We start from the raw sequence: 138423 nt of genomic DNA, 5'->3' as shown, positions 1-138423 counted from the left end.
TTCAACTGGTTCTTGCCAGTCTTGTGGTCAGGTTTTATTATTGCATATGTGACAATTGGCTTCAGTAAGAATGGTTCTAACATTAATTCCACCTCACAATGAATGGAGAATAGTGGCCAGAGACCACTGTTTATTTGTTTGTTTGCAGCTGCAACAGGTAGAACCCAAACCAGTGGCTACAAGTTTTAAGAAACAAGATTTTGGGAGATTTTGACAAAACGTCAGGAATAACTTTCTGATGATAAGAGTTGTTTGAAAGCAGCATGAACTGATAAAGACATTTAAAGCAGAGGTTGGATGGCCATCTGTCATAGGTCCATTCCAACACTATGATTCCGTGACTATGGTTTCTCCCCACTGTCAGTGCTTTGATGGGAATTGAAATGGGAACTCTGTCTGAAGTCCTTTCCAAATTCTAAGCACAGATATGGTTTCTCTCTTGTGTGAATTCTTTGATGGGAAGTGAGACTTCCCTTTTGACTGAAGCTCTTTCCACATTCCAAGCACCGATATGGTTTCTCCCCTTTATGAATTCTTTGATGGGAAGTGAGAGATCCATTCTGACTGAAGCTCTTTCCACATTCCAAGCACTGATATGGTTTCTCCCCTGTATGAATTCTTTGATGAGTAGTAAGATTACTCTTCTTACTGAAGTTCTTTCCACATTCAAAGCACTGAAATGCTTTTTCTCCTGTATGAATTGTTTGATGAGAGATGAGAATGGCACTCTCGTTAAAGCTCTTTCCACATTCCAAGCACGGATATGGTTTCTCCCCTGTATGAATTCTGTGATGGGAAGTGAGAGCACGGCTGTCCCTAAAGCTCTTCCCACATTCCGTACACTGATATGGTTTCTCCCCTGTATGAATTCTTTGATGGAAAGTGAGATGGCCCCTCTGAGTGAAGCTCTTCCCACATTCCGAACACTGATATGGTTTCTCCCCTGTATGAATTCTGTGATGTGACGTGAGAGTGGCACTGTGACTGAAGCTCTTCCCACATTCTAAGCATTGGTAGGGTTTTTCTCCTGTATGAACTCTTTGATGGGAAGTGAGACTGTTCCTCTGACTGAAGCTCTTCCCACATTTCAAGCACTGATAGAGTTTTCCGCCTCCATGAACTCTTTGATGATAAATAAGACTGTTCCTCTGACTGAAACACTTCCCACATTCTAAACACTGATATGGTTTCTCCCCTGTATGAATTATTTCATGGAAGGTAAGATTAACCTTCTGTGTGAAGCTTTTCCCACATTCCAGGCACTGATATGGTTTCTCCCCTGTATGAATTCTTTGATGGGAAGTGAGATTTTCCTTCCGAATGAAGCTCTTCCCACATTCCAAGCATTGGTGGAGTTTCTCCCCTGTATGAATTCTTTGATGGAAAGTGAGATTTCCTTTCTGACTGAAGCTCTTTCCACATTCCAAGCACTGATAGGGTTTCTCCCCTGTATGACTTCTTTGATGGGAATCAAGAAGGCCACTCTGACTGAAACTCTTTCCACATTCCGTACACTGATATGGTTTCTCCCCTGTATGGATTCTTTGATGGAAAGTGAGATTTCCTTTCTGACTGAAGCTCTTTCCACATTCCAAGCATTGATAGGGCTTCTCCCCTGTATGAATTCTTTGATGGGAAGTCAGAAGACCACTCTGACTAAAGCTCTTTCCACATTCCGTACACTGATACGGTTTCTCCCCTGTATGAATTCTATGATGGGAAGTGAGATTGACTTTTTGACTGAATCTCTTTCCACATTCTAAGCATTTATAAGGTTTCTCCCCAGTATGAACCCTTCGATGAGAAGTCAGAAGACCACTCTGACTGAATCTCTTTCCACATTCTGTACACTGATATGGTTTCTCCCCTGTATGAATTCTTTGATGGAAAGTGAGTGTTTCCTTCCGAATGAAGCTCTTTCCACATTCCAAGCACTGATGTATTTTCTCGCCTGTATGAGTTTTTTGATGGAGATTGAGACTGCCCTTTTGACTGAAGCTCTTCCCACATTCCAAGCATTGATATGGTTTCTCCCTTGTATGAATTCTTTGATGGGAAGTGAGATTAACCCTGTGCCTGAAGCTCTTCCCACATTCTAAGCATTGATAGGGTTTCTCCCCTGTATGAATTCTTTGATGGGAAGTGAGATCAGTTCTCTGACGGAAGCTGTTTCCACATTCCAAGCATTGATAGGGCTTCTCCCCTGTATGGATTCTTTGATGGGATGTGAGATTGCCTTTTTGATTGAAGCTCTTTCCACATTCTAAGCATTGATAGGGTTTCTCCGTTGCATGAATTCTCTGATGGGAAGTGAGATTGCCCTTTTGATAGAAGCTCTTCCCACATTCCAAGCACTGATAAGGTTTCTTCTTTGTGTGAATTCCTTGATAAGAAGTGAGATTGCTGCTCTGATTGAAGCTCTCACCACACTCCAAATATTTCTGTGGTTTCTCCACTCTGTGGATTTTGTTGTGGTCTCCCTTGTTCTTCATTTCCAATTCATCACCACCTGCAATGAAAAGAGAAACAGATTAGAGCATCGGGAAGAAATGTAGCTCCAAATTATTGAACAATGTTGATTAATGCTTGTGACAGAGGAAGAACTAAAAGATCTTACATGAGAGATCCTACTACAGGATTCATATCCTTTGTTGATGTGCATTCATGGATGTATTTATGGGAACCTGAGATTTGAAGAGCCTGGCTTTCCTCTGGAATGGATTTGTTTGGCCCAGTCATGGAATCACCTCCATCTCCAAGGTCAGTAGTCTCTTTGGTCGACGAAAAATTGACCACAGCAGAAGGACAAGCACAATGCCTGACAGAAGCTCCCTCAACTTCCCTAACCACTCTGAAGTCAACATTTAAAAGGGCCAGGGCAGTTCAGGACAGCCAGATCATTCTTAAGAAAGGCATAACTGGACAAAGAATCTTCATAGACAAAACAGTCAATAATCCTTCCATTCAAGGTGGCTTGTGGGAGTATAAGACTTTAGATGCTGTAGGTGGTGCAGTTAATCAAAATCTTGGGAGTTCATTACATATGGAATTTCAAAACAGGATGGATGGCAGCTAACAGATTGAGGTTGAATTCTGACAAGACAGAAGTACTGTTTCTGGGGGACAGAAGGCAGGTGGGTGTAGAGGACTCCCTGGTCCTGAATGGGGTAAATGTGCCCCTGAAGGACCAGGTGCGTAGCCTGGGAGTCATTCTGGACTCACAGCTGTCCATGGTGGCACAGGTCAATTCTGTATCCAGGGCAGCTGTTTATCAGCTCCATCTGGTATGCAGGCTGAGACCCTACCTGCCCACGGACTGTCTCACCAGAGTGGTACATGCTCTAGTTATCTCTCACTTGGACTACTGCAATGTGCTCTATGTGGGGCTACCTTTGAAGGTGACCCAGAAACTATAACTAATCCAGAATGTGGCAGCTAGACTGGTGACTGGGAGTGGCCGCCGAGACCATATAACACCGGTCTTGAAAGACCTACATTGGCTCCCAGCCCATTTCCAAGCACAATTCAAAGTGTTGGTGTTGACCTTTAAAGCCCTAAATGGCCTCGGCCCACCTGAAGGAGCGTCCCCACCCCTTTCATTCTACCCAGACACTGAGGTCCAGCGCCGAGGGCCTTCTAGTGGTTCCCTTGCTGTGAGAAGCCAAGTTACAGGGAACCAGGCAGAGGGCCTTCTCAGTAGTGGCATCCGCCCTGTGGAACACCCTCCCACCAGATGTCAAAGAGAAAAATAGCTACCAAACTTTTAGAAGACATCTGAAGGCAGCCCTGTTTAGGGAAGCTTTTAATGTTGGAATAGGTTATTGTATTTTAGTGTTTTGTTGGAAGCCACCCAAAGTGGCTGGGGAAACCCAGCCAGATGGGCAGGGTATAAATAATAAATTATTATTATTATTATGATCCAACAGGGAACCTTACTGTCAGGGGCTCAGGAGCAGAGGCGCAGGAGAGGGAGGAAATGGAGAGCGAGGGGGAGGAATCCGAGGGGAGCGTAGGCGGTGACAGTGGTCAGAGGGATTCCATGAGCCTCTCCAGCGAATCGGAAGATTCACAGAAGGGAGCGCCGATGGCCAGGGCAAGGGGGGTGCCAAGGGGGAAACCCCAGAAGGAAGGGGCCAGCGGGGACTCCCAGAGCAGCAGTTGGAAATCAGGACCAGCTTCCCCACCAGAGCGCAGTGGGAGGGAGGAGTCCCAGGCATCGGGACCAGTGTTCTCACCACCAGCGAGAGGAGATGAGTCAGGATTGACCACGCCTCCATCGGAGAGCGGGGAAACGGTCAAGAGGAAAGTTACCGGCTGGGCGCGCGCGCCAAGTTCAAATGTACAGGCGAGCGGCACAGCAGGTAGCCCGGATAGGGAGCCAGGTCCTAAAGCCCGCCGGAAGGAAGGGCAAGACTCAGGGGGGTCAGCGTCAGAAGAGTCCAGAAAGGAGGAAACCCCAGGGGGCAGAAGGACCCAGAGGAGGAAAGAACAACGGAAGAGGTGGAGTAAGGCTAGAGTCTTAAACTGGTGTCTAGGAGGCGGAGACTCAGATGGAGCTTCGCCGGTCTAGGTTCTAAGACGTAGAGTTGCACGCTGCGGTTTGGAAATGGAAACTAATCTTCAATAAAGACTTTTATACGTTATTACTGACTAGCGTTGGTCCTCTGTGAGCTGGGACCTAGAGGCAACTCTGACAGTAAGCTCCATCTCCAAAAAAAATAAAATAAAACCTCGCAACGTGAGTGGACGCAGCGAGGGGCGAAGATTGGTGCTTCGCGAGCTCACGAAGGCAGGACAAGATGAATACCGAACAACAAATAACAGCCCTGCAAAACGCGGGGGCACAACTTAACTCGGAAGTACTGGCATCCAGGAAAAGGGAAGAAGAATCCGCTGCTGTCTGCAAGGATCTGCAAATCAGGTTGGAAATATTGGCTAAACAGGGGGCGCCGGGAACCAGACCAGAGGGGATTGGGCTGGGAAAGAGAGGAGGCAGCCTTGTGTCGCATTTCGATGGGAATCTGCAGCAGTATCCTAACTTCAGAGCAGACGTGGTTTTCACCCTAGAGTTGTTGGAGAAGGACTTTAGAGATGAGCAGGAGAAAGTAGGCTTCATACTAACGCATCTCCACGGAGACGCTAAAGCGTGGCTGCGGAATCTGTACCGAGATAAAGACCCAGCCCTCCAAAATGCGAAAGCCTTCCTTAAGGCGATGGATGCGTGCTTTTTATCAGAGATTGATGTAGATATCGCCAGGAAAGAGATACATGGATTGAAGCAAGGCAGAGCCACTGTAAGGCAATATCACTCCCGCTTTTTTGCTTTGGTCAACGCGCTGGGGTGGGAGAGAGAGTCAGCTGCCGTGAGGGACCTGTTCTGGGAGGGGTTGAACGGGGCTGTGAAAGACGAAATTGCGAGGGGGGAGCGACCCCAGACCACTAAAGACGTGATCCAGAGAGCGCTGACGATTGGGGTGAGGCTGGAGGAACGTTCCTGGAGCAAGGACGAAGGGCGTTGGGGACGCACACCAGCAAGAGCACCTCCTTTCTTTCCCAGGGAGACAGCGCGCGCTCAATCCACGCCCCCATTGGGAGGGGGAGAGGAGCCGATGGAGTTAGGTGGTGCCAAGGCTCAGTCAGCAGCCAGAGCCCTAACGCCGGGAGCAGTCAAACCGAAGCCTCCTAGAGGGAACAGGAAGTGTTACATCTGCGACAGTGCTCAGCACATGGCGAAAGAGTGTCCCCAGAGGATTCACAAGCACACTGCAGCCTCAGCGACAGCTACAGAAGTAGTTCAGCAGAGTGCGCCACAGCAGGGAAACGACGGAGTCTGGCTGGAATCAGAGGCACCGGGGCCCAGCCAGACGAGTCAGTGAAGCAGTCCCCAGGGATCTTACAGCCCACAGACCCCCTCCCACCCAAACCAGTGGTGCAACTCATGGCATCGCTTCAGCTGCCCACTGGACTCACCATGGAAGTCCCTATTACCATTGACTCTGGCAGCAATGCAGACTTTATAGGAGTGGATTTCGTCACTCAACATGGCATAGCGCTCCTGCCTGCCACGATGCCTCTGAAAGTGGTAACAGTCGACGGCAGGGAGCTGCTAGGGGGACAAGTGGTACAGCAAACGCCGCCAATGGTGATACAAATTGGGAATCACCGCGAAATCATCAGCTTCAACGTCACCCAACTGTCAGACACTCCCATAGTGTTGGGCATGAGCTGGCTGGACCGGCACAGTCCGGCATTAGCATGGTACCAGCGCCAATTGACTTTCGGCTCCTCCTACTGCGCAGAACGCTGCATCCTGACTAACCAGGAGGATGAGGGGCAAGGGGATGCTCCACAACTGCGACTAGGCATGCTGCAAGCAGTACCCGACAAGTACAAGGCGTTCTTGGAGGTCTTCTGCGAGAAGGAAGCGGACAAGCTGCCTCCCCACAGGCCCTACGACTGCAAGATTGACCTCCTGCCGGGGGCGACGCTGCCGACGGGGAAACTGTATTCCATGTCTGAGGATGAAATGCAGGAACTCAGGGAGTTCATAGATCACAACTTGAAGCGGGGATTCATCCGAGAATCCAAGGCAGTGGGGGGCAGTCCCGTGTTTTTTGTGAGGAAGCGGGACACGCCCCAAAAGAGGCTTGTAGTTGATTAAAGAATTTTGAATTCGAAAACCAAGCCCACAGCCTTCCCCATGCCCAAAATCGATGACCTGCTGGCGACGGTGAGGAAGGGTCGCATCTTTACCAAGTTGGATCTACGCGGAGCGTACAATCTCATACGCGTGCGGGAGGGCGACGAGTGGAAGACGGCCATGTTTACGCTGCTAGGCACCTATGAATATAGAGTTATGCCTTTTGGATTACAAAATGGTTCCCACTGTTTTCAAGCCTTCATGCACCGTGTCTTAGCGGGTCTCCTCTACAAGAAGTGCGTCTGCTTCCTGGACGACATCCTGATCTTCTCGGAGTCGCTGGAGGCCCACGAGAGAGATGTCAAGGAAGTCCTGCAAAGGCTGAGGGAGCACAGGCTTTATGCCAAGCTGGAGAAGTGCCAGTTCGACATGACGGAGGTGGATTTCCTGGGCTACAAGCTATCTGACAAGGGGCTCGCCATGGACAGCGCCAAGGTCCGCTCGGTGCTGGACTGGAAAAGCCCGCGCAATCAGAAGGAGGTCCAGAAGTTTGTCGGCTTTGCCAACTTTTATCACAAGTTTATCAAGGGTTTCGCTATGCAGACGGCGGCCATCACCGACACCCTCAGCTCCAAGAAGAAGAGGTTCATCTGGACGGAGCAGGCGGAGCAGTCCTTTCAGAACCTCAAGCGTCTCTTCGCGTCCAAAGAACAGCTGCTACATGTGAACCCCAGCAAACCCATGAGGGTTGAGACGGATGCCTCAGACAGAGCCGTGGGGGCAGTCCTGAGGGCGTGTGCCTCAGCCACGGTGGACCTGGACGCAGTACGCTACGCGCTGCAGACGGACTCCTTCGCACGAGCCAAGATGGAGGAGGTGCGCAGCGGCACAGCGAAGGACGATGAGTTCCAGATACGCGACGGACTGCTCATCCGCAAAGGGGCCCTCTACGTGCCGGGAGACGACCTCCGCGCGAGAGTACTGCAACAGTTACATGACGCGCCCAGCGCTGGGCACTTCGGCAAAGAGAAGACTGTGGAATTAGTAGCCAGAGACTTTTGGTGGCCCAAGATGCGGGGAGAAGTCGCGGATTACGTCAATAGGTGCGACACCTGCCAAAGGGCCAAGCCAGTACACAGGCCGCCGGCGGGACTGTTGGAACCGCTACAGACCCCGCTCGAACCGTGGGAGAGGGTGGCCCTGGACTTTGTCACTGATCTGCCCAGCTCGAGGGGCAAAACAGCAGTACTCGTGGTAGTAGACTTGTTCACCAAGATGGCCCACTTCATTCCTTGCGCGAAGGTGGCCACAGCGGAGCAGACCGCCAAGCTGTTCATAGACCACGTGTTCAAGGTGCACGGCCTACCACGGTCTATCCTGTCCGACCGGGGGCGCCAGTTCATCTCAAACTTCTGGCAGAAGCTGATGGGCATCCTGAACGTCAAGGTCAGCCTAGCGTCAGCAAGACACCCGCAGACCAACGGACAAGCGGAGAGGGTCAACGCCATCATGCAGCAGTACCTGAGATGCTACGCGAACCAGCAGCCCTCGACCTGGGTGGACTACCTACCGCTGGCCGAGTTTGCCTACAACAACACGAAACACGTGTCTACGGGGGTGACACCGTTTTTCGCCAACAATGGGCGGCATCCCAGAACCTTCCCGGGTTTAGAGAAAGTGAGGGAGGGGGAGCCGCAGGGAGCAGAGGCCTTGGCAGCAGAGTTACAGGAGGTCCACGAGCAACTCCGAAGGCAGTTAGAGCTAGCTAAACACGCGTACAAAATGCAAGCGGACAGACACAGGAGAGTTGGGGAGGACATCCGGGTGGGGGACTGGGTCTGGTTGGCAGCCCAGGCAGTGCCGGCCAGATCGTTAGCTAAGAAGCTCGGACACAAGCAGATAGGCCCTTACCAAGTCGAGGCACAGATCAACCCAGTGGCCTTCCGGTTGACACTCCCGGAGGGATCCAGAATGCACCCGGTCTTTCATAGATCGGTGCTCACGCCCTACAAGGCACCTCACAGGTTTCAGGCACCAGGGACAGCACCAGACCCGCTCAGGGGAGCGCCCGCGAAGGGGGGGTCACCGAGAAGGGGGCCACTCAACGAGGCCACAGAGATTTTAGACTCGAGATGGGGGGAGGAAGGGATTGAATATCTCCTTGCCAGGGAAGACACCCCGGTCAGCGCCAACAGGTGGATACCGGACTATGCCGTGGAGGAGCAATGGCTCAAAGACGAATTCCATGCAATTTTCCCACACAGAACCATGCCGGCAGATTATTTCGACGAATATCTTTTCACACCCACACTCTCAGCCAGCACGTTTCAGGGGTTCTCTTCAGCTGAGGACACGATGCTAGAGACTAGCTCTCCAGAGGGATCGCTCTCGGGGTTTGGCACAGGGGGCTCCTATTGGTGGGAGGATCAACCTGAGGTGGGGTGGCGCAGAGAACTGCCGAGAGGGCCATTGCACGCAGCATCACCCCAGGCGACAGGGGAAGAGGGGGTCATGGGCGAGTTGGGGGAAGATCCCGGGTTCGAACACACCGCCCAGGAGATGGAAGCAGAGGAGATCGCCGTCGACGAGACCATGGAGGACTTCCCGGACTTATCCGGCTGGCTGCACGCCACGGGGGACGAACCGTATCCTGCACTCACCCCCACAACACTGGAGCACCCAGAACCCGCACCTGAAGAGGGGGAGGGGGAAGGGGGGGCTTCGAGGGGGGGATGGATGTCAGGGGCTCAGGAGCAGAGGCACAGGAGAGGGAGGAAATGGAGAGCGAGGGGGAGGAATCCGAGGGGAGCGTAGGCGGTGACAGTGGTCAGAGGGATTCCATGAGCCTCTCCAGCAAATCGGAAGATTCACAGAAGGGAGCGCCGATGGCCAGGGCAAGGGGGGTGCAAAGGGGGAAACCCCAGAAGGAAGGGGCCAGCGGGGACTCCCAGAGCAGCAGTTGGAAATCAGGACCAGCTTCCCCACCAGAGCGCAGTGGGGGGGAGGAGTCCCAGGCATCGGGACCAGTGTTCTCACCACCAGCGAGAGGAGATGAGTCAGGATTGACCACGCCTCCATCGGAGAGCGGGGAAACGGTCAAGAGGAAAGTTACCGGCTGGGCGCGCGCGCCAAGTTCAAATGTACAGGCGAGCGGCACAGCAGGTAGCCCGGATAGGGAGCCAGGTCCTAAAGCCCGCCGGAAGGAAGGGCAAGACTCAGGGGGGTCAGCGTCAGAAGAGTCCAGAAAGGAGGAAACCCCAGGGGGCAGAAGGACCCAGAGGAGGAAAGAACAACGGAAGAGGTGGAGTAAAGCTAGAGTCTTAAACTGGTGTCTAGGAGGCGGAGACTCAGATGGAGCTTCGCCGGTCTAGGTTCTAAGACGTAGAGTTGCATGCTGCGGTTTGGAAATGGAAACTAATCTTCAATAAAGACTTTTATACGTTATTACTGACTAGCGTTGGTCCTCTGTGAGCTGGGACCTAGAGGCAACTCTGACACTTACCGAGAGAGGCCATGATCCCACGATTCTCCTCCATGACTTCCTGATGCAGAGCTCTCTGGTCAGGGTCTAGCAATGCCCATTCCTCGTCTGTGAAATGAATAGCGACATCTTCAAAGCACAATGAACCCTGAAAGGAAAAGGTCCTCCTCTTAGACAGTATAAAATGAAGTACTACACCTTGTGCTGTTGTTTTCTGCCTGTTAATTGCCCTGTTGTTTTCATGGGATTGTTTGCATTTTGATTATGGATACTTATCTTAACATTTTAATGGAATTCTTTTATTGTGTATTTTAATGCTAGCTATCAATATTTGTGCAAATGGATGGAACTCCAATATTGTCTGCTCAAGTTTTCCATTTGCCAGATGGAAGAGTCCATTCCCTTCTCTCTCTGTCTGCTATTGGGGATGAGGTTAGGGGAGACTTTCAGGGGGTAGAAACAGTGGGAGAAAGCCCCATTGTGCAGCTGATGGGGCTGGTTAGGTTAATCCTGATCACTGAAGAAATGACTGATAAAATAAGAGAATTCTTGAACTGGAAGAATTGGAAGAGACTCTGAGAGTCAGATAATCCAAATCCTGCAATGCAGGAATCTCACCTAAAGTATCCCTGACAAAGGACCATCCAACCTCTGCTTAAAGAGCTGCAATGAAGGAGAGTTCACAACCTTCCAAGGGGGTCAGTTCAACTGTCAAACATCTTACTGTCAGAAACCTCCTCCTGATGTTTAGTTGGAATCTCCTTTGTAGAATCCATTTTTACTATGTTATCTCCTCTCAGTCTCCTCTTCTTGAGGCTAAACATACCCAGATCCTTCCACCATTCCTCATAAGGCTTGGCTTCCAGGCCCCTGATCATCTTGGTTGCCCTCCTCTGTACACATTCCAGCTGGTCAACATCTCTCTTAAACTTTGGTGCCCCAAACTGCACACAGTATTCCAGGTGTGGTCTGACCAAGGCAGAATAGAGTGGGACTATTACGTCTCATGATCAGGACACTAAACTTTTGTTAACACAGCCTAGAATAGCATTAGCTGATTTTGCTGCAGTTCTGCCTTTTGTCTGTCATCCAAAAGCATTTCTCTGTATTCTCTATGCATGGGAACTACTATTTTCTTTTTCTTCCCCTTGCTTCAAACATAGCCAAATAAAACTTTTAAAAATTATTTTGAACCTCTCTTGCAAACCTGAGCTTCATTCTGATCTTTGGCCCACCAGACCTTCTCCCCACAACTGTTGCCTCCTCTAGTCTACTCCTCTTTTGTGCCCTTCTTACTTTTCAGCTCACCTGTAAGCTCCTTATGTAACCACACCAATTTATCTAGATGCCTCCCCCCCTTTTTTTTGTTGGACTTGTCTGTATTTGTGCCTTCAACACCTCACCTTTAAGAAACTCCCAGCAACCTGGGAAACCCTTTTCTTTGACTATTTGTGACCATGGGATCTCACCCAGAAGCTCCTTAAGCTTTTTGAAATTGGCCAGAGTGCATGTCTGAATATACTTCATTTTCAGTTGTCTCTGAATCATGAAATCCAGAAGGACATGATCACTTCCTCCCTCATTTCCCAGTAAGACAACTTTGTTGACACAAGCCTAGAGGAGAGAGACTTGTTTGGAACCAGAGACACCCTGGCTCCCCACTCCTCAGCCTCCTTCCCCCTACCTGATCTGCTTCCACAGCCACTGATTCCCCTCCACCATCATGAAAGGATGGATGAGGAGGTCTTGCCGGCATCATTTTGTCACCTGCAAGAGACAAAGTTAAGTCAGAATCCATGAGTACACGATGCTCTCAGGGGTGAAGCAGTGCTTATCTAGCTACAGATAAGCCTTAGAGAAATTACCCCCTGCTGATGTTTGTACCCATCTCATATTTTCATTGTGCAAAGAAACATCTGACCTCCAAGTGTCTTCCCCCAAAATATGAAAAGAATTTACAGATTAGTTTCTAAATCCACAGCATGTGACCAAATGAAGAAGAAACTCCTTTCTCCTTACCCAGCAGCCTCTCTCTGGTGTCCAACGGAGTCATCTCTGCCAAATCAGGGCCCATTTCTGCAAACAGATCCTTTCCCTGAAAGAAAAACAGGGATTCCAAACAGAGAATGGGGAGAAAGATCAGAAAGCGAATGGCAGAGATAAAATCTGAGGGTATCATATATTCTTCCTTGCATTGCTTTCCAAAAAAGGATGGGCCATTAGTAGATGATTTTAGGAGACTCTCCCTCCTGTCTGGAGCCCCTTGGGAGTATCCAGAGGAAAGCCTCTCTCACCTGCTTCTCCGCCTGCTTCCTCTCCTCCGCCTGACTCAGGAGGAAACCTTCGGCCAGGGCCACTGCCTGGGAACTGGTCTCCGCTCCGCATTCCCTCACCCAGCTCTCCATCTCCGCTGGAAGGACAGCCAGGAACTGCTCCAAGATCACCAGGTCCAGCATCTCAGCTTTCGTGTGCCTTTCTGGCTCCAGCCATTGATGGTCAAGGTGGTAGAACCAGCTGCAAACCTCTCGTGGTCCTTCAGTCTCCTGGTAGCAGAACTGCCTGAACTGCCGGCTCTGCACATCTGAGCGGAGGGTGTCCTCTTCTCTCAGGACCTGCTGCACAGAGTTTTCCCAGAATCCCCCACTTCTCCCAGTGCCAATGGCATGGGCTCCTCCTGCTTCAGGACCAGCTGAATTTTGCTTATCCAGCTCTGCTCCTAGGAAGTCCTCCAGAGATCTCAAGGAATCTGTTTTTCCTTTCGTCATGTTCTGTCTGACAGTCTGAATTAGAGCTGCCAGCAACTTCTAAAAAGCAAATATATTGTTCCATTATAAAATTGTCACACAGTTCGGAGAAGAGAAAGGTTTACTGAGCAAGTGTGGATGAGTTTTGCTAGGAACCAGGACTGGATCGCACCACAGTCCAGGCTCTGAGCTTTCTTTAATAAAGAAAGGAAGGAAAAGTAATCCTCTAGACCTCCCGTACGGAAAATGACCATAAAAAATGTGCAGGCAATAGAAGGGATTTCTGTGAGTTGAAACAGCCTGATTGCTTCTACCTTGCAATGTTTTCAGTCAAGGAAGGAAGTCAGAACTATGAGTGATGTGTAAGTCATTTGTGGGGGTGCTAACCAAGGGATTTTCAAGAGTTGCTCTTCCTCCCACTCTGACTTCAGGGCATGTTTTTTCTGCTTGCGTCTCATTTTTTAGCACTTGGAACCTCCAACCTTCTCAAGAAAGACTCCTGGGATGGGGTTCCCCTTTCTTTATTCTGAGGGCCAGATCCTGATCTGCCCAACTCCTTGAGGGCCAAGTGGGTGAAGCCAAAACACAGCATTTAAAAGCAAGCAGAGCAGGACTCACCTTCTTTCTGTGATTGTTAAGCTTTTTTAAAGCTGTTTTAATGTTGTGTTTTAATGTTGTTACCTGCCCTGGGAACTTAGAGTGAGAGGCAGGCTAACAACAACAACAACAACAACAGACCTTAACCCCCCCCCCCCCAGCCATATATGCTTGGGATACTCCTATGCTAAGGGATCATTGCAATGCCCTCTGGGTGGAGCTGCTCTTGAAGACAACTTGGGAAATGGTTCAAAAAGCAGCAGCCAGATAATGGGCTTGCTTCGCTTTCTATTCATAGCATTGCCATACCTGCTTTTTCTTCAAGACAGGAGCAAAACTAGGTTTTATTTCAGCCAGGTCAAACAGCCTGTTTGCCACACACCCCAGAGACAGGCTGGGAGCCTTAATGGCTTCCCTCTGGGGGCTCCACTTGGGGCCAAGAGGGCACCCTAATGCCAGTTCCTTGGTTGGGGAAGGCCTGGTTCCCCCCCTCTCCAGATTCTGCGCCTGGGACCATGGCCCCTCCGCTATGCCACTGCTTTCCACACCACCCTGTGGGCTACCTTTCCAGCAGGGCCTCTCCTGCCTTTCATGGTGATGTTAAGCCTAACTGATTTAATTCACACTGAAATGGGAATGTCTGTGTACTGCCAAGAAGAGAACAAGCCTTTTGTGTGGTGGCTCCCAACTGTGGAATGCTCTCCCCAGAGAGGCTTGTCTGGCACCCTCATTACATATCTTCAAGTGCCAGGCAAAAACATTCCTCTTTACCCAGACCTTTGGCTATTAAATAATCTATGGCTTGTAACAGTATGGGGGAGAGAACTCTTACGATGACGACTATTTTATTATTAGGCTATTTGTCAGTATGCTTTTTACTAAGTTCTTATTATGTTTTTATCATTGATGTTCTGTCATGATTATTTAATGTTGTACAGCACCCTGAGATCTTTTGATAAAAGGTGGTATATAAATTGAAGAAATAATAATAATAATAATAATAATAATAATAATAATAATAATATGGTGAAAGGGTTTAACTGGAAGATTCCATTGACTTCAGACAAGCAAGAAGAGCAGTCTCTTGAGCTTTAACTAGTTGATAATTAACTGGTTATTGTTCTCTAGCAGCCGGGGAGTGACCTTAGATCCCATGAGAGGCTATTGAAGAGCAAATTCCCCATCTTGGCAGGGTGGTGACTGAGTCTTTTGTTTTCTCTGACTCTCCTGAAGGGAGAGAAAACGGCTCCAGAGAAAGGCTGTGGGAAGAGAGAGACCTTTGCTTATGTCTGTTTGGAATGTGCTTTGTTCTCTCCCAAAACCTGATGGAAGGAGGATGTAAAGGAAGCACATGGGTGGTCCTCCCCCCCAATTCACCTCCACGGTGCCTCTGAGCATGTGCAGAGTGTCTGCTCTCCTATCTCCATATCCGAATATCCCAGTTCCCCACCCAGCTCAACCAAGGACAGAGGGAAGGTCACTCTTTCTTTATTCCTTAGGTCAGGCTTTTGCTTTTATCTTTGGCGTATATTTGGGTCCGGCTTCAACCTCTGTTGATTCTCAGTTTGACGGGCTTTTGAGATCTGCTCTTTCCCTCTCCCCCAAAGGATACAGTTGCTGCAGACTCCGGCCAGCCGGGCCCTCCGAGGCTTTGCAGAGAGGGATGGGGCAGGAGCGCCGAATCTACCAAATAGGCAGAGTAGGCCCCGCTCTAGGGGCCCCACGCCTTTTAGGGCCCCACAACCATGGATCAAAAGAGCATTGATTTGATCTGGAAAGAAAATGACAATCAACGCGAGGCAGAAACTTCAGAATAATCTGCGAGGGGCCCTGGAGATTTCGACTACCGAGAGGCCTCCGTCGCCAGGTTTAATCCGGCCCTGGATTTGAGGGTGTCCCCCCCCCCCCGCAGCCTTGTGATCCCCGGAGAAGAGAAGGGAGACTCACCACCAGATCTCAGAAGATGCCTAGCCGAGCCAAGAGCCCCCTCCACTTGCACGCAAAGACTGGGGAGGGAGGGGCTTTTTCTCTGGAGGACCTGACACCCCCCTTTTTAATACCTGTCCTCTCTAGGAAGGCAGCACCCATTTCTTTTAACCCTTGGCTAGCCGAGCACACCCAATTCACCCTTCTCTCCACCATTTCCCCAGCTGTTTTGAACTGTTCTTTAATATTGTGCTTCTCTGTTGTCATCTGCCCTGTGAACTTTAGGTGGGTAATTGAAAATAATAACAAGAATTATTTATTCTATGCAATAATATGATGATTCTATGATGACTGGGGAACTGGTCCAAAATGCAGTGGGCAGGCGAGAGTTGTAGTCCAAAGCTCCTGGTCAGCGTCAGGTGGGGGGAGGCTGGTGTGGGACTAGGGCAGAGGGCAGGAGCTTCTGCAGCCCGAGGGCCCCTTTCCCTTCTGGGCAGACATCCAGGCGCCGCTGTCACGGCTGACAAGGGCACGAAGGAGCCTAGGCAGACTTCTGTCTCCTGCATGAATTGGCCTCGTCCCCTTTTGAAAGCCATCTCGGTTGGTGACCACCCCTGCCTCCTGTGGGAAGGAGTTCCATAGTTTCCACAGTGCACCGCATGCAGAAGCAACCACCCCCCCCTCCATCTTCCAACAGTCTTTCTTGATTTACTGCAGAGGTCAGATTGTCGTTTTTATATATATTTTATGTCCAAATATTTCTGCCTGGCTCTGTTGATAAATGTGACATCTAAATGGGGGTTTGTTTGCATGCCCTCTTCTTCCCAACCAAAGACCACTCCATAAAGTGGCAAGCGGTACATGGATCCAAAGGAACAGCAGACAGGGAGGAACCTCTGCTCCCTGATTTGGGGGTTGTAGGGGGTCCCTCCAGGGATTAGCTGAACAGGTCCCCTGCACCCTCCCCTTCAGCACTGGGTCAGAAGAAGACAGACTCACCAGGTCCCTGGAGGCATCACTGATACAGCACTTGAACAGGGTGAGGAAGGGCCTCGGAACGAGGGACTTTTGCTCTGGAGGACCTTGTTCCACCCCACTGCCTTCATTTCCTATCCTCTCTAGGCATGCAGCTGTCTTCTCTTTACAAAAAGCTCACCCTCTCTTCCCACTCTGCATCTTCTCTCCAAAGCAGGAGTCAAGGAGGAACCTCAGTCACTCTGCACACACTCAGAGGTGCTTTATTTGGGGGTACTCTCTTGGCTATGGATAGGCAAACTAAGGCCCGTGGGCCGGATCCGGCCCAGTCGCCTTCTAAATCTGGCCCATGGACATTCTGGGAATCAGTGTGTTTTTACATGAGTAAAATGTGTGCTTTTATTTAAAATGCCTCTCTGAGTTATTTATGGGGCATAGGAATTTGTTCATCCCCCCCCCAAAAAAAATATAGTCCGGCCCCCACAAGGTCTGAGGGACAGTGGACCGGCCCTCTGCTGGAGAAGTTTGCTGACCCCTGCTCTAGGCAGTGTGATGCAGCAGCATTAAAAAAGCTACTGCTCTTTCAGGCTGCATCATCCGAAGTCTAGTGTCCAGATCAAGCTCAAGGCTGTTGACAAGCTGGAACATGTGCAGAGCAGGGCAGCCAAGATGATGAAGGTCTGGAAGCCAGGCCAGGGAGCTGGGGATGTTTAGCCTGGGAAAGAGGAGACTGGGAGGAGAGATGAGAGCCACCTTCAAGTATCTCAAGGGCTCCGGAGGGCAGGACCCAAACCACCAATGGATTCAGGTTAGACTAGATGAGCCTTGGGCTTCCTTCCAACACTAGGATGGTGTGACAGGAGATTCATCTGGAAGAACTTCCTCTCTTTTTGAAATGCTTTTCCATCTGCTCCAGGCAGGCACCCCCCAAGTCTTCAGTCCGGCTTGGCGGTCCAGAGTGGAAGACTTTGTGGGACGGCAGAATCGGGCGGCCGCTCTGCCTCTCGCCTCCCCGGCTCCGGGCGCCCAGGGCGGGCCAAGGCCGCGCTCCCCTCCGGCCCCCAGCCCTCTCCCGCGGCCTTGGCGGAGAGGACGACAACGGGGCTGCTCCCTTCCTCTTCGGCCTCCTCATCTGGAACACGAGGAGCCCCCGTCCGCCTCGCCGCGCTCCCTCAGCGGCTTCTTCCGCGGCACAGAAAGCGATTTGGTTCCTCCTCGTCCGGGCTCACGAGGCCACTTCTCTCTCCCTCCCTCTCCCTTCCCTTCCTGGATCCTCCTCGCTCCTCCTTCCCGCCCCCACTCAAGGGAAAAGGCCAGAGGAGCCCCGCCCCCGGGCCGGCCCAGCGCCGCCCGAGCGCCTCCCCCCAAGCCGCCGGCCTTCGCCATAGAGACGCTTCGGAGGACTAGAGTGGCACTCCCCCCCTCTAGTCCGCCAGGGGGACCGAGAACGACTGCCGGTCGCTTCCGTCGGAAGTAGCGTCTGGCGATGCGTTTGGGCGGAAGAGGCTTTGCTGGGGGAAGTGGCCGCCCGGGGGGAGGCTCCCTCCCTCCCTCCCTGGGTCTTCGGAGGCGAGGAGGAGCTCGCCCCCAACCCCCCCGGACCCCCCCGCCCTCCCGAGGGGACAGGAGGCCTTTCTAGGGGCCCCCCTCGAGGTGCCCGCTTTCTCGCTCAGGCCGAGGGGAAGGGCAGCGCGGCTCAGTGGGCGGAGCAGCTGCACGGCAGGCCGGCCGGAGCTCGCAGCTTCCAGCTCCTCGGCGCCCAAGAGCCTCTCCCGTCCCGTGGTCTCCAGCAAGTGCCCTTCAGAAGCCGCCTTCTCTCCAACTGTGGAGGCAGAACATCCTGGCCAGGAGCCCCGCCAGCTCTCTCCTCCCCCCCAAATTTGTTTCCTCCTCTTTTAAAGCTCTCCAAGTTGGAGGTCACCATGGCCTCCTGCAGGAGGGAGTTCCGCAGTTTAACTCTACGGTGCGAAGAAGGGCTTTTTCTCATCTGTCCTGAATCATCCGGCGTCCAGCTTCCTTGGGCGTCCGCTAGACGTCCTTCCTTGGAGGAGTGTCTCTCCCCACTCCTGCAACACCCCCAAAAACACACCAACGCTCTCCACCAGCCAGCGCAGTTTATTTGCAAAACACACAACGTGGAGTCGGAGATGCTTTGGAGGCAAATAATAATAAAAAATATATAAATAACATAAAAATTAAATAAAGTGCAATGGAATGGGGCCCTTTGGCCTGAGATGGCAGGAGGGGCTGGGGGGGAGGCCTGCCCACCCCTCTCCCGTGGATGTAGCAGCTGCCAGTGTGAAATGGGGTGGGCTGTAAGAGAAATCTGCCCCCTTCCCAGTCCTCAGAAGTGGCACAATCCAGTGTGATCCAGAAGATCCGCAGCAGCAAAGGTACCCCTCCACCAGCAGGGGGCAGCACAGATTCGTCCCATAACCATAGAGCTGTCGCGTTGGGAGGTACCCCGAGGGTCATCTAGTCCAACCCTCTGCAATGCAGCTGTCCAGTGGGTGTACCGTCAAACTCCAAGGTTTAGCAGCAGCAGCTGATTCCTGATCCTCAGCATGGGGCAATTGGGGGAGCTGCCCCCCCCCCACATGCTTGGCCTCATTTGCACACACCATGGAGGACGAAGTCAAAGAGATTGGGGGTATGTGTCCCCCATTTTGAAGGAGCAAATGTGGGGAGGGGGAGCAGCCAAAAACCCCAGAAGGAGAGTGGGAGATGGCACAGTGAGGGGGTTGTCTCATGGGGGGGGGCTGCAGCTCTGAGCCCCCGCAAGGGAAAGGGAAGAGCAGAGAGAAGTGGAAGGTCCCCCCACATTTATTGGGTGTGCTGAGATTTTTCCGGGGGGGGGGTCACATGCGCGGCTTTTATTCCATGGGGGGCAGCACTGGGGCGTTTGCAGGTTTGGGCGCGGGGGAGGCAGGAGGTTTGTTCCCTTGCAAGGCAGGAGGCAGCGTCTCCCTTTTGGAGGAGAGCAGGGAAAGGGGGTGGGGTCTCTGCCCCCCACCTCACGTGACAGGGGCCACCACCAGCACCTTGCACTCCCGCTTGGCAATCTTGTCCAGGGAAAGGGCAGCCTTGTCGGGGGGCAGGTAGAGGGGGCGCCCCACAGGGGAGCCCACGGGGGGAGTGATTGCTCTGCGCTCCATGACACTGCCGGACCTGTGGGTGGGGGAGAGAAAGAGAGGCCTCAGTGGGGGGGCAGGGGGGGGCTTGGCAGACCCCCAGGAGAACCCAGGAGCCCTGCTTCTCTTGTCTGCCCCCTTCAGCCCACCCTCCTCCATTATCCTTCCTCCCGGGTCCCCAAAGAGGAGGACCCAGAACTGGAGTGTTGCTCCCAGTGGTCATCCAGCCCAGTGGTCATCTAGCCCAACCCCCGGAGTCCTGCCCCTTCAGTCAGCCTCCTTCATTACCCTCCCTTCCTGTTCCCTGAAAGAGTGAGAATCATGGATTGTAGAATTGGAAGGGACCCCACAGGGCCATCTAGCCGAACCCCCTGCACCCACCTCATGAGGTGGCCCCTGGCCGGCTGCTGGTGGGAGAAGCTCTGCGAGCGGCCCAGGCTGGCCTGGTGACGCTCCACCAGCTCCCGGACAGCCGGGCTGCCTGGGCTGCTCTTGCGGGAGACAGGCCGGGCCTCGGGAGGTGGGTTCGAGACGCTGGCGGTGAACTGCAGCTTCAGCTTCATGTGCTGGGAGAGCTTCCGGGGAGCAGAGAACGAGAAAGAGAAAGAGGTCCATTCCTTCTGCAGCTGGGCAGTGTCAAACAGAGCGGGAGGCCAGGAGGGCAGCAGCTGCTGCTGCTTCCCAATAGCAGTGGACTGTAGAGTTGGGAGGGAGCTCTGAGGGTCATCCAGTCCATCTCCCTGCAACTCAGCAGGTCCAGAAGGAAGGGCTTGGCTGCCCATCAGCACCACCCTGAGCACAGACACCAGCAAGGTCCTCTTCAGAGCCCCACAATCCCATCTCCACTCTGCCAGAAGGACATCAGAAGGGCCTGCTGGGCCAAAGGGGCCCATCCAGTCACAGACCCTTGGAACCATAGTGTTCTAGGGCTGAAAGGGACCCTGAGGGTCCTCTAGTCCAACCCCCTGCAATGCAGGAATCTCAGCTCAAGCAGCCATGAGAGATGACCAGGCAGCGTCTTCTCTCAGTGGCCAACCTGACGCCCATTGTGAGATTCCCGCAAGCAAAATCCAAGTGCAATAACCACTCTCTCCCTGCCTGTGGTTTCCAGCAACTGGGGCCACCTTGCAAGAGTCGAACTCTGGAACTCACTGCCACGGGAAGCAGCACTGGACATCCACTTGGATGGCTTTAACAGAGGGTTGGGCAGATTCAGGGAGGGGGCTGTGACAGCTACCAGCCCCTGGGAAGATTTGGGACAGATGAAGGAAAGTCCATCCTCTCTTAATGCCATCCCTCTTGTGGGAGGGAGTTCCACAGGTTAACTGTGCTGTGCAGAGAAGTCTTTCTTTTACCTTTCCCAAATCTGCCCGCATTCAACCACAGCATTGTCAAGAATCCCCCAAGGGCCATGCAGCCCAGCCCCCCCCCCTGCAGAAAGAAGTCCCAGAGCCCGGATGGGAGCATGTGCTGGCAACAGGGGCTTCTTACCTCGTACAACCCGGCACGCAGTGCCTGGAAGGTGACGCAGAAAGTCCGGGCGCTGCCCTTCCGGGAGAACCCCAAGTTGTTGAGCGGTGTGTGGCAGACGATGGCATCCTGGGCGTCCTGGATGGCGCGCCGTTCCTCGCAGGACAGCTTCTTGCCTGGGGGGTGTCAGGAAATGAAAGGGCAGCAGCCTTGTCCCACCTGAGGTGCCTCAGAGGAGCCCACAAGCGAGAGCCACCAGCTCCCGCTTTTGCGGGGAGACTGTCCCTGAGCTGGGAGGCTCTGTTCCCCGTGAGCATGGCCCAGGAGCTCTTGGTCACCCACTTCCTCATGCTCCAGCTCCAAGAGCGCCAAGGAACCGTAGAGTTGGAAGGGATCCCCAATGGTCATCTAGTCCAATGCTAAAGAATCCCTGAGAAATGGCTCCCCAGCATCTCCCTAAAGACCTTCCAAGAAAGTATTTCCAGGCAGGACTCATAGAATCATGGAAACTCAGGGTCATCTAGGGATCGCAGAGAAGCCCTGCCAGCCTCCTCCACTGCCCTCCTTCCCTGCTCCCCAAAACAGGAGGGAAGAATCATGGAACCCTAGACCCCAAGGGTCACAAAAGAATGCCTGACAGATGGCGATCCTCCAAGGAAGGAGTGACTGCCATAGAATTATGGAATGGTTGGGCTGGGTGGGGGCCACCAAAGGTCATCCAGCCCAGCCCACCATGCCCTCACCAGCAGCCGCACTCTCTGGAGTCCACACCAGACGCACAGCCAGGAAGTCCTGCAGGTTGTTGATGAGGGTGTAGGTGACGGTGAAGCGGCGGTGAAGGGCGACCGGAGACTCGCACTCGGCTGTCATGACGAATCGGGGGCGGGCCAGGCGGATGCTGGGGAGCCTAAGAAGAAGAAGAGGAAGAGGAAGAGGAAGAGGAAGAGGAAGAAGAAGAAGAAGAAGAAGAAGAAGAAGAAGAAGAATACGGCACCCATCTGGCTGGGCTTCCAGAACATATAAAAACATAAGAAAGAATCACACATTCAAAGCATTTAGCAGCTTAAGGGAGGAAGGGAAGCTGTGCTGAGTGTCAGGGCAGGGAGGGGCAGGGTCCTGCCCCACCCCACCCCACCTGGGGGGCCAGGTCCCCTTTGTCCCTGGGAACGTGAGTAGCAAGATGGGCAGCCAGCAGCGGGGAGGCAGCGTCCATCGTCCTCATGGAGTTAAGAGGAACCCCAAGGGCCATCTAGCCCACCCATCCCTGGCAGGGCAGGAATCGCAGCTCAAGATTTCTGCATGACTGAGAGAAACACCTTGTGGACGAAGTGGGTGGAGGTCCAGCCAATTGCGGGTGGGCCTGGCCCCCCTTTGCTGCTGTCACTCTGTGACGTGACCAAGTCCAGTAGCCCTGTATTTCCCTCTCTTCTTGCAGGACTATGCCTGATCCTCTTTTTTTAACCATCATATGGAGGTTTTGTACAGACTTCCCAACCTTCCCTTCCATGGCATTCTTAATAAACCTAGTTTTGGCTGCATATTGTTTTGTAACTCCACCCTAGTTTTCTCCTTGTAGTCCTTCATTATATTTATTGTTTATACACCCCCTACTTGTAGATTGATTTTAGCATCATATTTTTTTAAATATTTCCCAAAGCTCTCCCAACCCTTTGTTTCCCCCCCCCCCCCATCTTGGTTTTTTATTTTGGCTGTGAGATTTGCGAGTTCCGCAAATTCTATTAGTTTCTGCAGCCATTGTTCTTTAGCTGGAATTTCTTTTCCTTTCCAACTTCTGGCATATTCTAGCTAGTCTGGCTGCAGCTGTCACATAGAGGAATAGGTTATGAACCTTTGTAGGGATCAGTAGAAAAGCTTCTGGGTTTTTTGGAAACGTGATCTGGAGAATTTTTATAAGCTGGCATAGACTATCCCCCAGACCTTTGGGGCAAGTTTACACTGCCCTCACATATGGATAAAGGATTCCTCAACCTCTGAGTATTCCCAGCAGAGGTTAGACCCTCATCTGTAAAACTAGCAAGATTACTGGGGGTCAGGTACCACCTGTACAGCATATTTTCTTTTATCAGGTAGCAAGCCGAAATATTAATAGTTTTGTTCCATAGCTTCTCCCAGGCTGAAATTTCAATGTTTCAATGCTGTGTCCAGTATCAATAGCCCAGTGTATCATTACTTCCTTGACCATCTCGTCTTTGATCTCCCATTCCAGTAAAATTTGATAAAGTCTAGATATTAGTTTTTTATTATTTCCCAATACTGCTTTCCTGAATTCTTTCCCTTCCAAAAAAACCCCTTTGTCATTATCTTTCCTAAAGTCCTAGTGCATTTGAAAGTACTGGAACCAGTCTGGAATCCAGCTTTGCTCCTCTTTTGTTTTTTAAAGTCCTATAGAGTCCTCTTTGATTTCAAGGAGGTCCCTGTATGTACCCCAATTCTTACTCAGCTTTAGTTTTTTAACTGCAACTGTCTCCATAGGGGAGATCCACCAGGGGGTCTTCCTTTCTAGGAGCTCTTTATATCTCACCCACACGTTATATAGATTATTCTTTATCACGTGATTATGAACTCTCTTGTGAACTTTGGCTTTGTCATAGCACAGGCAAGTGTGCCATCCATACATCAGGATGAATCCTTCAAGGTCCAGAACATTTGTGTTTTTCAACTCTACCCACTCTTTCATCCAACATAAACAAGCCTCTTCATAATACATTTTCAAGTCTGGGAGCCCAAATCCACACCCCCTATTCTTTATGTCAATTAAAATTTCATATTTAGTCCAGGGCTTTCCCCCCTGCCAGATTAAATTAGCTACATCCTTTTTCCATTGCTTTAAGCAGTGAGTGCCACTAAATACTGGAAGGCCTGAAACAGAAAAAGCATCTTGGAGAGAAAGTTCATTTTGATCGCAGATATTCTCCCTAGAAATGAAAGCTTCCTTCAGTTCCATTTCTCAAGGTCTTTTTATTTATTTATTTATTTTTAATAAATCAGGGAGGGGTGAGGAAAACTTTTCGAGGTCTTTTTAAAATTTCAACCCAACATACTTAACTTGAAATAGGTTCAAGTTTCTGGGTCGAACCACACTCCCAAATATTTGACTTTCTTTTCTGCTTTGATATCATGTCTGATCCTCTTTTCAAGGTCCCTTACCTGTAGTGGGTGTAGATGCTGGCGGTGAAAGGCAGCTTTGGGGTTGACCACTGGACCACAGCGATGAGAGGGACTTCCAGGCCCTGCAATTAAACCAGAGAGCCATAGGATGGTCAAGTTGGAAGGGACCCCAAGGGTCATCCAGTCCAACCCTCTGCAAGGCAGGAATCTCAACCAAATCAGGAGGGCATGCTGCATTTTTCAACTTGCAACTTCCAAAAATGAGGGGCACTAAAAAGTTGTGACAGGACTTAGGAATTCAAGAGATATTTTGCTTAAATTAAAGCAATTTAGTTCTGCTTGGTTAGTAAAACATGTAAAATGCCCTAGATATAATTAAAAATGAGTGTCAAGTACTTGCAGTTATATTATATACTAAAATTATTACTTTTATTTATATAGTATGCATTGCATATTTTATATTACCTGTTGCCTACCTTTCAGAAGTCAAAATTAAAATTATTTGGTTTTCTGAGAACAGTTTATGTGCTTCTTAATCAAATATAGACTTACCAAGCTAACTGTCGTCCAATCTCCCTAAAATAATAGCAGATATGGATTCCTCGCACCCAAATATATTTTTAAGACCCCTCGCTGCAAAAATTAAGTTTCACCCCTTAAAATGATTGGCAGGCAGGAAATGATTGGCTGCCCACCCCATGCAGCACATCCCGCCTCTCCCCCCATGGCCCCTCCCTCAGAATCCCAGAAGGAAGGGATTCCCAAGGGACATCTAGTCCAATGGCTCTCAGACTTCTTTCTCTGGGTCAGATGTTCAGAACAAAAATGTTCTTGCACTGCACTGATTTTTTTATGGATAAGAAATACAAAAAGAAGCAGCTCCAGGCAACTACTTTGTAGTGTGATGACGGGACACCTAGAAAGCATAAAGCAATGGAGCTAGAGAAAATACATGCATCCTTCCCAAAATATATTTATAAATGAGTCTATTCCATCTGTACCTTCAGGAGGTATACAAAGTCAGTGCGAGGCGTGAGCCTGCCTTTGCTGGGCAATCTCATTTATATTAGGCCTAATTTGAGACAAAGAAGCCCTCCTCTCCTCCCTGACACAAAGACGCCTTTCTCTTCTCTGATCTTTCATATTTCTCAGAGTTGAAGAACAGCCAGTGCTCTCGAAGAGAGGTTGGGATACTGTTTCTGGTCGTATATCCCACAAGAGCCCAGAGGCATGCTCCCGTGTTGCAGTTCTCATGTTTTGGCAACAGAGAAACTGCCCATGTTTCTCATTTATATGAGGTCTAATTTAAGGTGGACAAACTTTCATCTCGTCAACACAAAAGCCTTACTCTTGTTTTGAAAATATACCTATCTATATTCTGCAAATAAATAAATAAATAAATAAATAAATAAATAAATAAATAAATAAATAAATGTTTTCCAATTCAGCTCTTGCCTTGTTGTCATTAGGCTCAAATTTAAACAATAACTGTCAAAGCAGAAATTGATATATTTTTTTAATCAGCAGTGCAATTAACACTAGCCTGAAACTGGCAACAATTTATGGAATTCCCCCTTGAAGTCTGGCTAAATAATATTTGGAATGGGGCTGTATCAGAATGCCTCACTCATCCCAGAAGGGGAACGAAACGCGCTGCAGGGAGACCTGCTTTTGGTGAACTTTGCTTCCTTTCTTTTCCTTTATAAATGAGACAGAAGATACTTTTATTCCACCCCAACACCAGAACTTGTGGAGAGGATTGCTGAATAGATAAGGCATCAGTAAACATATTGCTTGTGTAATGCATTCGAAACTTAATAAGAATGGACCACTGGACCAAAGAACCCCTTATTTTCTTCATACAAGACTATCCTATCCTGCCCTAAAATGGGAGGTGCTTCTTGGAGAAGCCCTGCTCTAGCCCCACCCCAGTGTCTGCCTTGAGGAGCTGGCAGCAATCCTGGCAGCAAGGCAGACCCCCCCCGATCCCCCCCCCACCGGGTGCCAGTGGGGTGGGTCCCAGCCTGGTGGGCAGAGCCTCACCTCCTTGGCGCTGTCTGGCGGGGGCTGCTCGGGGGCCTGCAGCTGGAAGAGGAAGTTCTGCTCCTCCAGGGCCCGCAGGGAGCAGGGGCAGGAGGCTGTGGCCGAGGGCACCCGGGAGAAGGAGGCCATGGACACCTCCCCCGACTGGTGGCTGGAGAGAAAGGGGGAGAAAGAGGGGTAAACAGGGGAGGAAAGAGGCCCCCACCTTCCAAGACTCCTGCCTCCATCCCTCCAACTGCCCCGTCCCTGTAGAACTGTAGGACTGAAGAATTTGGAGGGGTCCCCAAGGGTCATCCAGCCCAACCCTCTGCAATCCTGAGTAAGCTGCGTCAGCAGCACTGAAGTGACCTCCCCAAGGCTGTGTGTCTGGAGGTCCTGGGCTTCCCAGACGACAACACCCCCTTCTTGGCCTGGCTGACGGGCTCCAAAGGAAAGCAGAGCAAGATGTTTGCCACCAGCTGGGCTGCAGGAGTTGCCAGAAGGAGTGGTCCTGGGGGTGTGGAACGCTGCCCGCGTGCCCAGGAACGTGGTGTGCTGCCTGCGGGGGCGTGGCACCAGCACCCCTTTTCCTCAGCCAGGGCAAGGCGCCATCCAAGCATCTTAGGGACTCTGGATTTGCATAGGATTTACTCCTTAGCCATTTCTTCCCCCTCAAATATCCTGCAAGGCAGCAGAGGTGTAGGATCAGAGTTTTCCTTCCCTTAGAGGGGCTCCCTTCCCAGACGGACGAGCCCCACCTGCCCCTCACCTTCTTCATCCACAGCAGGAGCAGAAACTGTCTTCTTGACCGTTGAACCCCTTCTTGATCCCATCTGCTCAATCCACCAGAGCCTGGCCGCACACAGGGGAAGCCCCTAACTCTCTGGGGGTTTGAGACCCATTAGCCAACCTCACCTGTCTGAGCTGGCCAGTCGAAGACACTCCCAGAGTGTGGCTGCTGTCACCTGCTGACAGCTTCTAGGAGCCACAGGTGAGACCTGAGTGCAGGGTGGGGACCAAAGGTCCAAAGCCCCCGAATGGAGGCCTTTCCAGGCCACAATGGCAGATTGGGGGGTCACCACCTCCAGCTGACTGCCCTCCCACGAACTGTTCCCTTACCAGACATCATCAACCAGCAAGACGGACCCATCTGGCATCATAGGAAGGTAACTGGTGTTGAAATTGGGCAGGATCCGCACATCCCACACAGAGAGCTCCTCCTGCGAGGCTGCGTTCAAAACTGGAGGTGGGGGAAAAGAGGGTGGGTGTGCAAAAGATTAAAGGCAGGGGAAAGGTCCTGGGATCGAAAGAGACAGGTGCTGTTGCAAAGGATGGCGTGCATCATTAATCTATGGAACTCCCTCCCACAGGAGGCAGCAATGGCTGCCCACCTGGATGGCAAGGACTGGACACATTCATGGAGGAGGAGAGGGCTACTGGTGGCTTCTAGTCAGGAGTTCAACTCCTCCAAGGGAGTCCCTGGATCATCAGCCTGGCGGCCCCCATCATCACAGCAGGAATGTTGGGGGTGGAGAGAGAGAGAGAGAGAGACCATGATCAGCTGGACTTTCCAGGACACCTGTGTGCTTGATCAAGCAGCTTCTTCTGATGATCCAATGGAACCTCCAGGTCCAGAGACAGTCTATCTGGATTTCCTGGTTCCAAGGGGCATTTGGCCACTGTGAGGACAGGGTGTTGCCTAGGTGAGCCCCCTGGACCTGATTCAGCATGGGTCTCTGTGATCTTGTGAGGAGGAACCTAGAATGGGCCCTCCTTTCACGCTTGGCTGGTACAGTGTGAGAAGAGAAGGCTGGACTCCAGGTGGGGTTTGAGCCTTGGGCCTGAGTCTGCAGATGCTCAGCTCTCCAGAGGTTCTCTGCACCCAGCCTTCACTTGGAGACCCTCCAGTTGGTGGGGAGAGGATGTTGGTCCTCCAGCCCTGCTTACACATATGGGGGGGGGGGGCACCATCCACAGGAAAGGGCAGAGCCTGGCCATTGGCAGGTCCCTGGAAGATGGAGAGGCCCCCTGCCCCCATCATGCCCCTGCCCCAGCTGCTCCCCACATTTCCCCCAATGCCCCCCTGCTCCCCCCATCCACGCACCTTTTAGTACCGTCAGGTGTTTCCCCGACACATTCAGGGGTTGGCACTTGAGCTCCGGAGGGGGCAGGACGGTCAGCATGGTGCTCACTGCAGGGAGGAGGTCAAAGGTCAGAGGGTGATACCCGCCCCATGCACCTAAGAGGAATTTTTTGGAAGGCAGGTGGAGAGAGGGGGGTGTTTGGAGGAGACCCCCACGCTCCTCTCAATTCAGAGGTGCTGGGGGGAGTGGGTTCTGGGTCTTGAGCGCTCACCTTGCGCCTTGAAAGCCCCCTGCTCTTCCCGGAATGTCTGCGAGGGGGCCCGATCCTGCAGGATGCTGAGGTAGCCGCGCTCCCGCACCTCCGCCTTCTCCTGGTCCCGCTTCCAAACCGTCACCACGATCTGGGGGCGCAAGAACGATCCGTGGGTGTTTGGTGGGGTGGGAGTGGGGTGTCCACCCAGGGGCGCCTCCTCCTCTCCTTTCCCCGCCCCACCGTACCTGCCCGGGTCTCACCTTGGCCTTGACGGTGGTGGGGGGCAGCTTGTCCAGGCAGATGGTCAGGGGGAAGATGACCTCGTCCGTGGACACGATGGGCTCTTCCATGGGCACCTGCGCGGGCCGGGAGGGAAGCGTCAGCGGGCCGGATCCAGATTCCTCCTCCCGCGAGGCACTCCGCCTCACCGCCCCGCCACCCGCGTCCGCTCCGGGCCTTACTCCTGCGGCGGGTCTCCCGGGGGTCCCCTGGCCGTGGGTCAGCAGCGCCCGGCAGTCGCGGAAGAGGCTCCCGGGGGCCGTGTCCTCGTCGTCTTCGCGGGTCGGCTCGGGCTCTCCGCCCAGCGTCGCCTCGCCGCCCAGGCTGGCCCCGGGGCTAACGCTGGCCAGGGCAGAGAGGGACCCGGCCAGCTCCCCCCAGGGCGCCCTCCCGCCACCCTCCCCACCGGCGCCCCCCGGCCGGCAGCGAAGCACCAGCAGGAAGCGGACCGTCTCGCCCAGGTAAAGGTGGTTGCGCCGCGGCAGCGCCCGGTAACGCCCGGGCTCGCCCAGCAGCACCTCCCGCGCCGGGAAGGGCACGGCCGGGAAATACATGAAGTAGTCGCACTGGGACTCCATAGCAGGTGCGGGGGGGGGGGTCCACATCCGAGGGGGGCGGAGGAGAGGGGGCCCCACAGATGCGGGGAGGGAGGGCGGATTCCCGGCGCGGGGGGGGGGGGGGGGAAGAGATCAGCAAGGAAGGGGGAGGGGGAGGGAGAGAAGGGAGGGAGGGGGGGTTACGCTCGGAGGGGCAGGGGGATCCGCCTCCGAGGGAGGTGGAAGAGATGCGGAGCAGAGATGGGGAAAGGGGGGCAGAATCTCGGCGGCGCGGGGGTGGGGTGGGCAAAGATCAAGAAGGAAGAGCGAGAGAGGGAGGGAGGCGCCGGTGCGGTGGGGGGGCGGGGGGAGGCCGGGCTGTGCTGCGCGGCGGGGCGGAGCGAGCCAGGAAAGAAGGAAGGAGGAAGGGAGAGAATGAAAGAAAGAGGAAGGAGGAGGAGGGAGGGGGGAGAGGGGATGCGCTCCCCTCCTCCTCCTCCTCGTTGGCTCTGTCGGCCCCTCCCCTCCGGGGCCCCTCGGCCTCGGGGCTGGAGTCTCTGAGCAGGTGCCGCGGACTCCCCGGAGGCGGGCAGGCGAGCGCGGCCCCGGGTGGGACTGGTTTCCCGGGCGTCTCTGCAACATCCCCCTTTTTGCGACCGTAGCTCATTCCTGTATTCTTCTGGTGCATTTTAATGGAGAGACGCATTTGGCCTCATCGTTGCATCCACGCAGGTATTAATAATTGCGTTCCTCTGCGGGTGATATGATCGTGAAGGTCAAAACAACGGCAATAAAGGAGATCTCGCATTCGCGATGGATTCCTAGCGGGCAGTTCCGCTTCCTACAGGCTCCTGGACGCCTTCTGCCCCCTGGAGGGTCATCTGCGGGGTGGGGGGTGGGGCAGAATGCCAGAATATTTGCCGCATAAAAACTCCAGGATTTGATCGGGGAGTTGCAGGGGGTCCCAGAGCGGCAACTTTCAGAGGCAGAGATCCTGGGGTGCAATAGTGAGCCTAGAGGCTCTTCCTGACTCGAGCTGGCAAGACACCTGCCTGGAGCAGCTTTCGCACTCATGGCCTGCTGGTGGGCTTCCCTCTGCCTGGTCACAGGATGCCTGATTCAAAGCATCCTGGTGGTCGCATCCAGGTGTTGTAAGGCTCTTCTCCTATTGCCCTAGTCCAATGGGGCTTCCTCAGGTGCCCTTATCCAGCCCTCACTCAGGTGGGGTTGGCATTCTGGGGGTGACCCCCACCCAAATTGTGGGATGCTCTTCCCAGGGTGCTCCACCGGGCACCTTTCCAGGACCCACCAAAGACCTTTTGGATAGTCCCAGGTCTTTGCAGGGAAACTGCATCTCTCCTACATTCAAGCCCTGCTGCTCTCATGACCTGAGCTGTTCTGCATCTTAACGCTCTGCACCTTTCTAGGGTTGCTTACAGATTCATAAATGCACATTCACTTGTGAGGGAACAAAAATATATGAGTGTGCAGAGCAGCCACAAAAGGACCAAGGAATGGACACTTTGTCACCCTCAATTAGAGGTCAAGGGGCTTCTGTGGATGTCTTCTAAAATCAGAATAACCTTATCCCTTATGATGAGGATAAAATAAAGCTAAAGGATAAAATATTTTCGCCCTGCCTTTTTATGTGCGTGTCTGTACCACACACACGTTTATTAACAACATACAATCTCAATGAGAACTGCATAGCACCAGCTGTTTCATTAAAAGCAGCCATTTATCCAAAGCCTGTTGGAACAAGGTCTTCACCTGCCAGCAGAAGGACAAGGAGGGAGCCAGTCTGGCTTCTCTAGGGAGGGAGTTCCAAAGTTATCTGGCAGCAGCCACCATAACAAAGCCACCTGCCAAGTCCCCACCAAGGGTGCCTTGAGGGTGGCAGGAGCAGGAAAAGGGTCTTCCTGGAAGATCTCAAAACCAGGGCAGGTTCCCATGGGGAATAGGGTCTTTCAGACAGCCTGCTCTTCAGCTGTGTAGAGCTATTTAGGTCAAAAGCAGCACTTTGACTTGTGCCTGGAAAAACTGTAGACCGGTGGCCATTGGGACTGTGGCAACCCAGTAACCAGCCCTGGTCAGCAGTCTGGCTGCAGCAGCTTGGGCCGGCTGACGTGTCTGAGGCAACTAAGGCAAGTGCAGCTGTGGCCCAGTCGGGCATCTCAAGGACCCGGTGCAGGTGCGCTCCTGATGGAATATATACAGTGCATGAGCTGCTGGGACAAAGCAATGGGAGCTCACCCCGTCATGTGGATTCGAACTGCAAACTTTCTGGACCTTCTGATTGGCAAGCCCAAGAGGCGCAGTGGTTTAGACCAGTGCCAGCCTCGTCCCTCGGCCTGAAGTGAGATGAGCACCGCACCCCATAGTCCCATTTGTCTGGATTTAACTTTTGGAGCTTCTGCTGCTTTTACCATCACGTTGCCATACACCTGTGTTTGCCCTGACATTTTGCCAATTCAGCAAAATTCCCCCCTGACACCATTTTTGCACCCGGAAACCAGGACCTGTCAGGAATGGGCAAGCCTAGCCATGATGCTCCCTGGGTGTCCCTGCCTTTCGGCCTCCCTCACAGGGGGGTTGTACACCCCTTGGGCTCCTTGGAGTGGCCACCTGTCAGGGATGCCTGAGATGAGATTCCTGCATTGCAAAGGGTGGGGCTAGATGACCCTTGGGGTCCCTTCCAACTCTGATTCTAGGAATACAGATGCAGTAAGTAATAATCAACAAACAAACTCCAGGTCACTGCTGAGCAACTCCAGAAATGCAGGCAGGAAGGATGGAAAGAAGATGAAACGTGGAGCACACCAAGCAGCCAATAGCATTTCAATCTTTTGAACAAGGAACAAAAAGAAACAAAAAAGGATTTTCTCCCTTAAAAAAAATGGTTAAGAGTAACATCCTTGAAAAAGAAAGCAACAAACACCAAGCCCTAAACTGCCTTGTGGTGGGATCTGTGGATCCAGCCGTGTCATAAGTGCTGGGAGGAAGAGCCCAACAGTGCCCACCGCTGGTGGGAAGAAGCTCCACAGTCCCCAATCGAAACTGATCAATGGCGGCTTGGGTGGGGGAGGTTGGGTTGAGGGTCTTCCTCTCCCTCCAGCCCAGCTAGCAGCTCTTTGTATGTGGCCTCCTTGGCTATGGAGAGAAGGGAGCAGCCTTGGTCACTCTGGTGCCTTCCAGACATTTTGAACTATAACTCCCATCATGGGAGCTGTAGTCCAACGTGTCTTGAGGTCACTGCCTGGATGAAGGCTGGGGCTGATGGCAGCTGGAGCCTAAAAGGCCAAAGGACTACCTGCTGATGTGCAGCCTCTCGCCTCCAAAGGATGTCTTGGGACTCCCTGAGGCCTGGGTGCCCAAGCACCCACAAAATTCCCCACAAAGGGGCTGGGCACCCACCAATTTTGGTGCCAGGGCCCTGCATGCTGCATGGCACCCATGGCCCTGGGAACCCATGATCATAGGGCCAAGTTGGCACTCCTGCCTTGGCATATAGGACCAGGTGGGCATCTGTCACCAGCCCTTTGGGGCATGCTGGGGCCCATGAACACTTCTGGCTCCCAGGAAAGACATGCCCTCCCCCCACCCCACCTGCAGGACCAGCCTCAGCCCCCAGCCAAAGAGCCCCCCCATGGCCAGAGCATGCCTGGCTCTGCCCTCTAACCAGCACCAATTTAAGCTGCTTCCCTCCACACACCCCACAAGTGTTTAAAGCCCTTCAAGTGAGTTGCTTCTGTGCTCCACACAGAAGTCCTACAAGGTGAATGGGGCAGTATCGTTAGTCTTCCATTGCAGACTATGGATGGGGAGGGGGGAGAGAGAGACCCCATCTCCTTCCCATCATGAGTCTGCGGCCAAAGCAACAAAATGAACCTGGGACTTTGAGGCTCCCATGTCAGCAGGCTGGCCCTGCAAAGTGTCACTCAGGCCCACTGTGGCTGAGTCCCAGGTCAAGAGGTGTGGGGTTCCCCCCCCCCAATGCAGGACCCCACTTCCTTGTGCAAAGTCAGGCCTGGCTGAGGATGCCGAGCTGAGTCACACGGCAGGATCCAGCGGCTGCTCTTGAGTTGTGCCTGAAAAGACATTGTCGGGTCCACTTTTCATTCCGTCCTCACTGACAGGAAGGCCTCTTGAAGCTGATGACCCAGCAGTGGCCACATTTAACTATGGGCTGTAGTGGCATAGCATGTGGGGGTGCTACCAGGGCAACTGCCCCAGGTGCAAAATACTTGCCTTGCCCTGGGCGCTGGCAACCCATGCTATGCCATTGATGTAGGTACAGGTAGGGAGCTGTGTTGGTCTGCCGTAGTCGAAACAAAACAAAACAAAATAAATAAAATAAAATAAAATAAAATAAAATAAAATAAAATAAAATAACAATTCCTTCCAGTAGCACCTTAGAGACCAACTAAGTTAGTTACTGGTATGAGCTTTCGTATCTGAAGAAGTGTGCATGCACACGAAAGCTCATACCAATAACTAACTTAGTTGGTCTCTAAGGTACTACTGGAAGGAATTGTTTTTTTATTTTATTTTATTTATTTTATTTTTTGCCATTGATGGGCTGCATAAAGTCCCTCCTCTCCTTTGGTGGTTTCTGCGTAGAGGTCGGATGGTCATCTGCCACGGATGATTCCTGTATTGCCAGGGTTGGACTGGATGACCCTTAGGGTCCCTTCCAACACTATAGTTCTACAAAGAAGCCCTTCCTTCCACCTGAATCTCCCAACATCCAGAGGGAGCTTCTTCTGGGAATCCCAGAAATGTGGGCAGAATGAGATTTTTCGTGGCAGCTCAGGTCCTCTGTGCCTTCAGCGCCCAGCCCATGCCAAGCCTGTTGGGGGCCAGTTGGCCTTTTTGCACCCCCTTCCGCTTGCCACTGCTACCTCACCCCGCCGGCTTGAGAGCCGTTGCCCTGGGGGGGCGGAGGAAACTGTTTGGCATCCAGAAGGTCCTTGTACTGGAGCTCGGGAGTCACCATGCGCTGGCACAGCGCCTGCCATTCGGGGTCCAGGCTGGGCCTCAGGACATAGCCCAGGATGGGGGCCTGCCCAAACTGGAAGGGACGGATGCGCTCGTCCGCAATCTGCCCCGCCTCCAGAGGGCCCCCTCCCCACAGGCACTGCTGCATCCGCTCTGCTCGCCGCTGCCGCAGGGCATCCACCTCCCGGGCCAGGCGTGCACGGCCAAAGCGCTCTGCACGCTCCCAGAAGCTGCGGTTAAAGTGAGTGTAGAGGTGCCAGTCCAGGTTGTTCCAGGCCTGGAGTCGGGCAGCCTCCACGGGCGCCAGTGGGCGGACGGACTCAGGGCTGCGGAAGTTGTGGCGGAAGGCCAGGACGTCCTCCTCTCCCCAGCAGAGGGCATCGCGCAGGAGCACCAGCGATTCGTCCATGTGCTCCGTCAGCAGGACCAGGGGGAAGGTGTGCTCCAGCGTGGCCAGGGCAGCCTGGATTGGGGCCAGGCCCGGGGCTGCTGGTGGGTCCAGGCCAAAGTCGAACCACAGCAGGTTGCGGGCGTAGTGGTTGCCCCTCTCGCTGGGGCGGTAGAAGCGCTGTGGCGAGGCCAGGAACTGGGGCAAGGTGCCGGCGCGGCGGAAGGCAGGGACAACGCTCCGGTAGTAGGAGAAGGCCGACTCGGCCAGGGAGACGGGGTGCCTCACGATGGAGAAGTAGAAGCTGTCCGGGGGCATGACTTTCTGGACCTGAGGAAGGAGAAGGAGACATGTTGGAGGGAGTATGTGGGGCAGAGTCTGGTCCTCCAAATCCCCCAGCCTCATGTGTGTCTGAGGCCCAATTTGCCCTTTGGCAACGGACAGGCTCTCGGCACTTGCTCAGAGACACATGTCTGCAGTTCTATGAGTCTTTGAAATGTCCAGTTTTGCACTTGGGTAGAAAACCAAGCTGCATTTGCCAATATAGTGGTACCTCGGTTTACGAACTTTATCCATTCCGAAAGTCCATTCTTAAACCAAAACAATTCTTAAACCGAGGTGTGCTTTCTCTAATGAGGCCTCCCGCCACCGGTGCCCTTCCACCATCCAGATTCCATTCTTAGACAGAGGTAAAGTTCTCAAACCAATACACTATTTCCAGTTTTGCAGAGTTTGTAAACCAAATTATTCTTAAACTGGGCTGTTCTTAAACTGAGGTACCACTACAGTTGTACCTTGGTGTCGGAATCTCCACTCGGCCGAGCTGATAAAGCTGAGTCCTTCAGAATCACCCTCCGATGAATAATTAACGACCTGAGCCTTTGATGAGGCTTCCAGGCACATTCCGATTCAGCAGAGAATCAAAGCAGCACGCGGAAGTGATGAGATTTATGGCTACATCGTTATGCTTTATTTCTTACTACGCAGACAGGAAAGAAATATACATCCTCTCTCTATGAGAGCAACTGAAACAAAGGAACAACGGAACAGGAAACCAGTAATGTCACATCTGTCTCCCGTGAGACTTCCAACAGTCTGGAAGGTCTCTGGAATGTAAACAGAGTCCTGTGACTCTAAGCAGCTGCTCAGTGGCAAACAGAAACTAACACATGGATCCCGAACGCCTTGTAAGTTGAACGTTTTTGCTCACGAATGCTGCAAACCCGGAAGTGAGTGTTCTGGTTTGCAAACATTCTTTGGAACCTGAATGCCTGATGGGGCAATTTCCTGCAGCCCTTCGGAAGCTGCACTTGGTTTCTGAATGTTTTGGAAGTAGAACAGACTTCTGGAAAGGATTCTGTTCGTACTTCTGAGGTATGACTGTGTATGTGAAAAGGATCTAGAAAAGAAATAAACCAATGCTGTACCAGCAGAAGTCTAGTGTCCTGATCAAGGGAAGTCATAGTACTCCTGTATTCTGCCTTGGTGAGACCATGCCTGGAATACTGTGTCCAATTATGGGCACCGCAATTTAAGAAGGATGTTGACAAGCTGGAAGGTGTGCAGAGGAAGGGTGACCAAGATGACGAAGAGTCTGGGAACCAAGCCCTATGAGGAATGGTAGAGGGAGCTGAACAGGAAGAGCCATTCAACAGTGCAATGGACTCCCTTGGACGCTCAATTTCTGGTGAGGCAGCCTAGAAACGCCTTTATTTCTTTTGCTGCTGCATCACAGGGTCTGAAAGACTTTTAAAACTGCCATTGGAACAGCCCACTTCTAGGTGGATGTCAAGCCATTCCTCATTCAGTCCCCCAAATCTGAAACCCAAGTTTTCACTCTTGCACGGGGCTAAGGCTGGGAACCCTCTTCGCCTGCACCTACTCATGGATAGCCACCAGTTTTCTGGGGAATCCTGCCTTGCAGGGGCTGGACTATCTGGCCCTGGGGGATGCAGCTGGATCAGAGCAATGGAAGCCCATCTAGTCCAGCCTCCTTTTCTTGCAGTGGCCAACCAGACGCCCGTTATGGGAAAGCTGCAAGCCAGGTCTGAGCAGAAGAGTGGGATTCAGAAGCATGACTGCCTCCGACTGACTGTTGTTGTTGTTGTTTAGTCGTGTCCGACTCTTCGTGACCCCATGGACCAGAGCACGCCAGGCCCTCCTGTCTTCCACTGCCTCCCGCATTTTGGTCAAACTCATGCTGGTCGCTTCGAGAACACTGTCCCACCATCTCGTCCTCTGTCACCCCCTTCTCCTTGTGCCCTCCATCTTTCCCAACATCAGGGTCTTTTCCAGGGAGTCTTCTCTTCTCAAGAGGTGGCCAAAGTCTTGGAGCCTCAACTTCGACTGACTAGTAGCCATCAATAGCCCTTCTCCTCCTTTAAAGCTGCCCAAATTGGTGGCCACTGCTGCCTCCTGTGGGAGGGAGTTCCACAGTTTAACAAAGAAGGACTTGCCTTTCATCTGCCCTGAATCTCCCAACATTCACTCTCCTTAGATGCCCACAAGTTTGAGAGGGTGCATTACAGAGGCACTGGTTCAGACACCAGCCTCCACATCATCATCATCAAATGTTATTTGTATCCCGCCCTCCCTGGCCAAAGCTGGGCTCAGAGCAGCTAACAATAAGTAAAAATAGCACAGTGTACAGAAAACCACACAGTCAATTAATTAAAATACATTCCAAAATCAATTCAGAATCAAATTAATGTTAACCATTGGGCTAGAGCTCTATGAGGATTACAGAAGGAGAGAAGGGATCAGACTGTGCCTTGGCCAAAGGCCTGGCGGAACAGCTCCATCTTGCAGGCCCTGTGGAAAGATGCCAAGTCCCGCAGGGCCCTAGCCTCTTGTGACAGAGTGTTCCACATGCCCCACTCTTTGAGCCCCACCTAGTCTCACCTCTGGCAAGTTGAAGCGCATGTGGTGGCAGAGGATGTCGAAGGGGCGCCCTCCGGGATGCCACCCTTTGACCCGCCGTGCCTGGAAGAGGTTAGGGTAGCTGAACTGGTAGCGGGCGGGGAGGGCAAAGCGCAGACCCCGGGCGTCCCCAAAGCGGTGCAGGAGGTTGATGATGGTGCTGCTGCCCGTCTTGTGGCTCTTCAGGAAGACCAGGTGGCGTCTCGGCTGGCAGCGGTGTCCTGGCCGCCCCTCCGCCTCCTCCTGCTCCGCTTTGGGCAGAGGGGGAGCCCAGGGGGTCGGAGGCAGCTGGGACAAGGAAGCCCTGGAGGAGGAAGAGGAGATCAGAGAAGCCCTCACTGGCCAGCCTCAGGGTCACAGGGGGTTGGGCTGGATGACCTCTGGGTCTCTCGTCTGACTTTCCAATTCTAGGATTCTATGGCATTGCCTTGAGTGGCCACCGGGGGCACTGCTGAGCATTGGGTGGTCCTGAAGGCAAGGAAGGTGGAACAGTTACCTCTTCTGAAAGGAGACCCCAAAGAGCTGGATGGTGAAGCCGATGGTCATGGAGACAGCCAGGGCGGCCCACAGCACCTGGAAGCGGCAGCAGTGCCCATAGAGGACCCTCATGGTCCTCTGGCCTCTGGGGGGCAGGGCGAGAGAGGGGCAGGCCAGGACGCCACAACCCTGGAGGGGAGGAGGAGGTTGGTAAATGGAAGAAAACAGACCCTCAAATCATGCCCCTCATTTGTCTCAAGTTCATAGAACTGGAGAGCTGAAAGGGACCCCTGGGGGTCATCCAGTCCAGCCCTCTGCAATGCAGGAATCTCAGCTCAAGCAGGTGGTCTCTGCTTTAAAACAAAACCCAAGGAAGGAGAGTCCACCACCTTCTGAGGCAGCTTGTTCCTCTGCCAGTGCAGAGGGTTGGACTAGATGACCCTCAGGATCCCTTCCAACTCTATCATGCTACAAATCCATTGGCTCAGAGCAGTGGAAAAGAAGCTTGCTCCATCCCTCCCAGGCATGGGCAACAACCTCTGCTCAGCCTCACCCACAGGGAGAGCTCGCCTGAGGACCATTCAGGGCTGCCGAAACTCCAGAGGGAAGCAAGAGGCAGATTCTGCGCTCAGTTCCTGGAGGTGCCCGGCCTGTGGGGGGCAGTCAGAGGATGGTCATGGGGCTCCTCCCCAGAGCTGCTTCTGGACTTCCTCACCCCACACCCGTGTCACACTCCCCACAGTTGCATCCTGGAGCCCAGCACAGAAGAGGCAGCCATTTCTGGGGCGTGCAGGAGCAACACCTGGCCAGTGCCAACACTGGTCCTGGCCCTCCCCGCCCCACACCTGGCCTTCCCTCCCACTCTGCACACATCTCGGCCCAACCCAGCTGCTGCTGCTGCGGTGTCTGGCAGGATGAGGAAGCAGCCAGGATGTGCTTGTGGCAGGAAGGAAGCCCCCTCCCTCAACAGAACAAATGTCCCAGCCCCAGACAAACCAGGTAGATGGTAGGCTGGCATTCCACTGGGCAGGAGAGGCTCCACTGGGTCAGGGGTTCCGTGTCCCTGGGGAAGGACGCCTGGGAGAGCCTCCCAGCCCCTCAGCCACCCCATTGCTGCTGCTGCTGCCTCCTCTTTGGCGCTTGCCCTTTGCCTTCCGCCTGCCACTCCTCCTTAAGGACTAGGAGGATTAGAAGGCCTGGAGCAGCCTGACAGATGGCAGCAGCCCTGCGGAGGAGGCTTAGGCGGCACCAGGGGAGGAAGGGGCCTCTGTGGGTCGGGACTGGGACAGCCCAATGGGCCCTGCTGCTGCAAGGAAAGTGGGAGGGGATTGCATCCTCCACCCTCCCCTCCCAAGGCTGCTCCTTGGTCCTTGTGGCACCCCAGAGAGCCAGTTCCAGGAGTGTCTTTGAGGGCCCTGGCATGGAAAGAATGGGCAGAGAAGCAGTTTCCTCCCTGGTGGGCAGCCAGCGAAGCCCCATGTGGGAAGATTCAGGGCAGACAAGAGAAAACCCTTCTTAGCTAAACTGGGGAACTCCCTCCTGCAGGAGGAAACAATAGCCACCACCTGCCTGGCTTTGCAAGAGAGGGCTATGGAGGGCTAGTAGCCAGGATGGTTTGGCCCAGATCCTGCTTGCAGGTTCCCTGAAAGGCTCTTCTGAGGTTCTTCTGAATGTCTTCTGTCCTTCCAGGGCCCCCCAAACCAGCCCTGTCTGCAGCAATTGTCTGCCCCCTGCCCCGGTCTCCAGTGGGGTAAAGGAGGGTCTGCTTGTGGGGAGACTGATAAAATGTCCAGGAGATCTAGAAACCAAGCAGAATGAGGAAGGCTTGAGGGAGTTGGGGATGTTTAGCCTGGAGAAGAGGAGACTGAGAGGAGATACCAGATAGCCATCTTCAAATATCCCAAAGGCTGCCCCATGGAAGAGGCAGCAAGCTTGTTTTTCTCCTGCTCCGGAGGAGAGGACCCAAACCAACGGATTCAAACGACAAGAAAGGAGATTCCGACGGTAAGATCCCTCGGGAGGTTGCGGACTCGCCTTCTCGGGTGGTTTTTGAGCAGACGTCGATTGGCCCGCGTTCAGGGATGCCTTAGCGGTGACTCCTGTGCTGCCGGAGGTTAAGCTAGAAGACCCCTGGGGGTCCCGCCCAGTGCCACAGTTGTGTGACTCTGCGCTGTCGCCCCCTCGCCGTGCGCCTGCCCTCTCCCCCCGCAACCCCTCTCGGAGCGCCCCGGGGGCGAGGGCCGGCTTTCCCCACGTGGCTCCCTTGGCACCCGCAGCGGAGCAGCTGCCGGCCAGCTGTCCCGGGGACACACGCCCTGCCCGGGGGCCTGGCGCCCCGCCCTCCCGCTTCCACCAGTAACTCCGAGCCGAGACTACCCTCCGGAAGAAGGCGAAACACAGCGGCTTCTGGGCACGTGCAGAGCGCCTTCTCCCTCTCTGCGCTTTAAACTGCCCCCGCCCCTGGGTCTGGACCCAGCTGCGGAAGTTGGCTCTGCTCACCAGCCCCCCAGGCCCCCCGCAGCTCCGGCTTCGCTTCTGCTGCCCCGGACTTTTTTCCGGTGGGGGGATCATCTGTCCATGCAGACTAGCTGAAAATGCATGAGAGGGCAACCAGCCGGGAGGGGAGTTCTAACCACCGGAGATGCGGGGGGGGGCCTCCCTCCTTCCTCCGCCTTGCCCTCCCCTGCAATGAATCAGACCCATCTACCCCCTCCCGAAGCGCAGCTTCTCCCGCCTCACCTGGGAAGGGCAGTGTGTGTTTGGGGGTGTCGCTCAGAGCCGCCCCCCGCGGTTGCCCGGGCGCCTCAATTCCATCCTGGGGGGCTGGGGAGAAGAGAGCCCGATCCGAGCCTCTTCGGGGGAACCCCTCGTTCCGAGGGTGGGGGGCAGACTGGCGTGGCGGAGCTCCGCCACCTCTCTCCTTCCCTCCCTGCGTTGTCCTTCTCCTCTTTCTCCTCCCGAACTTTTCCTTCCCTCCTTCTCTCCGCCCCCTTCTGCCTTCCCAACTTTTCTCTCCCCTCCCCCGCCGCCGCCCGCCGGCCGTCTTTTGTCTGCGCCGCCCCAGCCCCTCTCCGGCCCCTCTCCCCGGCCGGCGGCCGAATGGCGGGGGGAGACGGAGCTGTGCACGATTCTCCCCCGCCGCTTCGAAAAGAGCAGCGAAACGCCGCCGTCGTCCCGCGTCCCCTCCCCTTCCTTGGGCACGCTGCTCCCAGAGCCAGTCTCCTGCGGGTCCTCAGGGGGCAGGAAGCGCACTCTGCACATGCTCTGGAGTCTCTCTCTCTCTTGCTGGATTTCGGGGCTGAATGCTGCGGTGCGTGGGTTCGCTTTCTTCCCGGCTCAGTGCCTCCTCCTCCACTTTCAGCAACCCAGACGCCCCCTCCCTGACCCCCCACCCGGATATTTTAGGATTTTTAATCTCATGGTCATGGGTTCCAGCCCCACCTGGATTGCAGGGGGATGGGCAGGTGACCCTCGGGTCCCTTCTATGGTTCTATCAGCTGCTCTTTGGGCCCTAAATGTTTGGAGGCTCCATGGCCTGCAAGGTGAGGGGTTCCTGCTGGGGCAAAAGTGTCCCCGCCCCAGAGGCAGAAGATTCCTGCATGGCGGAGGGGTCAGACTAGAGGACCCTTGGGTACCCCTTCCAACACTACGATCCTGCAACTGTCTTTCTTTCCCCTCTATAGGGCCTGCTCTGGGGAGGGACACACAGAGGGGGACCCACACCGAGGGAAGAGGCTGAGCTTCCGCCTTGCAACAGGAGGCCTCAAGCCCAACACCGCCCACCGCCCCAGCATCTCACGTCAGGGTTAACACAGCAAGTCAGAAGAGCCCGCCGCTGCATCATGGCCGTGGCCCCTTGAGTCCAGCTGCCACCCAGGTGCCTCAGTGGGGGGTCCACAGGTGCAAGAGCAGCACCCTCCCCGTGGCCTCATAAACCCCGAGTCAGGGCACCTGGGATGGACCCCAGGGGTCTGACTCCATCTCAGTCTGGAGGGGGCACCCTCTTGGCCTCCCCCTTCAGGCAACTGGGCCTGAGCTCAAGAGGCAAGGCCACCCCCATCCACTGCCTGCCCCAGGCCTCTCTTTTACCCCACCCCCTCTCCACCCCCCCTCTTGCACAAACAAACATCACCCCCAAAACAACCACCCCCCAAAACAACCACCTGACAAGCAAAGGCTGGCTGTCAGCTGTGGAGATGGCCTGCTTGCCTCAACACCCCACCAATGTGCAGGGCTCATCTCTCTCCCCCCAGCACCTCCAGAGGTGGGACTCTGGCTCCCTGCCCTTGCAGGCTCTTTCGCAACCTCTCTGGCTCCTTCCTAGGAGCTGGCTGCCTCCATCCCTGTTCTCTCTCACACAGGCACACCCCACAGTTTGGCCTAGGAAGGAGGGGAGGGGAGCCAGCCCCCCCACTCCCACCCATGGGGATGGTCTGTCATGGCGCAAAGCAGATGTGGCCAGTGGGGAGGGGCAGCTGCTCTCCAGAGCCCTTTCGCAGAAATGATAAACTTAAGAAGAGCCCTCCTGAATCAACCCAGGGTCATCTGGCCAGAGCCCAGGAGTGGTGGGAGGCACCAGCTGGGGAGCCCCCAGGGGAAGAAAGCACAGAACTAGAGGACTGGTGGTGGGACAACAATGAGAGGTCAGAGGGAGAAGACGGGGCAGCCTGGGAGGAAGAGGTGTCAACTGCTGGAGAGGCAACGGGGTTCAGCGAGCAGGAAGAGGCTGGAGCAGAGAGCAGCTCAGATTCTGAGGCTGAAGCAGAGGCTGGAGAGGAGGAAGGCTGCTGAAGAAGCCAGAGTGTCTCCTCCTCCTGCTGCAACCACCTCCCCTCCCCTGCTGGTCTCCCAGAGCCAGAAGAGGTATGAAGAGGGTGGAGCAGAGACAGACAGGGTGAAAAAGTTTCCAATTGCTTGGGAAGGAGTTGCTGTGCTCACTAGGCCTGGCCTCCTCTTGGAATAAAAAGGGTTAACTTTGCTGACACTGTGAGTTATTGCTGACCTGCTCCTGACCCCCGCCCTGACCCCCCAGCATCCTGGCCTCACAGTGGTTGAATAGTTGCCTGCTGTGGGAAACCAGCAAGCGGAGTCTGAGCAGAAGAAGAACTCGCCCCTCCTGGGGTGTCCAGCAACTGGTGTTCAGAAAGATAGCTGCCTCCAAGCATGGCCAGAGCCGTATTTCCTCCCCATAAATTTGTAGAATCATCTTTTAGAGTCATCCAAGTTGGTGGCCATCACTGCCTCCTATGGGAGGGAGTGCCGTAGTTTATGTGCTGCATGAAAAAGCATCTCCTTTTAGGTGTCCTGAATCTTCCAAAATTCAGGTTCATTGGATGTCCATGAGGATCATGGAATTGTAGAAGTGGAAGGAACCATGGCGGTCATCTAGTCCAACCCCCTGCAATGCAGGAATCTTTTGCCCGACTTGGGGATTGAACCTGTGACCTAGGAATTAAGAGTCTCCTGCTCTACCAAGTGAGCTATCCAGGATGCAACCAAAAGGCTCAGAGGGTGGAGCAATTCCCCTATGAAGAAAGGTGGGCTGTTAGAATCATAGAATGTAATGCAGGAATCCAGAGAGTTTAGAGAAAAGGCTGGTAAGAAGCAACACAATAGAAGAAGTTGTGCATGGCTTGAGGAATGTGGGTGGGGAGACATTTTTTCTCCCCCTGCTCCTAATCACAGTGGGCTCACCCAATGAGTATGTACATCTAAAACTCTGGTCTGTTGCCGTGGGATGCAGCCATGACCGCTGCCAACTTGGGGGGCTCCATCATGTGGGGATGAGGGGCATGGTGTCCTCCGTGAGTATCTGCTCCTCCCTCTGAACCAGGGGAGGCTGTGCAGGCCTTGAGTCAATGCCCAGAGGCCGTGACGGGCTGGAGTGGAGTCAGCAGATGGAGTCTGGAGCCAGGAGGTGGTTCTCGTGTCCAAGGGATGGCCTGTTGTGGGAGAGGCTGTGCCCCTGCTGCAAAGGAACAAGTCCCTGATTGAAATTTGTGACTGGAGGTTCATGGAACTGTAGCCTTGGAAGGGACCCCAGGGGTCATCTAGCACAACCACCTGCCATGCCAAATCTCAACTGACAGATGGCCATGACAGAGGGTTGGCTTGGCTGGTGTGGAGTGCTGATGCCCAGGTATGAGACTGGCACACTACTCATGGTCTTTCCTGGGTGCAGACAGTTTGGCCCTGCCCACCCCATGCCTTAATGCAGCGGTTCCCAAAGTGGGTGGCAGAGTCCCCTGGGGGATTCCCTAGTGGGGTGGGAGTGTATAAGACCATCAGGCTTTGCCAAAGGTGATATCCCTCAACCAAGTTCACCCATTTGGCCGACTTAATTAAACTAGCTTTAACTGGGTTTTGAAGAAATGTGCAATTAATCATTTCTGTTCCAAATTTGACTGTGTTGTTATCTTCCTGAGCAGCTTGTGCAAACCGCACTTCTGAATAATGCTTTTTATAGGGTAGGGAGGCAGCACAGAGGGTGAGTTTATGGAACTAAGCCGGGAGCAGCCCAACGAAGTCTGCGGCCTGCTGCTGTAATGTCCTCCTGCTGAGACCACGGCAACATGCTCTTTGTGAATCCGATGCCTGGTTGGCTGCTGTGAGAACAGGACCCTGGAGCAGGCGGGGCATTGGCCTGATCCAGCCTCAGGCTGTTCTCATGCTCTGATGAAGTTGCCCTGGAAGCTGCAGCTGTTGCAAAACCCCCAAGCACTGTGAGGTGCTAGTGCTGCATGTGCAAATCCCTGAATGGCCAGGGAACCCTCAGTGCTTTAAAGAGGACATCTCCCCGGCCTCCACCGCTGGTGGGGGTGGGGTGTGTGAGAGAGAGACAAGACTCACGTTCTCCTTCTTGGAGGCTCCATGATGATGGATTCTTCGCATTGCAGGGGGTTGCACTCCATGACCCTTGGGGGTCCCCCCTTGGTGATGCGTGTTGTCACCATCGTTTGGGCATGAAAGAAAGGAGATTTTGACTAAACATCTGGAAGAACCTTCTGATAGCATGAGCTGTTCAACAATGGAAAGGTCTCCCTCGGAAGGCGGTGGACTCTCCTTCCTTGGAGGTTTTTAAGCAGAGACCGGATGGCCCTCTGCCTTGGATACTGTAGTGAAGATCCTTGAATTGCAGGGGTTGGACTAGATGACTCTTGGGGGTCCCTTCCAACTCTACAATTCGATGACTCTATAGAAGCATTCCTGTTCACCCAGGTCTGTATTCTGAGGTGAGGACAGAAGAATTGCTGCACAGAAAATGTGTTTCCTTTTCCTTTCTTGTATTTTTCAAATTATGTTGTAAGGCTGCTCTGGATTCTTTTGGGAGGAGCAGCAGGGTGGGTATTGTAGAATCACAGAATTGTAAACTTGGAAGTTTACAATCAATGTGCAGAGCAGCTGTAGCCTGACACCTCCCAGATGCAATCCTGGCTGGAAAAGGATCTGGGGCCAGGGCCCCCACCTCTGTTGATGATGGGAGCGAGGAGACTCCGGTGTCTCACCTGCTGAGTCACGGTTCCTCCTGACCCCAAAGGACCTTTCCTGGCAGGCACCCACTCTGGACGCCAGGTGTCCTGGACGGAGCCCAGTCTGTACCTTTCCATTCCCTGAGCAGGGAGCCTGGCGCCAAAGGGACAGAGGGACCTTCCAGGCCAAGTCCCCACAAAAGAGTGCCAGCCCCCATTTTCCACGGCAGCCCAGAGAGAGGGGGGCTTCCACCTCCCCCAGCCAGTTTAAAAGAAAAAGGAAAGGGTTGTATCTCAGTGGCAGAGCACTTCTTTTGCAAAATGGTCCCAGCTCAAACCAGGTAAGCTCTGGGGTTGGGGCAGGCGGGGGGCAAGGAGGAGCCCCTGCAGACCTAAGGATGCTAGTGGTGTTGTCATGAAGTGGGTGCCTACAGAGGAATAGTGGGAGGAACCAGGTGGGGAGTCCCCAACGGAAGTAGGCGCAGAGCCTGGAAAGGGGTGGTGAGACAACGATGTGGGTCAGAGGGAGAAGAGGGAAAAGACGGGGGTGAGGAGGTATCAGAAGCTGAAGGAGTAACAGGGTTTAGTGAGCAGGAAGAGTCTGTGGCAGAAAGAAGTCCAGAATGAGAGGCAGAAACAGAAGCAGGAGAGGAGGAGGACAAAGGCCAAGAGGCAGAGATGAGTGGGGCTGGTGAAGACTCACAGGTGCCTCCCCCTCCTGTGTGGGGCAGTTCCTGTCCAGTTGCCTTCCCTGAACCAGAAGAGGCATTAAGAGGGTAGAGCCAAGACAAGCGAGACAAAGGAGCCTCAGATTGCTTGGGAAGGACCACGGGGAGGAGGAGACTGAGGCAACGGGTCCTTGCAACTGACTCATTGGGGCAAGAGCTACCAGGAAGAGCTGACATGCTCCCTAGCCTGGCCTTCTGAGATGTTCTCTTTCTTTGACTAAAGAGAGTTAACTGCACTGACTGACCTGCTCCTGACACTTGCCCTGACTGCCGCTGTCGTGCAAGGGTGGGGGGTTGGTTGGTGCAGTTGGGGGCCAGGGCGACTTGCCACCCCCCTCACGTCTCACCCGATGGCCAGCTGTGGCCTCACATGCCCTGTGGTCCAAGCACAGTGGGCAGCAAAAGAGGAGAGGGATGTGACTGGATGACCACCCCATCTTCAGTTCTCCTCCCTCTCTCCCAACACTGAAAGCTGAATGCTGGAAGATTCAGGAAAGGTAAAAGGACGGCCTTCCTTATGCAGTGCAAACTGTGGAACTTCCTCCCACAGGAGGCAGCCATGGCCACCAACCGGATGACTTTAATGGTGGAAGAGAGGGCCCTCAATGGCTCTGCTGGGCGGGCTCTGATCGGCAGCTGTGCTTCTGAATCCCAGTTGCCAGTGACCCCAGGAGGGGGGAGCTGCTCTCGTGCTCAATCCTGTTTGGGGGGCATCTGGTTGGCCGCAGTGAGAAGAGGATGCTGGGCTAGATGGGCCCCCCGTGGCCTGATGCAGCAGGCTCTTCTTACAGGGCTCATGGTCAGCTGTGATTCCTGCGTTGCAGAGGGTTCGACTGGATGACCTTTGGAGAACCCTACCAACTTTATGTTTCTATGATTGGTAGAATCACTGAATCGTAAAGTTGGAAGGGATCCACAAGGGTCATCTAGTCCAACCCCCTTCAATGCAGGAATCTCGGCGAAAGCACCCATGACAGATGGGCATCCAACCTCTGCTTACAAACCTGCAAGGAAGGAGAGTCCACAACCTCTCATGTGAGCCCATTCCACTCTCAAACAGCTCTTATTGTCAGAAAGTTCTTCCTGACACTGAATCTGAATCTCCTTTCTTGAAGCCTTGGGTTCGAGCCCTGCCCTCCAGAGCAGGAGAAAACAACCTTGTTCCCTCTTCCATGAGATGGCCCTTGAGACATTTGAAGATGGCTATCCTATTGCCTCTCATACTCCGCTCCTTCCACCGTTCCTCAACAGGCTTGGTTTCTTCTGCTCTCCAGGGTAAGGGGAGAGTCTGCCTCGGGTGCCCAGCGGTGTTTGGTTGACCCGGAGGGGTCAAGACTTGGCTGCGTGGGGGAAGGGGGAAGCAGGTGGCTGCCCCAGGGCGAGTGGAGGCCTGTCGAAGCCGCCCAGACCCCCGCCCGCCACCCCAGTCAGCAATTTTGCAGGCAGCTGACGAGGCATCCGAGAGAGAGAGAGACAGAGACGCAGAGGGAGAAACAGGCCCCGGCAGGTTCACCGTCTGGCCTCGGCGGGAGGCCACAGGGGCGGGGGGGCGCTGGTTGCTTGCCTGCCCCTCTCTGGGGGTGGGCGCCGCTCCTCCCCTTGCAGCTCCTCTTCTCCCCTGCCCCATCCCAGGCTCCAGGGCCGCCTCCCGCTCCGCTGGCACCGAGACACAGGCTCCTTTGTCCGCCTTTGTCCTGGGAACGGGATCCGGGCGGGAGGGAGGCCGTGCCGCTCATTCATCCGCTCTGTGTGTGTGTATGTGGTTCCGCTCCTTATAGGATCGTAGAGTTGGAAGGGGACCCCAAGGGTCATCTAGCCCGACCCCCTGCAAGGCAGGAATAGCAGCCAAAGTCTCCCTGGCAGGGGCAAGCTCCGGTGACGGAGAGCGCCAGCCTTCGAAGGAGTCCCGGGAAGGGCCTCCTCCTCCTGCCCGCCTTGGGCTCAGCCTCCCGAGACTTGATTTAATCCTTTTCCCGGCAGGGCGTCGGATGGCGAGTCTCTTTCCGATTGTCCTCTTCTAATCCCTCAAAGGGATTATAGCGCTGAGGGGTTTGTCTGCTGTGGGGCGGGGCGGGGGAGCAGGAGAGGAAGATCAGGGCACAGATGGCTCCAGACAGGCCTTCTAAGAACATAAGGACATTAGAAGAGCCTGGCCGCTGGATCCGGCCAAAGACCCATTTGCCCAGCATCCTCTTCCTTCCACTCCTGCGGCTTCCAGGAACTGGAATCTGGAAGCCGAGCCGAGCCATGGCCTGAGCCCCTTCCTTCTGCATGGATGTGTCCAGTCCTCCTGAGGGAGGGAGTTCCACAGTCTAACTCTGTGCTTCATGAAGAAGTCCTGCCTCTTTCAACCTTCAGCTTCACTGGATGCCCACAAGGAAAACTTCGTCCTCTTTCTCTGTGCCAGGCATCATTTCACAACCTTCTGTTGTGTCGCCTCTTATTCTTTTCTCTAAACTAAAAAGTCCCAGACGCTGCCACCTTCCTTCTCAGGGAAGTCACGTCATTCCCCACGACTCTTTCAGTGGCCCTTTTCTGAAACTTTACCGGCTCCAAAATATCATTCTTGTGGCCAGGGGACCAGAACTGCACACTGCATTCCGTTGTAGAACAGCCTCATGATCTCGGCAGCTTGATTTTCAGTTCTTTTCCTACGAGCTCAGTCTCCTCTGCTCTCCGTGGTTTGGGGTGGAGCCTTTTCCCACCGGGAAATGCCAGCGGTGGTTGAACTGGGGCTTTCCTCCCGGAAAGTGGGTGCTCTGCCCCAGTGGGTGGTGAGGTCCTTCCCCAAATGGCCCACCTCTGCTGCTAAGAGGAGCCTCGCAAGGAAGACCTCGCAGTCCTTTCCTTGGGACTGCATGTGGGGGACCAGCCTCTCCGCAGGGGGTGTATCTGCTGACTTGCTTCACAAAATGTCGCTTGATGATAAAAGCAAGCGCCTCTCAAAGCAGCTTGCAAAAAGATTAAACATAAAAATAAAAACAATAAAATATAAAACAGTGAAATTGGGGGAAATTCACAATATGTTAAAGCTTACAAAAAAGTTAAAATGCTAAGTTTCACACCAGCATTTCTTTCTTTGTATGCTCTATTTTATTTTGAAAAATGATATCTAGGTACAGAATAATAAGAATGTCTCCAGGAGTACAGATATTGGTTATTTCTGAGTCAAGTAACAACAGGAAATATAACTTTTAACCCCCCCCTGACTCCCACATAGTTATTTTTTGTTTGCAATCCACACACAGTGCATTCTCTAGAATAACAGCATAACTCTATTACAAGTGAGACAAAGTATAAGAATAAGACTAGAAAATAATATTTAAACACATCATTAACCATCTTTAGGTGCCCGGCAAAAATGCTCCTCTTCAACCAGGCCCTGAAATCTTTTGATGAAGAATATAAAAGGATAAGATCATTGCCAGTAAATGCAATGAACAAGATGGGAATAAAGTACTAAAATATAAATACAGGTGTTAAGTGTTCCACAGTATGAGGGAAGATGCTGTGTATAGGCTTTATTAACACAACCAGGGGCGCCTAATTGCCAGATTGGGGGGCACATGGCATGCATGTCGCAGGATGCGTTCTGCCCCCACCCAGCGTCTGCGCACTTGTGCGCTGGGCCAAGTCAAGCCACGCGGGCGTCCTGCTCCTGCCGCTCTGATGCCGGCCGGCACTTGCGCACCAGGTGGGGAATGGGGATGGCGGAGACGGGCTCTGCACTCGGCCTCCTCCTTCTCCCTGCGGTCTGAATACCGGGCGCTGGTGAACACAACTAATAAAAGAGCTCCAAGTTGAAGCACAGCAGCATTTCTAAACATTTGTCTAACAAGAATGTTTTTAGCAGGCGCTGGAAAATAATATTAATATTAATATTAATATTAATAATAATCCCAGCTGGTTGGGTTTCCCCAGCCACTCTGGGTAGCTCCTAACAGAATATCAAACAGAATAAAACTTCAAACATAAAAAAAACTTCCCTAAACAGGGCTGCCTTCAGATGTCTTCTAAAAGCCAGGTAGTTGTTTATTTCCTTGACATCTGGTGGGAGGGAGTTCCACAGGGCAGGTGTCACCACCGAGAAGGCCCTCTGCCAGAGCAAAGGCGCCTGCTCTCTCTCAATTGGCAGGGAGTTCCAAAGTGCAGGTGCTGCCGCACTAAACAATCCAATGCTTTCAACTGTGGAGTGGGGATTGTTGTGTGGCACCAGCAAGAGTAGGTAGGGCTGGACCCAGTGCATCTCCCAGCTGCTCTGTGCAGAGTTTGCTCCTCTTCTCCCTGGCTGGGTCTTCCTGCCCTCAAATCCACCGGATGGAGAGCTCACCCCCCCCCACTTCTTTCCCCCCTCCCAGAATACTCTAATTTTGATGCTTCAGCTCATGGCCACCAGGAATAGCAGTGGCTGGCCTGGGAAGGGCACAGGAAACCAGCGGGAGGAAATTCTGCTTTGAGCAGCATTTGTCCCAGGCAGAAGCACCCAGCTGGGCTCAGCCTTTGGAAACAGTTTGCCGCAAAGCCATCGCTAAGGAGACTGTGGCTTGGAGTGCTCTGAATAGCCATAAAGAAAACAAAACACGTAGCGAAGACTTCCAAGCAGAGCCCAACGTGGATGTCCCCCCACCCCACTTGGAAATGTCCTGCCAATGCTTCGCGGGGATGCCTCAGACTCCTGGCCACTTCGAAGTTGCAAATTGCTTTGAATAAAATAAGGAAGGGACGTTTTCTTTGAAATCGTGGGTCAGTTTCTGTCTGAGTAGGAGTGTGCAAGTTTTCAAGAACTCACACAGCCTAAGATGAAGAGCTCTGTATAGGTCTTTAAGAGTATGGTTTCTGATTTGATTTCATTTTGATGTAAGCTGGGACCCATCACTCCACATTGTTGTGAGTTCTTGGGGGGTGGAGATGGGGGTGTCAGTCTGTATGGTGCTCTGATTCCTGTGGTTCTTGAAAAGAGGAGACTGAGAGGAGAGATGATAGCCCTCTTCAGATATCTCAAGGCCTGTTGCATGAAGGAGGGAGCAAGCTTGTTTATTCCTGCTCTGGAGGGCAGGACCCAACCCAATGGATTTGGGTTACAAGAAAGGAGATGATTCTCGGATCCAGCAAGGGTTAATATGTCATGGAGGATTCCATTGCTGGGCTAGTCAGTTAAGTTTCCTAAGCCCTGTTTGCCCCCTAAGCCTTCCCTTTGTCTAGACAAAGGCTCTTGGCCAGGGAGTTAAGCACCATGATCAGCCTCCCAAAGGAAAGAGCTGGGTTGCCAGGGCTGCAGTTAACTGGTGGTGGGCTAATGGGTGGGCTCACCTGCTCACCTGGCCAGGATACTGGAAAAACAGCCTGTGGGCAAAGCAGGCAGGCAGAGACATGCTTGATTCCTGCTTGATGCAAAGGCTGTCTATGGAAGAAGATATACCTTTTGGGGGTCTCTATGCTGTGCTTAGAGATTTCATCTCTTAGGGACGCAGGTGGCGCTGTGGGTTAAAGCCTCAGCGCCTAGGACTTGCCGATCGAAAGGTCGGCGGTTCGAATCCCCGCGGCGGGGTGCGCTCCCGCTGCTCGGTCCCAGCGCCTGCCAACCTAGCAGTTCGAAAGCACCTCCAGGTGCAAGTAGATAAATAGGGACCGCTTACCAGCGGGAAGGTAAACGGCGTTTCCGTGTGCGGCTCTGGCTCGCCAGATGCAGCTTTGTCACGCTGGCCACGTGACCCGGAAGTGTCTCCGGACAGCGCTGGCCCCTGGCCTCTTGAGTGAGATGGGCACACAACCCCAGAGTCTGTCAAGACTGGCCCGTACGGGCACGGGTACCTTTACCTTTACCTTTATGCTGTGCTTAGGTTGTATATTTTGTTGTTTGTTAGTCGTGTTCGACTCTCCGTGACCCCATGAACCAGAACATGCCTTGGAAACTCTCACTCAAAGCTTCTCCTTTTTTTATGTCCATGGAGTTTTCTATTTCTCCCCCCTCCAATTTTTTTATTGGTTTTCACAGAATTATAAACAAACAAACACATAAAACAAACCTTATAAATCATAACCTTATTAAAATTACACTTATTAACATTGTTAAGTGACTTCCTCGCTTCCCCTTGGTTGAATTTCAATGCATATCCTTTTAATGGTTTTCCAAATCACAGTTCTTATAAGGTTTAACTTGAACATTAACATCCTTAGATCTTTTCGTTTTGAAATTAAACATATTAATTCATCACTTAACTTATATAAAATCCTAAGCCAATTGAGTAACTGCAAGCTGTTTCCAGTTAATTTAACTTGACATATTTAACTAAGTAATCATTAAATTTAGTCCATTCTTCCTGGTACTCCTCCTCCTTCTGGTTGCGGACTCTTCTGGTTAGGTCAGCTAGCTCTGAAAAATCCACCATCTTCATCTGCCATTCTTCCGCCGTTGGTAATTCTTGTGTTTTCCACTTTTTAGCTAGTAAAATTTGAGCAGCAGTTATGGCATACAAAAATAATTTAACATCTTTCTTGGGCAATTCCAAACCTGTTATTCCAAGAGGAAAGGCCTCTGGTTTCTTTATAAATGTATATTTCAATATTTTTTTCAATTCATTATAAATCTTTTCCCAGAAGTCTTTCACCTTGGGACAGGTCCACCACATATGATCTTTGGATGATCAGACAGCAAGACTCTGTTGCACAGTGCACTGCATTCGAATCCCAAGAAATCTACACCCCCCAGCTCTCTATCCAGGTGGGAAGAGGCAGTCACCTGCCAAGGCTCTTCCCCTGGACAGCTGGTGCACAGCAGGGCTGGATCGGGGGGGGGGGGGCTGGGCAGAGAGGCCTGGGAGGCTGCATGTGGGGCCTGGAGGGAGGCGTCTCTCTCCCCCACAACCTCTCCCTACCACTCCCTGGGGCAAAGTCCTTCCCGGATGCAGGAGAAGCCAGGCGGTGATGAGTGGCGTGTGCACCTCAGAATGGGACCTGGACGGCTTCCAGGGATGGCATTGGCTCTGCACAGTCACTGCTGTAGGACTCTCTTTCCTCATGAAAACAACCCCCAAAGTATCCAGCTTGACTTGGTTGTTCAGTCAGAATCTCCTTTTTTGCTGTTTGAATCCATTTGTTCAGCTCCTATGTACATATGTATGTATATACAGTGGTACCTTGGTTTACGAACTTAATCTGTTTTGGAAGTCCGTTCTTAAACCAAAACCGTTCTTTTTTTTAAAAAAAGATATTTATTAAAGATTTTCTTAATACAATAGAAAAAACAGACAAAATAACATATAACTTTACAATAGCCATATTTTCTTCGCTTCTTTGGACTTCCTCACATCTCTCGTTCCTGCGTTCCAAGTTTATCAAACTTTACCCAGCAATTTATCACCTTGTTTCAATTCTTACTTTATAATTTTCCAATATTGTGTCCCTAATTTTAGATATTTTTACCCAAACCTTAAAAGCTTAATTTTAGCATAATATTTATCCAAAATTTATCTTTTCTTGTATTTTGACTTATCTTCATATTCCTTTCAACTAACTTAATGGTGCCATATTATTTATAATCTTACATCTTTCTTAACATTCATACAATTTACAATATTTTTGTAAATAGTCCTTAAATTTCTTCCAGTCCTCCTCCACAGCCTCTTCTCCAAGGTCTCGGATTCTGCCAGTCATTTCTGCTAGTTCCATATAGTCTATCATTTGCATCTGCCATTCTTCCAGTGTGGGCAAATCTTGGGTTTTCCAGTGTTTGGCAACAAGTATCCTTGCTGCTGTTGTTGCATACATAAAAAATGTTCGGTCCTTCTTTAACACCCTCTGGCCGACGATGCCTAAAAGAAAGGCCTCTGGTTTCTTAAGGAAGGTATACTTAAATACCTTTTTCAACTCATTATATATCATTTCCCAGAAAGCCTTAACTCTAGGGCAGGTCCACCAGAGGTGAAAGAACGTTCCTTCAGCTTCTTTACATTTCCAACATTTATTATCAGACAAATGGTATATTTTTGCAAGCTTGACTGGAGTCATGTACCACCTATATATCATTTTCATAATATTTTCTTTCAAGGCATTACATGCCGTAAATTTCAAACCGGTGGTCCATAACCTTTCCCAGTCAGCAAACATGATATTGTACCCAATGTCCTGTGCCCATTTTATCATAGCCGATGTAACCATTTCATCTTGTGTATTCCATTTTAACAGCAAGTTATACATTCTTGAAAGTACCTTAGTCTTAGGTTCTAGCAATTCCGTTTCCAACTTTGATTTTTCCACCTGGAATCCTATCTTTTTATCCAACTTAAAAACCTCTTTAATCTGAGCATAATGTAACCAATCTTGCACTTTATCTTTTAGTTTCTCCAAACTCTGCAGCCTCCAGTTATCTCCATCTTTTTCTAATATTTCCCAATATTTCGGCCATTTGGCCTCCATATTGAGTCTTTTCCGGGCCTTAGCTTCCATTGGTGATAACCACCTTGGAGTCTTGTTAAAACCAAAACCGTTCTTAACCCGAGGCTCGCTTTCCCTAATGAGGCCTCCCGCTGTCAGTGCCCTTCCATCATTCAGATTCTGTTCTTAGACCAAGGTAAAGTTCTCAAACAGGAACATTACTTCAGGTTTTGCGGAGTTTGTAAACCAAATCGTTTGTAAACAGGACTGTTCTTAAACCGAGGTACCATTGTACAGAAGAATGTAAGAAGAGCCTGCTGACTCAGGCCAGTGGCCCATCCAGTCCAGCATCTCCTTCTCACAGTGGCCAAAGAGTTGTCCACAAGCAGGATTTTTGAGCAACTGGGATTGAGAACACAAGATCCCGACCCCCGACGGTGGAGGCAGAGCCGAGCAATTGCGGATAGAAGCCATTGATAGCCATCTGCTCCATAAATTGGTCTAATCTTTTATGACCACCACTGCTTCCTCCTAGGGGAGGGACTTTCGCATTTTAATAGTGTGCTGGGTTAATGGTTAACGCTTTGCGTGTCTGGTGGTGCTGGGGGGTGTGTACTGGGAGAAGAGACCCCCCCCCGTGAGCTCACCTGCTCCTTCCATGTCTGTGGCCCCCACGTGGGCACCTCGCTCCCTGGCACAGTCACAACATACCGTACTTCCCAGAGCATTGGATACTGAGGGTGCTGCAATATATGGCCACTGCCCCACACTTCCATGTATGAAAGAGTTAAGCGGATATAAGACCTCAGGCTGCCTGGGTTTAGTCGGCTCTCAGCAGCCTCTGCGCCCTGCTTCTCAGGGAGATTTTAAAGCCTGCATCTTTGCTAACCCTAATATTGCATGATCTTTTTCGTAAGGAAACAAAGTACTATTCTTTTTAAGTCGTTTGGAGCCTCTCTTTTTTGTTCTTTGTTTTACTGCCAGCGAATAGAGACATGTTTGCTGTAACTTCTGGCAACTCTGTGAGTAAAATAATGCCTTATTTGCAAAGTTAAGTGTGTGATTTATTGTAGCCTAAGCGTTTGTTTAAAGGCAGGTAACGAAATCTAACCAAGTTTAAATGTGCCTGGAACAATCGCCATTGCGCTGGAGAATAGGCATCTGCTGCTGGAGAATAGGCATATCTTTTCCAACTCTCACTTTCCAACAGGGGGCGCCTCCCACTTGCATAATATTTGTGGAAGGGAGATTTCCCAAGCAGTATATCCCCCTCCCCATCTCAAGGCTGAGCTGCCATGGAGTGGAGAAGAGCCAAGCTGCTGCAGGGGCGACATCTCTTCCTGCCCCCGTTCCCCTCGCCCCTGCATTTTAATCGGCTGTAGGATCGCTCAGCGCCTTACTTCAAACTACGTATAGGGAAGGAGGACGGGGCCGTTAATCCACTGAAAGCAAGGCAGTCAACCCCCCAGGCAGACTCTCGAAGGAACAGCGGGAGCTTTTGCTCCGCGTGGAATATGGCTCGACTCAACACTTCTCTCGTTACCCGGAGGTTGTCCTCCTGGGCTGCCCGGGCAAAGGCAGAAGAGGGTTCTCCTCTCTCTGGAGGCTTTTCAAGAGAAGTCGCGAGGCCACCCGTCAGCCGTGATTCCTTCGTTGCTGGGGGTTGGGCTAGATGTCCTTGGGGATCCCTTCCAACCTTAGGATTCTATGATTCTGTGATTCATTGCAAGGTTTTAAAAACAGAGGTCAGGAATTCGTTAGCTGTGATTCCTGCATTAATGAAGGTGGCTGGACAAGATGGCCTTGGGGGTCCCTCTGCCATTCTGTGATTCCAATACTGTACGTCTCTCCTACGGGGGAAGCGCACTTTCCGGCGCTGGGTGCTCCCGGTCTCAGCAGCGCCCCTTGCCGCTTGTGCGGGGGAAGCGCAACCGCAGACTCCTCCGGGCCCCCTCCGCTCCCCTGGGATCCAGAGCCGGGCGCTCGCTCCCTCGGGGCTGGAAGAGGCACGTGAGGTCACGCACAGGACAGCTCCCTGCGGGACAGGAAGGATGCGACCCCCACAGACCCCCGACAGGCCTCGCTCCAGCCGCTCCTTAAGCACTTCCAGCAAAGGCAGCGCCTGCTCCGCTGTGGAAGCGGCTCCGGCCCCAGGAAGCATCGCATTGCACTTATAGCAGAAATCTCGGGCGCGACGGCAGGTGCAATAATGCTGGGTCCAGTTCTATTCGCCTCGCCTCAAGAAGGATGTTGCAGAGTTGGAGGGGGTTCAGGAAAGGCAACCCAAATGACGCCCCTGTGAAGAAAGGCTGCTTTATAGTTTATAAAAGGCGAATAAGACGATAGAAGTGCATAAACTAGTGTATGGCATGGGAACGTGGAGACAGCGGAGAACTTTCCTCTCTCCTTCTCCAGGAACAAGAACTCGTGGGCATCCATTGAAGCTGAAGGCTGGAGGATTCGTGACAGATGAAAGGAAGTCCTTCTTCACGCAGGCAAACAAGGGAGGCAGCGAGGGCCACCCGCCTGGATGTGACCTGTCCCGCTCTGCCTTCTGCGTGACTGACAACCCTCCAGGGATATCCGGTGAGCCCTCTCCCGTCTCCCTGCTTCTCCACGGTAAACACACCCAATTGTTTCAGGTGATCTCCAGAGGTCACCCACCCACACCCTGGCCGACTCTTCTGGACATGCTCCAGCTTCTCAGTGGCTGGGGGTTGGACTAGATGACCCTCGGAGTCCCTTTCAACTCTACGAGTCTATAATTCGTCGCCCAGGTGTGGAGAATGAGAGACTGCGGAGGTGAATGTTTTAGGTGGGTCTGGCCAGCGTCGGCGGCTCATCGGCCAGAGCAGCAGCACAATGGAGCCTCCATGATCAGAGGCAGCAGGAGGCATCTGCGTGCCAAGCCCTAGCAGAAAACAGGCAGACAGGCAGGGAGGGGAGGGCTGCCCCCGCTGGACTCCCAGAAGCAGTTGGCTGGACGGAAATGGACGGAGAGGACTCCGTGGACGGCTCTCATAGAATCTGAAATATACTCAGAGTCGCAAAGTGATTTCATGCTCTTTATTCAGCTCATAGTGGTGAGGAGGAATGAATGAATGTCCCCTCAAGGTATCTGCTTTATATACATTATTTACACAATGGGCTGCACATGATTGGCTAATTCCGGAATTCTACTGTAAGCCAATCAGGTTGTGGATTCACTTAAATCTGGAGCATGATTGGGTGGTTCCTGCCAACCAATCATACTGCTGCATTGTTCTAGGACCAATCCGACTGCTGCATTCTGAATCCTATTGTTCTAGGACCAATCAGACTGCTGCCTTTTGGATCCTATTGTTCTAGGACCAATCAGACTGCTGCAGTTTGGATCCTATTCGACTCAGTACATAACACCCCTCCCCTCTAAGTTCCAGTCCTGCCCGGGAGGTCGCATTCATAGTCCTCAAGGTACGCTGGCGGCCTACGTGTCCGTTGCGGTCTGTGGTGTTCCCTGGTCCGGTGTTCAGGTTCTGGCTCGTGTTCCAAGGATGCTGGCTGTGATGGGGCTGTTTGGTCTGGCGCAACCGGCTCGCTCAGTCGTGGTTCTGGTTCCGGTGTCCTTTCGGCCTCACGGGTCCTCTCTGTATTTACTGATTCTGCCTCTCCTGCTGGCCCCTGCTGCTCTATGGGCCTCACTGCCCCACTGTTCCCTTGGGACTCCTCTGCCCTTTCCTCCTCCTGGGTTTCTCCCGGGAATCGTAGCCGTATCTGGTCGCAGTGGCGGCGCCAGCATTGCCCTCCATCCGTTAGCACCTCGTACGACACAGGGCCAGTGACCCTGGTGACTGTGGCGGGTACCCATGCTGGGCCTGCCCCAAAATTCTTTGCGTACACTGGGTCCTGGGCCTCGAAGGTCCGGGGGTTCCTGCCTTCCCCCACCACTACCTCATCCTGAGCTCTATCGGGGTGAAGGCGGTCCAATCTGATTGCAAGGCGCCGACCCATTAGTAGTTCAGCGGGGCTCCGGCCAGTCGTTGAGCTGGGGGTGCTGTGCTGTGCTAGGAGGAATGTGGCAAGGCGGTACTCCCAATCCCCTTGCGTCATGCGGCGAAGGGTGTCCTTGGTGGTCCGCACCATGCATTCTGCTTGGCCATTGGTGGCAGGGTGGAATGGCGCCGAACGGATGTGGCGGATGGCGTTCTGCGCTGTGAAGGTTTGGAATTCTCCTGACGTAAATGCAGTCCCGTTGTCTGAGACGAGAGTGTCAGGGAGCCCGTGGGTTGCAAACAGCCTGCGTAGTACCCGGATGGCTGCGGACGTAGAAGTGGACGGTACCAGTGCGACTTCCAGCCATTTGGTGTAGGAGTCCACCACTATGAAGAATGTTTTCCCCTGAAAGGGGCCAGCGAAGTCCACATGCAGGCGTGACCATGGTGCTCGGGCGGACTCCCAGGACTGGACTGGGGCCCTTGGGGGATCTGGGCGGGATTCTTGGCAGGCCTGGCAGTGTTTGACCCAGGCCTCTATCTCTCCGTCGATCCCTGGCCACCACACATAACTCCTGGCCAGGGCCTTCATTCTTACTACCCCTGGGTGTGTCTCATGTAGGGCTGTGAGGACCCTTTTGCGGAGGGGCTGGGGAACAACGACCCTGCTTCCCCATAAAAGGCACCCCTTGTGGGCCGACAGTTCATGTTTGCGGGTTGTGTAGCCGCGAATTCTGGCCCAGGCCTGCTGCTGGGCCATCCCCTCCACACCCAGTCCAGGACCCGGGAGATGACCCTATCTTTCTTGGAGTGGTGTGCCACTTCTTGTGCCTGAATGGGGCGGTCGGGAAGCAGCTCCAGGCTCATAACCTCTTGTGCAGGTGCTGGGTCGGGGCCTGTTTCCGGTAGTGGTAGCCTGCTGAGGGCGTCCGCATGGCCCATCGCCTTCCCCGGGCGGTGAATCAGCGCATACTGGTAGCTGGCAAGGAAAATTGACCACCTGAGGACACGAGGAGACAGCACTTGGGGGGTCTGCTTTTCGGGGGCAAACAAGCCAAGCAACGGTTTGTGGTCAGTCACCACGGTGAAGGGCTGCCCGTACAAGAAATCATGGAATTTTTTTACTCCCTTCACAATTGCCAGACCCTCCTTGTCGATTTGTGAGTAGTTCCGCTCGGTTTTGTTGAGTGTCTGGGAAAAGTATGCCACCGGTACCTCTCTTCCATCCGGGAGTTGGTGTCCCAGGACAGCGCCAATGCCATAGGGCGAGGCGTCGCATGCTAGCACCACCGGCAGCCTCTCGTCAAAGTGTGCCAAGACCGAGTTTGAGACAAGCAAGTCCTTGACTGCCTGGAATGCGGCCTCCTGGCGCTGGCCCCACACCCAAGGGGCCCGCTTGTCCAGGAGTCTGTGTAGGGGCTCCGCTACCGCCGCCTTGTGGGGAAGGAAGGAATGGTAAAAGTTCAATAGTCCCAAGAAGGCCTGAAGTTCAGTCTTGCTCTTGGGCGCTGGGGCATCACAAATGGCCCGTACCTTGTCCCCAGTCGGGTGGACCCCTTCTGCGTCCACCATAAATCCCAGAAAGTCCACCTGAGGCACTCCTAGTAGACATTTTTCCCGCTTCACCTTGAGACCCGCCGTCTGGAAACGGTGCAGAACGGTGCGGAGGCGGTCCTCAAACTCCTCTGGTGTGGGCCCGGCAATCAACACATCATCGAAGAAGGGGGTGACGCCAGGAATCCCTTTAAGGAGCGAGTCCATTAGATTCTGGAATATGCCTGGTGCCACGCTGACACCGAATTGCAGCCGCTTTACCCTGAACGCTCCTCTGTGCGTCACAATCGTCTGTGCCTCTGCTGTGGCCTCATCTACTGGCAGCTGTTGATATGCTTGGGCCAAGTCCAGCTTGCCAAAAATTTTCGACCCAGCCAGGGTAGCAAGGACATGGCTGACCACTGGCACTGGGTATGCATGGGCCGTGGGGGCCTTGTTTATAGTACATTTGTAGTCTGCGCAGATGCGGACCGAACCATTAGGCTTGACGGGTGTGACGATTGGGGTTTCCCAGGGGGCATTAGGCACCGGCTCCAGCACTCCTTGCTCCACTAGCCGGTCCAATTCCTCGTCTATACGTGGTTTCAGGGCGAACGGGACCCGGCGGGCCTTGAGCCTGACTGGTCGTACTGCGGGGTCAAGCTGTAGAGCAATGGGGGGGCCCGTATACTGTCCCAATTTCCCATCGAAAACCCCTGGAAATTCCTTGCATATAGCGTCCACATCCACTTGTAAGGTAGTGTGGTTCACTCCGGTGATGGCTAGTCCCAGTGGTCCAAACCATGCCAATCCCAGTAAGCTAATGTAGGGGCCCTTGACCACAAGCAAGTCCAGTTGCCGCGTCCGCCCTCGGTATTGCACCCTGAAGGTCCCCACCCCCATTGTGGGGACCTTACGTTTCTGGAAGTCCCGGAGGGTGAATGGGGCCGGCCTGAGTTTGGGACCCCCAGTAGGGCCATCGAGTCCAACCCCCTGCCAAGCAGGAAACACCGTCAGAGCACTCCTGACATCTCCTTGGGTCTCTCCTTGGGTCTCTCCTTGGGTCTCCCCAGGTAGAAGCATAGAATCGCAGACTTGTAGAGTGGGAAGGGGTTCCACGGGTCATCTAGTCCAGCCCCCAGTACAGAAGCCACCCAGTCGCTCCGATGCAGCTTCGACGCGCCTTGGCGAGGGGCCTTCCAGACAAGTGGCATCCAACCGCTTCGGCGTCCGCTTGTCACTCACGGACCGGGAGGGGGGAAGCAGCTGGGTCCCTCCGTCCCTCGCCCCCGCTCCCCCCCCCCCGCAGGATCGCTGTCTCTCCCCGCCCCCGCCGTCTTGCATCCGCCCCTCTGGCCCGGCAGGAGAGGCGGGGGGCGCTAGGACCCCTTCCTCCCTCCGAGCCCCCCGCGCGGCCCCCATTGTCTCTCGCCCGACGGGCCGGGCGGCGCTAGGGCCGGGCGGCGGCGGCGGCGGGCGCGGGCTGGCCCTTGCCATTGTCTCCGGCCGTTTGCTGCGCCGCGCTGCGCTCCTTTGCGCGCTTCTCGGCGGCGGCGGCGGCGGCGGCGCGCTCCTTTCCCGGCCGGCCTCGCCCGCAGGGGCGCTTCTCCCTCCATGGAGCCGCTGCGCCTGCTCCTCCTGCCGCTCCTTTGTGCCGCCGCCGCCGCTGGCGGAGAGACGCGCGGGGCGGCGCGGAGCTGCGCGGAGAGCCGGCAGGCGCTGGCCGGGCGCGGCTTCGCCCTCGTCTCGCTGCCGCCCAGCCTCATCTCCGGTAAGCGGGCGCCCCGTCCTGGCACCGCTGGGGGCACGGGCAGCAAACTTTCCTGGCCGTCTCCAGGACTTGGATCAGGGAGAGGGGCGTCTCGCGTGGGTCCCCACCGCCCCTCTTCTCCGGGTCTCGGAAGGAAGTTGCGGGGAAGGCTCCCCCCACGCCCCCCTCGCCCGGACGAGGCGGCCGCAGAGCGAGCAGCAGGGCTCGCACCACCCCTCCCCCCTCGCGCCGTGGGGACTGTCCCCTGCCCCGCCATTGCCCCCTTTCTCTGGGTCTTTCGGGCAGAGGTTGCGGGGAAGCCCCCCATTTTCCCAAGTCCGACGGGACGTTTTCTCCCTCTGCCCATTCAAGCCTCGTGGAGGGACGCTTCCCCGACCGAGGGACCCCTCACAGGCAGCCAACGCCCCCCGCGCCCGTTCGCTGCCTCTTCTCTGCCTCCTCGGCGCTTCAGAAGCCCCTCTCCACCTCTCCTGTCCTCTGGAAGGGCTCTCCCTTTTCTGTGGAGTTGGGGGGGGCATCCCCTGTGCTAGCAAGGAGGAGCACCCCAGCCCCCTCCATTTCTCCTAGCTTCTTTATTGTACCTCCAGACCACCTCTTTTTCTCCAGGCACGTTCATGGTGATGCCCCTAGTTCTCTTTCTCCTCTCCGTTTTCTCCTCGCAACAACCCTGTGAGGTCCGCTAGGCTGAGAGAAGGCAGTGACTGGCTCTGGAGGTTGCTAGGTTGCTGAGTGGGGGAATTTGAACCCTGGTCTCTCCCAGGTCCTAGATGGACACGCTAACCACTAGGCCACCACTCTCTTGTGTTTATGTGGAAACTGCTCCTGGCTGCAATTTACCACACACTCCAAAACCCCCCACTCTCTGAGACTCCTGTGTTGCAGGGGTTGGACTAGATGACCCTCAGGATCCCCTCCGACTCTGCAATGCTGGGCTGCGCAGGCTGCCACCGCCTTTGTCCCCCCACGAGGGGTGGGGAGCACTTCCCTCCAGCTGTGGGGCCAGGCAGGCTAACAGCAATCCTCTTCCCCCCTCCCAGGAGAGCACCTGCGCATCTGCCCCCAGGAGTACACCTGCTGCGCCAGCGAGACAGAGGAGCGTCTGAGTGAGCAAAGCCGGGGGGACCTCCAGGGCCTGGTGGGAGAGGCAGCCGGCTTCCTGCTCAGCACCCTAGGCTCCCGCCAGCGCCGCTTCCAAGGTGAGGTGGAGGGAGGGTTCCAGCACCTCCCTGTTCACTTTGGGAAACCCCAGAGGCTGTGGGGCCCCCAACCCACTGGAGGTCCTGAAGGGCTGGATGAAAGTTATCCCCCACTATATGCCAGAATCTGCTCCGGATCCTTAAGAAAGCGGGTGGGGGGCACACCTCTTGGCCAAGGGAGCTCCTGGGGTGAGGTGGGGGGCCTTTTGCCCTGAGCAGCAGAGGAAGCTGGTCTGCCACCCCCAACTTGGCTTGTTGCCTCCCCACTCTCCTAGTTTCCGATTTCCGCTTGCACACCCGCTTTGCACCCCTAAGTTGTGCAATGGGGCTCTGCAGCTTGCAGCTGCCTGGAGGCCTTTGTCCTGCACCCCAAAGGGGGGCAGTAGTGAGGGAAGCGCAATGTGCACATGCTCAGGAGAAGGCTCCTTTTCAGAGGCAGAGTTTTGGCTCAAGCTACCTTCTTCCTCCTCCTCCTTTTCTTCTTCCTTTCCTTCTTCCTCTTCCTCCCCACATCTCCCTGCCCCCACAGACTTCTTCCAGGAGCTCCTGGCAGGGGCAGAGCAGTCCCTCCAAGCCATGTTCACCCGCTCCTATGGGCGCCTCTATGCCCAGCATGCCCGCCTCTTCCAGGGGCTCTTTGTGGAGCTGCGGCGCCACCTGCAGGGAGCACGACCTGGGCTGGATGAGGCCCTGAGCGACTTCTGGGCCCGCCTGCTGGAGCGGATGCTGCCCCTGCTCAACCCCCAGTACAGCTTCCCCGAAGGCTACCTGGAGTGTGTGGGGCACCAGGCAGAGGGGCTGCGGGCCTTTGGGGACAGCCCCCGCCAGCTCCGTGTGCAGGTGAGTCTACCCCCTGACCCTCCTCTCCCCACCCTCCCTAGGACGCCACAACACCCTCTTGCTTCTTCATGTGAACCATAGTGAACCCATGGAACTCCCTCCCACATGAGGCAGGGATGTCCACTAACTTGGAGGGCTTCCAAAGAGCATTCGACAGATGCACAGAGGAGGAGAGAGCTCTCAGGGCCACTGGCCAGACTGACCCTGCTCTGCCTCCACATTTAGAGGCAGCAGGAGGGGAGAAAGGCTTTTGTGCTTGGATCCTGCTGGCAGACTTCTTACGAGCATCTAGCTGGGCCCCTGGCCTGATCCAGCAGCTCTCTCCTCATGCACTTGCAAGGGATGGGCTCAGGCCACAGGGACCCCCTCTTCTCTGCGGCTCATGTCAGCCCTCAGCTGTGGGGCAAAAGGCAATTTCGGGCTGGAAGGAGTCCAGAAATGTTGACTGAGGCGTCCCTGACTTTGTGTGCAGGATCAAGAGCATAAGCAGTTGGCTTCCAGCTGTGCCTGAGCTCTCCACCAACTCTGGGCGCAGATGAATTACCCATAGATCCAGCTCCCAGCCACTGACACACACACACACACACACACGCATTCCTGCATGGGTGGGGCTGCCATATCTTGAAGAGCAAAAAAGAGGACAGCCTGAGTTGCTTGGGCTGGCCGTGGTGTGCAGAGCAGCCCGCACCTGAGCCAAAAACAAACACACAAACAAACAAACAAAACCGCACAACCCAGAAATAAATAAATATCCCCCCAACCCTGAACCTTTGTTTTAAAATGTAAAAATTCCCCCCGGATGGGCTTGTTGGCCCCCCAAAAGAGGACATATCTGGGATTTCATGGGCGTATGGCAACCTTAGCCCTGCATGACTGTGGGACAGGTGGGGTGGGAGGGTCGGGTGTGGGTGGGTGGTGCAGGGTTGGCCCCCAACATGTTGGCACCTGAGGCAAAACACAAAATTGCCTCTCCTCTCTTGCCCAGAGAAGGCAGGTGAGCGAAGATCTACAGCTGGAACGAGCTGGGGGTGAAGATCTACATCAGGAACAAGGCAGGGGGAGAGACCAGCAGCACCTCCAACTGGCCAGGAGGCCACTGCAGCGTTGGGTGGAGGGCAGAACCTGCCTCCAGGGAGTGCACCACATTCGTGGCAGCAGTGGGCCATGCATTCCTTGGAGTCCGGATCCGATGCCCCTGTGGGTCCTGCCTCACCTTGCCTCAGGCGTGGGCCATCCTGGGCTGTGTGCATGCATGCACGCATGTGTCCAGCTGCTCAGCTGCCCTTCTGGCTGCTCTGTCCTGCTCCCCTGCAGGTGACTCGCGCCTTCATTGCTGCTCGAGCCTTTGTCCAGGGCCTGGCGACCGGACGAGACGTGGTGGCCCAGGCGGTCAAGGTGAGACGCCTGACATGGGTGAGCTGCCCCCTGCCTGGGAAGAAGGTTATACTTCTGCAAGCATCTTGCTAGAGGGAAGGAGCCTAGATGGGCAGGATATTATTATTATTATTATTATTATTATTATTATTATTATTATTACCTGCCCCCACCCAGCCGTGCTCCCTAGCAGTCAGCTTTGCTCCACTGCCCCCACCTTCCCTCTCCCCACACCCCACATTGCTGCCAAAGTCCTCTCCAAAGGAGCAGCAATGGAGGATATCAGATCAGTCACTTCTGGCTGGGAGGATATCAGATCAGTCACTTCTGGCTTGCAAATATCTCCAGGGAAAAGGAAGGACTACTTCACACAGAACCGTTAACTTTGAGTGGGAAGGAATCCCCAAGGGCAGTGCAGGAATCCTACTCTGGCTCCACAATTGGAGGCAGTGGTGCTTCTCAATAATACCACTTGCTGGAAACTGCAAGGGGGGAGAGTGGCTCTTGCGTCCGAATCCTGATTCTGGGTTTCCTGCAGGCATCTGCTTGGCCACCATGAGAACAGGAAGCTGGACCAGAAGTCCCTCTTTGGCCTGATGCAGAAGGATCTTATGATGTTCTTCTGAGGGTTTCATCTGAAGACGGGTGGGGGATGTAATGGACAATGCAGAGAGCACTTTTCCTTTGCTGCCATCACAAAGAGTTTCTCTGAGCACATGCAGAGAGGTTCCATTGCAGCTCTCCCTTGGGGGACTCTGGCTGGCCAACTGAGAGAGCAGGAGGCTGGACTGGAGCCACCGCTGGCCTGATCCACAAGGCTCCTGCAAACCTTGCAATTGCCCTAAAGCAGGCAACGGAAGTGCCTGGGAGAGCGTTCCTGACACGGGTGGTGCTTCTGGCACCTCGGCCCTCTTTCCCTGGGAACCTGCACTAGACAGTGGGCAAAACATCGGGGCTCTGATGGCAGGGAGGGTCAAATGCCAGGTTTGCCTAATGGAGAATGCAGTGAAGGTCAATAGGCAGGGAGTTCCAAAGGGTGACCTCTCGGCGCCTCCTCTGGGCCTGCGGCCATCCTGGGAGAATCCTCAGGCTGCCAAATGCTCAATCTGTCCCCCCCCCCATTTCTCCCCCCAGCTCTCTCCCAGCGGAGAGTGCCGCCGTGCCCACATGCGGCTCTCCTACTGTCCACTTTGCCGTGGGACTCCGGCCCTCAAGCCCTGCAACGGATTCTGCCTCAACGTCATGAAGGGCTGCTTTGCCAGCGCAGCGGAGCTGGACCCCGAGTGGGAGCGCTTTCTCGGTGAGCACACCCCTGGGGGAGGGGGGAGGGCTGGGGGAAAGGCTGGCAGTGGGAAGTGGCAGGAGACAGGGTTGGACGAGGGGAGAGCTTGCCCTCAAGTGGCATTTTAGTCAACTGCGAGGCAGAGTGGTGCAATGGGCATAGCCGAGTCTTGGGCTTCAGCTGGAGAAATCTCTGATCAGCCGGGGAGCTCCCTGGAGGCCTTGAGGGTCAGCTTGCCATATATCTAGAGGGGACTTCTTAGATTGGTAGAGCTGGAAGGGGCACCAAGGAGCATCTAGTCCAACCCCTGCCATGCGGGAACCAAAATGAATGCCAGCCTGGGTTTCTTGGTAGAAAGGCAAGATGAAAGTCTGAGTCTGGCTGGCTGTTCCGCTCAGTGCAAGTAGACAGGGTCTTTGGGCGGGGGGTGGGGCGCTCTTTCCCCTTGCCCCAACCTAGCCCCCTTGGCCCACTCCCTCTTTCTCCCTCCCAGATGCTTTGACCCAATTGGCCGAGCGCCTCGGGGGGCCCTTTAACTTCGAACTGGCGGCTGACTCCATCGGAGTGAAGATTTCGGAGGCGATCATGTTCCTGCAGGAGCACGGTGTCCAAATCTCAGCCAAGGTGTGTATGGGGGGACAGGGAGAATCTGACTCCTCTGCTCCTTATTATGCCAACCCACCTGCAGGCAGGCTCAGGAGCACACCTGACACAAATCCAGAGTGGAGCCCCCAAGATGCTTGGATGGCGCTTCGTACGCCTCATTCCAGCATCTCCTGCAGCCAAGCTGGTACCAAACATCTTGCTCTGCTTTCCTTTGGAGCCCATCCGCAAGGCTGAGAGGGGGGGGGTCTCTTCGTCAGGGCAGACCAGGACCTTCAGGCACACGGCCCTGGCTTGCGCCCTGGGGAGGTCACTTCAGCACTAGCACAGTGGTTTGACTTCACCCCTGGAGATGCACTCCATTATCTCTTGAGACAGACAGACAGATGCCAACAACTTGCAGACAGACCAGCAGAGGTTGGGCAAGCATCTGTCAGGGATGCTTAGCTGTGATCGCTGCCTTGCAGGGGGTTGGGATAGATGATCCTGGGGGTTCTCTTCCAACCCTACAATCCTAGGATTCCCTGTCAGATGCCCATCCAACCTCTGCTTAAAACCCTCTGAAGAAGGAGAGTCCACCCACCACCTCCCCAAGTAGTCCCTTTTAATGCCCCGCAGCTCTTCCCCTTAGAAAGTCCTTCCTGAGGTTAAGTTATAGAATCATAGACCTGCAGAGTTGGAAGGTACCCCAAGGGACCATCTAGTCCACCCCCTGCAATGCAGAAATCTCCACTGAAGCATCCAGGACAGAGTCTGCTTCCCCTTCCTTGCCGTCTGAATCTCCTATCTGAGCTTTGGTCTCCTACCAGCTCTGGCAGCAGAATGCCTTTGGCCTTCATGCGGACTTGAGAGAGCAGCTCAGGGTGGGTGTTTCTGGGGTGCTTGTGGGGGTCACCTGTGCCTTCTTCCCCCCTCAGGTGTTCCAGAGCTGCGGCAGCCCCCGCCCAGCCCCCGCCCGCTCTCGCCGCTCCCCCCGGGAGGAGGCCAAGCGCCGCTTCCGCACTTACTTGCCTGAGGAGAAGCCCACAACCGCGGCAGGAACCAACCTGGACAGGCTGGTAGGTATTGTGGGGACCCCCCCCCCCCGGCTCCACCTGCATGGTACGTCCCAGAGCTCAGCCTTGAACTCGCGCCTCTTCTGCCTTGTCAGCCTTAGCCTTTTGCATTCCAGGAGATGCTGCCCTTTGCGGGGGGGGGGGGCGTACTGTCCACCCTGGGACAACTCAGCAGCACAACCCTGCATCTTGTGGTGTGTATAAGAAGAAGCAGACAGCTTGTTGCAACACTTGGGGCTTCTTAGTTTAGAGAAAGGGCAAAGAAGCTGCAGAGATAGGAGTTTATAAAATTATACAAGTCATGGAGAAAATGGATGGAGACAAGCTTTTTCTCCCTCGCCCCTAATGCCAGAGCTTGTGGGCATCCTATGAAGGGGGATGCCAGAAGATTTGGGGCAGAGGAAAGGAAGCCCTTCTGCACTGATCTCTGGAATGCCTTCTCCCAAGAGGCTGTGATGGACGGCAACCTGGATTGCTTTAAAGGAGGACTGGATGAATTTATTCCACCCCCTTCTCCCCCCCCCCCAGGTGTCGGATGTGAAGGAGAAGCTGCGTCTAATGCGGCGCTTCTGGGTGATGCTTCCCCACGCCCTCTGCAGCGACGAGAAGGTGGCCGCTGATGTCACCAACGAGGACAGCTGCTGGAACGGGCAGGCGAGGGGCAGGTGGGGTGGGGTTGGACCCCGCTAAGGGTGCAGGCAGGGAGAAAAGGACAAGGTTGGACTCAAGGGGAGATGGGGAGCAGGGTGGCCTTGAGGCTGGAGGGGACAGGGGGCACTTGACCCCTGAGGCTTTTGGGGATACATTTGCACCCAAGCCCCTGAGCATGCCTGTCAGTGGGTGGGGCAAGACTTTCCCCATGCAGAGCTCAGGGCATCTTTTCAGCCACCATGAGAACAGAAGGCTGGACTAGATAAGCCTTTGACATGACCCAGCGGCAAGGCCTTTCTTAAATTCTTACAGATCCTCCAGGTCCAACGGCAGTCTCTCTTGATTCCTGGGTTCTTCTTTTTTTAAAAAAAGATATTTATTAAAGTTTCAAAACAGGTTACAAAAAAGGTTACAAAATAAGAAAAACAAGAAAAAAAGAAAAAATACAAAGTACAGAAAAATGAAAAAGAGTTAAGAACAAATCAATCTTTTCGTATCTTATCTTTCGTTTACATGTTTCCTTGACCTCCTCACACCTCCCTTTTTTGTATTCCAGTTCAATTAGTTAATTCAGCAAATCCTTTCCCTCCTTATTTTTATCTTATTCCTCTACCTTGATGTATAATAACTTTACATTCTCACCTGATAACAATCCATTTTTGCATACTCCTTTATAACATTACTGCTAGAACCAAACTTCATGCCAACATCATTCTAACATTCATTAATTTTGCAGTATTTATGTAAATAGTCTTTAAATTTCTTCCAATCTTCTTCCACCAACTCTTCTCCCTTTTTTTTTTAATAAAATTTTTATTAGGGTTTTTTACAGAATAAAGTACAAAGACAGTAAACAACCTTACTTTTATCTCAACAGAGTTTCATAACTTCTTTGGACTTCCTCACATCTCCCACTGCCATTTTCATCATCATAAATTTTTTCCAAGCAATTTATCATCTAGTTTGCAAATTTTATAACCGCTTATTTAAATATAGTCCTCTGAAAATTTGTTTCTCTTAGTCTCGCTTTACATCCCATTCCAATCCGATTTTGTGATGGCCAATTATTTATGATCAAACATCCTACTTAACTTTCCACCAAATCACAATATTTTTGTAAATAAGTCTTAAATTTCCTCCAATCTTCTTCAACCCTCTCTTCTCCCAGGTCTCGAATTCTGCCAGTCATCTCTGCCAGTTGCATATAGTCCATCAGCTGCATCTGCCATTCTTCCAGCGTGGGTAGATCTTGAGTTTTCCACTTCTTAGCGATAAGTATCCTTGCTGCTGCTGTTGCGTACAAAAAGAATGTTCGATCCTTCTTTGGCACCATCTGGCCGACAATGCCCAAGAGGAAGGCCTCTGGTTTCTTAAGGAAGGTATACTTAAATACCTTTTTCAGCTCATTATATATCATTTCCCAGAAGGCCTTCACCCTGGGACAAGTCCACCAGAGGTGAAAGAATGTTCCTTCATTTTCCTTACATTTCCAACATTTATTGTCTGGCACATGGCATATTTTGGCAAGTTTAACTGGGGTCATGTACCACCTATATATCATTTTCATTACATTTTCCTTCAGAGCATTACATGCCGTGAAGTTCATCCCCGTGGTCCACAACCTTTCCCAATCCTCGAACATAATATTATGCCCAATATCCTGTGCCCACTTTATCATGGCCGACTTAACCATTTCATCTTGTGTATTCCATTTCAACAGCAAGTTATACATTCTTGAGAGTACTTTAGTCTTAGGTTCTAACAATTCTGTTTCCAACTTCGATTTCTCCACCTGGAATCCTAACTTTTTATCATTTTTAAAAATTTCTTGGATCTGAGCGTAGTGTAACCAGTCTCGCACTTTGTCTTTCATTTTTTCCAAACTCTGCAATTTCCAATTATTTTTTTTTTTTTTTAATAAATTTTTATTAGGGGTTTTTACAAAATAAAGTACAAAGATAAACAACCTTTCTTTTATCTCAACAGAGTTTCATAACTTCTTTGGACTTCCTCACATCTCCCGCTGCCATTTTCATCATCATAGATTTTTTCCATGCAATTTATCATCTAATTTGCAAATTTTATAACCACTTATTTAAATATAATCCTCTGTAAATTAATTTCTCTTAATCTCACTTTACATCCCATTCCGATCCGATTTTGTGGTGGCCAATTATTTATGATCAAACATCCTACTTAACTTTCCACCAAATCACAATATTTTTGTAAATAAGTCTTAAATTTCCTCCAATCTTCTTCAACCCTCTCTTCTCCCAGGTCTCGAATTCTGCCAGTCATCTCAGCCAATTGCATATAGTCCATCAGCTGCATCTGCCATTCTTCCAGAGTGGGTAGATCTTGAGTTTTCCACTTCTTGGCGATAAGTATCCTTGCTGCTGCTGTTGCATACAAAAAGAATGTTCGGTCCTTCTTTGGCACCATCTGGCCGACAATGCCCAGGAGGAAGGCCTCTGGTTTCTTAAGGAAGGTATACTTAAATACCTTTTTCAGCTCATTATATATCATTTCCCAGAAGGCCTTCACCCTGGGACAAGTCCACCAGAGGTGAAAGAATGTTCCTTCATTTTCCTTACATTTCCAACATTTATTGTCTGGCACATGGCATATTTTGGCTAGTTTAACTGGGGTCATGTACCACCTATATATCATTTTCATTACATTTTCCTTCAGAGCATTACATGCCGTGAAGTTCATCCCCGTGGTCCACAACCTTTCCCAATCCTCAAACATAATATTATGCCCAATATCCTGTGCCCATTTTATCATGGCCGACTTAACCATTTCATCTTGTGTATTCCATTTCAACAGCAAGTTATACATTCTTGAGAGTACTTTAGTCTTAGGTTCTAACAATTCTGTTTCCAACTTCGATTTCTCCACCTGGAATCCTAGCTTTTTATCCTTTTTAAAAATTTCTTGAATCTGAGCGTAATGTAACCAGTCTCGCACTTTGTCTTTCATTTTTTCCAAACTCTGCAGTTTCCAATTATTGCCCTCTTTCTCTATTATTTCCCAATATTTCGGCCATTTGGCCTCCATATTGGGTCTTTTTCGGGCCTTAGCCTCCAGAGGTGATAGCCATCTTGGAGTTTTATTTTCCAATAGGTCTTTGTATTTTGTCCAGACATTAAACACTGCTTTCCTGACAATATGGTTCTTAAAGGCCTTATTGATCTTAACTTTGTCATACCATAAGTATGCATGCCAACCAAATGCATTGTTAAAACCTTCTAAATCTAACACATCAGTGTCCTCTAGAAGTAGCCAGTCTTTTAGCCAGCAGAAAGCTGCGGCTTCGTAGTACAACCTTAAGTCTGGCAGGGCAAAGCCCCCTCTTTCTTTCGCATCAGTTAATATCTTAAACTTAATTCTGGGCTTTTTGCCCTGCCAGACAAATTTAGAAATATCTCTCTGCCACTTCCTGAAGCACTCCGTCTTATCCACAATTTGCAATGTTTGAAACAAAAACAGCATCTTAGGCAATACATTCATCTTAATAGCAGCAATTCGGCCTAACAAAGAAAGCTTCAATTTTGACCAACTGTCCAAGTCTCTCTTAATTTCAGACCAACATTTTTCATAATTGTCCTTAAATAGACTCAGATTTTTTGCTGTTATGTTTACCCCTAGGTACTTTACTTTTTTAACCACAGTTAGTTCTGTTTCTCTCTGAAACCGTTCTGACTCTGCATCTGTCAAGTTTTTTCCCAACACCTTAGTTTTCTGTTTGTTTAGTTTAAAGCCCGCTACCCGACCAAAGTCCTGAATCAATTGTAACACTCTTTTTGTGCTAGATTCTGGCTCTTGCAATGTCAAAACAAGGTCATCTGCAAAAGCTTTAAGTTTATATTGTTTCGCTCCGATCTGAATCCCTTGCACCAACCGGTCCCCTCTAATCAAGTTCAAGAGCACCTCCAGGACAGAAATAAACAGCAAGGGGGAAATCGGGCAGCCTTGTCGTGTCCCTTTTTCAATCTTAAACTCTTCTGTAACCACATTGTTGACTATCAGTTTTGCCTTTTGTTCTGAGTAAATCGCGTCAATCCCATTTTCAAAACCCCGCCCCACTCCCATTTCTTTTAAATTCCCTTTCATAAATTTCCAAGAAATGTTATCGAAGGCCTTCTCCGCGTCTATAAAAATTAGAACTGCTTTAGTGTTAATATTTGTTTGCAAAAGTTCCAAAATGTCAATAATATTCCTTGTATTAGCAAACAAATGTCTTCCTGGGAGAAAGCCTGCCTGGTCTTTATGAATTGTCTCATTTAAAACTCTTTTGAGTCTTCCTGCCAAAACGTCAGCAAATATTTTGTAATCCACATTTAAAAGGGAGATGGGACGGTAGTTCTTAAGTTGTGTCTTTTCAGTTTCTGATTTTGGTATCAATGTGATGAAAGCTTCCTTCCACGATTCAGGCGCCTTCTTTCCCTCCATAATTTCATTGCTGACCTCCATCAGTGGTTGAATCAAATAGTCACTTAATATCTTATAGTACTTGGAGGTCAAGCCATCTGGCCCTGGAGACTTGCCCAACTTCATATTCTGAATGGCCTGTTCTATCTCTAATCGTGTTATTTTACTATTCAGGAGTGATCTATTTTCTTGTGATAGTTTTTTAAGTCCATTTTTCTCCAAAAATTTTGCAATCTCTTCCTCCTTTTGTGGCCCTTGAGTGTATAATTTCTTAAAATATTTCTGGAAACATTTTCTAATTTCCACCGGGTTCTGAATATTCCTTCCTTCTATTTCCAAATTTGTTACTATGTTCAACTTTTGTCTCTTCTTCAACTGCCAAGCCAGCAGTTTCCCACATTTATTAGCCGATTCAAATGTTTTTTGTTTCATTGATTTAATCTTCCATTCTATTTCCTGATTTATCAGTTTGGAATATTGTGCCTGATGAAGTTTAATTTCTCTCAAGATCGGCTGTGACTTCGGGTTTACTCTTAGTTTCTTCTCTAATTCTTTAATTTTCCCCAAAATCTTATCCTTTTTCTCATTTTGTAGTCTTTTCTTTATGGCGTTCTGTTGTATCAAGAACCCTCTCATCACAGCTTTGCTTGCGTCCCAGATTGTTCTTTTTTCCACAGCAGTGTTCAAATTTATCTCAAAATAGTCCTTTATTGTTTTTTTGGCCTTCTTGATAATCTCCTGATCTCTAAACAAGTTGTCATTCATCTTCCATTGCAATTTCCAATTATTGCCCTCTTTCTCTATTATTTCCCAATATTTTGGCCATTTGGCCTCCATATTGGGTCTTTTTTGGGCCTTGGCCTCCAGAGGTGATAGCCATCTTGGAGTTTTATTTTCCAATAGGTCTTTGTATTTTGTCCAGACATTAAACACTGCTTTCCTGACAATATGATTCTTAAAGGCCTTATTGATCTTAACTTTATCATACCATAAGTATGCATGCCAACCAAATGCATTGTTAAAACCTTCTAAATCTAAGACATCAGTGTCTTCTAGAAGTAGCCAGTCTTTTAGCCAGCAGAAAGCTGCGGCTTCATAGTACAGCCTTAAGTCTGGCAGGGCAAAGCCCCCTCTTTCTTTCGCGTCAGTTAGTATCTTGAACTTAATTCTGGGCTTTTTGCCCTGCCAGACAAATTTAGAAATGTCTCTCTGCCACTTCCGGAAACACTCCGTTTTGTCTACAATCTGCAATGTTTGAAACAAAAACAACATCTTTGGCAATACATTCATCTTGATAGCAGCAATTCGGCCTAACAAAGAGAGCTTCAAATTTGTCCAGCTGTCCAAGTCTCTCTTAATTTCAGACCAACATTTATCATAGTTATCCTTAAAGAGACATAAATTTTTTGCTGTTATATTTACCCCTAGGTGCTTCACCCTTTTTACCAAATTTAATTCTGTTTCTCTCTGAAACCGTTCCAACTCTGTATCTGTCAAGTTTTTTCCCAACACCTTAGTTTTCTGTTTATTTAGTTTGAAACCCGCCACCCGACCAAAGTCCTGAATCAATTGTAACACTCTTTTTGTGCTAGATTCTGGCTCTTGCAATGTCAAGACAAGGTCATCTGCAAAAGCTTTAAGTTTATATTGTTTCGCTCCGATCTGAATCCCTTGCACCAACCGGTCCCCTCTAATCAAGTTCAAGAGCACCTCCAGGACAGAAATAAACAGCAAGGGGGAAATCGGGCAGCCTTGTCGTGTCCCTTTTTCAATCTTAAACTCTTCTGTAACCACATTGTTAACTATCAGTTTTGCCTTTTGTTCTGAGTAAATCGCATCAATCCCATTTTCAAAACCCCGCCCCACTCCCATTTCTTTTAAATTCCCCTTCATAAATTTCCAAGAGATGTTATCGAAGGCCTTCTCCGCGTCTATAAAAATTAAAACTGCTTTAGTGTTAATATTTGTTTGCAAAAGTTCCAAAATGTCAATAATATTCCTTGTATTAGCAAACAAGTGTCTTCCTGGGAGAAAGCCTGCCTGGTCTTTATGAATTATCTCATTTAAAACTCTTTTGAGTCTTCCTGCCAAAACATCAGCAAATATTTTATAATCCACATTTAAAAGGGAAATGGGACGGTAGTTCTTAAGTTGTGTCTTTTCAGTTTCTGATTTTGGTATCAATGTGATGAAAGCTTCCTTCCACGATTCAGGCGCCTTCTTTCCCTCCATAATTTCATTACTGACCTCCATCAGTGGTTGAATCAAATAGTCACTTAATGTCTTATAGTACTTGGAGGTCAAGCCATCTGGCCCTGGAGACTTGCCCAGCTTCATATTCTGAATGGCATGTTCTATCTCTAATCGTGTTATTTTGCTATTCAGGAGTGATCTATTTTCTTGTGATAGTTTTTTAAGTCCATTTTTCTCCAAAAATTTTGCAATCTCCTCCTCATTTTGTGGCCCTTGAGTATATAATTTCTTGAAATATTTCTGGAAGCATTTTCTAATTTCCACCGGGTTCTGAATATATCTTCCTTCGATTTCCAAATTTGTTACTATGTTCAATTTTTGTCTCTTCTTCAACTGCCAAGCCAGCAGTTTCCCACATTTGTTAGCCGATTCAAATGTTTTTTGTTTCATTAATTTAATCTTCCATTCTATTTCCTGATTTATCAGTTTAGAATATTGTGCCTGATGAAGTTTAATTTCTCTCAAGATCGGCTGTGACTTCGGGTTTACTCTTAGTTTCTTCTCTAATTCTTTAATTTTCCCCAAAATCTTATCTTTTTTCTCATTTTGTAGTCTTTTCTTTATGGCGTTCTGTTGTATCAAGAACCCTCTCATCACAGCTTTGCTTGCGTCCCAGATTGTTCTTTTTTCCACTGCAGTGTTCAAATTTATCTCAAAATAGTCCTTTATTGTTTTTTTGGCCTTCTTAATAATCTCCTGATCTCTAAACAAATTGTCATTCATCTTCCATCTAAAGGAGCCGGTTGGTAATAATGTCATGTCCATTTTCAACGCATTATGATTGGAGCAGGTCTTTGGGCAGATTTCCACTTTCCTAACCTTAGGAGCCAGACCTCTAGAAATCCATATTTGGTCAATTCTTGTCCAAGTCAGTTGGGCTTCAGAGAAAAATGTTCCTTCTTTCCCCAAGGGGTTCTTTGTCCTCCATATGTCAATCCAGTCCATGTTGTCTGTCATTTTGAAAAAGGTCTTTGGTAGTCTGCCATCTTTAGTAACCTTTTGGCTTTGTGACCTATCCATGTTCGTTGAGACGATCCCATTCATATCTCCCATCATGATGATGTTATCGTAGTCCAGATAGTCCAGCATAATCTCATGCAACTTCTTGTAGAATTCTGATTTCCCTTCATTTGGAGCGTAGATTCCTAATATCAAAATTTTCTCTCCTTGGTGCTGTATTTCAATTGCCAAAATTCTTCCATGTTCATCTTTAAATAGAAATTTTGGTGAGAGGCTCTCCTTTGCATATATCACCACTCCTCTCTTCTTAACTGAATCCGAAGATATAAATTCTTGGCCTAACCTTTTATTTACCAATATTTTTCTGTGGGGCCTAGTCACATGTGTTTCTTGTAAACAAGTAATGTCTAGTTGCTCCTTTTTTAATATGTGAAAGATTTTCTTCCTTTTTTCCGGGCTGTTACAGCCATTTATATTCCAGCTTAAAAGTTGCAGAGACATCCTGGATGAATCTGTTTAATTTCCTTGGGATGGTGTTTTGTTCTGTGAGTCTTCAGGATTCTGTGGTGCAGGTACCTCTGGTGGTTCAGGCCCTGGGGGTAGTTCAAGTCCTTTATGAAGGTCCTCTCCGTAGGCAGTCAAAAACTTATCCCTATCTTCCAAAGTTCTGATTTTAATCTTCTTCCCTCTAAAGGTAAAGGATAATCCTTGAGGAAAGTCCCACCTAAAGATGATTGAGTTGCTTCTCAGCAGTTTTACTAAGTCCAGATATTCAGATCTAAGGTCCAACAGCTGTTTAGGAATGTCCTTAAAAATCTCAATTCTTTTGTCCGAAATGTTCAGGGATCTTCCGTAGTGCAGGCCCAAAATCTTGTCCCTTTCCTCCTTTGATCTCAACGTAATCAAACAGTCTCTGGGCTTCTCTCTCTTTATGAGTCTTCCAAGTCTGAAGGCTGACACAATTTTAAAGTCTTCCTCCTCTAGACCCCAGAACTTGGAGAATTCTTTGGTCAAAAACTCAGCTAGATTACCTTCTTCCGCTTCTGGTATCGATCTTATCCTTAAGTTAGTCTCCCTGTTCCGAAGTTCCAACATAGAGAGGTAAGTCTGATGTTCCCCAACCTGCTTGCTGAGCGGCCTTACTTCTTTTTCTAACTCTCCCACTCTTTGGCTGGTCTCTTCGGCCAGTTTCTGATTTTCACCTGCAGCCTCCTTCAGTTGTCCAATTGCTTGTGCATTTTGTGCAACTTGCCCAGATAATTTGTTTAAAGTTTCTGTATTAAGGTCAATTTTCGCAGTTTGTTGGTCAACTTTCCTGTCCAAAGACTCCAATTTCTCAAGAATTCTCTCTAATACAGAGCCAGATCCTCCTGAGGCCATCTCTTCTAGTTGTAATTCCTCAGTTTCACCCTCCCCTGCCTGTGACAGGGAGGTAGCTTTTTCCTCCGAGGGCAGAGTAGGCACAGATGATCTGCGTGTTTGTGAGGCTGCAGTTAAGGTTGTCAGAGTTGTTTGTCTAGTTCTTAATCCCTTTCTTTTTGCGCCACTCATTCCAGAGTTATCTAGCAGTCAAGGTCAAGCTGAGTTGTTCCCATGAGAAAGCAACGGCCCAGGTGGTAGCAGTCAAACAGAGGGCCGGGAAATAGAAAGTAAAACAATATTTTTGTTATAAATCCTCAATCCTCTGGGGGGAGCATAAAATGTCCTAAGAAGGAGAGTCCATTCCAATCATACAAAATCTGAAACAATACTTAGGAACCTTCACAAAAGTAGTTTTAGCAGAGTTGGTTTTAGCAGAGTTGGTTTTAAGTTTGCCACAATATTTCAAGTTGTGCTTACTGGAGTTCCGTAGTGCAAGAACGTAACCATTCTGAACTCCCTCAGAATGCCTCAAAGTTTAAATACAATGTATCCAAATTTGCAGTCTGACAGTTCTACTGCTCAGGCAGTTCTGACACCTGGGCTTCTTAAGTAAAGTTGTAATCCACAAAGAAGAGGATATATAAGTCCTGATAAAAGTCCAAAAGTCAATTACTTACGGTCTTTAAGGGGATTGAAAGTAATTTCTGCGGGTGCTCAATCTGAGCTGTCAAAAGTTCTCTCTGTGCCTCCACTCCTCCTGCTCTTTGCTTTAAAAGTCAATGGCTGCGGAAGACGGACTTCCTTTTCCTCGTCACTCCGCTTTCAGCTTATTTCAGTATTTTTATTCCCACAATTTAGTGAAATCCTCAGTTACTCACGGGTTGTTGCGTTTCAGAATCTTGTGTTGCAGGAAGAAAGGTCGGCGCTCACCGGCAATAGCAGCGCGGCTTCGCTCCGCTGAATGCGCATAGACCCACAGCGCCGCTGCCCCCTCTGCGATCCGGAGCCCCTTACGGGGTTCCCTCAACGTTTCGGGGGTTGCTCCTGGCGCCCGCCGGGTCCCGAGACCGCAGGCTTCCGCTGCCTGCGGTTTTCCAAAGTGGGTCTCCGCTTCGCCGTAGCGGACGACCCTTTTCCAGCGGAGCTTCCCTCTCCCGGTTAGGAAAGGGCAGCCATTACCGTTCGCGCCGCCTCCGGAAGCCTCTTCTCCCTGGTCTCGGATTCTGCCGGTCATTTCCACCAGTTCCATGTAGTCCATAACTTTCATCTGCCATTCTTCCAGGGTGGGTAGATCTTGTGTCTTCCAATACTTTACAATGAGTATTCTTGCTGCTGTTGTAGCATACATTAAAAAAGTTCTATCCTTCTTTAACACCAATTGGCCGACCATGCCCAAGAGAAAGGCCTCTGGTTTCTTCAGGAAGGTATATTTAAATACCTTTTTCATTTCATTATATATCATCTCCCAGAAGGCCTTAATCTTTGGGCACGTCCACCAAAGGTGAAAGAATGTACCTTCATTTTCTTTACATTTCCAACATTTATTGTCGGGCAAATGGTAGATTTTTACAAGCTTGACTGGTGTCATGTACCACCTGTATATCATTTTCATAATATTCTCTCTTAAGGCATTACATGCCGTAAATTTCATACCTGTGGTCCATAACTGTTCCTAGTCAGCCAACATAATGTTATGTCCGACATCTTGTGCCCATTTTATCATAGCAGATTTCACCGTTTCATCCTGAGTATTCCATTTCAATAGCAAGTTATACATTCTTGATAATATCTTAGTATTGGGATCTAACAGTTCTATTTCCAATTTTGATTTTTCCACCTGGAAGCCAATTTTCTTGTCTAGATTGTAAGCCTCCCTTATTTGATAATAATGAAGCCAATCTCGCACTTTGTCTTTTAGTTTCTCAAAGCTCTGCAATTTCAATTTATCTCCTTCTTGTTCCAAAATCTCCCAATATTTCGGCCATTTGGCCTCCATATTGAGCTTTTTCTGAGCCTTCGCTTCCATCGGTGATAGCCACCTTGGGGTTTTATTTTCAAGTCAGTCTTTATATCTTATCCAGACATTGAACAATGCTTTCCTGACAATATGGTTTTTAAACGCTTTATGTGCTTTGACCTTATCATACCACAAATATGCAGGCCACCCAAATACATTATTGAAACCTTCTAAATCCAAAATGTCTGTGTTCTCAAGAAGCAACCATTCTTTCAGCCAGCAAAATGCTGCTGATTCATAATAAAGTTTAAGGTCTGGCAGGGCAAATCCACCTCTTTCTTTTGCATCTGTTAGTATTTTAAATTTTATTCTGGGCTTCTTGCCCTGCCAGACAAATCTAGAAATATCTCTCTGCCACTTCTTGAAACAGTCCATTTTGTCCAAAATTTGCAATGATTGAAACAAAAACAACATTCTTGGCAATACATTCATTTTTATAGCAGCAATACGGCCTAGCAAGGAAAGCTTCAAATTTGACCATATTTCTAAATCCTTTTTCACTTCTGACCAACATTTTTCATAGTTATCTTTAAATAAATTCAAGTTCTTAGCGGTCATATTAACCCCCAGGTATTTTACTTTCTTAACCAATGTTAAACATGTCTCAGTCTGAAACCTCTCTTTCTCAATCGGTGTTAGATTTTTCTCTAGAACCTTAGTTTTTAACTTATTCAACTTAAATCCTGCAACCTGACCAAATTATTGAATCAATTCCAATACTCTTTTAGTGCTAGATTCTGGCTCCTGTAATGTCAGTACTAGATCGTCTGCAAATGCTTTAAATTTATACTGTTTGGCTCCGACTTGTATACCTTTAACCAGTTGGTCCCTTCTGATCATATTTAGGAGAACCTCCAGGACCGAAATAAAGAGCAATGGGGAAATTGGGCAACCTTGTCGTGTCCCTTTCTCTATCTTAAATTCCTCCGTCACCACATTGTTAACAATTAGTTTAGCCTTTTGTTCTGAATAAATTGCACCTATACCATTTCCAAAACCTTGACCAACCCCCATCCCCTGAATATTTTTCTTCATAAAACTCCAGGAAATGTTGTCGAAAGCTTTCTCTGCATCTACAAATATTAAAACTGCCTTAGTATTAATGTTCACTTGTAATTTTTCTAAGATATTTATTATATTTCTCGTGTTGTCAGACAAGTGTCTGCCCGGGAGAAAGCCTGCTTGGTCTTTATGTATCTCTTCCGCTAGTACTTTTTTAAATCTTTTAGCCAAAATATCTGCAAAAATTTTGTAATCCACATTAAGCAGAGATATGGGGCGGTAGTTCTTAAGTTGTGTCTTCTCAGACTCAGTTTTCGGTATAAGTGTAATGTAAGCTTCCTTCCATGACTCTGGTGCTTTCCCCCCCCCTCCAAAATTCCATTACAAACTTCCTTTAGTGGTTGAATTATCCAATCATTCAAAGATCTATAATATCTTGAAGTTAAGCCGTCCGGCCCTGGAGATTTACCCAGTTGCATATTCTGGATGGCACCTTCTACCTCCTGTTCCATTATTTTATAGTTCAACATTAACTTATTTTCTTGAGAGATTTTTTGTAGTCCATTTGTTTTCAAAAATTGATCTATATCAATCTCTTTCTGTGGCCCTTGTGTATATAATTGTTTAAAATATCTCTGGAAACACATTTTCTAATCTCCACTGGATTCTGTATATTCTTTCCTTCCACTTCCAAATTTGTAATGGTATTAAGTTTTTGTCTTTTTTTTATTTGCCAGGCTAACAATTTCCCACATTTATTAGCCGATTCAAATGTCTTTTGTCTCATCTGTTTGATTCTCCACTCTATTTCCTGATTCATCATTTTCATATATTGAACTTGATGTAGCTTTATTTCTCTCAGAATCTCTTGTGACTTTGGTTTCGCTCTCAATTTCTTCTCCCCTTCTTTTATTTTCTCCAAAATTTTATCTTTTTTCTCATTTTGAGTTCTCTTCTTTATTGCATTCTGTTGAATCAGAAACCCTCTCATAACTGCTTTGCTTGCATCCCAGATTACTCTTTTTTCAACAGTAGTATTCATATTTATCTCAAAATAGTCTCTCAAAGTTTTTTGGGCCTTCTTGGTCACTTCTTCATCTCTAAACAAGGTGTCATTCATCCTCCATCTGAAGGAGCCAATTGGTGTTAGTTTCATCTCCATTTTCACAGCATTGTGGTCGGAGCAGGTTTTAGGACAAATTTCCACTTTTCTAGTCTTTGGAGCCAGTCCTCTAGTTATCCAAATTTGGTCAATTCTTGTCCATGTCATTTTGGCTTCAGAGAAGAAGGTTCCCTCTCTACCCAAGGGATTCTTTGTTCTCCAAATATCAACTAAGTCCAAATAGTCATCTCAAAAAAGGTTTTCGGTAGTCTACCATCCTTGGTGACTACCTGTCTTTGTGCCTTGTCCATGTTTGTAGATACCACTCCATTCATATCCCCCATCAAAATCACATTGTAGCCCAAATAGTCCAACAAGGTCTCATGCAACTTTTTAAATAATTCAGATTTCCCCTCATTTGGTGCATAAACTCCTACTATCAGAAATTTCTCTCCTTGTGTTTGAATTTCAATTGCCACAAATCTTCCTTGATCATCTTTAAAAATAATTTTTGGTGATAGGCTCTCCTTTGCATAAATCACTACTCTTTTTTTAACCTTATCCGATGAGATAAACTCTTGACCCAATCTTTTATTGATCAATACCTTTCTGTGTAGACTTATCACGTGTGTTTCCTGTAAACAAATCAAGTCCAATTGTTCCTTTTTTAATAAATGAAAGACTTTTTTCCTTTTCTGCGGGGAGTTAAAACCATTAATATTCCAACTTAATAGTTGCAGAGCCATGATGTAGTTACTTTGCTTTTCCTCCAACTGCACCCAATGTTTGTTCTTGTTCTGTCGGTGGTATCACTTTCTCTGAGTTGTCCAATCCAAAAGGTAGTGTTGCTATGTCTAGTATTCCTCTTATTAGTGCTCTTGGCTCTTCTCCAGATTCTTTCTGCAGGTCTTTTCCGTGATCTTTCAAAAATCTTTCTTTATCGTCCACTGATCTTATTTTTATCTTTCTTCCTTTAAAGCTAAAGGATAGGCCTTGGGGAAATTCTCACCTGAAAACAATTCTGTTACTTCTCAGCAGGGCAACCAAATCTCCGTAGTTGGACCTAAGGTCCAGAAGGTATTTTGGGATGTCTTTAAATATCTCCACTCTAGATTGATTTATTTCCAGGGTCTTCTGAAAATGCAGACTCAAAATTTTATCTCTCTCCTCTTTTGTTCGGCTGGTAATCAAACAGTCTCTCACCCTGTTCTCCCCCCCCCTCTTCCAAGCCTGAAAGCACTCACTATCTTAAAGTCTTTATTCTCTAAATCTAGGTTCCAAAAGTCTGCAAATTCCTGCATAAGAAAGTCAATCAGGTTGTCTTTCTCAAGTTCAGGTACGGCCCTGATCCTCAAGTTCATTTGTTTTTCCTTCAATTCAATCATAGACAACATCGACCTATGGTCCTCGAGTTGCCTACATATCGGTGGTATCTTCTCCTCTACGGCAACTGCTTTTTCCTTTGCTTCTTCAGCTGTTTTTCGGGTCAAAGTAGATTCCTGTAGCAATTTCTCAATAGTTTCAGTGTTAGTATTCACCTTCTGTCCCAAATTATTCATGCTTGTAGTGTTTTGATCAATTTTAGTTGATGCTTCAGCTACTTGTTTACTTAATTTTTCCAAAGATTCGTTGATTTTACCTAATGCCAGAGCTAAAACATCTTCAGATGCCATTCCTTTTGACTTAAGTTGAACAGATGCTGCCCCTGGTGGTGCAGAAGGGCCAGATGCTGATGCTCTTCGCTGCTGCCACGATTTACCAGACCTTGTTGTTTTTTCTTGAAGCAAGTCTATTTTTTCTTTTACATCTGCCATAACACTCTAACTGGAGCCCAAGGTTGATCCCATGGCCAGAGTTTGTTTTGAAGTGGAAAATTCCCCTGGCCCAGTTGTTGTAACAATTTCAAACTTCCTCTAGGGGGACACAGTAACAGTCAATACTTGTTGCATTAAAAAATAACTCTTTCTAGTCCCCCATTTAACAAAAATAAGCAACAGTTTCAATTTCAATTAGTTTTCAGTTACTTTAAAATCAGGAGAAACCAGTCAGAAACAATGTATCTCTCTTGCAGAGTTAGCTGTCAAAAAGTACCCTGTTCATAAGCAGCGCGTTTCACAGTACGGCAATCTTATTGTCCCTTGGCAGCCCATTCCCAGGCTTTAAGCGGTGGACTTTTGTTTCCTTTCCTCTCTTTTTGCAGGAAAATATAGTTCACCTTTTCCCCACCCCTCTCCTGCAACCTAGGGAGGGAGATCTCTTGTATTAATGTTAGGATTGTAGTCCTTTTCAGTCGACTTTCCAGGTCTTAGCTTACAAGTTCTTTGCTTTGATCTGTTTACAAGAAACGGAAGGCGGACTTCCTGTTTATGCCTTCCCGCTTCGGTACCAAATTAAGCCTTTGTATCCCTTATTTTCAGTTTTTCAGATTTAACCTACTCACGGGTAGTTGTTTTGATGGCCGAATTGTCACAGGAAAAAAGTCAGCGCTCTCTGGTAACAGCTGTGCGGCTTCGCTCCACGGAAGAAGCAGTTGACTCTCAGCATCGTGCCACTCACCCCACTCGCTCCGGAGCCTGTAGTCTGGTTCCCTTGCAAATTGGGGGGGGGGGGCGCTGAAGGTGCCCGCCGAGTCCCACGGTCACAGGCTTCACCCGCCTGTGATTTTTAGAGGGGTCCCCACTTTGCCGTAGCGGCAAGACCCGATTCCTGCAGAGCTGAATCCCTCAAAGTTAGAGGGAATCCGCCATTACCAATGGCGCCGACCCCGGGTTCTTAGAAGTACTAGGTGAGGACAGGATTGTGAACCAGATGGGCCCCTTTGGCCTGATCCAGCCACCAGGCTCTCCTTAGGTTCTTTTGGGGCTGGGTGCTCGGTGCATTGTCCGCCTAAAGGCTCTCCCTCCACACCTTTCCCTTTTCCCCCTCCCAGGTACCTCCCAGATGTGACGGGTGATGGGCTGGTGAACCAGATCAACAACCCCGAGGTGGAGGTGGACATTTCGCGCCCTGACATGCCCACACGGCAGCACGTCCTGGCCCTGCGCAGTGCCACCTCCCGCCTGGTGGGCGCCTGCAATGGGCAGGACCTCGACTTCCAGGATGCAGGTGAGGCCTACAAGCCCCTTCCGGGCACCCACTCCCCCCTCTCCTTGGTGGGAATCGGAGGAGAGACCCACACAGCAGGAGTTGCCCCCAGTTCCAGTCACCACACTGGCAGCTTAAGGTCCAGAAGATAAGGCTTCAGTAATACAGTGCATGATGCTCATAGATATACATTCAGCTTGGAGGCTTTGCAGATACAAATACAGATAAATCAAAGTGCAGAGTAGCTGCAGCTTCATACGTAACATGAACTTGGATTCACTGGCTGACCAATGAGCTGATGTGCCTTGATCATTGAGGTAGACCCAGGTTTCCAAACTTGGGTCTCCAACTGGTTTTGGACTACAGTTGTTATAATCCCTGATCACTGATCCTGCTAACTAGGGATGATGGGAGTTGTAGTCCAAAAACTGCTGGAGACCCAAGTTTTGGAAGCACTGGTGTAGACCAGTGTTTCCCAGCCGTTTTCTGACTGTAGTCCCCTTCCAACCTTGTTTCCTTCCTATGCCCCCCATAGACGTAGCCAAGGGGAGACTGGGGGAGGGCAGCTGCCTCCCAATAAGAAAAAATCAACACAAACAAAAGCCTGCCCCCCCATCAAAAATCCTGGCTATGGCCATGCCTGCCCCCGTCCTACCAGTAGAAAGGTAGCTATTTAAATGTTTTGCTTGTAAATAGAACATGTTTTATTTATGATTGTCAGAGCTGCCCCTAGGTCCCAGCTCACAGAGGACCAACGCCAGGCTGTCGTTATGTACAAAAGTCTTTATTGAAGTTCAGTTTCCATTTCAAAGCCGCAGCGTGCAGCTCTACGTCTTAAACCCTAGACCGGCGAAGCTCCGTCTGAATCTCCTCCCCTCTGACACCAGTTTAAGATCCTAGCCCTGCTCCACCTCTTCCTCTCCTCTCTCCTCCTCTGGGTCCTCCTGCCGGCTGGGGCATTCACCATTCTGGACTCTTCTGACGCTGAGTCGCCTGACTCCTCCCCCTGCCTCCTGCGGGCTTTAGGACCCGGTTCCCAATCCTCGTTCTCTGCTGTCCCGCGCTCCTGTACATTTGAACTTGGCTCTCACGCCAACCCCGTGATCCTCCTCCTGACCGTTACACTGCTTCTATCACTGCTTCCTTCCTTCTGGAAGCTGGCTGAACGTGACCTCCCCTCCGTTGCCTGACTCTCCGATGGAGGCGTGGTCAACCCTGACTCATCTTCTCTCCCTGGTGGTGAATACGCCGGCCCCGATACCTGGGACTCCTCCCCCCCACTACGCTCTGGTGGGGAAGCTGGTCCTGATCTCCAACTGCTGCTCTGGGAGTCCCCGCTGGCCCCTTGCTTCTGGAGTGTCCCCCTTGGGGCCCCCCTTGCCCTGGCCATCGGCGCTCCCTTCTGTGAATCTTCCGATTCGCTGGAGAGGCTCATGGAATCTCTCGGGCTACTGTCATCTTCTCCTGCGCTGCCCTCGGATTGCTCCCCCTCGCTCTCCATCGCCTCCCCTCCCTGCGCTCCCGCTCTTGAGTCCCTGTTAATGATGTTTATAATTTATACAAAATAGAATTACATAAAATGATAGGAGCATAATAAAATATTGCTGGAGCAGAAAAACAGAATCATGGAGCTGGAAGGGACCCCCAAGGGTCATCTAGTCCAACCCCCTGCAATGCAGGAAACTCAGCTCAAGCATCCAGGACAGTCGGCCATCCAAGCTCCGCTTAGAAACCTCCAAGGAAGGAGAGTCCATACCTCCTGAGACAGATCCATCTTCCATGTATTATAAAAAGTAAACACTTATTTGGCCTCAGTTATTTGACACAAAGGGGGAGACCCCCAGATACAGTCCAAAAGGCGCACAGGGAGTTCTATATATATGGGAGAATGTTTAAAAGCAAGTGGTCCTCACTGACCTGGTGCAAAAAGATATTGACACCTGGAGCAGCCCTGGCTGCCTAGATAAAACACTCTAGCCTCCCACACCCTTCACTGTGGCTTTCCTCTGAGTAGACACTTCGTTATTTACCAGCTGCAAGTCAGCAGCACCAGACAAGCCCCCTTGGTTAGGTGCTGGTGGATTTCACTGCCGACTGACCCTGCAGCCCTTGGCAACATCTGAAGGCCCTGATCCATCAGGCACTGGGGTGGATTGCACCCTGCGCCTTGCAGAGTCAGGCCCAGGCGGCCAGCGGGCCCAGCACTGGAGGCAGCAACAAGCAGCTCTGGAGCTCCCAGCCCCCCCAGTGCCACCCCACCACCCCACTTGCCTGACCTGGGGTTCTGGATTGCAGCCTCTGCTGGTCAAAACAGGAGCCTCAGCGACTGCCCTCTCACATCAGAAACATGCCAGGACCCACCCCCCCACTTGGGATGGGCTAAGAGGATAGCCAGCCAATCAGGATTTTTTTTTAAAGTCCCCCCCTTCACTTCTCACTTCCCTCTGTGGCCCCCTAACCTCGCGCTCTGGCCCCCCATTTACATGATTTTCACCTGTGCCCCCCTTGCAATATCCTGGGGGGCCATATGGCCAAATGGGAAACATTGATGAAGACAGCTGACTGACCTTGCACCTACAAGGGGGGAAATAAATTAAGCCCTCCAACACTCCCCCCCCCCCAGCTCCTAGGGAAGCCTTTGGCTCTTAACATCACAGGACCGTACAGTTGGAAGGGACCCCAAGGGTCATCTAGCCCAACCCCCAGCATAGCTGTCTAGCAATCAGTTGGTGGTGCCTAGACAGAAAGGGGTGGGAGCAACCTGCCCCACCCCCATCCCTCTCTGGCAGGGGCACCCAGCGAGGGCTCATCCACATATCCATTTGCCCCATGGTTGTGGGAATGTCAGCTGGGTTTCCTGTGTTAGGAAAAAAATCTAGGTGCGAGGCTACTCAGTCCCCCAGCTGGTCGTCTGCCTGCGGGTCCCTGCGGAATAAAGGAAGGAGTCCAGCCAACCAGAGCAAATAGCTGTAGACCAACGTTTATTGCGCAGTAGGTTCAAAGAGTAAATTTTGAACCCCGAGGATGGGGTGACAAAGACTTTTAAAACTTTCCCACCACATCCCAGAATACAGTTCGAAGGGGAGGGGTTAACCTTGGCAAACATGTCCAGACAAGTCTTTGGTACAAGATTAGCATAAGCAGATATGGCGGGGCAAGACTCAGGAATAAGATAAGCAGAGACAAATATGTCTTAAGTGCCCACCACCCAAAAGTACAACAGAAGTTCCTTTGCATGTCTGGAGCCTGAGGCGAGTCAGGGGATGAGATTTGGCTTCCTTTGGCTAACAATGAGCCCAGCAATTGTCCCCTCTGGGAACTTCCTGGAGTCCTTTTGCAAGGGGAAAATAGCTTTGGAATGGGGGGAACTGGGAAAGGAGATGATTTTATATTATTTTTAAAGCTAGGTGACCTCCCTGAGCTGTCACGTTGGAAGGATATATTCAGGCGTAATATTTGTAATATTTAACTTTAAAGATGTCCCCCCCCCCCCGGAATTTCCGTAACACCTGCAGATTGGCGCTTGAGAGAACGAGACCTTTCCACCCTCCCCTCTGTTTTCTGTTCCAGATGAGGACGGCGGGAGTGGCTCAGGTGCTGGGTACAGCGAGGACCGGCCGGTCTTGGGGGCTGGAGCAGGGGGGCCTGGGGGTTCCCCCGTGGGATCCCGCCCTTCTTCCGATGCCCGCCCACCTCGTAGGGAGCGGCCTGGGAAGGGCTCCTCCTCCTCCCGACAGAACCAGAGTGGGGGGCGGCCAAGCAGTGGGGCTGGGCTGCCCCCCACAGGGGCCACTTTGCAAGCCAAGGTCTTTCCCCCCCTTTTCCTGCTCCTCCTGCTGGGGGGCTGGTGACCCCCACAGTGGTTTGGCATCTCAAATGGCTGACTTCCTCTGGCATCACCCCCTCCCCCAACACCACCAAGAGGGGGGGAACCTCCCACCGCATCCAGTCAAAGGGGGGCTGGGTTGGGGCTCTCATTCTCCCCCATGCATAACCCCCCACTCACTTGTAAGGTGGGGGTTTAATTTTATGTGAATGACAAAGAGAGGCGGGGGGGGGATTGGGAGTCAAGTCTTGTAGGGTGTTTTTTTTTATTACCTGGGGAGGGAAACCAGGGTTTTTTTAAAAAATGGGGGCTGTAAGGAGAGGCCTAGCAATGAACTTTCGCTTCTTTTCTATACCTTTGAGTTCGCCTCTCTTTTTGGTGGGGATCTAAGAGGGGGTGGGGTGGGTGAAGGGAAGGGGGAGAGGGGAGCAGACAGCTGCCCCCTATTTTCTCCCTCTCAGAGGAGGGGGGCTAGCAGCTTGTAGGTGAAGAGGCAGCCCCCTCCAACTAGGGCAGGGACCAGACTTACATTTCTGCCCCCACCCCATAGGCTGTCGATCCTTCTGTGGACCTTCCAGGGCATTGGGGAGGGGGTTCCCAAAGCAGTGAGAAGCCCCCTTTTTTAAGCACAAAGGAATTTGTCTTATTTTCTGGATCTGTTTTTTCTTAAATTATGGAATAATAAAATATTTAATTTATTGATGTCCTGCTTCTGCCTTGTCTCCTGGGGTTCTGGCAGCGGCCTCCTTGCCTCCCCTCTCACTTCATGGCTTCGAGGAAGGGTCTGAGGAGAGCGTGGGAGCTTGTGCTCTGCAATTCTGCCCTTCCCCTTCCTGCCCCCACCCCAAACACAGGATGGAGGGCGAGGGCTGGGTCAGATTCTGCTCTTCTTCCCCCACCTTCTGGTTGTGGGAAGAGGAAGTGAGATGACGGGAAAATAGTGGGCAGCAACATGTGCCTCAGTCTCCCTTTCGCTTTAGGCCGGTACAGATGCTGCGTGAGGCAGCTGAGCGAGGAGCCTCTGCCTGCCTCATCCAGGACAGGAAGGCCTGTGGACAGACCCCCCTGCCCTGCCCAGGGCTGCGAGGGCTGTTGTGCATGGCCCTGATTCTGCCAAGCATGAGACCAAGGTGGGCAAAGGGGCTTTAGGTGGGTCTGCGGGACTGGAAGGGGAGGGAGGCCGGGATAGAGTGTGGTGCTGATAACGCCAAGGTTGCAGGTCCAATGGGGCAGTTGCAGAATCTGGCATTGCAGGGGGTTGGACTAGATGGCCCTCTGGGTCCCTTCCAGTTTATGCTTCTGTGAGGCTGAGCAGCTCCGGGGTGTGGCTGGAAGGGGCTTCCCCCTATAAGAATGTCAGGAGAGCCTGCTGGATCAGACCAAAGAGGGGCCCCTAGCTCAGCATCCTGTTACCCCAGTGGCCAAATCCCCCTAGGAATCAAGGTAGACTGCCGCTGGATGGGGAGGTTCTGTGAGAACCAAAAAGAGCTCTACTGGATCAGGCCACAGTGGCCCAGGAATCGAGTTAGAATCATAGAATTGTGGAGGAACCCCCAAAGGTTTGGGGGGCCTCCAGGCAGTTGCATTTCCTGTCTTGTGGGGCGTTGGACTGGATGACCCTTGGGGATCCCTTGGATGACCGCCTGCCATGCATGCTTGATTGGAGACCCCTCCCTTGCCAGGGGAGGGGAATTCCCTTCAACTCTACGGTTCTAGGATTCTATAGCTTTGCCATCTCCCTGGACTCTGGGGAGAAGTGGGCTTGTTTGGCAAGCGGTTCAGATGGGCTTGATTGCGCACCCTGAATTTGCTGGCATGTGGTTGAATTTGCTCCTGAAACTAATGGCAGAATTTGAGAATCTGTGACGGATTCTTTAGCTGTGATTGCAGGGGGTTGGGCTAGATGACCCTTGGGGTCCCTTCCAACTTTGCAAGTCTAAGGTTGTAACTGGCATGAGCTGTGATATTATTTGGAGCTGCCAAATATTCCACATTGCAGTTTGTTGAGGAGGGCAGTGAGGAGCGGGAGTGAAAAGGCAGGAAGGCCATCTTTGAAACACTGGTTTCAGGAGGAGAGCATCCAGGACAGAGCTGTCTCTTGCTCCCAAGCGGATGCCAAACTCTTTACCTTCCTCCAGGAGTGCCAGCTTGGCACCGAAACTTGTAGGTGCTGGGCCCCTTCAGGGGAATTTTGTGGGTGCTTGGGTCCGAGGGCCCCAGAGAGTTGGCGCCTATGCCTTCCTCCCTGGCCTGTTCTGGAAAAGGCAAGACAGCACGAGGTGAATAATGAGGCTGGAGGCAAAGTGAAACCAAAACAAACTTAGCTTTTACTAAAGGTTTTTGCAAGGCCTTCTGCCTTGGTCAGATCACACCTGGAATGCCATACCCTCCACCATTTCATTGATGAAAATAGGGACATCATGTTCCATAATGATATTTTTACTATTTATCCCCCAGACATCATACTGGGTTGCCCCAGCCACTCTGGGCAGCTTCCAACATATATAAAAACATAATAAAACGTTTAATACTAAAAAAGCCCCTTCCCTATACAGACTATGCCTTCAGACAGCTTGGGGGGTCCGATAACTCCATACCCTCCAACTTTTCTCCAATGAAATTAGGGACATCTTAAGGAAAAGTGGGACATTCCAGGATTAAATCAGAAACTGGGAAGGGTTAAATCAGGGATGTCCCTGGAAAATAGGGACACTTGGAGAGTCTGGAATACTGTGTCCGGTTCTGGGCACCCCAATTTAAGAAGGATGTTGACAAGCTGGGATGTGTGCGGAGGAGGGCAGCCAAGCTGATCAAGGGTCTGGAAGCAGCCTGATGGGGAATGGTTGAAGGAGCTGGGTATGTTTAGCCTGGAAAAGAGGAGACTGAGAGGAGATATAAGAACTACTTTCAAATATCTCAAAGGCTACCACATGGAAGATGGAGCAAGCTTCCTTTCTGCTGCTTTGGAGGGTAAGACTCGAGGCAATGGCTTCAAGTTACAAGAAAGGGGATTTGGACTAAACATCAGGAAAAACTTTCTGACATTAAGAGCTGTTTGACAGTGAAACTGACTCCCTTGGGAGGTTGTGGATTCTCCTTCCTTGCAGGTTTTTAAGCAGAGGTTGGATAACCATCTGTCATGGATGCTTTAGCTGAGATTATTGTGTTGCAGGGAGTTGGACTAGATGACTCTCACAGTCCTTACCTACTCTACAGTTCAAAGATTCTGTTGTGGTTATTGTGAAGCTGAATTTATTTTGGGTTGGGCAGGGTGTGTGTCTACTTTTAAGGCAGTTTGAGAGTTTAACCCAAAAAGCAGACAAACACATCATAGGAAAATGTGTCACCCTGAACCCGGCGCTGCCTGTTTCCTTCACTCAGCTCCAAGGTGGCTTCTTCTGGCGAGGGGCGAACGAAGGCTGCATGACACCCGGGGTGGCAAACCACTATATACAGGACATGTGCGGCATCATTACATACAGCACATGTGTGCAACGCTGCACATGTGCTGTACATAGCGGTTTGCCGCCGGCACCGGGATCCTCTGCTCACAGCTGCAGCTACAAACGGAGGATCCTCCACATGCGGCTGTGGCAGCACAATGGCTGCTCGCACTGCAGTGAGCCCCCGCAGGGTGCCTTCTTGTCACCCCCCCCCCAGACATGGCACCCAGGGCGCACCGCGCCCCCGCCCCCATTGTGACGCCACTGCTTCTGGCCCAACCACAGATCAGCTGTCCCCTGCATCGCCTCCTGTCTTCTGATCTCTTTTTTTAAAAAATATTTTTTTATTAACCGACCAATCACATCAAACCAAACCAAATTACATAAATTCCAAATTACACAGCCGAATTTTAAATTTTTGTTGGGGGTACCCATATTTCAAGTTCCGAAGAGGATCCAATCAACTTCTTGCTTCTTACTGCTGTTTTAATGTCCACAAATCTAACCTTATGATGTTCACAGTACTATCCAGTCCTTTCTTATTGTTTTTCCACATCTCTTGTTGTTATTTTCATATATTTTTCCTTTCTCTTTGTGACCTCTGATAGTCTCCACAAGCTGGTTAGAACATTTTGTAATCCTGTGTGGATATATATATATATTTTATCCAGTAGCCATATTCAGACGTTTTCCATATAACATCACTTCCATACACCAAACAGTCTTAGCGTCATTAATCTTCACCAATCTGCCTCCTTTCTCAAAACCTCTGAGGAGATTAACCAGGAATGCAGTCTGAAAACAAGTCCATTCTTCCTCCCGGCTATAAATCCTTTGGCAAGATGGCGACTCCGAATTAATTCCTGCGTGTTATGTACTGAATTGAATAGGATCCAAACTGCAGCAGTCTGATTGGTCCTAGAACAATAGGCTCCAAAAGGCAGCAGTCTGATTGGTCCTAGAATAATAGGATTCAGAATGCAGCAGTCTGATTGGTCCTAGAACAATGCAGCAGTATGATTGGTTAGCAGGAACCACCCAATCATGCTCCAGATAGAAGTGAATCCACAACCTGATTGGCTTACAGTAGAATTCCGGAATTAGCCAATCATGTGCAGCCCATTGTGTAAATAATGTATATAAAGCAGATACTTTGAGGGGACTTTCATTCATTCCTCCTCACCACTATGAGCTGAATAAAGAGCATGAAATCACTTTGCGACTCTGAGTATATTTCACTGGCGATGAGGATGGGATCCCGCTGAGCTGACTGCCACACACAGCACCGCAGCACCGCCACCTGCCGCACCGCTGCCTCGCACCGTGTATCCAGGCTTCAGCTCCGGGACACAAGGAACTCAGAATGGCAACCGACAGCAGTTTTTCACCATTCAACCCAGCATCTGGAGACTGGGAAGCGTACGTGTCAGGGGCTCAGGAGCAGAGGCACAGGGAAGAGGGGAGATGGAGAGCGAGGGGGAGGAATCCGAGGGGAGCGTAGGAGGGGACAGTGGTCCGAGGGATTCCATGAGCCTCTCCAGCGAATCGGAAGATTCACAAAAGGGGGCGCCAGTGGCCAGGGGCAGGTGGTTCCCAAGGGGAACGCCCCAGGAGCAAGGGGGCAGCAGGGACTCCCAGAGCAGTAGTTGGAAATCAGGACCAGCTTCCCCACCAGAGCAGAGTGGGGGGGAAGAGTCCCAGGTATCGGGGCCAGTGCTTTCCCCACCAGAGAGAGGAGATGAGGCAGAGCTGACCACGCCTCCATCGGAGAGTCAGGCAACGGAGGGGAGGTCAGATCCGGCCAGTGTCACGGAAGAGGGAAGCAGTGATAGAAGCAGTGTAACGGTTAGGAGAAAGGTCACTGGGTTGGCGCGAGAAACAAGTTAAATGTACAGGAGCGCGGGACAGCAGAGAATGAGGATTGGGAACCGGGTCCTAAAGCCCGCCGGAGGCAGGGGGAGGAGTTAAGCGACTCAGCGTCGGAGGAGTCCAGAAAGGGCAATGTCCCGGTGGGCAGGAGGACTCAGAGGAGGAGAGAACAGCGCAGAAGGTGGAGCAGGGCTAACCAATCCAAGAGCCCCAGGTCCTGGGGCCCAACGCACCAAGGCAACTCGACGGAGCTCACGGACTTCCAGGTATACCAGTTGCCCCACCCCAACGTAGAGAAAATTTATGTAGAGGTACAGATAGAGGGGGCCCCATGCCACATGGAGCTTGACACGGGTTCAACTCTAGCCATAATCTCGGCAAAGACCTTAAGGAAACTGTGTCCTACTGGGGGTCCCAAACTCAGGCCGGCCCCATTCACCCTCCGGGACTTCCAGAAACATAAGGTCCCCACAATGGGGGTGGGGACCTTCAGGGTGCAATACCGAGGGCGGACACAGCAACTGGACTTGCTTGTGGTCAAGGGCCCCTACATTAGCTTACTGGGATTGGCATGGTTTGGACCACTGGGGCTAGCCGTCACCGGGGTGAACCACATGAGCTTACAAGTGGACGTGGACGCCATATGCAAGGAATTTCCGGGGGTTTTCGATGGGAAATTGGGACAGTATATGGGGCCACCCATTGCTCTACAGCTTGACCCCACAGTACGACCGGTCAGGCTCAAGGCCCGCCGGGTCCCGTTCGCCCTGAAACCCCGTATAGACTAGTTACAGATAGGTAGCCGTGTTGGTCTGCCATAGTAAAAACAAAAAAAATTCCTTCCAGTAGCACCTTAAAGACCAACTAAGTCAGTTCTTGGTATGAGCTTTCGTGTGCATGCACACGAAAAGCTCATACCAAGAACTGACTTAGTTGGTCTTTAAGGTGCTACTGGAAGGAATTTTTTTTGTTTTCCCGTATAGACTAGGAATTGGACCGACTCGTGGAGCAAGGAGTGCTGGAGCCGGTGCCTAATGCCCCCTGGGAAACCCCAATCATCCAACCCGTCAAGCCTAATGGTTCGGTCCGCATCTGCACAGACTACAAATGTACCATAAACAAGGCCCTCACGGCCCATGCATACCCAGTGCCAGTGGTCAGCCATGTCCTTGCCATCCTGGCTGGGTCGAAAATTTATGGCAAGCTGGACTTGGCCCAAGCATATCAACAGCTGCCAGAAGATGAGGCCACAGCAGAGGCACAGACGATTGTGACGCACAGAGGAGCGTTCAGGGTAAAGTGGCTGCAATTCGGTGTCAGTGTGGCACCAGGCATATTCCAGAATTTAATGGACTCTTTCCTTAAAGGGATTCCTGGGGTCACCCCCTTCTTCGATGATGTGTTGATTGCCGGGCCCACACCAGAGGAGTTTGAGGACCGCCTCCGCACCATTCTGCACCGTTTCCAGATGGCGGGTCTCAAGGTGAAGCGGGAAAAATGTCTACTAGAAGTGCCTCAAGTGGACTTTCTGGGATTTATGGTGGACGCAGAAGGGGTCCACCCGACTGGGGACAAGGTACGGGCCATTTGTGATGCCCCAGTGCCCAAGAACAAGACTGAACTTCAGGCCTTCTTGGGACTATTGAACTTCTACCATTCCTTCCTTCCCCACAAGGCGGCGGTAGCGGAGCCCCTACACAGACTCCTGGACAAGCGGGCCCCTTGGGTGTGGGGCCAGCGCCAGGAGGCCGCATTCCAGGCAGTCAAAGACTTGCTTGTCTCAAACTCGGTCTTGGCACACTTCGACGAGAGGCTGCCGATGGTGCTAGCATGCGACGCCTCGCTCTATGGCATCGGCGCTGTCCTGGGACACCAACTCCCGGATGGAAGAGAGGTACCGGTGGCATACTTTTCCCAGACACTCAACAAAACCGAGCGGAACTACTCGCAAATCGACAAGGAGGGTCTGGCAATCGTGAAGGGAGTAAAAAAATTCCATGATTTCTTGTACGGGCGGCCCTTCACCGTGGTGACTGACCACAAGCCGTTGCTTGGCTTGTTTGCCCCCGAAAAGCAGACCCCCCCAAGTGCTGTCTCCTCACGTCCTCAGGTGGTCAATTTTCCTTGCCAGCTACCAGTATGCACTGATTCACCGCCCTGGAAAGGCGATGGGCCATGCAGACGCCCTCAGCAGGCTACCACTACCGGAAACAGGCCCCGACCCAGCACCTGCACAAGAGGTTAGGAGCCTGGAGCTACTTCCCGACCGCCCCATTCAGGCACAAGAAGTTGCACACCATTCCAAGAAAGATAGGGTCATCTCCCGGGTCCTGGACTGGGTGTGGAGAGGATGGCCCAGCAGCAGCCCCGGGCCAGAATTCGCCGGCTACACAACCCGTAAACATCAACTGTCGGCCCACAAGGGGTGCCTGTTATAGGGAAGCAGGGTCGTTGTTCCCCAGCCCCTCCGCAAAAGGGTCCTCACAGCCCTACACGAGATGAGGTAGTGGTGGGGGAAGGCAGGAACCCCCGGACCTTCGAGGCCCAGGACCCAGTGTACGCAAAGAATTTTGGGGCAGGCCCTGCATGGGTACCCGCCACAGTCACCAGGGTCACTGGCCCCGTGTCGTACGAGGTGCTAACAGATGGGGGGGCAATGCTGGCGCCGCCACTGCGACCAGATACGGCGACGATTCCCGGGAGAAAACCAGGAGGAGGAGGAGGACAGGTCAGAGGAGTCCCAAGGGAACAGTGGGGCAGTGAGGCCCATAGAGCAGCAGGGGCAAGCAGGAGAGGCAGAATCAGTAAACACAAAGAGGACCTGTGAGGCCGAAAGGACACCGGAACCAGAACCACGACTGAGCGAGCCGGTTGCGCCAGACCAAACAGCCCCATCCTTGGAACACGAGCCAGAACCTGAACCCCGGACCAGGGAACACCCCAGGCCGCAACGCACACGTAGGCCGCCGGCGTACCTTGAGGACTATGAATGCGACCTCCCGGGCAGGACTGGAACTTAGAGGGGAGGGGTGTTATGTACTGAGTTGAATAGGATCCAAACTGCAGCAGTCTGATTGGTCCTAGAACAATAGGCTCCAAAAGGCAGCAGTCTGATTGGTCCTAGAACAATAGGATTCAGAATGCAGCAGTCTGATTGGCCCTAGAACAATGCAGCAGTATGATTGGTTAGCAGGAACCACCCAATCATGCTCCAGATAGAAGTGAATCCACAACCTGATTGGCTTACAGTAGAATTCCGGAATTAGCCAATCATGTGCAGCCCATTGTGTAAATAATGTATATAAAGCAGATACTTTGAGGGGACTTTCATTCATTCCTCCTCACCACTATGAGCTGAATAAAGAGCATGAAATCACTTTGCGACTCCGAGTATATTTCACTGCGCCATTCCAAAAGCTCTTATTGCTTCTCGATCTCCATAAAGCATACTTTTGGTTAAAGTTTATCTCCACACAGACCTTAATCATCCTGCTTGGGTCAGTTCAACCGATGATTCTAATGAGGAGGGGTTCTTGTAAATCACATAGAAGGAAAGTAAAAGAGGTCCCCCCCCCCCATTCAGCCCCATTGTCAACATACCCCGCCTTTGGTGTATCTTCATCTTAAAATATTCCTGTTTCTCCATCCAACCCGTCGTCTTCTTTCGCAGAGGTCACTTAAATTAGCAAACTTCACTCCCCTTCTTCACTTGAAATATGTGCATTTTCTTCTTTTGTAATTAATTATTCCAAATTGCTGCAACTAGTGCGCGATCAGAGACAGCGTCCAGGAGAGCCGAGGTCCACACGGGGGCATTCTGCCTAGGGCCCTCACCCCCTTCTTTCGAATTAGGGGGTGATTTATGGGCACAGCAGGCAAGGGCAGTGTTCCCCATTTCCTTGGGGCAACAAGGGAGGCTGCCTACTCCCATAACAGCCTCTTAATTACCCCGTGTGGGTCGGAGAGAAGGTATTGTCGGCCATCTTCCAATGTGCCCCCTAGTGGCCCCCCTGTCTTCTGATCTCAGGTTGCTCTTCTTCCTCCACCATTATGCAATTTTTCTGATTTAAAAAAATATTTTTAATTACTTTTCAAAGAAAGGCTTCTACATGATTCTGCAGAATACAGTGCTATCGAACAGAATCTGATGGTCATACATATTTTTCATTGTTAGAGAAAAATTCCCTGGCTCACTTGGATTGTCAAACAAACACTCCAGCCAAAATTATAGGAGCAAACCAGCAGCCAGTAGGCCTGATCTTTATTGTTGCGACAAGACTTCAAACTACCACATGGAAGAAGCTGGAAAAAGTCCCAAACAAAGGATAACTCCCCCTTTTTATAAGTTTCCCAAATTACCCATAACACCCTTAGGAAAACATAGTTATAAGAATTTTAAGGTCTTATATATAAAAAATAGATGTTCATAAATGTAGCAAGCAAACACATGTTGCTGTTTAATCGTTTAGTCGTGTCCAGCTCCTCGTGACCCCATGGACCAGAGCGTGCCAGGCACTCCTGTCTTCCACTGCCTCCCGCAGTTTGGTCAGACTCATGTTTCTGGCTTCGAGCAAACACATACAAATATGTTGATACAGAAGGGGGGGGCATGTCTTCTTCACCCCTTCCGCCGGTTACCAGTGGGTCCGAGGCGATGACCTCTAGGGCACCCAGCCCCATATGGACCCCTCAGCCCCCACACTGTTACACAAGCACCACACTTAACCCCGAACCCCATAAATAAAGTGCCTTTCTCCCTTCCCTACGTCCATTGAGGTTGGATGTGCTGTTGGTCTCGGAATGAATACCTGCCTGGCACTCAGGTACCAGGATGTCAGCAATTATCACCCAGGGAGTGGTCTGCTGAGTATGTGGTCTCACACTTCAGGGATTGTGGCTGCCCCATGCCATATCCCAAGCTTCTCCTCTGGTAGCCATTTTCCTTCTGATTAGAACAATGTTGGAATGGTGTAAATCCATAATTATAGTGGTTTTATATGAATTTTATAAGAATTTCAAGTTTTCCCGTTGAGCCAGTACATAGATACATTTATCAGCGAATTGTTACATTTGGTAATGTGCAGCGGTGGCTCTTTGTCTTTGCCTCGTAGTGCGGAGAGGCAAAGCTGGTGGGGGGGGGGGGAGGTCTCATGGAATAAAACCAAAATAAATAAACTAAAGGCATGTGAATGTGCAGAAGGGAGGGAGTGAAATTATTTACTGAAGAATGCAAAGTTACCTTCCCTGTAGCAAGGGAAGGTAAATGAAAGTATTCAAATGCCCAAAGTCACTGTATCAGCCAGATTCACTTGTGGGTCTTCGAATATATTTCTCTTTGCTTAAAAAATGAATTAAGTCAGACCAAACAAGTATGAAATAGTCCTTTTTCCTTTGACCCTGAGGACTCTCAGCTTATCAGTTAGGTTTCCCAGCAGGGCAATCTCCCACACTTCAGTGTACCAAGTAGTAAAATTGGCCCCATCTAGTTTTTCCCAAAACTCTAGCGGTGGTCCTAACCGCTCTAAGCAGTTCCCTTTCAAGTCTTTACAAGGCAGATTTTGGTTACCCTCATCAGATGTAGGTAAAAGTGCTAAAACTGAGAAGCTGAGATAATGTGGCAGTTTAAGATCTTAGTGATATTTTTGAACAACTGCTCCCTCTTTTCTAGCTCAGCTGATGCACAGCTGCCAGGCAAGTCCCTGTCCCAAAGTCCCTGTTGCAGGAAGGGAGCCTGAGGAGCTGAGGCAGATGGTGTTGGCAAAGGACTGGGTCCTAGACTTGATGGACAAAATAGAAACCGATGAATCCCTGTGCCTGGATGGCATCCACTCCAAAGAACTCAGATGCAAAATTGCTGCTTTTTTAAAAAACAAAAATGTACGACTGGCCCCTCAGATCAGCCTCCATCACTGAGGACTGGGAAGTGGCCAGTGTAACACCATATTTCAAAAGGGATCCATGGGTGGGGCTTTTGGAAATTACAGGCTTGTTAGCTTAATGACTGTCCAGAGGAAATTGATGGAAAGCATTATTATAGAAGAACAAGCCTTGCTGAAGCAGAGCCAGCATGGCTTCTGCCTGGAAAGTCCTGTCCTGCAAGCCTTTTGAAGTTCTTTGATGTGTCAACAAGTATACTGGCAGAGGTGGTTCTGTCAACGTTGTCTTTAGCAGGGCTTTCTTTCACCCAGAACTCAGCTCCAGCACCTCTCAAGTGGGCGCCATTGCCATTATAAGATAATGTCAGGACACATTCAGAGTGAGTTCCAGCACCTCTTTTTCTAGAAAAATAGCAATGGTCTTTGGCTTTCAAAAAGTTTTTCATGGGAAGCAGAGAGCAGGAATAAATGGACTGTCCTCCCAATGAATAGCTCCAAACCCGGTGAATTGGGAATAAATTGGCAAATGCAGACCGTGCAGTGCATGCACACCGGAGCAAAAAATCTGAACCTCATATAGATGTGAACAGGGTCTGAATTGGCGATGACCAACCAGAACAAGAATTTGGGGTCCTAGCGGAGAGCATGATGGAAGACACTCAGGTTGGAAGTTGCTCCCCTCCCCACCACACTGACACGAAGGAGCTTCAGCTGTTGAATTTCTGCCAAGCCGGCTGCTGTTAGAGGCCCAGGAGGAAATGTTACACCTCCTGACTTCAGTCCAATGTGCACTTTCTTGGGAGCAAGTCCTGCTGCATCTGGCAGGGCTTGCCTTCAAGCCAGCACACACAAGATTGCGCAGCGCGGAGGGTGCTTAGCACCTGCCACAAGGCGGGCTCTTTGGGCTCATCCCCAACAGCTAAGAAGAGCTGGATTTGTCATTCAGGGTTAATGCTCAAAAACTTGCAAGTCCCTGATTAAATGGCAACAATACAGAGATGCCGCTTGATAAATAAAGGAGGCAGTTGGTGTTTGATTTCATTATCCACAATTAAATGAGTGACTTTGGAAGGACCACCTAGAATCATAGAGTTGGAAGAGACCACAAGGGCCACCGAGTCCAACCCCCTGCCAAGCAGGAAACACCATCAGAGCACTCCTGACATATGGTTGTCAAACCTCTGCTTAAAGACCTCCAAAGAAGGAGACTCCACCACACTCCTTGGCAGCAAATTCCACTGTCGAACAGCTCTTACTGTCAGGAAGTTCTTCCTAATGTTTAGGTGGAATCTTCTTTCTTGCAGTTTGGATCCATTGCTCCGTGTCCGCTTCTCTGGAGCAGCAGAAAACAACCTTTCTCCCTCCTCTATGTGACATCCTTTTATATATTTGAACATGGCTATCATATCACCCCTTAACCTCCTCTTCTCCAGGCTAAACATGCCCAGCTCCCTTAGCCATTCCTCATAAGGCATCGTTTCCAGGCCTTTGACCATTTTGGTTGCCCTCCTCTGGACACGTTCCAGTTTGTCAGTGTCCTTCTTGAACTGTGGTGCCCAGAACTGGACACAGTACTCCAGGTGAGGTCTGACCAGAGCAGAATACAGTGGCACTATTACTTCCCTTGATCTAGATGCTATACTCCTATTGATGCAGACCAGAATTGCATTGGCTTTTTTAGCTGCCGCGTCACACTGTTGGCGCATGTCAAGTTTGTGGTCAACCCAGACTCCTAGATCCTTTTCACATGTACTGCTCTCAAGCCAGGTGTCACCCATCTTGTATTTGTGCCTCTCATTTTTTTTTGCCCAAGTGCAATACTTTACATTTCTCCCTGTTAAAATTCATCTTGTTTGTTTTGGCCCAGTTCTCTAATCTGTCAAGGTCGTTTTGAAGTGTGATCCTGTCCTCTGGGGTGTTAGCCACCCCTCCCAGTTTGGTGTCATCTGCAAATTTGATCAGGATGCCCTTGAGTCCATCATCCAAGTCGTTGATAAAGATGTTGAATAAGACCGGGCCCAAGACAGAACCCTGTGGCACCCCACTAGTCACTCTTCTCCAGGATGAAGAGGAACCATTGATGAGCACCCTTTGGGTTCGGTCAGTCAGCCAGTTACAAATCCACTGAGTGGTAGCATAGTCAAGACCGCATTTTACCAGCTTCTTTACAAGAATATCATGGGGCACCTTGTCAAATGCCTTGCTGAGATCAAGGTAGGCTACATCCACTGCGTTCCCTTCATCTACCAGGGTTGTAATTCTGTCAAAAAACGAGATCAGGTTAGTCTGCCATGACTTATTTTTCAGAAATCCATACTGACTATTGGTGATCACAGCATTCCTTTCTAGGTGCTCACAGACTGTTTGCTTAATGATCTGCTCCAGAATCTTCTCTGGTATTGATGTCAGACTGACTGGGCGGTAATTATTTGGGTCCTCTCTTTTCCCCTTTTTGAAAATAGGGACAACATTTGCCCTCCTCCAGTCTGCCGGGACTTCGCCTGTTCTCCAGGAATTCTCAAAGATGACTGCCAGTGGTTCTGAGATCACATCTGCCAGTTCTTTTAATACTCTTGGATGCAGTTCATCTGGCCCTGGAGACTTGAATACATCTAAACTAGCCAAGTATTCTTGTACTATCTCCTTAGTTATTCTGGGCTGTGTTTCCTCTGCTGAATCATTTGCTCCAAATTCTTCAGGTCGGGCATTGTTTTCTTTATCAGAGAAGATTGAGGCAAAGAAGGCATTGAGGAGTTCAGCCCTTTCTGTGTCCCCTGTTTGCATTTCACCATCTTCTCCTCTGAGTGACCCCACTGTTTCTTTGTTCTTCCTTTTGCTACGAACATACCCATAAAAACCTTTTTTGTTGCTTTTAACCTCTCTAGCAAGCCTGAGTTCATTCTGTTCTTTCGCTTTTCTGACTTTGTGTCTACACGTGCTGGCTATTTGTTTGAATTCCTCTTTGGTGGTTTCCCCCCTTTTCCATTTTTTGTACACATCCTTTTTAAATCCTAACTCAGTTAAAAGTTCTTTAGATAGCCACCCTGGCTTCTTTAGGCACCTTCCATGTTTCCATCTCATTGGTATTGCCTGAAGTTGTGCTTTTACTATCTCCCTCTTAACAAACTCCCAGCCATCATGAACTCCCTTTCCTTTTAGTATTACTGTCCATGGGATCTCACCCAGCACTTCCCTAAGTTTTATGAAGTCGGCTTTCTTAAAGTCAAGAAATTGAGTCCTAGTATGCTTGGCTGCTCCTTTCCGCTGTATAGTAAACTTCAGAAGAGCATGATCACTCGCGCCTAATGATCCTTCCACTTCTACCCCACTAACCAGGTCATCAACATTGGTTAGGACCAGATCTAAAATGGCTGTTCCTCTTGTTGCTTCTCCCACTTTCTGGACAACAAAGTTGTCTGCAAGGCCAGTGAGGAATCTGTTTGACCTTATGCTCTTGGCTGAGTTTGACATCCAACAAATATCCGGGTAATTGAAGTCCCCCATTACTACTATCTCCCTTCCTTTTGCATGCTTGGCCATCTGTTCCAGGAAGGCATCATCTATGTCCTCCGTTTGGCTTGGGGATCTATAGTAAACTCCCACAATGAGGTCCCTGTTATTCTTCTCTCCCTTAATTTTGACACAAATGCTCTCACTTTGGCTTTGAGGTTCTAAATCTTGGATCTCCTCACAGATATACACATCCCTGACATATAACGCCACTCCTCCTCCTTTCTTGTCTGGTCTGTTTCTCTGAAATAGATTGTATCCCTCCATTATTACATTCCAATCATGGGACTTATCCCACCAGGTTTCAGTGATGCTTATTATGTCATATTTAGTTTGCTGTACCAAGAGCTCAAGCTCATCTTGTTTATTTCCCATGCTTTGCGCATTAGTGTACAGACATTGAAGTCCATTAATCATTCCCCTGTGTCTCTTATTTAAGGATTTTTTCCTCCCACCACTAGGTTTGCGTGCTGTTTGCTCCATTTGGTCTATGACATTTGTATGATCATCTTCATCAATTGATAGACTCCTACCTTCAGGAGCACTGTCTCCCTCCCCCACATTAGTCAGTTTAAAGCCCTCCTGATGAGGTTTCTGAGATTTTTGGCAAAAACATTCCTCCCAACCGTTGTGAGGTGCAGCCCATCGCTTGCCAGAAGTCCATCTTCAAGAAACTGCAGTCCGTGATCTAAGAATCCAAACCGTTCCTGTTTACACCATTTGCGAAGCCAACTGTTCACTTCCACTATTTTTCCCTCTCTCCCTGGGCCACGTCGTTCAACTGGGAGGACAGATGAGATGACAATTTGTGCATTTAATTGCTTCAATTTCCTGCCCAGAGCCTCATAGACTGAATTTGTGTGATCTGATCTTTTAAAGATTTGCTTTCAAACTGCTATGTATGTGTTTACTTCTATTATATATTTTGTTATGTGATATTTTCATTGTACACTGCAATCCACTTAATGGATTATTAAATACAGGTAGCATAAAACTGATCCCCCCTCAAACAACTCATTTCTTCCTCTTGGAAGATCTCCTGTTGGAGGTGAAGCTGTAGGCATGAGCTGCCTTGTGCTGAGACAGGCGATCTTGAAACCTGCATTGCAGGGGGTTGGACTAGATGGCCTTCCACCTCCCAATTCCATGGTTCTATCTAGCTCAGTATCAGTTTCACTGACGGGCAGCAGCAGCTCTCTAGAGGGCTTTCCGTAGACACACCAGGGACTGAACCCGAGACCTCTTGCATGCAAGACATCTGCTCTGCCAGCCTGTCCCTTTTATTACCTACATTAAAAACCTGACTTGATCCTGGTATTTTGGGCCAGGGCCACTATCCAAGCATTGCCAGGACAAATACGCTTTGAGGATGCCCCAGAATGCCAGACCAAGTCCACAGCCCCCCCCCTTTTATGTGGGATATGCTGGTTTTAAAAACAGCTTGTTTTAATGGGTCCTAGAATCATAGAATCATAGATTTGGATGGGTCCCCAAGGGTCATCTAGTTCAACCCCTGCAATGCAGGAATCTCAACTCAAGCATCCAGATGGGCCATCCAGCCTCTGCTTAAAATTCCTGGAAGGAGAGTCCACAATTTCCTGAAGGAGTCTGTTCTATTGTTGAATAGCTCTTCCTGTCAGAAAATTATTTCTGAGGTTTCTTGCTTTCATTTGAATTTCTGCCAAGCCTAACTCCTGCTTGGCAGGGGGTTGGACTCAATGGCCTTTGTGGTCTCTTCCAACTCTAGGATTCTATGATTCCTAACTGCATCTGCTGGTCTCTCCCCCCCCCCCACCCACAGCAAGAAGGGGGATTACCACACAGCTCAGGGTTCAAATCCTCAAATGAAGCCAGTCTCTACCTCTCAGCCCAACCTGCCTCTCAGGGATTAATATATAAATAATAATAATAATAATAATAATAATAATAATAATAATTCCACCTTGATGTCCACAGGAGGTGAGCCCTGGCTACTTATAAAAACAAAAAAAAAATCCTTCCAGTAGCACCTTAAAGACCAACTAAGTTAGTTCTTGGTATGAGCTTTCGTGGGCATGCACACTTCTTCAGAGACCAGTGTGCATGCACACGAAAGCTCATACCAAGAACTAACTTAGTTGGTCTTTAAGGTGCTACTGGAAGGAATTTTTTTGGTTTTGACTATGGCAGACCAACACGGCTACCTATCTGTAACCTGGCTACTTATGTACAACATTGACTCATGTGGCTGCCTGCCCAGCCAGAGGAGTGGCTTTCCAGCAGCTGCCCTGCCTCTGCCTGGTGGTTCCCGTTCCCTGGAAAATGGAGCTTTGCTCCTCAGGTGCTCCTTTTGAGAAGGCAGTCCAGGAGGAGACACCCTCTCCTCCTCCGCCCCTTCTGCAACTGTTCAGAGTTGCTTGCCCTGCAGACAATATTGGGGCCTTCCTCCTCTTCTTCCTCCTCCTCCATGGGCTCTGCCTCAGTTGCTGTGATGCCACCAGAGATGGGGCTGGGAAGGGGCCTCTGAGGAGGCCCTGGAGGAGGAGATCTGCTTGCAGAAGTCCCTTCCCTGGCAGGCGGCCATTGAGGTGGAGATCCAGTGCAGGAAGGGAGAGTCCTCCTCTCAAGGTCCGTAGCCTGGCTGTCAGAGTCCCACTGCAAGGTCCAGAGCGGGAGACAGGTGTGTCCCTGGACCCAGGGCCTCACTGCTCCACTCCCTTCCTCCCTTCACCTGGGCTGCTCTCTGCCCCTCGCAGGCTGCGCTTGGCCTCTTTGAGGGTGAGTCACTCTCACCTTCCTGCCCTGTCAGCACAGACCGTCCTGCAGAGGAAGCAATGAGGCACCTGGCCAAGAAGACTTCTGGGGGCTGCCGACCAGCTGCTTTTTTCTGCTTTGGACTAACCCTCCTGCTGGTGGTGAGTCAAGGGGGCAGGTTGACTGGGGGAGTAACATGCTCTCTAAAGCACCAGGCTTGGGTGGGGGTAAAAGCTGAATGGAGCCCTTTGGGAGGATGCAGTCTTTTGAGGGGCTGGTGGGTGTTTGGGGGGGGGGAGCGCATCATGGTGGTTTGTGCATCTCCTGGGGCTGCTGCTGGTCACTGGGCTAAGCCATGTTGCCCCCAACTAAAAAGCCCCTGCAGGGAGTGGGGAGGGCTCAGTGGGGTTGACTTTGGGGTGTGCATGTGATTGAAAAGGAATGGTGATGTGGGTCAAGAGTGGACATCTTGCCTCTGTGGGGCCTGTTCCTGGTCTGTCCTTGCTCAGCCCCACTACTTGCATTTGCCATCAAGCCAGACAGTGTCAGACAGACGTGCAACCTGAGTGGGGTGTGGTGGGGTCCCATCCTGAAGTTCCCACAAGAACTTACAAAAGACCCATTGGGGGGGGGTGTCTGCTTCCTTTGAGGTTTTTAAGCAGAGGTGTGTGGCTATCCGTCTTGGATGCTGTAGTTACAGATAGGTAGCCGTGTTGGTCTGCCATAGTCAAAACAAAAAAATTGCTCATACCAAGAACTAACATAGTTGGTCTTTAAGGTGCTACTGGAATGAATTTTTTCGTTTTGGATGCTGTAGTTGAGATTCCTGCATTGCAGGGGGTTTGTCTAAGTGAGATATAAAACACCGGCCCCAAGACTCTGGGTCCTGGGACCTTTAAATAAAAATTTGAGCAAAATTGGTGAAGCAGCAAAAAGTTAGTTTATTGATTACATATACGTGTCTTTCAAGATTTGGGTGTCCCAAAAGCAGGCACACCCCAGTTTAGTAAAACACAAGTTTATATCACCTGTTCCCCATTGGGTGGAGGCACACAGGGGTTACAGTCTTATCAGGACCACCTACCGTAATTAAAATATTAAACTCTCTGCCCCTATTGACATCTCCCATCCCTCTAAATCCAGGGACCATCACTCTTAATTACTTTTACCCAAATAAGGAAGTGTGTTCTCATGCATTTACCCAAGCGATGATGAGGCCACATCCTGACCACCCCTTAGGCGCACATGATTTCTATCCAGTTCTACCCTGCTGAAGTGTCTAAACCACATTCCAGCAGTAAGCCATCCTGTTTTCTGGCATTCTAACCCCAAGCCAGTAAAGATAAGTCCCCAAGCGAGTCTATGGCTTCTGAGTTGTTGCAAATTTCTGCTCAGAAGCTGCAACTATTGGAGGCCTTTTGACCTTTTATGCTTTTATGAAAAAGAGACATTTTTATTCCTTACAGACCAGATGACCCTCGGGGTCCCTTCCAGTTCTACGATTCTATGAGCTGCCTCTTGGTTTGCCTGGAGTGCTCACATTTTGCTCAATAATGTTTCAGGGGCAAGTGAGCTGGTGCCAAAGGGAATGAGATGTGGAACAGCCCATCTCTCGGGGAAAGGGGTTGGGCTGGGTGGTCTTCTGAGTTCTGAGGGGGGACCTTGTGCTTTGCTGGCCACTTGGGTGGGCAGGGGGGAAATGCAAAAAGCTTGACTGACTGGTGGAGATGAGAGGGAAGTGCTGCTTAATCTCCCCCTCCAGCCCCTCTCAGCCAGGGTTCTGGATGTGCACATTTAAGGGACACGGCTTCCCCCAAAGGATCCTGGGAGCCATAGTTCACCCCCAACTGGACCGGATTCCCCCTCACCCAAACAAAATCCAGGAATCTTTGAGGGGAGTCGTGTGGTGCCTCTATCTAGGTTGGCAGAAGTTACTTAAACCTCTTCCTTTGGGGTCAAACACACTCTGCAGCGGTTTGCCCTCAGAATCCCTGCTGGATTTGGAGCTTGGAGGAGGGGATTTGTCCCCCTGCTTTCCCTCTCCCTCTGTAGGAAGAGGACTTGCAGAATTGATGGGTGTTGCTGTGTGTTTGGTGTGTGTGAGTAGCAAAGTAAGAGCAGTCCAAATTGGGAGTTAAGATTAAAAAGGGGAAAGGTAGCTTTGCTTTAAAAATAAAATCAAAAACTTCCTTACAGTAGCTTCTTGTGCAGGGTCAATTTTTTGAGAGAAAATGTCTCTTGCTCCCTCCCCCAAAGGAAACTGGGAAGTGTGTGTGTGTGCGCGCGCGTGCGCGTGCGTGTGTGTGTGTGTGTGTCAGCAGGGGCTCTGCCTCCGGGCACTCCCCTCCCCTCCTTCTTTTTGGCTCTTCCCAGATCCTTCTTGGAAGACTCTGTTCCTGCTGGGTTGCAGCAAATATAATAAGCGGTTGTTGGGCGTATGATGGATGCTCCTTCCACTTCCGGAGCCGTACCTCAGCCTCAGATGTTTGGATTGCACCTCCCTGCCTTCCATAGTTCACTCAGCCCCACAAGGGCACCAGCGGAGCTTAACCAGGAGATGCCCTGCCCCCCTCTGCCCTGCCCCTCCTTCCTGCAGGGCTTGGGGTCCCAGTGGGCTGGGGAAGGGTCCCATCCTCAGGGTTGGGGGGGGTCTGCTGAACCTTGAAGGAGCTCAGCTTTCCTCCCTTCTTGCTTCTCTCTTGACTCATGGCTTCCCGGGGCTAAGGAGAAACAGGGTCAGCCTGGAATAATATTGAGTTGGATAATGGCTGGTGGGACAGGGGTTAGGCAGGGACCCTCTCCTCTACGCTCTGCTGCCCCCCCCTCCCGCCCTTCAGACTGCTCAGGCCAGGTAGAAACCTTCTTCTACTAAGTAAGACGTAGGAAATGCCACTAAAGCAATTTTACTTTAGCCCAAAGCTGTGGAAACTTTAAAGATATTGTACACTTTATCCAAAAACTGTGTTTTTCTTGACTGAAAGTTACTCTGGCTGCTACTTCGTTCTGCAGCTCTAGCAGCACTTCTTGCAAAGAAACAGCAACGTCTTTTTCTTGTTTATTTCTCTAGGTCACTTCTGTTTTCTTCACTTCTCACTTCTCTCTCTGCCCCCCCCCCCCGGTCTCGTGCCTACCCGCCCCATTTACACGATTTTCATCTGTGGCCCCCTTGGAATATCCTGGGGGGAGGGCCCAGGGAGCCATATGGCCCCCAGTTGAGAAACACTGCGCTAAAAGATGGCCAGAATGCAGAAGCCTAATACAAAAAAGTCATAAAAATCCAAATCTGTCAGGAGCATCCACCCATCTGCCCTTCAGCCTCACTGGAGGCACCTGGCGCACAGAGGGAATAGACACCCCCCCCTGCACAAAGCCCGGGTCTGGGGTCTCTCCTCGGTAGCCAGCGGGCATCCTGGGGAGCGCGGAAAGACCCGGTGCAGGGTGTGAATGGCCATGTTTATGCTGTGAACCGCCCTGAGATCTATGGATGAAGGGCGGTATACAAATTTAATTCACCACCACCATCATCTTCGAGGGTGGGGGCTGGGAAAAGAGGGGGGTTCTCCCTTTCTAGACCTCTTTAAAAATATGTTCGCGATGGCTCCTGGCCACAAAGGCTAAGCGTGGCACTCTACAGAGGCAGCTATGCTTCTGGGTGCCTGCCCTGCGCTTGGAGCCTGCTCGCGAGTTTTCCTTCGAGGCACCCTAGAGCCAGCAGCCACAGGCTCTTCTCTCCTTCGGTCTCCGCAGGTGCTGTACTACATCATCGCCACCGAGGAGCCCCGGGCCCAGTCGGCGCCCCCGCCCGCGCGCGACCCGCGCCCGGCACCGATGCCCTCCCCCGACGCCCGCGAGATGCAGGCGCTGCTCCAGCTGATCGCGTGGCCGGCTCCCGCCGGGGCCGCCGACGTGGCGTTCGCCAGCTCCACCAGCCCGGAGAAGAGCGGCTACGCGCTCCTGCACGCCCCGCGCAACTACACGGTGGGCGACACGCTGCTGGTGCGCCTTGAGGCGCGCGACCACGCCGGGCGGCGCAAGCGCTACGGGGGCGACTTGGTGCGCGCCAAGGTGCACTCGCCGGAGCTGAAGGCGGCCGCGGCCGGGACGGTGCAGGACCACGGCAACGGCTCCTACACGCTGGCCTTCCCGCTGCTGTGGGCGGGCGCCGTGCGCGTGGCGGTGCGCCTCACCCACTCCAGCGAGGCCGTGGCGCTGTTGCGCCGCATCCGCCGCTCGCAGCCCTCCACGGTCGCCTTCTCCGGCTACTTCGCGCAGCCAGACCAGCCGGGCAAGGAAGAGGTGACCGAGTGCAACGTCCACCCGCCGCCCGGGCCGGCCTGCCAGTACGTGGACCCGGGCACCGGCGAGCGCTGGTTCTGCGTGCGGCCCCAGGCGCACCCTTGCGCGGCCCTTGTGCGCCACTCGTCGGGGCGCTACAAAAGCGTTCTGGCGCCCAGGGAGAAGGCTTTCTTTGCGAGGTGAGGGGGGCGGCGGGGAGGGTGCCAAGTCGCCCAGGAGGCTTGTTAGACAGGTCTTTCGAAGAGAGAGGTGGGGGGTTTTGTTTCTGCTTTTAATAAGGTTTTGTTAAAGCATTTTCATAACAGAGTAAGAGAAAATAAACTAGATGAAAACAAACAGCGAGAGAAAGAGAAAACACCAAAGGAAAACAAAAAGAGGAAAGGAAAGGAAAGGGGGAAATGAAAAGAGGAAAACAGAGGGAAAGTAAAAAAGACTTCTTATTTCTTGGCTGTCACTTACATAAAAGAAAGTATTCAAAATATTCACTCTAGAATGACCTACAACTGGCAATATTTTCCGAAACTTCCAACACAAATGTCACAGATTAATTCGTTTTCCTTTTTACACAAGAAAGGTGTTCTCTAATTATTGTTATTAATAAACGTTAGCAATCGTTTTTCTCTAATCAGACATATCAGCTTTGTTTCCAGCGACTTCAAAAACCTCCATATTAAACAATAATAAATACTTCCGTCTTTGTCCACACAAGTCTCTCTGCTGTAATCATATATTTTAAAAAATTCCAGTTCATTTCTAATGTTTTGAATAATTTTTATATGCAGTCGACAGACAAAGAATCAGAAGTTCTCCTTTTTTCTTTCTTCTTTTCTTTCCCTCCTATTTTTCTTTTTCATTTTTTGTTTGTGCTTTTATTTAGATCTGTTTCTTTTATCTTTGATATTCTCAAAAGATATTTGATATTAATTTTTGTATATCCCCACCCCCAACGGAATCTTTTGAAGAAAAACAACAAAGAGCAGGGTGGGGAGGGCAGGGCAGGGGAGGCGCCCCTCCATCTCCCAGGGGCCACCTGGGCGGCTTCTGCAGAGTGTCTCTCTGGGCCCTGACTCCAAAGCCATCCTGTGACCCTTTCGTGTAAAAGCACCAGGTAGGAAAGGCTGAGACGAGGCAGGTGAAGGTGCCTGAGGGAGATGCACCAGCACGGTCAGTCAGTAGCTGGAACCAGCCGCTGGAGGGGCTTTGGGGGGTGGGCTCTGGGGGCCCTTGATGCCCTTTGTTCTTCCCTAGAGCCAGGAGTTTCCCAGGAGAAGCGCAGCCCAGGCAGCAGCACCTGCAGGACCCCCTCTTCCCCTTCCCCACTTCTCATTTCTCTCTGTCCACACAGGGCTGTGACGGACCAACCCATCCCAGGGAGTGTGCCTGTTATCCAGGTGCTGTCCAAGCCCCAGCAGCCCATCGGTGAGTTGCCAGGGGGGGTCAGTTGCCCCCTGCTGGTTCCTGGTCCCTTTATTACCTGGTCACAAATTTCTCTAACATATTTCAAGTCTGTCAATCAAGTTGGCTGGAAATACTTGATAATGGATGTCGGAGACATCCTTTTGAAATGATGAATTCCTGTCTCTTTGGACAGAGTGGCACTTTTCGGGCCTGGTGGGAGCTGACCATCTCTCTCCTTTGCCCACTTTCCTGCAGTGACGCCACACCCTCAGCCGTGCCGCCCTGGCCTTGCCCCCACCAACCCAGTGGGCTTCTACTACCAGGACACCTGGGTTTCCTTGCTGTGTTCCAGTCGGCCCTTCACTACTCCAGACTCGGCCCTCAGCTGCCTGAAAGGAAAGATCGTCCACATGGTTGGAGACTCCACCCTGCGCCAGTGGTGGGAGTTCCTGGTGGGATTCATCCCTTGTGAGTGCCTGCTCCCCTGGGGTAGTGGCAGGGGGGACACTTTGGGCATTCAGGTGGAACTGGAGGCAGGTTGAGCTGGGCTGAGCTGAGGAGACCAGGCAAAAAGAAATGGAGGGAAGAGGACAATGAGCAGGTGGTACGGGGGAGGTCCCATTTGGTCATGCCGGGTGGAAAGAGGAGGAATGGATGGCTGGGGCTAGGAGAAGCATGGAAGGGGCCAAAGAACTATATTTTACCGAACGTGAGTCTCGAACCCATGACCCTGAGTGAAAGATTCTTGTGCTCTACCAACTGAGCTATCCAGCAACTCTTCAAACCCTGGTCTCTCCAAGGTCTGAGTCCAACACTCTAACCGAGCGGGTTCTCAAAGGGTGTGGCGCACCATAGTGGGGTAGCAGGAGAGGATAGTAAGTGTGGCAGAAGATTCAAGGGCAATTCGAGAAATGCTTAAATTATAGTATAGTACAGCATCAAAAGGGACGCAGGTGGCGCTGTGGGTTAAAGCCTCAGCGCCTAGGACTTGCCGTTCGAAAGGTCGGCGGTTCGAATCCCTGCGGCGGGGTGCGCTCCTGCTGCTCGGTCCCAGCGCCTGCCAACCTAGCAGTTCGAAAGCACCTCCGGGTGCAAGTAGATAAATAGGGACCGCTTACCAGCGGGAAGGTAAACGGCGTTTCCGTGTGCGGCTCTGGCTCGCCAGATGCAGCTTTGTCACGCTGGCCACGTGACCCGGAAGTGTCTCCGGACAGCGCTGGCCCCTGGCCTCTTAAGTGAGATGGGCGCACAACCCCAGAGTCTGTCAAGACTGGCCCGTACGGGCAGGGGTACCTTTACCTTTACCTTTACAGCATCAAAATCATTTTTTGCATTTGCAGAATATGGATAGATATATTTTCCAAATGAGAGCAAGAGCCTCAAGAAATGCTGAGGACAATCCAACTTGGGTTTTCCACCACATTCCCTATTAATGAAAAAGTTTGGTGTGGTGGGAGTAGATTTTTATTCCAAAAGTGCAGCCCAGAGAATAAAGTTTCAGAACTTTACTCCTGAGTTGCAGAAGGTTGGAGTAAATGACCCTTGGGGATCCCTTCCTACTCTGTGATCCTAACCCCTACTCTAGCCACTACACCCCCTGTCCCTGTGAGGGTGGCAGGACCCAGAGCAGGAGAACCCGGGGATGTTTGGGGTCTGAATCTCTCTCGTTCCCCCTCTCTCCCTGCCCCTCTTGCCAGCACTCCAGCAGATCGACCTCCACGTCACTTACCAGTCGGGGCCTCTCCTGGCTGTGGAGGCCACCCGGGGCCTGGTGCTGAGCTGGCGTGCCCACGGTCTCCCTCTGCGCACTGGCAAGACCATGATGGCTGACTTGCACTACCTGGCCAACGAGCTGGATGCGCTGGGCGGTGGCCCTGACACCGTGGTGGCCTTCACACTCTGGGCGCACTTCACCACCTTCCCCCTGGAGGTCTATGTCCGGCGGCTGCGCCGGGTGCGGCAAGCTGTGGCCCAGCTCTTGGCCCGCAGCCCCCTCACCACCGTGGTCATCAAGACGGCCAACACCGGCTACAAGTCTGTCTACGGCAGCGACTGGCTCTCCCTGCAGCTGGACCACCTGCTGCGCACCATGTTCGCCGGTCTGCGTGTGGCCATTGTGGATGCCTGGGCCATGACCTCCTGCCACTACCTGCCCGACAACATCCACCCTGGCAAAGTCGTGGTGAGGAATGAAGTTGCCTCCTTCCTCTCCTATGTCTGCCCGTGAGACTGAGCCAGGAGGGAGAGGGAAGGAGCCCCAGGTGGGGGTCTCCAGATGCCAGATGCCTTGCCACACTCTGCACAGCGGGTTGAAGATCCCTTACAGTGGGGAAAGGGGCCTCCAGAAAAGTGGGGGGCACCCTTTCCCCCCAGCCACAAATGTTATGCGGAAAATGGGGGGACTTTGGATCCCTGGAGGTCTGCTGTGGTCAGAGATACAAATGGAAGGAAGCAAGGCAAGCTGCTGATCTCTATTGGTCTGTTGCAATAGACCAGGGGTCGGCAACCTAAGGCCCATGGGCCACAAGTGGCCCACAGGGGTTGTTTAACCGTCCCATGAGCCCCCCCAAACTGAGCAGCCCGCTTGGCAAGTCCCCACATGCTGCGGTAAACTGGTGTAGCGCAGCACGGGGACTCGCTTTCCCAATTCTGGAAATTGCATCTGTGCAGACGCAGATGCTGGAAAATTGCGTCTGCGCAGATGCAGATGCCGGAAATCACAGGCACATGCATACACAATCCAGCCCACGGAGGGATCTCTGCTGGAGTGAACCGGCCCAGGCGAGGTAAACCTTGCCAACCCCTGCAATAGACTCATCCCCGCCTGCCCCCCTTGCAAGGAGGTGAGGGAGCCCTGAACAAAAGCATGTGACAATTTTTAAACCCTCAGAGAGTGACTGCCCTGTCACAGAAAGAACACCCCAACACACATCACTGGTACATCACAAAATTGGCTGCACATGGAAATCAGATCATGCTCAGAGTCCATATTTCTCCAACGTATTTCAAGTCTGTCAGTCAAGTTGCCTGGAAATACTTAATGGATGTTGGAGACATCCTTTTGAAATGGTGAATACCTGGACTCCAGAATCCATTGCCAAGGACAAATATCTGCTCCTTTAACAGGTCTGCTTGGCCATTCAATAGATCCTTGTCAAATCTGTTCACAGAGGGGCAACCTATTAGGAATTCCCTGCTCTGTGTCTTGAGGGAGTCTCTGAGGTTGGCTAGGAGCTAAGCATGGCTGCTGTACATTTTCAGACATGAGGTTTATGCAGTTACGTGGGTGCATTTACCTTGTGCACTTAGGAATGTGCCTTTTATTTATGACACTTTAGAATTCACAAACACAGTCTGGAGCTCTGGGGGACCAAAAGTGTCCTCTGTTATGAGCAGGGTGGGAGGAAGACTGTTACACTTGTGGCTTTGGGGCCTGATGATCCCTTCAACCCCAGAAGGGCCAGCTAGGTCTCCCCTGAGAGGCACTGGCGCCTCCCTCACACCACCCCAGTCACACTGCTGTCCTCTTTGGCTGTCCACTGTGCTTGGACCTCAGAGCATGTGCAGTTAGGCTGTGCTGTATGATGCCTGTGTCGTAATTCCTGGATCCAATAAGGGTCAACATCTAATTGAGGATCCCTTTGTTGAATTAGTCAGGTAAGGACCATATTTACCCCTAAATATGGGTCACTAGTATAAGAATGGAATGGCTTTGTGTCAGAGGGCAGACAGGTAGATCCCCTCCCTTACCTGGCTGGTGGTGAGAAGGACAATGGCCAGAGCTGGGTGTGTATGAGCTGGACTGGAAGCAGGCAAGAGGCCAGAGAAGGAGAGACATGCTGGATCTTTGCTGGAATCCAATGCTGGGAGAAGCAAGACCTTCTTGGGTGTCAGTGCTGGGAGCCCCAGCACCCTACGCTCGGGTTGTAGATATGTGTAAATAAGCCACACATCCTGAAGACACCATGGTCTCTGCTGGCTTTCATTCCAACCAAACTGAACCCTGGGTATGTGCTTGGAATCCCTGGGGACTCTCAGCGCTTGGAGATTGGGGTGGTGTGCAACAGATTAGTAAATGAAATGAAACAGAATGATAAATGATATAAACCTTATGCAGGAGTGGCATAGAAAATTGAATTGAAAGGAATTAAGGCAAGATGAAATATTTAAGAATAAAGTTATTTTCACATGATTATATTAAATGCAACTTAATTTGCACAGGAACTAATAAGTAGCAAGCACAGAGCTATCAGTTACAGCAAATAATGCAACTCCTGACTCCCTCCAGCCCCTCTGGTTGTGAAACTAATCAAGGTTTAGATCAGTAAGAATCCATGGCTGCCAGCCTCATAACAGCATGTGAAGCAAAGCAGGCACCAAGGCAGAAAAGGAAAAACAGCCAGGGAAACCTACCCCCGCCAATGTTCCATGGAGGGAACTTTGAAGCCCCTTCAGCGCCGCTTTGCCAAAGCGCCTGACACCTTTGTCTTGGATCCTGGCTGCTGTTCCTGCTGCCCAGTTGTAAGGCCAATGTCTCCATGAACCTTATCTAAAACAGCCAATATGTGCACACGGCTCCAAGCAGTTTGTTAGACACAAAGGAGGTCTGGTGTCCTTCATCTTGATGTATCATGGCTTCTCTGCTGTGTGCATGACGGAGACGTGGGCCTAGCAGGGCCCAGATTAGCAGTCTTCCTGCTTGCATTCATCTGTCTCTGGTTATCTCCCATGTGGACTACTGCAATGCTCTCTACGTGGGGCTACCTTTGAAGGTGACCTGGAAACTACAACAACTCCAGAATGTGGCAGCTAGACTGGTGACGGGGGGTGGCCACCGAGACCATATAACACTGGTCCTGAAAGACCTACATTGGTTGCCAGTATGTTTCTGAGCACAATTAAAAGTGTTGGCGCTGACTTTTAAAGCCCTAAACAGCCTCAGTGCAGTATACTTGAAGGAGCATCTCGACCCCCATCCTTCTGCCCAGACACTGAGGTCCAGCTCTGAGGGCCTTCTCGGTAGTGGCGCCTGCCCTGAGGAATGTGCTGTAAGCCACTCAGAGTGTCTGGGAAAACCGAGCCAGATGGGAGGGGTAATAATTATAATAATAATAATAATAATAATAATAATAATAATAATAATAATAATAATAATAATAATATTCTGTTGTGGTTACATCAAGCCCTTCAATGTCACCCAGGGGTCAATGAGTCCATGAAGAAAGGCATCTGCATATGTTCCAGAAAATATTTAACATCTACACACCATTCAAGTGTCCTGAAGCCATCCTGGTTTCTGATGTGATCCCAGAACCACTGGCAGAGGAGCGGGGTGAGTGCAGAGCCCCCAGCACCATTGGGGAGGGGGGTACCACCGCGGCCACCCCCGGACACACACCACCCCCCACTGCGCCATGTGCGACACCCCCGGGGCGTGTGCCATGCCCCCACGGGCAACGCACCACGCCCCTCGGGACACATGCCAGCCATGCCACCGCCTGTTATCCGTCCCAGGTGCTGGACCATGCAGCTTCGCCACTGCCCAGAACATCCCTATTTCCCCTGGCAGCTTGGGCAGCTCCTCTCAGTTGCTGGAGAGCAGGGGAGGAGGAGGAGAGGCTGCCGCTGCCCAGTCCTGCATGACATACTGGCTCTGAGCAGCAGGCAGAGGGAAGGGCCACCCTGGGTGGGACTAAAGGGAGAAAGAGCGGAGTACAAGGAATCTTGACTTTTTTTAAAAAAAGCTTTGTGCATCCGTGTCTAATCTTGCCCCTTTCTAAAATTTTGTTATGGCTGAGTGCTTGTCTTCTTGTAAATTTACCAATCAAATCAAATCAAATCAGAATTAAGGGGTTTTCTCAGGATGGTGGAGGTGTCTGTGCTGGGTCCTGTTGGTGTGGTGCTGGTGGCACTCACCCTTCTTCTGATAGGAAATGCTCTACAGGGGGAGGAACAAAAAATTGGCATCGAGGAGGGTCAGTTGGGAGAAAGAAATGTCCCTATTTTCATCATCTGAGGATTAGTGGAGGGCCTGCATCTAAACATCTGCATCAAAATATAAACAGCCTGAAAGTTTTCAAGTTAACACTTGAAAAAGATAATTGGGTTATGTATGAAAAATTAATACAAGAGGAAGGAAATAAATGGAAAATGAAGCCCTATGAGGAGGTAAAAGAATATGTTTTGACGTTTGTGTCAATTCAACAGTAAACTGTGGGTTTTCCCTGGGAAAGTGGTGAGACCAAAGAAGAACATCTTGGACCTGTGACTCGAAATCACGGCTCAAGCCAAGTGTGGATGAGCCCTTAGATGAAACATTTGGCATCTCAGTGTGACTATTCACTGTCGAAACAAAATTTAAAAATTCCTTTCAAACTTAGTTGGTCTCTAGGGTGCTACTGGAAGGAATTTTTTTATTTTGTTTCGACTACGGCAGACCAGCACGGCTACCAATCTGTAACTATTCACACTGTGTGAGAAGTTTTAATCCTTTCCGTCTCTTTCCCCAAGAGGGACCATATACTGAATACCTTCTCCTTTCAGAATAATTTAATTGCTTTGTCAATACATAAAGGGCTTTGCAAAACAAAGACTTCATATTAGGAAATGAAACATCCTCCTCCTCCTCCTCCTCCTCCTCTTTATTTAAGAACCTAAAGAGAGCCTGGCTGCTGAATCAAGCCAGTGGCCCATCTAGTCCAGCCTTCTGTTCTCACGGGGGCCAACCAGGTGTCCCCAGAGGGAAACCGACAAGCAGGATGGGAGAACAAAAGGCACTCTCCCTCTGGTGGCTTCCAGCAACTGATGTTCAGAAGCATTGCTGCCCCTAACTAGGGAGGTAGAACAACTCAATGACCTGCATATTGAGCATTCAAACTGACTGGTTTGCGGACAAACCAGTCTGAGCAGCAGGGCTCTTCTTGTGCTCTGGTCTGGAAGGGACTATGGCTCCCAGACAATCACCCAGCCAGCCCTGATCACGCCCAGACCTGCTCCGCTTCAGCCAGGACAGCAACTTGATCTCAAACTTCCGCTCACACTTGCTGGCAGCAGCAGAGCGTGAGTTCCTGGCACCGGGGGTGCGTGTGCCAGGTGAGGGGGTGTGAGTGCATCAGGGGCACAGAGGGTGGAGGAGCCTGTGGTGGCACCCTTGCCCTCATTGCCAGAGTGACCATTTGCCTGGAGCCAAGCAGGGCCGACCTGCACTGCCCCCCCCTTCCCAGCATACACAGCACTTGGTGGGCATGGAGCAAGGGGTCCCATGCAGGCACCCCCAGCATGGCGCCTGCATGGAGGGGGCTCCTGCTTCATGACCTCTCAAAAAACTGTGCCTGGGACCATGGCCCCTCTGACACCCCCAGGCTACACCCCTGCCTGCTGGTGTCTGCTTTGACCCCTTTCAAGGCCAGTAACGCTCCCAAACCAGGACAGAAGGAGATGCCTGTTTTATTCACAGAGATCCTGAGCTGCAACAGTTGGACAGAGATGCAAGGATACATGGAAAAGATTTGCCTGCTACTTTCCATCCAAAGTCCTCAAAGACGCTTATGGCAGGAGGGGTACCCAAGCTCCTCTCCTCATGGGCTGTTTGAAAATGGCTGAGGGATTTAGCAGACCACTTTTGTTCAGCTTATTGCAGCCTTTGCCATGTTCTTTGTTAGATGCTGTCAGTCCTGACAGATGCTGTGTGATCTTTCCTTGCATTTTTATTGCTTGTTTTATATCTTACACATTGTATTTTACCATATGCTACACAATTCAAACTGTAATACAATAAAGTACAAAGAATAAGAGAAGGAACTAAAATGCAATTAAAAATCAATAGGAATATTTACTGGGATAGATCTACCTGAGGGATAGAACCTTATCTATTAATTCCAGTTACAGATAGGTAGCCGTGTTGGTCTGCCATAGTCAAAACAAAAAAAATTCCTTCCAGTAGCACCTTAAAGACCAACTAAGTTAGTTCTTGGTATGAGCTTTCGTGTGCATACCAAGAACTAACTTAGTTGGTCTTTAAGGTGCTACTGGAAGGAATTTTTTTTTGTCTTATCTATTAAGACAAGTCCCGCCTTGCACAATATTCCTGCATTTCAGGGGCTGTCTGGTTTCTGCCTGCTCCCCAGGGCAGAAAAAACCACTGTGATACACGGGGAGGTTTCCTGCATTTATAAGTGAATTAAAAGAATTTTGCCTTTAGCCACCCATTTATTACATTTCAAATTGGGGACCCACAATATTCAATAATATCAGACAGTTCCGTGAAAGAAGGTGCTTCCTTGGAAAAGTCAGATTTCTGATCTGTAATTAGTTAATTTATGGTAAATAAAATCCAGGGCAGGCTTGGGCGGGCTTTGGATGTTAGAGGGAGAAACACTGGGAGAAAAAAAGGAAGAGGTTGAGAGGAAAATTAAGAAGCTGGCAATAGAGTGTAGATATAAGATAAAACAACCATAACAGGGCATATTTTATACAACTTAATTGCTTTCTGCAGTTTTCTAGAGAATTATATTTACTAATTTTGACACTATTTTCTATGTGGAAATTTGACAAGGATCAAACTTTGAACCCTGATTTTTACATAAATTCGCAAAGGTAAGGTAAAGGTAAAGGACCCCTGGACAGTTAAGTCCAGTCAAAGGCGACTATGGGGTGCAATGTTCATCTCTGCTTTCAGGCCGAGGGAGACAATGGGACGAGTGCCAAAGCACATGGAAAACCACAGTGGTGCCTATTTATCTGCTTGCACTGGCATGCTTTTGAACAGCTAGGTTGGTAGGAGCTGTGAAAGGGCAAGGGGAGCTCACCCCGACACACAGATTTGAACTGCTGTCCTTATAATTGGCAAGCCCAAGAGACTCAGTGGTTTAGGCCACAGTGCCACCCACATCCCTATAAAATTAACAAAAGAAGCAGACAAAAGAGACCACATACAAATAGCAGATAAACAAAACAACAGATCAGCCTGTCCAAGACTTAGTGATGGAACCATTTAAGCAACCACTACCATTCCAGACACATACTTCAATCCTTCAATCCACTGGTACTCAAGGATTCTTCCCTGAATCCATTGCTGTGAATTTTCGTCTGTGATGCTGCTTTAAGCATTGTTCCACAGCAATGGATTGATAAATGGGAAACTCATACAAACCAAAGGAAAATTATTTCATTGCAGTGGAACTATTTTAGAGGTGTCCTGGGTGAACGAGGTTCAGAAACGCAATGCCAGGAACAGAGTCTCTTAGATAATGGCACACCAAACACAGTTTATCGAACTCCAGTAAGCAGGTTCATTGCTTTGGAACTGGGGAAAAGGTACCAGGCTAGCCATCACACTTAGGAAAGGATTGTGTAGGGCATCCTTTGTGTGGTGTCTCTGGTGACAATGCCAGGGAACCAGGTCTCAAAGCAAGTCTAAGAGATTTCCACCAAGACAATAGGCTCATACCCTTACTGATAAAAATGACTCAGAATTCCACTGAGCCCCCTTGCTTTTGACCTCACCTCACAACACTTGGCTGGGCAACTGGACTCACCTTCCTTCCTGACCTGATCAACAGGATTTTCAGAGACCATCACTTTCATTGGGCATTCATACAAACAAAACAAATAAGGACAACACAAAATTCCCCTGTATATTTTTTTGGTTGCAACCACCCAGCATATCTGGCAATACCAATATAACTAGCAACAACAAAACCTTATTTCAATAAAACCAGCACACCACCTCAAAAATAAGCCTGCAATAAATAGCATAGGGGTTAAAACTCATACATCCACACAAGCCTCAAAGACGCCAGTGCTGAATGTTGAGTGCAGGACAGGCAAAGGAGGATATTTTTAAATTTTGGTTATTTTTGAGGCACCTCTGCCAGTGACAGTCTCCCCACTTCAATCCAGTTCCTGAGACTCTGTGATGTATCAGTCAATCCCACTTTTAACATGAAACAGAGAAATTTAAAAGTGGTTCCTAGACTGGAGGTATCCACCCAGAAACCCAACAGAAAAGGATGCAAGCTCCAAGTGAAAAGACAGGCTTTTATTGAAATACAAATGTGCCTAGGGACAGCCTCAAAAATAAGAAGGCTGCAAAGAACCACATCCAAAGCAATGTTGTTAATTTAAAAAAATCCTTCCAGTAGCACCTTAAAGACCAACTAAGTTTGTTATTGTTGTGAACTTCCGTGTGCATGCACACTTCTTCACATCCACACTTTAATACACTTCCATGTTACAAATTATTTCTATTTAACAATCAAAGGATCACAGCAACCTGAATAGTCGCAACCTAGTGCCGCCACCGCAAATCAATCAAAATCACCTAGTTCAAACCAGCCCCCATCTCAGTGTCCTTCCCTGTTTAGACTTTGACTAATTTTCCTATTCATTAAATGTCTCTCAATATCCTTTTTCATCTGTCTACAAAACAATTCAATATTAATCACAACTGCCATGCCTAGCTGATTTCGTTTCATGCATACAATGGCCATCATAGAGTCTAACAGTTTATTCTTTTCAGTGATCTGGAATGAACATTTACTGTGTACAGTTCCTAAAAGCAACTAGTTCTGTGCTGTAAAAAAAACAGGTCCAAGCCTCTTCATTTTAGCTAGGCCATAGACTCAAAAGAAAATGAAACCATCAAATATACAGTTCTCTGAAATTATTGTTGTCAGGGGCTCAGGAGCAGAGGCACAGGGGAGAGAGGAAATGGAGAGCGAAGGGGAAGAATCTGAGGGCAGCGTAGGGGAGCTCTGACAATTATTTTCTCCATCATTGGACTAGATGACCCTTGTGGTCCCTTCCAACTCTACAATTCTATGCTTCTATGATTCTGCCGTCTCCCATCCTCAATCACAGAAAAGGCAGGAACAAAGTGTCATCCTACTCAACACTCAGTTGATATCTGGTTGAATGTGAGTAATGATGGCCACCTTCCTATATCTCAAGGGCTCTCCCATGGAAGATGGGAGGGGAGGACCCAAAGCAATGACTTCAAGTGAGAGGAAAAGAGATTGCAAGTAAACACCAGGAAAGCTGTTTGATGGGAAGAAGGTGATGGGATCGCCTTCCTTGGAGGTTCTTAAGCAGAGTTTGGATGGCCCTCTATCCTGGATGCTTTAGCCGAGATTCCTGCATTGCAGGGGGTTGGACTAGATGACCCTCAGGACCTGTCCAATCCTCCAGTCCTATGATTCCAGGATGGAGTTTCCTGCTTCTCGCAAAGCCTTTTCCCCTACATGCTGCTCGGCCTGTTTCTGTTTCCAAGGAAGGAGCAGCACAGCACGTCAGCCAAGAGGATCCCCCAAAATAAAACATCTCTCGGTGTGCGCAAACATATGGCTCCTCCTGGGTACGAGAGAGAGAGAGAGAGAGAGAGAGAGAGAGAGAGAGAGAGAGAGAGAGAGCGCATAGAGGAAGAGAGAGCGCATAGAGGAAGAGAGAAGCAATTCTTTATATGCTTGGCTTTGAAAGGGTTAAAAGGAACTGAACTGGATTCCTAGACAGGACAGGAAATAAGGGCGGGAGCAGATCCTCCAGAGCCAAAGCCTTCTCACGTCCCTTCCTGCAAGGAGGGGGGGCTGCGGAGGGGGCAGCTGTTGTCTCTCTGCTCTGCACTTTCTGGGATCTGGTGAGTCTCTTCTCTCTTCTGCTATAGGGTGCATGGGAGGGGGGGGAGATGGGGGTCCCAAGGCTACAGGGAAGGATGAAGGTGAGTGTTCAGCTCATTCATGGTGGGACCTCCCCCAACCCCACCCAGAGCACAAAAATTGGACCCGCAAAGGAACTGACAACCAATGCAACTGTTCTCAAGGGTAGTTGTGGGGATTCAGTGAGGTGGGGTAGATCCATGGATGCCACTTTGAGCACCTTAGAGAAAAAAGTGGTGAGATAGAATTGCCATTAATAAAGAGAGGAAACCCAGCCCATAATAGGGCTTCTGCATTTTGGACCAGCCTTCTAGGAGGGCAAGAGGCTTACTTCACCCTCTTGCCTTTTTTTTCTTAAAGAAAGCTGAGAGTGTGGGCTGTGGTGCTGTCCAGCTCTGGTTCCTAGCAAGACTCATCCAGGGAAACTCTATTTTCTCCTGACACTGTGTCCATTTTATAATACACAGGGCTTTTTGTGGCCAGAACTCACTAGAACTCCATTCTGGCACCTCTCAGGTGGGTGCCATTGTCATTCTAAGAGAAGGAGGGAGGTGTTCACAGTGAGTTCCAGCACCTCTTTTTCTAGAAAAATAGCCCTGATAACAGAACAATGTGTTTGCTTTGTAGCATTTGCCAGCACCTCTAATTTGGACACACAGAACATGGCAGAAGAAAAATGGAATTCCTTTTGCTCTCCAGAAGGCTTCCTGAAAGCACAGACGGATGAGCAATACTTAGCAGGCCCTGAAGCAGGAAGAGGCCATGCCATGGAAACTCGGAGCAGTGGGGGATTCTGGAAAAACTCCATGCAGAAGATTCTGAGTGAGGAGGACACCCTTCGCTCAGAGGTGCAGAGGCAGCAGTTCAGGCAGTTCTGCTACCAAGAGGCCAAAGGACCCCGAGAGGTTTGCAGCCGACTCTATCACTTCTGCCACCAGTGGCTGAAGCCAGAAAGGCACACGAAAGCTGAGATGCTGGACCTGGTGATCTTGGAGCAGTTCCTGGCTGTCCTTCCATCAGAGATAGAAAGCTGGGTGAGGGAATGTGGAGCAGAGACCAGTTCCCAGGCAGTGGCCCTGGCCGAAGGCTTCCTCCTGAGTCAGGCGGAGGAGAGGAAGCAGGCGGAGAAGCAGGTGAGAGAAACTTTCCTCTGGATACCCCAAAGAGCTGTGAACAGGAGGGAGAGTATCCCAAAATGCTCTAGTAACTATGCACCCCTTTTTGGAAACGATCCAAGGAAGTATATCAGATAACCTTACATTTTAACTCTGTGATTCCTTTTCTTATCCTTCTCCCCATTCTCTGTTTTGAATCCTTTTTGCTGTTTTAGGGAAGGATCATCTTTGCAGAAAGTGGCCTGGATTCCTCTGAAGCAGAGTGGACTTTGTTGGACATCAGAGAGAGGCCGCTGGGTAAGGAGGAAGGAGTTCATTCTCCGTTTGATCACATTCTATCGATTCTGAAACTATCTGTGGGTTCTTCGAATCTTTTGGGGAAAGCACTTGGGGCCAACTAATATGAAATGGGTACAAACACCAAAACGCACTCAGCCGGGGAGAAGCATCATGCCCTCCTGGCTTCCCACTTCCCTTTGTCTCTCACAGGTAAAAGAAGGATGCTGACAAGATCATCTTTTCATGGTGGCAGAAGGGAAGCAGTGGCTGTGGAAACAGATCAGGTAGGGGGAAGGAGCCTTGTGGGGAAAGAGGAGGAGGGGTGGGGCAGCCAGGGTGGTTCTGCCCCTGAATGAATCTCTCTTATCCTCTTGCCTTCTGTCAAAGCTTCCCTTAACAAAGGCTGAATATACCACTGGAGAATGTTTATGTGCTGAGAAAAACAAACAGCTATTTCGTCCTAACTCCTTCTGAATGTCACTAGCATATCTATCAGTCATTTCAGCCTTCTTTCCATGTTTATCAGTGAATGCTAAAATAGGCTTCTAAGAAAATAACGTACCATAAAAAACAGTGGCCTGGATTCACCTAGCCAGCCTCATCAGTTGCTCCATGGCATTTTCCCCTGTCTCTTACCTCTTCCCCTGCCCACTGTCCCCCTTGAACTTGGATTTAGGGCATCTGCAGGGTCCCCTCCCAATATACACAATAAAATACACAATAAAATAATTCCATTAAGACATTAAAAGATGCATTCACACTTAAATTGTGCAGCAACAAAATCCAATTAAAACAACAGAACAATGTGTAGCAACTAGTCTTTGTGCTGTCTGAGAGGAGGACATTCTTTTTCTTTCAGGGTTCACTGTACTTTGAAGATGTCGCTGTTCATTTCACAGACGAGGAGTGGGCGTTGCTAGACCCTGACCAGAGAGCTCTACATCAGGAAGTCATGGAGGAGAATAATGGGATCATGGCCTCTCTTGGTAAAGCTCCCTGTTAGATCATAATATCTGTTCTGAAATTCAATGTTGCAACCTACAGCACCTGAGATTCTGACATCCCCACAGGAAACCTTGAATGGAGGGCATTTGACTGTTTTGTCTGTGAATATTCTTCCTCCAGTTATGCCTTTTTAACTATAGGCTGTGCTGCCTGAACTGACCAAGCCTTTTAAAATGTAGGCTTCACAATAGTTAGGGAAGTTGAAATGGTTTCTGTCAGGTTTTTTGTCTTCGCTTCTGCTTGTGTCCATTTTTGATTGACCAAAGAGACGTCTGACAATGAAGATGGAGCAGATTCCATGGTTGAACCAAATAAAATCCACCTCAGAAAAGAGCCAGGTTTTTTGAATCTCAAAGGCAGAGAACCCTGTAGGAAGGTGTCACATCTAACTCCCTTCACTTCACCCTCTATCACAAGCGTTAATGAGCATTATTCAGTACAGTGGTATCTTGGGTTACATACGCTTCAGGTTACACACGCTTCAGGTTACAGACTCCATTAACCCAGAAATAGTACCTTGGGTTAAGAACTTTGCTTCAGGATGATAACAGAAATCGTGTTCCGGTGGCGCGGCAGCAGCGGAAAGCCCCATTAGCTAAAGTAGTGCTTCAGGTTAAGAACAGTTTCACGTTAAGAATGGACCTCCGGAACAAATTAAATACTTAACCTGAGGTACCACTGTATTTGGAGCTCCATTTCTTCCTTAGGCTCTAATCCATTTCTGTCTTTGTTACAGGTGGTGATGAATTGGAAAAGAAGAACAAGGGAGATCATGACAACATCCACACAGTGGAGAAACCACATAAATATTTGGAGTGTGGAGAGAGCTTCAATCAGAGCAGCCATCTCACTTCTTATCAAAGAATTCATACAAGGAAGAAACCTTATCAGTGCTTGGAATGTAGGAAGAGCTTCAGTAAGAAGGAAAGTCTCACTTCCCATAACAGAATTCATATGGGGGAGAAACCACACCAATGTGTGGAATGTGGAAAGAGTTTCAGTCGGAACGCCCATCTCATTTCTCATCAAAGAATTCATACAGGGGAGAAACCTTATCAGTGCGTGGAATGTGGAAAGCGCTTCACCCAGAAGGAAAGCCTCAATTCCCATCAAAGAATTCATACAGGGAAGAAACCACATCAGTGCTTTGAATGTGGGAAGAGCTTTTATACAAGCACAAACTTTCATCGCCATCAGAGAATCCACACTGGAGAGAAACCCAATCAGTGCTTGGAATGTGGAAAGAGCTTCAGTCAGAGGTCCCATCTCACTGCCCATCAAAGAATTCATACAGGGGAGAAACCTTTTCAATGCCAAGAGTGTGAAAAGAGCTTCAGTAAGAGGGCCCATCTCACTGCCCATCAAAGAATTCATACAGGGGAGAAACCTTTTCAGTGCCAAGAGTGTGGAAAGAGCTTCCGTCGGAAGGAAAGTCTCACTTCACATGAAAGAATTCACAGAGGTGAGGAACAATATAAATGTTTGGAATGTGGGAAGAGCTTTAATACAAGCACAAACTTTCGTCGACATCAGAGAATTCACAGTGGGGAGAAACCTTTTAAATGCCAAACGTGTAGAAAAAGTTTCAGTCAGAAGGAAAGTCTCACTTCCCATCAAAGAATTCATACAGGGGAGAAACCATATAAGTGTGTGGAATGTGGAAAGAGCTTCAGTCACAGCTCCACTCTCACTTCCCATCAAAGAAATCATACAGGAGAGAAATATCAGGGTGTGAGGGTGGGTGTCAGGAGCAGGTCATCAATAACTCACACGGTGTCAGTGAAGTTAACTCTCTATTCAAAGAAATAAAACAGCTCAGGAGGCCAAACCTAGTGAGCACAGCAACTCTTTCCATTAGTTCTTGACCCAATGAAGCAGTTGTGAGGACCTAAGGTCCCCACCTTCCCACAATTCCTTAAGTCTCCTCCAGCCCCGGTTCCTTCCCAAACAATCTGAGATTTCTTTGCCTTGTCTGTCTCTGCTCCTCCCTCATCACTACTTTTCTGGTCCTAGAAGATCAGCGGTAGAGTAGCTTGTTGCTGCAGGAGGGGGAGACTCCCTGTTTTTTCCACCAGCCTGACTCATCTCTTCCTCTTGGTCTCGCTCCTCCCCTGCTTTAGTTTCTGCCTCTGGTTCTGGACTGCTCTCTGCCACAGAGTCTTCCTGCTCACTAAACCCTGTTAGCACTTCAGCTTCTGACACCTCCTTCCCCAAGTCTGCTCTCGCTTCTCTCTCTGGCTGCTCATCATCGTCCCACTGCCAGTCCCCAGGGTCTGAGCTATCTTCCCTTGGGGGTTCCCCAGCTGATGCCTCCCACCACTCCTCTATGACACAGTGTTTGGAATATAGAAAGGGCTTTAATACAAGCACAAACTTCCATAGTAATCAAAGTATTCACCGTGGGGAGAAATCATTTCCATGTGAGTGTTAAAAGAGGTTCTGGTTACATATCCTGTTGGTATACTAAGGTGTAAGCTGTCAAGCCCTCCTCAGGGCTCCCAAGGATCTGCAGAAAAACATGAATTCTCCAGAGACTCCTGGTGAGCCTGGCTCTCAGAGAAAGTTGGAGTTATTCTCAATGCAGCATCACGTCTGAATTGAAATCTCTCTCTGCCTCTTGATGTTACACAGGCACCGTGCCTCTATGCTTTGTTCAGGCAATCCTTTCTAGATGCATAGAAGTTGATGTGCTTTAATCTTCTGCTATTAGTTTTAATGTATTTATGATTTTAATTTTAATGTTGCTGTTTAAATGTTTTTTATTGATAATTTTAACTTTTCTAGTTAAACTGGTTAAATGTTTTGTTACCAGTTACCATCAAGTGGTATTTTATTCAATAGATATATTTATTCCAATAGAAGTAAATCAAGGGTGCCCAAACGTTTTTCAAAGAGGGCCAGATTTGATGAAGTGAACATGCGTGAGGGCCGGCCAAAGTTGCTGAGCTTATTTGGGGATTTTACCCCAGGACATACCTGAAAAAATCCCACCCCCATGTGTGTGTGTGTTATAAACCTGTTTTTTTTGGGGGGGGGGGAATGCTTGCAACTGGGACTTCTTGCCCAGCCAGAGTATGTAAGAAATAAGGACTGCTTTCTTTGTGTGCCTGTTCTCTGACATAAGCAGAGCAGCTCTCTGCAACCTCTCATTTGGAGCAATAGACTTGGGAGTTGGCCTAAGCAATGAAGCATGCTGGAGCAGCCTTTCTCTTTGATCTGGCTCTTGTTTCTGGACATGAAATTAAAGACAAGAGTTCCTGACTCTCCAGAATTGAGAAAGAGACTGACCAGGTAAAGATCCCTTAACCAATATCTTTCCTTCTTTTTAATATTTATTTTTGCTTTGTTTAATATACGACATATGTTGGAGTTTCAGGCGGATGAGATCCTAGCTGCAGAGCTTTCCTGGCAACTGGTGTGACTGGATTTGGCTGAGGTTGTAGATGTTGCAGATGTATTCTTAGGACATCAAGTATCATATCTGAAACAGGGGAAACTCCAAGTCCCAGGAAAGGAGAGGCAGTGAAAGAGGCTCAAGCTCAGTGCTCTCAAGAGAATCTTCATGGCAGTTCATGAAATTGTGACATTTGAAGCTATATTAACTTTTCCCATAAAGGAAAAGGTATTTGCAGAATTAAGTTTGTGTGGTTTATCTGTGCACCTTATCAAAGAAACTGCAGCTCTTTCTATTGAAAATCTTTCCCTGAGTATACAGTACAATGAAACATGAGAGGCATTTTGGGTCCCAGTTAATACTAGTGTTAAAAGCCCTGCATTAATTGGGACCCATGTACTTTAAAGTATGCTTTCATGCATGCATGCATGTATGTATTAGAATTGTAGAGTTGGAGGGAACCCTGAGGGTCATCTGGTCCCTGCAATGTATGACAGATGGCCATCCAACCTCTGTTTGAAAACGTCCAAGCAAGGAAAGTCTGCTACCTTCTAAGGGAGTCTATATATACCTATATAATATTGTGGGAATTACACAAGATACACTCTTTTTAAAGTTTAAATAACAAATACCGTAACTTTTACTCAGTGTACTTGCACTTGTTAGATTAAATGTACAAGGCAGGGAGGTGTTACTTATGTTGCTAAAACATTTTACATACATTTGTATTTAAGGCAAAAACTGTTACAGATGGACAAACTCTGAGGCAGAACAGAAGACATCTACAGTGGTGCCTCGCAAGACGAAAATAATCCGTTCCGCGAGTCTCTTCGTCTAGCGGTTTTTTCGTCTTGCGAAGCAACCCTATTAGCGGCTTAGCAGATTAGCGCTATTAGCGGCTTAGCGCTATTAGCGGCTTAGCGGCTATTAAAGGCTTAGCGGCTTAGCGGCTTAAAGGCTATTAGCGGCTTAGCGGCTTAGAAAAAGGGGGGGGGAGTGGAAAAAATCGCAAGACTCGCAAGACATTTTCGTCTTGTGAAGCAAGCCCATAGGGAAATTCGTCTTGCGAAGCGCATCGAAAAACGGAAAACCCTTTCGTCTAGCAGGTTTTTCGTCTTGCGGGGCACCACTGTACTGCTCATTACTGCCATAGGTGCCCCAAGTGTTATCATTGCCTCATCACAGAATTCTTTCTTGAAAAGCTATAGCATTAACCCTTTGCTAAGCATTTTGGATGCTTTCATCCCACATTCGAATCTATCTATACCTATATAGCTACACACAGAGAGAGAATACAGAATAGAAACATATCAAAATATATTCTGTACAAAATAAATAAATTAACAATAAGAACCCAACACTGCATGGCAGCTGCTGAAACTATTGCTGATCAATTTTAAAGCCTGATTTGTTGTGTTTTGTTGTATTATTGTGTGCAGTTTGCTGTTGCGTTGTGTTTTTAGTGTACAAAATGCATTGTAAATTGGTTTTGAAAATAAATATATCTGTGAACCATATAAACAAAGGAAGCAACATCCTATTCCTGTTTTAACTATAGGAGCAACTTCACATTATTAAAGAAATTGACCATAACAGATTGGAGGACTATAGATTGGAGTCAATATAATTTGAAGAATTGTATCTGAGGAAGTGTGCATGCACACAAAAGCTTATACCCAGAACAAACTTAGTTGGTCTCTAAGGTGCTTCCGGACAATTTATTTATTTCGAATGAGTCAATAGTGTCATGCATCAGCAAAAAAAGCTAATGCTATTCTAGGGTGCATCAACAGAAGTCTAGTGTCCAGATCAAGGGAAATAATAGGATCTAATAAGTGTTGGAAATGTAAAGAAACAGAGGGTATGTTTTGTATGTTTTATGTGGTGGGAATGCAGGAAGGTACGGTAATTTTTTTTGGGGGGGGGGGAATGGTTTATAATGAAATGAAAAAAATGTTCAGAGTAACCTTTGTTAAAAAAGCCAGAAACCTTTTTATGAGGTATTGTAGGAGCGGAGATTCCAAAAGACCAGTAAAAAATGTTTATGTATGCTATGACGGCCGCCTGGATACAGTTAGCCCAAATATGGAAAGAAGAAGCAGTTCCGACCAAAGAAGATTGGCAAATCAAGTTAATGGACTAGGATGAAATGGCAAAACTAACCGGATAGCTCAGAAATCAAGACGATAAGAATTTTTTTTAAGAATGGGAAATGTTTATTGCATATTTGCAAAAGTATTGTAAACAGGTTAATAGAATCATAGAATCATAGAGTTGGAAGAGACCACAAGGGCCATCGAGTCGAACCCCCTGCCAAGCAGGAAACACCATCAGAGCACTCCTGACATATGGTTGTCAAACCTCTGCTTAAAGACCTCCAAAGAAGGAGACTCCACCACACTCCTTGGCAGCAAATTCCACTGTCGAACAGCTCTTCCTGTCAGGAAGTTCTTCCTAATGTTTAGGTGGAATCTTCTTTCTTGCTCCGTGTCCGCTTCTTTGGAGCAGCAGAAAACAACCTTTCTCCCTCCTCTATGTGACATCCTTTTATATATTTGAACATGGCCATCATATCACCCCTTAACCTCCTCTTCTCCAGGCTAAACATGCCCAGCTCCCTTAGCCGTTCCTCATAAGGCATCGTTTCCAGGCCTTTGACCATTTTGGTTGACCTCCTCTGGACACATTCCAGTTTGTCAGTGTCCTTCTTGAACTGTGGTGCCCAGAACTGGACACAGTACTCCAGGTGAGGTCTGACCAGAGCAGAATACAGTGGCACTATTACTTCCCTTGATCTAGATGCTATACTCCTATTGATGCAGCCCAGAATTGCATTAGCTTTTTTAGCTGCCGCGTCACACTGTTGGCTCATGTCAAGTTTGTGGTCAACCAAGACTCCTAGATCCTTTTCACATGTACTGCTCTCAAGCCAGGTGTCAGGGTTTCAGGGACAGAGAGCGAGGGGGAGGGGTCCCAGGGCGACGAGGAAGAGGACGACGATGACCCGAGGTTGTCAGTGAGTCCGTCAAGTGAATCCGAGGATTCCCAAAAGGGAGCCCCCCTGGTCAGGCCAAGGGGCAGTAGAGAGGGAAGCAGTCAGAAGCAGGGGAACGAAGAGGGAATCCCCAGTGGGGGTTGGAGATCGGGACCGGCCTCTCCGTCGGAACGGAGTGAAGGGGGTGGAGTTGCCAGTGTGTCAGAAAGAGCAGAACAGGGAGCAGAGAGGGGAAGGAGTTCGGAGCAGAACGTCCTGCCGGAAGGGGAGGAGTGTAGTACCGAGAGTAGCGTAACGGTGGAAAGGAAGGTCAGAGGCAACGTACGCGCGCCAAGTTCAAATGTGGAGGCGCGCGGAAATGAGGAGAGCCCTGAGGAGGAGCCTGGTCCCAAAGCACGAAGGAGGGGGGAGCAGGCGTCAGAAGACTCAGCCTCGGGGGAGTCCCGAAGGGAGGGAGCACAGGGGGGCAGGAAGACCCTGCGGAAAAGGAAGGAGAGGAAAAGGTGGAGCAGTACAAGCCTCTTAAGCTGGTGCAGGGGCGGGACTGACTCAGAGGGGACTTCTAACATCTAAGGGTAACAGATGCTGAGCCACGGAGCTTGGATGTAACGACAACAATGTTCTTCAATAAAACCTTTTGTATATAACTTGGACTGGATTTTGGTCTCTTGTGAGCTGGGACCTCGGGTGGCTCTGACACCAGGTGTCACCCATCTTGTATTTGTGCCATCTTGTATTTTTTTTGCCCAAGTGCAATACTTTACATTTCTCCCTGTTAAAATTCACCTTGTTTGTTTTGGTCCAGTTCTCTAATCTGTCAAGGTCGTTTTGAAGTGTGATCCTGTCCTCTGGGGTGTTAGCCACCCCTCCCAGTTTGGTGTCATCTGCAAATTTGATCAGGATGCCCTTGAGTCCATCATCCAAGTCATTGATAAAGATGTTGAATAAGACTGGGCCCAAGACAGAACCCTGTGGCACCCCACTAGTCACTCTTCTCCAGGATGAAGAGGAACCATTGATGAGCACCCTTTGGGTTCGGTCAGTCAGCCACTGAGTGGTAGCATAGTCAAGACCGCATTTTACCAGCTTCTTTTTACAAGAATATCATGGGGCACCTTGTCAAATGCCTTGCTGAAATCAAGGTAGGCTACATCCACTGCGTTCCCTTCATCTACCAGGCTTGTAATTCTGTCAAAAAACGAGATCAGGTTAGTCTGACATGACTTATTTTTCAGAAATCCATGCTGACTATTGGTGATCACAGCATTCCTTTCTAGGTGCTCACAGACTGTTTGCTTAATGATCTGCTCCAGAATCTTCCCTGGTATTGATGTCAGACTGACTGGGCGGTAATTATTTGGGTCCTCTCTTTTCCCCTTTCTGAAAATAGGGACAACATTTGCCCTCCTCCAGTCTGCCGGGACTTTGCCTGTTCTCCAGGAATTCTCAAAGATGACTGCCAGTGGTTCTGAGATCACATCTGCCGGTTCTTTTAATACTCTTGGATGCAGTTCATCTGGCCCTGGAGACTTGAATACATCTAAACTAGCCAAGTATTCTTGTACTATCTCCTTAGTTATTCTGGGCTGTGTTTCCTCTGCTGAATCATTTGCTCCAAATTCTACAGGTCGGGCATTGTTTTCTTTATTGGAGAATACTGAGGCAAAGAAGGCATTGAGGAGTTCAGCCCTTTCTGTGTCCCCTGTTTGCATTTCACCATCTTCTCCTCTGAGTGACACCACTGTTTCTTTGTTCTTCCTTTTGCTACGAACATACCCATAATACATTGGTAGGATTTTAAGAACACTTGTAATTTTTAGAATATAGGAAATTTGAGGTAGAAAAAATAATTTGGAGTAGAAATGACATGTGTCAGGTCCGCCTCTAGATCCCAGCTCACAGAGGACCAACGCCCGGTGGATATAATGTACAAAAGTCTTTATTGAAGTTTAGTTTCCATTTCAAAGCTCTGGGCGCGCAGACCCACGTCTTGACGCTAGACCGGCTAAGTCCCCGCTGACTCACTGCTCCACCCACACCAGTTTAAGATTCTAGCCCGGCTCCACCTCTTGCGCTGCTCTTTCCTGCGCTGGGTCCTTCTGCCCTCTGGGGTTTCCTCCTTCCTGGACTCCTCTGACGCTGAGCCTCCTGAGTCTTGTCCCTCCCTCCGGCGGGCTTTAGGACCTGGCTCCCTTCCCGGGCTCCCCGCTGTGCCGCGCTCCTGTACATTTGAACTTGGCGCACGCGCCCAGCCGGTGACTTTCCTTCTGACCGTTTCCCCGCTTCCTGATGTGGGCGTTGCCAAACCTGACTCCTCTCCTCCCTCTGGTGGTGAGGACACTGGTCCCGACTCCTGGGACTCCCCCTCCCCACTGCGCTCTGGTGGAGACGCTGGTCCTGATCTCCAACTGCTGCTCAGGGACTCCCCGCTGGCCCCTTCCTCCTGGGGCTTCCCCCCTGGAACCCCCCTCGCTCTGGCCACCGGCGCTCCCTTCTGTGAGTCCTCCGATTCGCTAGAGAGGCTTGTGGAATAACTCTGGCCACTGTCACTGCCTGCGCCCCCCTCGTACTCCTCCTCCTCACTCTCCATTTGCTCCCCCTCCTGTGTCTCTCCTTCTGAACCCCTGACATCCATCCCCCCCTCGAAGCCCCCCCTTCCCCCCTCCCCCTCTTCAGGTGCGGGTTTCGGGTGCTCTAGAGTTGTCGGGGTGAGTTCAGGATACAGTTCGTCCCCCAAGGCATGCAGCCATCGTGATAAGTCCGGAAAGTCCTCCATGGGCTCGTCGACTGCAATTCCCTCCGCTTCCATCTCCTGGGCGGTGTGTTCGAAATCTGAGGCCGCCCCCAAATCACTCACAACCCCTTCTCCCCCTGTCGCCTGAGGTGACGCCACTTCCCAGGGTCCCTCCGGCATGTCTCTGCGCCATCCCACTTCGGGTTGGTCCTCCCTCCAATAAGATCCCCCCGTGCCAAAACCTGAGAGCGAGCCCTCTGGGGAGCTGCCTCCCGGAGCCGAGTCCTCCGCTGACGAGAAACCCCGGAAAGTGCTGGCCGAGAGTGTGGGTGTGAACAGACAATCATCGAAAAAGCCCGCCGGCATAGGCTTGTGCGGGAAAAGTGTATGGAATTCTTCCTTGAGCAACTGCTCCTCCAATGCGTAATCCGGCACCCACCTGTTGGCGCTGGCCGGGGTGTCCTCTGTGGCGAGAAGATATTCAATCCCGTCCTCCCCCCACCTTGAGTCTAAAATCTCTGTGGCTTTGTTGAGTGGCCCCCTTCTCAGCGACCCCCCCTTTTGGGGCGCTTCCCTGAGCGGGTCTGGCGCTGTCCCTGGTGCCTGAAACCTGTGGGGCTCTTTGTAGGGTGTGAGCACTGATCTATGAAAGACCGGGTGCATTCTGGACCCCTCCGGGAGTGTTAACCGGAAGGCCACTGGGTTGATCTGCGCCTCTACTTGGTAAGGCCCTAGCTGCTTGTGCCCGAGCTTCTTCTTGGCCAACGATCTGGCCGGAACTGCCTGGGCTGCTAACCAGACCCAGTCTCCTACCCGGATGTCTTCCCCAACCCTCCTGTGTCGGTCTGCCTGCACTTTGTAAGCCTGTTTCGCCATCTCTAACTGCCTCCTGAGCTGCTCGTGGATCTCCTGCAACTCCGCTGCCACGGCCTCTGCTCCCTGCGGCTCCCCCTCCCTCACTTTCTCTAAACCCGGGAAGGTTCTGGGATGCCGCCCATTGTTGGCGAAAAACGGTGTCACCCCCGTGGACACGTGTTTCGTGTTGTTGTAGGCAAACTTGGCTAGCGGTAGGTAGTCCACCCAGGTCGAGAGCTGCTGGTTCGCGTAGCATCTCAGGTACTGCTGCATGATGGCGTTGACTCTCTCCGCCTGTCCGTTAGTCTGCGGGTGTCGCGCCGACGCCAGGCTGACCTTGACGTTCAGGAAACCCATCAGCTTTTGTCAGAAGTTGGATATGAACTGGCGCCCCCTGTCGGACAGGATGGACCATGGTAGGCCGTGCACCTTGAACACGTGGTCTATAAACAGCTTGGCGGTCTGCTCGGCTGTGGCCACCTTCGCGCAAGGAATGAAGTGGGCCATCTTGGTGAACAAGTCTACTACCACGAGTACTGCCGTCTTGCCTCTCGAGCTGGGCAGATCTGTGACAAAGTCCAGGGCCACCCTCTCCCACGGTTCGAACGGTGTCTGTAGCGGTTCCAACAGGCCCGCCGGCGGCTGGTGTACTGGTTTGGCCCTTTGGCAGGTGTCGCACCTCTTGACGTATTCCGCGACATCCCCCCTCATCTTGGGCCACCAAAAGTCTCTGGCTACTAGGTCCACCGTCTTCTCCTTGCCGAAGTGTCCCGCGCTGGGCGTGTCATGCAGCTGTTGCAGGACCCTCGCGCGGAGGTTGTCTCCCGGCACGTAGAGGGCTCCTTTGCGGATGAGCAGGCCGTCGCGTATTTGGAAGTCGTCGTCCCTCGCCGTGCCGCTGCGCACCTCCTCCATCTTGGCTCGCGCGAAGGAGTCCGTCTGCAGCGTCCAGGTCCACCGTGGCTGACGCGCATGCCCACGCCTTTGGTGCGAAAATATGCTTGGCCGCCGCCGGCGCCGCTTCTTCGAGATACTGCGGTTTCCTGGACAGCGCGTCCGCCATGATGTTGTTTCCAGGGATGTATTCTATTCTGAAGTCGAAATCTGCAAAGAACTCCGCCCAGCGGATGGTTCAGGAACCTCGCCGTGCGCCAGTACTCCAAGTTTTTATGGTCTGTACGGACCTGCACCATGTGTTTGGCCCCGACGAGGAAATGCCGCCACGCCTTGAAGGCTGCATGTATGACCAGTAACTCCCTGTCCCAGATGGTGTAGTTCTGCTCCGACTTGCTGAGTTTCCTGGAGTAGAAAGCGCACGGCCTCCAGTCCCCCTGGTCTTGCTGCAACAGGACGGCCCCCACGGCTCTGTCTGACGCGTCCGTCTCCACTCTCATGGGCCTGCTGGGGTTCACGTGTAGCAGGTGTTCCTCGGACGCGAAGAGGTGCTTGAGCTTCTGAAAGGACTGCTCTGCCTGCTCCGTCCAGATGAACTTCTTCTTCTTGGAACTGAGGGTGTCAGTGATGGCCGCTGTCTGCATGGCGAAACCTTTGATGAACTTGCGATAAAAGTTGGCAAAGCCGACAAATCTCTGGACTTCCTTTCGATTGCGTGGGCTCTTCCAGTCCAGCACTGCCCGTACCTTGGTACTGTCCATGGCGAGTCCCTTATCGGACAGTTTGTAGCCCAGGAAGTCCACCTCCGTCTTGTCGAACTGGCACTTCTCCAGCTTGGCGTAAAGCCGGTGCTCCCGCAGCCGCTGCAGGACTTCCCTGACATCTCTCTCGTGAGCCTCCAGCGACTCCGAGAAGATGAGGATGTCATCCAGGAAGCAGACGCACTTCTTGTAGAGAAGACCCGCCAAGACATGATGCATGAATGCTTGAAAACAGTGGGAGCCATTTTGTAATCCAAAAGGCATAACTCTATATTCATAGGTGCCCAGCGGCGTAAACATGGCCGTTTTCCACTCGTCACCTTCCCTCACGCGAATGAGATTGTACGCTCCGCGCAGATCCAACTTGGTAAAGATGCGACCCTTCCTCACCGTCGTCAGCAGGTCATCGATCTTGGGCATAGGGAAGGCTGAGGGCTTAGTTTTCGCATTTAAGAGGCGGTAATCAACTACAAGCCTCTTTTGGGGCGTGTCCCGCTTCTTTACAAAGAATACAGGGCTGCCCCCCACCGCCTTGGACTCTCGGATGAATCCCCGCTTCAAGTTGTGATCTATGAACTCCCTGAGCTCCTGCAATTCATCCTCAGACATGGAATACAGTTTCCCCGTCGGGAGCGTCGCCCCCGGCAGGAGGTCAATCTTGCAGTCGTAGGGTCTGTGGG

The 138423-nt window shown here is 50.6% G+C and overlaps 6 protein-coding genes across 16 annotated transcripts; 3 read left to right on the top strand and 3 right to left on the bottom strand.

The window, feature by feature from the left end:
* Positions 1-99: 99 nt before the first annotated feature.
* LOC310828774 (uncharacterized protein) lies at positions 100-17550 on the bottom strand. 5 transcript variants are annotated; one of them, XM_083706601.1, is made up of 7 exons: positions 15413-17550; positions 14840-15233; positions 12428-12925; positions 12141-12216; positions 11806-11888; positions 10143-10269; positions 100-2509 (listed from the first exon to the last, which is right to left on the bottom strand). In XM_083706601.1, exons 2-7 carry the CDS (start codon positions 14858-14860, stop codon positions 342-344), a joined length of 2973 nt encoding a protein of 990 aa, XP_083562727.1. In that variant the 5' UTR covers positions 14861-15233; positions 15413-17550; the 3' UTR covers positions 100-341. The 5 variants fall into 5 exon arrangements, with proteins under 5 accessions (XP_083562727.1, XP_083562726.1, XP_083562728.1 ...); XM_083706600.1 differs by having other exon boundaries at positions 16388-17550; XM_083706602.1 differs by lacking the exon at positions 14840-15233 and having other exon boundaries at positions 12416-12925; positions 16388-16799.
* A 914-nt stretch (positions 17551-18464) lies between these two features.
* Positions 18465-29401, bottom strand: TRAPPC14 (trafficking protein particle complex subunit 14). Its single transcript, XM_083710417.1, has 11 exons — positions 28914-29401; positions 28713-28808; positions 28471-28600; positions 28220-28306; positions 27235-27355; positions 26137-26287; positions 24133-24215; positions 21708-21871; positions 20986-21140; positions 19876-20069; positions 18465-19531 (listed from the first exon to the last, which is right to left on the bottom strand). The coding sequence occupies exons 1-11, from the start codon at positions 29334-29336 to the stop codon at positions 19378-19380; spliced, it is 1758 nt and encodes a 585-aa protein (XP_083566543.1). The 5' UTR covers positions 29337-29401; the 3' UTR covers positions 18465-19377.
* A 2687-nt stretch (positions 29402-32088) lies between these two features.
* Positions 32089-41047, bottom strand: GAL3ST4 (galactose-3-O-sulfotransferase 4). The gene is made up of 4 exons (XM_083710366.1): positions 40789-41047; positions 38069-38238; positions 37555-37876; positions 32089-34983 (listed from the first exon to the last, which is right to left on the bottom strand). The coding sequence occupies exons 2-4, from the start codon at positions 38179-38181 to the stop codon at positions 34165-34167; spliced, it is 1254 nt and encodes a 417-aa protein (XP_083566492.1). The 5' UTR covers positions 38182-38238; positions 40789-41047; the 3' UTR covers positions 32089-34164.
* A 14609-nt stretch (positions 41048-55656) lies between these two features.
* Positions 55657-89637, top strand: LOC310828740 (glypican-6-like). 6 transcript variants are annotated; one of them, XM_083706470.1, is made up of 10 exons: positions 55657-57205; positions 62932-63090; positions 63620-63930; positions 65245-65325; positions 66439-66604; positions 67080-67210; positions 68107-68247; positions 68773-68909; positions 84955-85130; positions 88680-89637. In XM_083706470.1, the coding sequence occupies exons 1-10, from the start codon at positions 56989-56991 to the stop codon at positions 88958-88960; spliced, it is 1800 nt and encodes a 599-aa protein (XP_083562596.1). In that variant the 5' UTR covers positions 55657-56988; the 3' UTR covers positions 88961-89637. The 6 variants fall into 6 exon arrangements, with proteins under 6 accessions (XP_083562596.1, XP_083562595.1, XP_083562599.1 ...); XM_083706469.1 differs by having other exon boundaries at positions 55657-57238; XM_083706473.1 differs by lacking the exon at positions 88680-89637 and adding an exon at positions 86723-87610 and having other exon boundaries at positions 55657-57238.
* Positions 89638-89896: 259 nt separating this feature from the next.
* Positions 89897-116250, top strand: LOC310830668 (NXPE family member 3-like). 2 transcript variants are annotated; one of them, XM_083710479.1, is made up of 6 exons: positions 89897-90065; positions 106369-106527; positions 110114-110841; positions 112008-112081; positions 112316-112528; positions 113758-116250. In XM_083710479.1, exons 2-6 carry the CDS (start codon positions 106447-106449, stop codon positions 114285-114287), a joined length of 1626 nt encoding a protein of 541 aa, XP_083566605.1. In that variant the 5' UTR covers positions 89897-90065; positions 106369-106446; the 3' UTR covers positions 114288-116250. The 2 variants fall into 2 exon arrangements, with proteins under 2 accessions (XP_083566605.1, XP_083566604.1); XM_083710478.1 differs by lacking the exon at positions 89897-90065 and adding an exon at positions 105835-106240.
* Positions 116251-123589: 7339 nt separating this feature from the next.
* LOC310828739 (uncharacterized protein) lies at positions 123590-128991 on the top strand. Its single transcript, XM_083706468.1, has 6 exons — positions 123590-123692; positions 124339-124844; positions 125042-125123; positions 125316-125389; positions 125965-126091; positions 126847-128991. The coding sequence occupies exons 2-6, from the start codon at positions 124374-124376 to the stop codon at positions 127917-127919; spliced, it is 1827 nt and encodes a 608-aa protein (XP_083562594.1). The 5' UTR covers positions 123590-123692; positions 124339-124373; the 3' UTR covers positions 127920-128991.
* Positions 128992-138423: the final 9432 nt, after the last annotated feature.

Source organism: Podarcis gaigeae, assembly GCF_964106915.1.
Source record: "Podarcis gaigeae genome assembly, chromosome: 13".
In the NCBI taxonomy this organism is placed as follows: domain Eukaryota; kingdom Metazoa; phylum Chordata; class Lepidosauria; order Squamata; family Lacertidae; genus Podarcis; species Podarcis gaigeae.
Note: the sequence above shows the minus strand (reverse complement) of the source record. Positions and strands in the feature narration are given on the sequence as shown.

Coding starts and splice junctions, on each gene's coding strand:
- LOC310828774 (XM_083706599.1), bottom strand. CDS start 14,860: ATGCTCAGAGGCACCGTGGAG. Junction 12,926..14,839: donor TGCTCAGAGGCACCGTGGAG/GTGAATTGGGGG, acceptor TTTGCTTTTTAG/AAGTTGCTGGCAGCTCTAAT. Junction 11,889..12,140: donor CACCAGAGAGAGGCTGCTGG/GTAAGGAGAAAG, acceptor TGTCTCTTGCAG/GTGACAAAATGATGCCGGCA.
- TRAPPC14 (XM_083710417.1), bottom strand. CDS start 29,336: ATGTGGACCCCCCCCCCCGCACCTGCTATGGAGTCCCAGTGCGACTAC. Junction 28,601..28,712: donor CCACCACCGTCAAGGCCAAG/GTGAGACCCGGG, acceptor TTGCGCCCCCAG/ATCGTGGTGACGGTTTGGAA. Junction 21,141..21,707: donor TCCAGAGAGTGCGGCTGCTG/GTGAGGGCATGG, acceptor GACACCCCCCAG/GCAAGAAGCTGTCCTGCGAG.
- GAL3ST4 (XM_083710366.1), bottom strand. CDS start 38,181: ATGAGGGTCCTCTATGGGCACTGCTGCCGCTTCCAGGTGCTGTGGGCC. Junction 37,877..38,068: donor GGGGTCTCCTTTCAGAAGAG/GTAACTGTTCCA, acceptor TTCCTCCTCCAG/GGCTTCCTTGTCCCAGCTGC. Junction 34,984..37,554: donor TGCGCTTCAACTTGCCAGAG/GTGAGACTAGGT, acceptor CTCCTTCCTCAG/GTCCAGAAAGTCATGCCCCC.
- LOC310828740 (XM_083706469.1), top strand. CDS start 56,989: ATGGGAACGTGGAGACAGCGGAGAACTTTCCTCTCTCCTTCTCCAGGA. Junction 63,931..65,244: donor CCCGCCAGCTCCGTGTGCAG/GTGAGTCTACCC, acceptor GCTCCCCTGCAG/GTGACTCGCGCCTTCATTGC. Junction 67,211..68,106: donor GTGTCCAAATCTCAGCCAAG/GTGTGTATGGGG, acceptor TTCCCCCCTCAG/GTGTTCCAGAGCTGCGGCAG.
- LOC310830668 (XM_083710478.1), top strand. CDS start 105,935: ATGGAGCTTTGCTCCTCAGGTGCTCCTTTTGAGAAGGCAGTCCAGGAG. Junction 106,241..106,368: donor GGGAGAGTCCTCCTCTCAAG/GTCCGTAGCCTG, acceptor TGCCCCTCGCAG/GCTGCGCTTGGCCTCTTTGA. Junction 112,529..113,757: donor CCTGGTGGGATTCATCCCTT/GTGAGTGCCTGC, acceptor CCCTCTTGCCAG/CACTCCAGCAGATCGACCTC.
- LOC310828739 (XM_083706468.1), top strand. CDS start 124,374: ATGGCAGAAGAAAAATGGAATTCCTTTTGCTCTCCAGAAGGCTTCCTG. Junction 124,845..125,041: donor GGAAGCAGGCGGAGAAGCAG/GTGAGAGAAACT, acceptor TTGCTGTTTTAG/GGAAGGATCATCTTTGCAGA. Junction 126,092..126,846: donor TGGGATCATGGCCTCTCTTG/GTAAAGCTCCCT, acceptor TCTTTGTTACAG/GTGGTGATGAATTGGAAAAG.